The sequence below is a fragment of the Schistocerca cancellata genome, chromosome 3 (assembly GCF_023864275.1).
Source record: "Schistocerca cancellata isolate TAMUIC-IGC-003103 chromosome 3, iqSchCanc2.1, whole genome shotgun sequence".
NCBI lineage: Eukaryota > Metazoa > Arthropoda > Insecta > Orthoptera > Acrididae > Schistocerca > Schistocerca cancellata.
The window spans coordinates 577254098-577385243 of NC_064628.1; the positions used below are offsets into that span (position 1 = coordinate 577254098).

The following is a 131146-nucleotide window of genomic DNA, read 5'->3' on the forward strand; positions in this document are numbered from 1 at the left end:
TTCGAATGATGATGTTAAAGTTCACAGATGTTTCAAGATTGTTGTTTTGTATTATTTTCTGATTTTTCATGTTTGTATTTTGGAAAAATATGATAAAAGCGATATGTATTTCTTGTATCGGATGTGTCACTATTTAAAGAGCGTACAACTGAAACAACAAAGAAGTTATTTGGGTAGAAAATAGTCCCTGACAAAAACAGGCATCAGATGTTCTCATACATTCGTGCAGTTCCGCGTCCTGATACGGAAAGGCGTTGAGGTCAGAGCAGTACACAACGCTTGCCTACGCGGCCCTAATTATCTCTCTGCTGTTGTCGCAGCAATTTCCATCACACGAAACATGGTTGTAAAATGTGTTGGTCAGTTCAGCTTATCAGTAGCAATTAGCCAGGTGTATAGAGCGTAGTGCTCTGCAAAAGCCATCCAGTGTACCTGCGTGCACGACGGTGGAAGCAGACCTCATTATGGAAGAATACAAGGTATTTTGGTTCTCTGAGGTAATGGTCGAACTGACCTGCCGAGTTCCTCAGTCGATGATAACGTTTCTTATATACTAAACAGACAGTTATACCTTTACTATCATTACTAGTACTTCTGCCACGTTTACTTCTACTATATTCTCTTCGAAAATAAATGTGACTTACTTGCTGGAGCTGGTTTTCAGAGACTTCTCTTTCTCTACTCATGTTACACAAATATCAAAATCTGTCATGCTAGGGGGAACTGATTTGAACAAACGTTCGCCGTCAGTGTTGCATTTTTCAGTGGCTGTTTCTAGCAGGATCAGAACAGAAAACGCCTCGCGCCGTTGTAGCAGTTATTTCTGAAGCATGTCGCTGAACGTGTTAGTTGAACTACAAGTACTTCATGCAAAATTCTTCCCAGTATAAATAGCAATCGAATCCTAAAAACAATTTTTTTTTAAATTGCGTACGGTTACTTACACAAAACTCAACAAGAAGGAGAGATACCAGGATTCTGCCATTGTGAATGTGTCGATTTTCAGGCCGCAGCTGTACACAACATCATTAATGAAAATACGAAGTTTGAAGATATAATAGAAGAACTGGGGAGTGATGGAAAGTTCCAGTTACAAATGAATATCATTTTCAATTTCATCGCAATATTATTTTCAACAATGTCTTCATACGCCAAGATAATTGCTCTGACAGTACCCGAACACTGGTGCCACGTTCCAGGAAGAGAATCTACAAATTTAACAGTGGAAATGTGGAAGAATCTCACAGTTCCAGAGTAAGTAATTAACCCATTTTATTTAGTTAAACGTTTGTACCTACTACACAGCAAAAAGCTGAACTTGAATGATTTAACAGTATACAATGTTTTATAAACTTCTTCGATACATTAATGATTCAGCGGCAGAATTACACATTAAAACATAAGAGGGGCCAGAAAAGTGTTTTTCACTGAGATGAGAAATGGAGGGGTCTCGAATGAGAGGTACATTGAGGACTGTAAAATGTATAATGACAGTATTTCTTTGACGAACTTGTGACAAGACTGTTAAAATTAAAGACATAAATAAAGCGAAATGCTCTATTCAGTTTTGTTTGAAATTAAGTTTTGTTTGAAATTAAGTAGGAAGTGGAAACGCTGGATACTTAATATTTTCAAGCAAAAGAATCGGTTGAAAAGCTAACGATGTTGTTTTAAAATCCTAATTGGGATTGGGAAGGGGAATGCTCAGTGGAGGCTACATTCGATATTAAATACGCTTGCTCAAATCTTACTGATAATTTCATTCTGTAGGGTACAGCGAAAAATATAAATTAAGCATGTGAGCAATTTGAAGATTTATAGTTAGAACCAATGTGTAAACACTGAAGCCGGTAAAGCAATAAATTAAATCGTTCTATTTTTGGCATTATGTTTTCCTTCTATAACTGAACGTACGCTGTTTCAGTAAATATTGTTAAATTATAGCTACTACAAATTGATACTGAAAGGTAAATGTCAGTCTCAATGTTCGTTTTGGTATTTATGCTAAGATGAGTTCGGGAGTCTTTGAAAAGGCCATTTGGGGTATGGACTTCATCGAAAGGGCTAAACGTATTTTAATTTCCTATTATCATCTGACTCTTAAATTGTACAACAGGCTGCTTTCGACATTTAGTGTATTAGTTAGTTAATTAGTTATAAGTTCTATGTACCGTTTGTACGCTTGATTGCAATGTTGAGGAACAAGTCATTTTACATTCATATTATCGATTTATATGTAAATATGGTTACATGCCGAGCATTAAATTGTGTTTCTTTATACATACGTCAATGAGTAATTCCCACCCATCACTTTTTACACATCACACAAACAGAAATTTTTATACGGCATAGAAGGACTTAACAAGAATAAAATTCAGCGATTTGTTCTCAAATTTAACTGTTCTGTATCTCAGAAATTTTTTTCGTTGGTAAGTGACCAAAACTTTTCCTGGCAGCGTTTTGCATCCCTTTTTATGCCAAAGACAATCTTAATGTGGAATAAAGGATGTCATTGCTTCGTCTGACGTTGTAATGATCATATTTTTAGTGCTGTATGGATTATTCACAATAAATGTCTTGAAGGAAAAATTATACTATGAGGCAGGAATCAAAAAGGACTCCCTATTATTCTTGCAGCATGTTTGTGAGTAATGAAAACATTCTATTTTGAAGATGCGTTACCCCAGAACATTGTTCCATACAATATTAGTTAATAAAAATAAGTGGAATACTCTAACTTACTGATTTGTCTGTCCCTAAGTTTGGCAAAAATGCGAACTGCAAATGTGGCTGAACTTCATTGTTTTAAAGGTTCAAAAACTTTTTATCCAGTTTAAATTCTCATCAAAGTGGAAACCTAAAACTTTTATGCTTCCACCCTAGTCATGTTTTCCTCACTATGTTTTAAATTTATCACTGGTGCAGAAACTGCAGATATGCAGAACTAAATATACCGTGTCTTTTTGAAACTGAGAGTAAGACCATTTGTAGAAAACCACTCATTAGTTATCATTTCTTCTTATGCTGTAGGTATGTTTCTATTGATTACTTACAAATGTCATCTCCAAAATTAACTAATCATGTTTGTTGTATATACAATTTTCTTAATTTCAGAAATGAAAATGGGTGAGACAACCATGTGACTAGATTTTACATGGGTTGCACATACTGTTGAACATCTTGTATCTATTTTCTCTACTACATTAATGAAACAATTATTAAACGTACCTGCTACCTGTGACTGATACTTTAAATACTTTCCATTTAAGTCAATAGTTATATTCTTATGTGAGCTTTTGTTACGTCTCTCGTTTCGCTACATTATATACAGGCATTAGCACGTCGAAGGCATTACTGACTTCTGACATAATGTGTCATACCTGACATCCAATGACTCTTCTCAGCAATGTTGAGTAGTTTTCATAGTTTGCAACTGCTGTAAGAGCTTTACTTGCTGCTGCCAATATGTGCATTTTCGTATTTCTTTCACAAGATGCTATAATACTTCTTGTGATCAATGGTTTTTTACATGTCTGTTTAACTGTTCTTTTCATTAATTTACGAAGGCGGCTCTTTCAGATAATGATATGAATTTATCATGGAACAGATTAAACTTTACAGCTACATTTGGTTCGCTTTTAAATTCATCCCAGGTCGCCTCTTGTGAACTATTCTAACAAATGTTTGTCCTGGAGACATTAATTATTCTGACTTCCACTGAGGGGAACATGTACTATAAGAAACAGTCTTATTTATACTAAGTCATACTAACTCATGATCAGAGAACGCATTTGTTAGTGGGTATACACTTATTCTCTTACTTTGGGTTTAATCAAAGAAAACATTATCGATCTGCGTATGTAAAATTTAGTAAATAAAATTGTAGGATCGAAATAAAATTTCCAGATCATTTCTGGTGTCAGAATCTGTAGATTGAAATCACCACCGACTATTAACTGCTTGTTGTTGTCTGACAGATAAAACAGTAAGGAATCTATCTACTTAATAAGTAGTTCAGAATTTCCCAGTTGGGTTCTACGTACAGTTACATTTAAAACTGATTTGTTCTTCAGTATCAAATAAGAAGAACAAGCTTCTTTACCTTGGTTTCTATAAAGCCTACTTGATTCAACGTTTTAAAATTTGTGCTATATCCTTATATACGTAACAACTGCATTTTTTCTCATATTAATAGAGTATAACACAGTACAATGCTTTATACACATCTCTTTTGAGTTCTTTACGTATTCTTGTACAATTTAGGATATATTCAATGTCTACCTCGTACTTTTAGTTTCTTGTGACCGTTTTTCCGAAAAAACTTTGTGATTTAACCAATGTCTGAGTTTATTCTCCGGTTTACTGGAGATCGGTAACGCTGGAAACTAATACAACGGGTGTCATGTGTTCCAAATTAAATAGCAATGCGAGAGCAGCAGGAGGAGCAAAAAACAAAGTAATGAAACTTTGATGAAATCAGGTCATAGAATTGTTACTGTGTATCTGTCTTATTGAGAACATGCATTATAGCTTTCAGTCCGTATGAACACCCAGTTCGCACCCATCACCATCCCGTTTGACTCTGTTCAGTTGCCAACCGGCGAGTGTTGTTTGCGGTGTATTTGGGCTTGATTCAGTTCAGTGGCTATGTAGTCATTCCTATGAAACTAAAAAGTTGGAGCTAGTTTCAGTTTTTACTGGAGATCGGTAACGTTTTTCCTAGTTTAATGACACAGTGTACCACACAGAAACATCATATCACGTAGTACACTACTGGCCATGAAATTGCTACACCACGAAGATGACGTGCTATAGACGCGAAATTTAACCGACTGGAAGAAGATGCCGTGATAAGCAAATGATTAGCTTTTCAGAGCATTCACGCAAGGTTGGCGCCGGTGGCGACACCTACAGCGTGCTGACATGAGAAAAGTTTCCAACCGATTTCTCATACACAAACAGCAGTTGACCGGCGTTGGCTGGTGAAACGTTGTTGTGATGCCCAGTGTAAGGAGGAGAAATGCGTACCATCACGTTTCCGACTTTGATAAAGGTCGGATTGAAGCCTATCGCGATTGCGGTTGTATCCTCCCCACAGCAAAAAATATATATACGTATAGCATTCACAGTCTGCATAGCCCACCAACAGATAAATTCCGTAACCTACCAATAATACAATGTGGCTAATCTCTCAATAAAAAATATGACGAGACTAATCTCTCAATAAAAAATGTGACTCACTTATAACCTTTCAATAATTGACTGTGAATTTAAACTGATAAATTTTCGACGTCAGCAGTGCTGCGTTATGGCCCTGAAATATCATACTGAATAAATTGAAAATTCTTACCTCAGTCAAGTCGTCGGATAACGCGTATATATCTGCTCCTATATGAAACTAAACTTTTCTGGCACAGCCCTGTGCAATGATGGCCGATAGATTTGTCATGTATAAAAAGAAACAACTGATTTTTCTTTACAATGATCAGGATGGCCATCGATTGGAGAAATTAGCAAATTCTTAAAATTGAAATGAATGATTGTCAAAAGTTAATTTTTATAGGAAAGATTATTATTAAGAGATTTTTTAAAAAACATTTACATGGGACTTGATATAACAATACTACATTTGCGCGAGGCTGCTTTTACCTTATACTACAAAGCTCAGGCAACGCCATCGCTCCCACGACCGCCCCAGCCAACTCCATACACCAGATTGCTAGCTACTACTTACTCTTACTGCTACACAGTTCGTACTGCAGCCAACACTGCTCTTTGGTCTGAGATTCTCTTATAGCTTACATATCGCAAGCAGCGCGTGAGCAATCCATCGAAATTACGTCTGCTCGAGTGCGCTAGCAACAAATTCCATAATCATGGACCTCTTACACGGTTTATCGTATCGAGACATTGCTGCTCGCGTTGGTCGAGATCCAATGACTGTTAGCAGAATATGGAATCGGTGGGTTCAGGTGGGTAATACGGAACGCCGTGCTGGATCCCAACGGCCTCGTATCACTAGCAGTCGAGATGACAGGCATCTTGTCCGCATGGCTGTAACGGATCTTGTAGCCACGTCTCGTTCCCCGAGTCAACAGATGGGGACGTTTGCAACACAACAACCATCTGCACGAACAGTTCGACGACGTTTGCAGCAGCATGGACTGTCAGCTCGGAGACCATGGCTGCGGTTACCCTTGACGCTGCATCACAGACATGAGCGCCTGCGATGGTATACTCAACGACGAACCTGGGTGCACGAATGGCAAAACGTCATTTTTTTTTCGAATGAATCCAGGTTCTGTTTACAGCATCATGATGGTCGCATCCGTGTTTGGCGACATCGCGGTGAACGCACATTGGAAGCGTGTATTCGTCATCGCCATAGTGGCGTATCAGCCGGCATGATGGTATGGGGTGCCACTGGTTACACGTGTCGGTCGGGACTTGTTCGCATTGACGACACTTTCAACAGTGGACGTTACACTTCAGATGTGTTACGACCCGTACTCTACCCTTCATTCGATCCCTGTGAAACCCTACATTTCAGCAGGATAATGCACGACCGCATGTTGCAGGTCCTCTACGGGCCTTTCGACTGCTGCCCTGGCCAGCACATTCTCCAGATCTCTCACCAATTGAAAACGTCTCGTCAATGGTGGCCGAGCAACTGGCTCGTCACAATACGCCAGTCACTACTCTTGATGAAATGTGGTATCGTGTTGAAGCTGCATGGGCAGCTGTACCTGTACACGCCATCCAAGCTCTGTTTGACTCGATGCCCAGGCGTATCACGGCCGTTCTTGCGGCCAAAGGTGGTTGTTCTGGGTACTGATTTCTCAGGATCTATGCACCCAAATTGCGTGAAAATGTAATCAAACGTCAGTTCTAGTATAATATATTTGTCCAATGAATATCCGTTTATCACCTGCATTTCTTCTTGGTGTAGCAATTTTAATGGCCAGTAGTGTATGAACCACCCCAACAAGTCTCACTCGCTTCCACAACGGATTCGTTAATCTGTCGTGTCGTTTGGCTTCTAAGCTCACAAGAGAAATTAAGAAACAACATTTTATTACTTCAAAGGAAAAGAAATGAATTTTGAAATTCGTAAACGGGTGAGGGTGGAGGAGCGGATAGAGGTTCAGGGCACTCTCTTGTCCTAGGGGTGGGAAATTGCCCCTAAAGGCGGAAGAATCAGCAATGATCAACGACATAAGGATGCAGAAGGCAATGGAAACCACTGCATTAAAGAAACGTAACGTGTATCCACAGGACATGTGGCCTGTAATTGAAGAAGTGTCATGATGATCTCTCCATTGGCAAAAGATTCCGGAATAGCCCCCCATTCGGATCTCCGGGAGGGGACTGCCAAGGGGGAGGTTACCATGCGAAAAAGATTGAATAATCAACGAAAGGATAACGTTCTACGAGTCGGGGCGTGGAATGTCAGAAGCTTGAACGTGGTAGGGAAACTAGAAAATCTGAAAAGGGAAATGCAGAGGCTCAATCTAGATATAGTAGGGGTCACTGAAGTGAAGTGGAAGGAAGACAAGGATTTATGGTCAGATGAGTATCGGGTAATATCAACAGCAGCACAAAATGGTATAACAGGTGTAGGATTCGTTATGAATAGGAAGGTAGGGCAGAGGGTATGTTACTGTGAACAGTCCAGTGACCGGGTTGTTCTAATCAGAATCGACAGCAGACCAACACCGACAACGATAGTTCAGGTATACATGCCGACGTCGCAAGCTGAAGATGAACAAACAGAGAAAGTGTATGAGGATATTGAAAGAGTAATGCAGTATGTAAAGGGGGACGAAAATCTAATAGTCATGGGCGACTGGAATGCAGCTGTAGGGGAAGGAGTAGAAGAAAAGGTTACAGGAGAATATGGGCTTGGGACAAGGAATGAAAGAGAAGAAAGACTAATTGAGTTCTGTAACAAGTTTCAGCTAGTAATAGCGAATACCCTGTTCAAGAATCACAAGAGGAGGAGGTATACTTGGAAAAGGCTGGGAGATACGGGAAGATTTCAATTAGATTACATCATGGTCAGACAGAGATTCCGAAATCAGATACTGGATTGTAAGGCGTACCCAGGAGCAGATATAGACTCAGATCACAATACAGTAGTGATGAAGAGTAGGCTGAAGTTCAAGACATTAGTCAGGAAGAATCAATACGCAAAGAAGTGGGATACGGAAGTACTAAGGAATGACGAGATACGTTTGAAGTTCTCTAACGCTATAGATACAGCAATAAGGAATAACGCAGTAGGCAGTACAGTTGAAGAGGAATGGACGTCTCTAAAGAGGCCCATCACAGAAGTTGGGAAGGAAAACATAGGTACAAAGAAACCATGGGTAACAGAAGAAATACTTCAGTTGATTGATGAAAAGAGGAAGTACAAACATGTTCCGAGAAAATCAGGAATACAGAAATACAAGTCGCTGGGGAATGAAATAAATAGGAAGTGCAGGGAAGCTAAGACGAAATGGTTGCAGGAAAAATGTGAAACCATCGAAAAAGATATGATTGTCGTAAGGACAGACTCAGCATACAGGAAAGTCAAAACAACCTTTGGTGACATTAAAAAAAAATGGTTCAAATGGCTCTGAGCACTATGCGACTGAACTACTGAGGTCATCAGTGGCCTAGAACTTAGAACTAATTGAACCTAACTAACCTGAGGACATCACACACATCCATGCCCGAGGCAGGATTCGAACCTGCGACCGTAGCGGTCGCTCGGCTCCAGACTGTAGCGCCTAGAACCGAAAGGCCACTCCGGCCGGCGAAATTAAAAGCAATGGTGGTAACATTAAGAGTGCAACGGGAATTAGACTGTTAAATGCAGCGGAGAGAGCAGATAGGTGGAAAGAATACATTGAAAGCCTCTATGAGGGTGAAGATTTGTCTGCTGTGATAGAAGAAGAAACAGGAGTCGATTTAGAAGAGATAGGGGATCCAGTATTCGAATCGGAATTTAAAAGAGCTTTGGAGGACTTACGGTCAAATAAGGCAGAATGGATAGATAACATTCCATCAGAATTTCTAAAATCATTGATGGTAGTGGCAACAAAACGACTATTCACGTTGGTGTGTAGAATATATGAGTCTGGCGATATACCATCTGACTTTCGGAAAAGCACCATCCACACAATTCCGAAGACGGCAAGAACTGACAAGTGCCAGAATTATCGCACAATCAGCTTAACAGCTCTTGCATCGAAGCTGCTTACAAGAATAATATACAGAAGAATGGAAAAGAAATTTGAGAATGCGCTAAGTGACGATCAGTTTGGCTTTAGGAAAAGTAAAGGGACGAGAGAGGCAATTCTGTCGTTACGGCTAATAATGGAAGCAAGGCTAAAGAAAAATCAAGACACTTTCATAGGATCTGTCGACCTGGAAAAAACGTTCGACAATATAAAATGGTGCAAGCTGTTCGAGATTCTGAAAAATGTAGGAGTAAGCTATAGGGAGAGACGGGTCATATACAATATGTACAACAACCAAGAGGGAATAATAAGAGTGGACGATCAAGAACGAAGTGCTCGTATTAAGAAGGGTGTAAGACAAGGCTGTAGCCTTTCGCCCCTACTCTTCAATCTTTACATCGAGGAAGCAATGATGGAAATAAAAGAAAGGTTCAGGAGTGGAATTAAAATACAAGGTGAAAGGATATCAATGATACGATTCGCTGATGACATTGCTATCCTGAGTGAAAGCGAAGAAGAATTAAATGATCTGCTGAACGGAATGAACAGCCTAATGAGTACACAGTATGGTTTGAGAGTAAATCGGAGAAAGACGAAGGTAATGAGAAGTAGTAGAAATGAGTACAGCGAGAAACTTAACATCAGGATTGATGGTCACGAAGTCAAAGAAGTTAAGGAATTCTGCTACCTAGGCAGTAAAATAACCAATGACGGACGGAGCAAGGAGGACATCAAAAGCAGACTCGCTATGGCAAAAAAGGCATTTCTGGCCAAGAGAAGTCTACTAATATCAAATACCGGCCTTAATTTGAGGAAGAAATTTCTGAGGATGTACGTCTGGAGTACAGCATTGTATGGTAGTGAAACATGGACTGTGGGAAAACCGGAACAGAAGAGAATCGAAGCATTTGAGATGTGGTGCTATAGACGAATGTTGAAAATTAGGTGGACTGATAAGGTAAGGAATGAGGAGGTTCTACGCAGAATCGGAGAGGAAAGGAATATGTGGAAAACACTGATAAGGAGAAGGGACAGGATGATAGGACATCTGCTAGGACATGATGGAATGAGTTCCATGGTACTAGAGGGAGTTGTGGAGGGCAAAAACTGTAGAGGAAGACAGAGATTGGAATACGTCAAGCAAATAATTGAGGACGTAAGTTGTAAGTGCTACTCTGATATGAAGAGGTTAGCTCAGGAAAGGAATTCGTGGCGGGCCGCATGTAGCCAGTCAGTAGACTGATGACAAAAAAAAAAAAAAAAAAAAAAGAAAAAAAAAACGTGTGAAGGTGAGTGCCGATTCAGTTTCATTTAGTGCAGGTCGTACAACGGTTTAGGGGGGAAATTAGCTTTGGGAAGGCATTGCATAGTAGACGAAAACTAGAACACTTTCTCGACAATAGTGAACTGTATGGTCCACGATCTTAGGTAAACAATTGAGGGTGCAAGCAGAATAATTTAGTCAAGCCAAGCACACCAACATAAGGGGTCTGGTCGAAACATGTACGTAACTGTTTCTCGAATATCATCTTGCAACAGTTCTTGAACAATAGGCCAGGTTGTAATAAATAGCCAACAATCAGACAGAACTCACAAATTTAGGCCAAAAAATGCAACTTCTTTTCTGCCTTGTGCCGACTGTTCACTACTGCTACCCAAAAGACGATATCGCTAAATGGTTCAAATGGCTCTGAGCACTATGGGACTCAACATCTGAGGTCATCAGTCCAATAGAACTTAGAACTACTTAAACCTAACCTAGCCTAAGGACATCACACACAGCCATGCCCGAGGCAGGATTCGAACTTGCGATCGTAGCGGTCGCGCGGTTCCAGACTGAAACGCCTAGAACCGCTCGGCTACACGATATTGTTATCCCGGGCACAATTTTGCTGGAAGGAAAGGGAATGCCTGTAATATTCCTTGCTATGGGGAAACCTTGAAAATGAATGTAGACGACGAATGCACAGAGGAAACTTGTGAGGAGCGAACTGTGGCAATGCGTAGTGCACTCTCTAACCATTTGCGTTATAGTAGAATCAACGGGAAATGTGTCGGTAACAGAACTGAAGGTTCAAAACATTATGACCACTGCTCGCCGCGAGGAGGTAGGGAAAGTTGGTAAACGAAGCAAAGACGAGTTAGGAATCGTTCTACTGGCGATGCGGGACAGAAATGTAGACATCCACCAGTATGAAAGATGTTGAAAAACGACTGATTTTTGCTTGTCGACTGGGAACGAGCATTTAGCAGATGGAGAAGCTGGTGGGCTGTTCGCGTTGTGTCGAGAACATCTACGGAAAGTAGTTGGAGGACGGTGAAATCATCCACGAAAGTGGAAGTTGGAAGCTCGCCACCTGTGTAAAGCAGGATAGACGGTGATCTGTGGCAGATGGAACGACAGAGTATAATTATGGTGCAGGTATAAGTTTTTCGGAGGACACGATTCAGCACACATCGTTGAACATGTGGCTCCAGAGCAGATGAGAACTACGTGGTCCCATGTCTACCTGACGACATCTTCAACTACAGTAGGAGTCGACAACGGATCATTGATACTGCACCGACGGTGAATGTGAACGTGTCGCTGGAACATGAGTCACGTTTCTTGTTACACCACGCCCTTGGTAGTGTCCGGGCACGCTGAGGCGAATGGTTGCACGTAGACCGCGGTGTGCGAGCAGAGCAGTATTGTGTCATGGGGGTATTAACATGTGTTTGAGTGGAATCTGTAGCAGTAATCAATAGCACCATGACAGTTGTGGACTATGCCAACGTTATTGCGGACCACCTGCATCCCTTCGACTTTCCAGCAGGATAACTTTCGATTTCACAAAACCAGAATCGTTCGATATTGTTCTGAAGAGCATGAAGGCGAGCTCACGTTGGTGTCTTGACGATCACACTCGCACAATCTGAACCCAATGGAAAACATCTGTGACCCTGTCGGAAGCGACCACGCACTGACAAACCAACGGCTCCTAATGTACCGGAACAGCATGACATACGAGGGGCGTTTGAAAAGCCCGTGCAGAGTCCGAGAGATGGCACCACCGGCACGTATCGAGGTCATGTTTAGTTGGTAGCATCTTTGGAAAGAACGCACACCAAGTTTCAGCCGTATTAGTCTATTTCTTTGTGTTTGGCATTCGTGTGAATCTAGAAAGTCGAGTGATTGTCAAAAAATGGACGAAAAAGAATTCCGTGTGGTGATTAAACATTACTTGATGAAAGGCAAAACGCCTCGGGAGACTAAAGAGAAGCTTGATAAAGATTACAGTGACTCTGAACCTTCGATTAGAACAGTTTATAAGTGGTTTCAAAATTTTCGGAGTGGCCATATCAGAAGCGATGCTGAACGTTCTGGACGCCCTATGATATGATGATGGATGACGGAAGAGTTAAGGTGCATGAGATTGCTAGTGCTGTGGACATCTCGAATGAACGGGTACATAATATTTTGCATAAACATTTGGACATGAGAAAGCTATCCGCAAGATGGGTTCCGCGATTTCTCACGCTTGACCAAAAACGGAATCGTGTGAAGTATTGCAAGGATGGTTTGCAGCTCTTCAGGAAGAATCCGAAGGACTTTAAGCGTCGTTTCGTCACTGTGGATGGGATGAAACATGGATACATTACTATACTCCTGAGACCAAAGAACAATCTAAACAATGGGTTACCAACTGAGAGTCTGCACCAAAAAAGGCGAAGACCATTCCTTCGGCCGGAAAGGTTATGGCGACTGTCTTTTGGGATTCGCAAGGGATAATCCTCATCGACTATCTGGAAAAGGGTAAAACTATTACAGGTGAATATGATTCATCGTTATTGGACCGTCTTAAAACCGAGCTGCAAGAAATATACCGGCAATTGGACCGCAAGAAAGTCTTTTCTCATCAAGACAATGCACCAGCACACACCTCAGCAGTTGTGGTAGCAAAGTTATTGGAAATAGGATTAAAACTTGTTTTACATCCCCCATGTTCTCCAGACTTGGCTCTCTCGGACTACTATTTGTTCCCCAGTTTGAAGAAATGGCTGGCGGTACAAAGATTTTATTCAAACGAGGAGGTGATCGCAGCAACTAATAGCTATTTTGTAGACTTGAACAATTCCTGTTATTCGGAAGGGGTCAACAAATTAGAACAGGGTTGGAAGAAGTGTATAAGTCTTAAAGGAGACTATGTCGAAAAATAAAAGAGGTTTACCCAAAACATGTAGGTAGTTTTTATTTTTACACGGACTTTTCAAACGCCCCTCGTATGAGTTGAAATATGGCGCCACACACCTCCGGAATCCTACCAATTACAGTAGTTGGCAAATGCACACCAAGCAGAAATGCTTTGCCTTGCAAAGATGGATCAGCTCAGTATTAATCAGCTGTTCATAACTTCTGGCTCCTCAGTGTATAATTGAATGTAAGAGACAATCTTCCACATGGATGAGCCTACACTAAGATCATTGGTTATGCGGACTCAGACTCAAAGAAGATACATTTAACGTTCTAGTTATTCTTATCGTATTGCTTCCTGTTCCTATAAGGCGATCCAGCAGTAACGCTTGTTGAGTACTGCTTTTAGTGAAAACGCATTACAGTTGTATCAAATAAAACTTTTCAGTTTCACTCACAGTTATTTTCCGAAGTTATTCTCACGACGCGTTTCAGGCTGCATGCTACTTTCAAGTGCCTAATTATTACTTATACACTGCCCAGTCACATTAACGTGCCACCTACCAAAAGCCTGAACGGCCACCTTTTGCAGTGCAGACCGCTGCCGGACGTGCAGGAAGAGAATCATTGAGGTACTGGAAGGTACCGAAAGGGACGTGGAGCCATGCCGACTCCAGCGCCATGGCCAGCTGTGCATCCATGCCGTGAACAGCCCGATCGAGGGGGTCCTATAAATTTTCTGTTGGGTTTTAAAATGTTCAAATGTGTGTGAATTCCTGAGGGACCAAACTGCTGAGGTCATAGGTCCCTAGACTTACACACTACTTAAATTAACTTATGCTGAGAACAAAACACACACACGCACACACACACACACACACACACACACACACACACACACACACACACACACACATGCCCGAGGGAGGACTTGAACCTCCGGCGGGAGGGGCCGCGCAATTCGTGACACAGCGCCTTTAACCGCACGGCCACACCGCGAGGCGGCTGGGTTTTAATCCGGGGCGTTTCCTGGCCAGGAGAATACGGTAAACTCATCTTGGTTCTTTTCGAACCATGCACGTACACTGCAAGCTGTCTCCTGCTGATAGATACCATCGCGCCGAGAAAAACAAACTGCACGTTGCGGTGGACATAGCCCCCAAAGAGAGGTGCACACTAGTGATGATCCGTTGTGCCTTCCAGAATGACAAGATCGCTCAGGAAATGCCTCGAAAATGTTCCTCAGATCTGAACGCTCCTTCCTCCAGCCTGGATCCTTCTGACGATTGTTGCAGAGTGTTTGCTTTTTGTCCGATGGAGCATAAAACGCGATTCTTCTGAAGAGCCCAACTCTCCCCACACAGTGGACATCCTGTTGAAGTATTGGCGCGGAAATTCCACTCTTCGAAGCCAATTAACAGCAGTCAGTGTGGGGGTACGAACCATGCGCCTGCTGTAGAGGCCCATACGCGGCAACGTTCTCTATACGGTCGTTGAGGAGACTCTGTTGATAGACCCTTGGCTCATCTGGGCGGTCAGTTGCTCAACAGTTGCACGTCTGTTCACCCATACACATCTCCGCAGCAGTCGTTCAGTCCTGTTATTTACAGCCAGTGCTGCACCACAGTTTCCTCGGCCACAGTCTCCTCTGCGCCGGTTTTTGGAAAGCATCATTTTGCCGTGCAGGGTATACTTTAACTATGAAGCCACTTAAACATTTCCCAGACTTAGGCGTTTGGGATGTGCTCCCATCCCACGCTTGCCCTGAAACGCCTTGCCCTTTTGAACGTCATATAAACTGATCCGTCTCCACATTACGGCAACGTCTGGACTCTTTTTCCGCGTCTCCTCGACACGCTTTATATAACCTCCACTGCTAGTGCTGCCACCAGCCGTCTGCGAGTGGTTATGGCACGTTGACATCGAACAACTGGACCGTGTAAGTCAGTTGGCAATTACAGTTTGTTTTTTTTGACTGCGGTGTTTTTGTTTTCTATTTCTCTCGGGTTACCAGTGAGGTTATGTTCTGAAATTTTGTCACAGTTATTTTCCAAAGTTTATTGGCACGACCCTTTTTAGGCTGTCCACTGCCCAGCATTCGGTATGTTGCATATTCAAAAATTCTCAAGGATATTTTTAATTAGATGTTGTGTGGATATGTCATTATCTGGCACACAGATGATAAGAACATACACAATACTATTGTTCACACTTTGTCATACAGTTGGCGACAGTGGAGTACGTAGAGTGTGCAAAAGATTCATCAAGTGGTAAGTTAATAAATATTTCAATTGCTAAGATATCACCCTATGAATAGAGAAATTTTTGTGTAGGTACAATATGCATCATGGCACATGTTTTACAGTTCCGTTATTCAGTATTTATTGACTCATTCAGTGTTACTTAGTTTGTTAATGGGACAGTCACTAATTAACTGTATTATTTTGGATAAAGGTAATTAACCACTTCTTCTTCCACCAAAAAATTAAAATAAAAACATTACCCTTCAGAAGCAGTTATAATTAACAAGTGGTGTATAAATAACCTGATGGTGGCAGCATTCTCTCGAAACCACGTTGTGCCAATAAACACTGGAAGTTAGTAGTATAGGTTTCAGAAGATAATTTAACCATGATTTATGCAATGTTACTACTGAAGTGTTTGATGTTCGATAGGGAGGGGACGGGGGAGGAGTAGCCAAGTGTGGAAAGGGATCAAAGGACAGATGCAGTGTCATTTGATACTGAATGTTAAATGGCCTTCTCATACCATAGTAGCGTACTTTTCTTTAAAGTCTTTCAGAAGAAAATGCAACTGTCTCACTTTCGCTCTCTCAAGCTCTTACCTGTAACAGTTTCGCGAACAAGTTGCGAGGCTAAGGGAGATAATAGCTCCATTTTGGAAAATTTTCCGTTTCAGTTCTTTCCTTTACTGGTGGTATTGTAAGAGAAAAAGTAATGTGTTAGAGTGTAGCTGCAAATGTCAAACAGAAAATATTCGAGAAGTCTCCAGTAAACCACAACTATGCAGTGATTGAATGTGTAGCTTATATACAGGGTGTTCGGAAATTCCCGTTACAAACTTCTAGGACTTGTAGATGGAAATGAGTCAATGATATTCTGAATTGAAAACCATGTCCTGAAACATACCGTTTGCGTGCTACAACCATTTGAAAACATGTTGCTGGAACAACCAGTTTTACATGTAGTTGATGAGGCGTGACTCAGTACTTAACCTGTTTTACAATTCCCTTATTAATAGGCAAAGAAATTGCTCGTATGCTCTTGACGGTTTCTCTTCAACGTGATGCAGTACGGCTTCTTCCAGTTTGGATATGCGGCATTTCCTCGGAGAACCAAAGTCACGCCTTCTGACGGCGAAGTTACGCCTTTCTCGAAGCAGCTGCGTGATTGTGGCGAAAAGATTATGCGATTGAGTCAGACATTGCGGAGAACGATCTTGATAAAGGCGACGAGCAGCTCTTCCATTACCATGAGCTTCGCCATTCAGGATCATGTGGGAGTATTCTGCAAACCATGACTCAACCATGTTGCTTTGACACTGACAAACGCATGAATGAGGCTCGAACCAAATGTTCAAATGTGTGTGAAATGTTATGGGACTTAACTGCTAAGGTCATCAGTCCCTAAGCTTACACACTACTTAACCTAAATTATCCTAAGGACAAACACACACACCCATGCCCGAGGGAGGACTCGAACCTCCGCCGGGACCAAACGCACAGCCCATGACTGCAGCGCCCCTAGACCGCTCGGTTAATCCCGCGCGGCTAGGCTCGAACCAAGTCAGAGAGATAGGATAGACGTCAGATAATACCGACAGATCCGACGTAACCAGCCCCGACTATGGCTACCCTGTTGTACACCTATCTAGCAAACATTTTTTCGGACTGCTGTAGCACGGAAATTGAACGTTTCCGGAGATGGGTTCCTGATCAGAATATTATGTACTCGCTCGCCTCTATAAATCCCAGATGTTTGTAATGGGAATTTCCGAACATCCTATGAAATGAATTTACTCTCTGAGAACAGTTTCACATATATCCTGGCAGACCTCGATATTATTTCAGTGTGGTGAAAGGATTGAGGGGGAGGGGGGAGTTCAGTATTTAATGTCCCGACAACAACGAGATCATTAGAGACAAAGCTCAAGCTCCGATTATCGAAGAACGGGGGAAGAAATTGGCCACTCCCTTTCAAAGGAACCATCCCAGCATTGGCCTGAAGCGATTTAGGGAATCACGAAAACCCAAAATCAGGAATGGCAGAACACCGATTTGAAGCATCGGCCTCCCGAATGCGAGTCCAGATTGGTCATTTGAAGCGTCGTCCTCCCGAACGTGAGTGCATCTTGGTCACTTGCTTTGCGTGTTCAGAAACGTAAAACTGGGTACTTCATAAAGTGCAAAGACGTATTACCCTATGGTTAAAATATCAATGAGTCTCAAGTGGAATCAATCAACACACACAAACACCTAGGTATAAAAATTCGTGGGACTTTGAAATGGAATGATCACAAAGGTTCAGTCACAGGTAACGCTGGTCACAGACTTCAGTTAATTTGTGGGATACTGGGAAAATGCAGTCAATCTACAAAGGAGATGTCCTACAAATCATTCGTCTGACCTATCGGTATCTATACCAAATAGGGAAAACGGGACATAATGAACATATACAGAGAGCAACAGAACGATTAGAGGTTTGTTTGAGTCATGCGATAGTATTGGGGATTGCTTAAAAACCTGAACTGGCAGGCGCATGAAGACGGATGTCAAGTATCCTGCAGAAAACTTCTTACAAAGTTTCAAGAACTGGTATCAAGTGAAGAATACCTTATCGCTTCCGTACGGACCGCGAAGACAGGTTTAGTCTAATTAAAGAGCACGCACAGAGGTATTTAGGCAATCATTCTTCTCGTGCTCCATACCTCTATGGAATGGGAAGAAATTCTGACCTGTCGTACGTTAGAAGTGCCCACAGCCGTACTACCCTCAGTGCTCTGCAGAATATTTATGTGTTTGTAGAGCATAAATATAGATCCTATAACATGGATATACTTCATTAAATTACAAGGGGGTAACCAAAAAGTTTCTGTTTTAGGGCGTCGTTGTGGATTATAACCAACTATGGCAACGTGAACTACGGCGACCTTATTACCAATGCATGCAAACTGTCTAAAGCCACCGTTGTGGAATGGTGGGCCAAGTTCCGCGGTAGTCGTGATTCGACACGAGACGCCGGTCGATCAGGGAGGCCAGCTTCAACTGGAAGACTTCCATGGGAGACATTCGAGCATCCCCCTCCCCTCTCTATAATCATGATTTCTCCCCATGCGAATATCACGCCCTAGGTCCCTTGAAAGAGGCCGCCAGTTCTTGTCGGACCAGGATGTGCAGCTGGCAGTTACTAACTTCTTCAAGCAGCAGGACACGGTCTTCTACCAAAGGGGTATCTTCAACCTGGTGCGTCTATGGGATGATTGCCTCAATGCCCAGGACTATTTTGCCTGATTGACACGCCGATTCTGGAATGTACGGCTCTCAAACGGCATCATTTTGATCACCCCTGATAGTAAAGCGAATGTATAAAATCGGAAAGCACTGCCATCAGTGTACTAAATGAACGAGACACATTTGCGAGTGACTTGAGTATTGTTAAAATCCAGTATGTAATATTATACTCTTCTGTAAATGAGAAAACAACTATCAGAAGCATCTCTTCGTGAAACGCTTCCGTAATGTTCGAATTCTCGCTGGATACTTACAACAAAGTTCATTAGAATGTAAAGGACTGTAAGATATTATTAACATTCCTATGGTTCAAATGGCTCTGAGCACTATGAGACTTAACATCTATGGTCATCAGTCCCCTAGAACTTAGAACTACTTAAACCTAACTAACCTAAGGACAGCACACAACACCCAGTCATCACGAGGCAGAGAAAATCCCTGACCCCGCCGGGAATCGAACCCGGGAACCCGGGCGTGGGAAGCGAGAACGCTACCGCACGACCATGAGCTGCTAACATTCCTAGTTGTGTAAACTGTTATCTAGAAGAAGAAAATATAGTATTAATAGGAAACATCCCAGAAATAATGTAATTATTGCAAGTTTTTATTTACACAATACATTATGCTCGGAATAAATGTTCTATACAGGGTTCAGCTAAAAGGTATGGCCGACTTTTAAGGAAATATTCCTCAAATACAGAGGAATATAATGTATTATGTGGACATGGGTCCGGAAACGCTTTATTTCCATATTAGAGCTAATTTTCTACTTTTCTTCATAATCACATTAATCAAATGGTTTAAATGGCTCTGAGCACTATGGGACTCAACTGCTGAGGTCATTAGTCCCCTAGAACTTAGAACTAGTTAAACCTAACTAACCTAAGGACATCACAAACATTCATGCCCGAGGCAGGATTCGAACCTGCGACCGTAGCGGTCTTGCGGTTCCAGACTGCAGCGCCTTTAACCGCACGGCCACTTCGGCCGGCTCACATTAATCATGAGAAACACACAGAAGCAGAAGGTACAGCATTATATGAAATGCTTCCTTACGCCCATATGAAATATTCAAAATACTTTCTTGGTTACGTTTGGTTAGAACGTACACTAAGTTGTAATTCTTAGGTCCACCGCCAGTCTTTTATGTTTCAATGGAACGAAGGCAATGACAATATGCGACTGATTTTATTGCTTGTGCTGACATGTGACTGACGTCTTTGTTCTAATACCATCATGCAGCCTGCATAATTCATGGAATAAAGCAATTACAACAAACGTCACATCGTGAACTTGACAGTTACTTCACTGAAGAGCCAAAGAAACTGGTACACCCGCCTAATATCGCGTAGGGCCCGTGCGAGCATGCAGAAGTGCCGCGACAAGATGTGGCATGAACTCGACTAATGTCTGAAGTAGTGATGGATGGAACTGACACCATGAATCCTGCAGGGCTGTCCATAAATCAGTAAGAGTAAGAGGGGGTGGAGATCTCATGTGAAAAGCACGTTGCAAGGCATCCCAGATATGCTCAATAACGTTCATGTCTGGGGAGTTTGGAGACCAGCGGAAGTGTTTAAACCCAGAAGAGTGTTCCTAGAGCCACTCTGTAGCAATTCAGGACTTGTGGGGTGTCGCATTGTCCTGCTGGAATTGCCCAAGTCGGTTGGGATCCGCAATCGACATGAATGGATGCAGGTGGTCAGACAGGATGCTTACGTACGTGTCACCTGTTAGAGTCGTATGTAGACGTATCAGGGGTCCCATACCACTCAAATTGCACGCCCCACACCATTACGGAGTCTCCACCAGCTTGAACAGTACCCTGCTGGCATGCAGGGTCGATGGATCATGAGATTATCTCCATACACGTACACGTCCATCCGCTCGATTCAATTTGAAACGAGATTCGTACGACCAGGCAACATGTTTCCAGTCATCGACAGTGTAATGTCGGTGCTGACGTATACAGGCGAAGCGTAAAGCTATGTGTCGTGCAGTCATCAAGGGTACACGAGTGGTCCTTCGGCTCCGAAAGCCCAAAGCGATAATGTTTCGTTGAATGGTTCGCACGCTGACACTTGCTGATGGCCCAGCATTGAAATCTGCAGCAATTTGCGGAAGGGTTACAGTCCTGTCACGCTGAACAATTCTCTTCAGTCGTCGTTGGTCCCGTTCCAGCAGTATCTTTTTCCGGGCGCAGCGATGTCGGAGATTTGATGTTTTACTGGATTCCAGATATTCAGGGTACACTTATGAAATGGTCGTACGGGAAAATCCCCAGTTGATCACTACCTCGGAGATGATGTGTCCCATCGCTCGTGCGCCTACTATAACACCACGTTCAAACCGAATTCTTGATAACCTGCCATTGTAACAGCTGTAACCGATCTAACAACTGTGCCAGACACGTGTTGTCTTACATAGGCGTTGCCGACCGCAGCGGCGTATTCTGCCTGTTTATATATCTCTGTATTTGAATACGGATGCCTGTACCAGTTTTTTTGGCGCTTCACTGTATAACGGACCGCTTAGACGGTCCGCCATTGGAAGTGAATTTTCGGTCTGTCGGGACGATGCAGCTGCCGTCCCACGGCCGGCCGATGTGGCCGAGCGGTTCTAGGCGCTTCAGTTTGGAACCGTGCGATCGCTACGGTCGCAGGTTCGAATCCTGCCTCGGGCATGGATGTGTGTGATGTTCTTAGGTTAGTTAGGTTTAAGTAGTTCTAAGTTATAGGGGACTGATGACCTCAGATGTTAAGTCCCACAGTGCTCAGAGCCATTGGAACCATTTTGCCGTCCCACACGGGCGTTACGTGTTCGAACGGTGGGCGAGAGAGACAGGAATCTGTTGAATTCGAGCGTCACTATAGGTACACAGGCGTAAAAACTCTATATTATCACATACAGCTGGAGCAGACACAGGTGCGTGTCCTTGTCCAGTGGGTGCTCCCAGGCCTCTATCCACACGGTCTCCGTACCTGGTACAGTAGAAGCCCTTTGGCTGAAACAGTATGCTGATGAAGCACGTGGCGGGGGCCAGATGATGTGTGCGCAGCGACTGTAAAGCAGGATAGCCGCTGTTAGCACGTCCAGTGGCCGCGACGTGAAGGCTCGCAACGTTGCCTACATTCCGGGGGCAGGCTGGCGGCGTCGAAGCACGGACTCCAAGTAGCCTAACCGGCTGTTGATGAAGCAGGCTGTCTGACGCAGAACCGTTGAGCTGTGTCGCCTGACTCATCGCTGCTGGTTGTCTCACGAGCATGTGTGTTTATAATGTCCCTGTGCGTACTTGTTTTTTGCCACTGAGCGACGGTTAGCACGCACGAGCTGCTGACGAGATCCTGCGATACCGCAGTGGCTGTGTTGTGAAGAAGTACGATCAACGTTCCTTCGGACATGTATGCACCTTCGAAGGAACAGGCACTGCACTATGAAAGACTTGAAGTGTATTCACAGTTGCGAACGCGAACCATCTCCAGCTGTATAATGCAATGACGACAGTGAAAATTTGTGCCGGACCGAGACACGAACCGAGATTTCCTGCTTTGCGCGAGTGGTTACCTTAACCGCATTTTTTTCGCTGTAGAACTATCTTATTACAGGTTGGGTAGTAAAACAGTTTCATATCTGTACACAAAGTAACTCCTCAATGTTACCACAACTTTTCAGCGTTCTCTTAAAAAGACAATTGCTAGTTTAAAACGCATCTGCTGAATTAACTATAAAAGATGTATCTTATATATGAATACAAAAATCTTGTCCTTTTAGACTCCTTCGGCTATCCAGCCAGACCCAAACTTCCATATGTCGTCGTGTATGTGTTACAAAAAAAATAGTTCAAATGGCTCTGAGCACTATGGGACTCAACTGCTGTGGTCATAAGTCCCCTAGGACTTAGAACTACTTAAACCTAACTAACCTAAGGACATCACACACATCCATGCCCGAGGCAGGATTCGAACCTGCGACCGTAGCGGTCGTGCGGTTCCAGACTGTAGCGCCTTTAACCGCTCGGCCACTCCGGCTGGCTATGTGTTACACCTGTACTCTACATCCCATTAATGTTACTCCCATACCGACAAACATTTTATTTGCAAGTCCGTAAGTATGAGGCAATATTCTTTCAGAAATATAAAATATAAAATGTTCTGAAGGTACTTATTAATTCCTATCCATAATCTTTTACACATTACATTAATAGAAAGTCTTCTAGGAATAGAAGGGGCTATTAAGGAGAAACTTTCTCAGATTGTTTTCAAATTTTATTACGCCGTCTGTCAGGTATTTTATGTCACTGAATAAGTGATCAAAATTTTTTGTTGCAGCATTATGTACCTCTTTTTAGCCCAAAGACAGCTTCAATGTGAAGTAATTAATGCCATTTTTCGTTCTGGTATTGTAATTATGTATACCATTGTTTCTTTTCAACTGTAGAGGATTATTTACAACAACCTTTATGAGAGAATAAATATACCGGGAAGCAGTAGTCAGAATGCCCAGCACCTTAAACAGATGTCTACAAGTTGATTCCGGATAAGCACGGCATATTATTCTTCTTGCACGATTTTCTGCAATGAAGACTTTATTTTTATATATACACCCCTGGAAATGGAAAAAAGAACACATTGACACCGGTGTGTCACACCCACCACACTTGCTCCGGACACTGCGAGAGGGCTGTACAAGCAATGATCACACGCACGGCACAGCGGACACACCAGGAACCGCGGTGTTGGCCGTCGAATGGCGCTAGCTGCGCAGCATTTGTGGACCGCCGCCGTCAGTGTCAGCCAGTTTGCCGTGGCATACGGAGCTCCATCGCAGTCTTTAACATTGGTAGCATGCCGCGACAGCGTGGACGTAAACCGTATGTGCAGTTGACGGCCTCTGAGCGAGGGCGTATAGTGGGCATGCGGGAGGCCGGGTGGACGTACCGCCGAATTGCTCAACACGTGGGGCGTGAGGTCTCCACAGTACATCGATGTTGTCGCCAGTGGTCGGCGGAAGGTGCACGTGCCCGTCGACCTGGGACCGGACCGCAGCGACGCACGGATGCACGCCAAGACCGTAGGATCCTACGCAGTGCCGTAGGGGACCGCACCGCCACTTCCCAGCAAATTAGGGACACTGTTGCTCCTGGGGTATCGGCGAGGACCATTCGCAACCGTCTCCATGAAGCTGGGCTACGGTCCCGCACACCGTTAGGCCGTCTTCCGCTCACGCCTCAACATCGTGCAGCCCGCCTCCAGTGGTGTCGCGACAGGCGTGAATGGAGGGACGAATGGAGACGTGTCGTCTTCAGCGATGAGAGTCGCTTCTGCCTTGGTGCCAATGAGGGTCGTATGCGTGTTTGGCGCCGTGCAGGTGAGCGCCACAATCATGACTGCATACGACCGAGGCACACAGGGCCATCACCCGGCATCATGGTGTGGGGAGCGATCTCCTACACTGGCCGTACACCACTGGTGATCGTCGAGGGGACACTGAATACTGCACAGTACATCCAAACCGTCATCGAACCCATCGTTCTACCATTCCTAGAACGGCAAGGGAACTTGCTGTTCCAATAGGACAATGCACGTCCGCATGTATCCCGTGCCACCCAACGTGCTCTAGAAGGTGTAAGTCAACTACCCTGGCCAGCAAGATCTCCGGATCTGTCCCCCATTGAGTATGTTTGGGACTGGATGAAGCGTCGTCTCACGCGGTCTGCACGTCCAGCACGAACGCTGGTCCAACTGAGGCGCCAGGTGGAAATGGCATGGCAAGCCGTTCCACAGGACTACATCCAGCATCTCTACGATCGTCTCCATGGGAGAATAGCAGCCTGCATTGCTGCGAAAGGTGGATATACACTGTACTAGTGCCGACATTGTGCATGCTCTGTTGCCTGTGTCTATGTGCCTGTGGTTCTGTCAGTGTGATCATGTGATGTATCTGACCCCAGGAATGTGTCAATAAAGTTTCCCCTTCCTGGGACAATGAATTCACGGTGTTCTTATTTCAATTTCCAGGAGTGTATATATATATATGAGTTATCCCAGAACATTATTCCATACGATATTATCGAGTGACAATATGCAAAATACATCAACTTACTGATCTGTCTCTCCCCAACAGTTACAATGATCCTAAGCGCAAATATGTCTGAAATTTATTTATTTATTTATTTTTTGGAGTTCCGAAATGTGTGTGTTTTTTTTTTCAATTTAATTTCTCATCATTATGGACCACTGAGAATTTGGAAGTATCCACCCTATTTATCATATTCACAACATGTGTTACACATGTCATTGGTGTAGTACCCATACTAAATGTGCAGAACTCAATATGTTATATATTTTAAAACTGAGGGTCAGACCGTTCGCAGAAATCCAGTCAACGATACGTTTAGGAACTTTGTTTACCATTTCTTCTGTATCTGTGTGTTTGCTTGTATTGATAACAATACTAGTGTGGTCTGCAAAAAGAACTAATCCTGCTTGTTCTATATTAGACAGAGGATTGTTTACATATCTGAGGAATAGTAATGAACCTAAGACCGAACCTTGGAGAACTCCACACGTGATTTCGTCCCTGGACTATATTGCTTGAATTATTAAGTACAACTTTCTACATTCTTTTTGTTAGATACGACATTATCCATTGGTTGGGTATACCATCAATCCTACAAAACATCAATTTATCTAGCAGAATAGTGTGATTCGCAGTCAAATGCTGTAGATATGTTGCATGAAACACCAATCGACGCTGCCGCGAGGGATTAGCCGAGCGGTCTAGGGCGCTGCAGTCATGGACTGTGCCGCTGATCCCGGCGGAGGTTCGAGTCCTCCCTTGGGCATGGATGTGTGTATTTGTCATTAGGATAATTTAGGTTAAGTAGTGTGTAAGCTGAGGGACTGATGACCTTAGCAGTTAAGTCCCATAATATTTCACACACATTTGAACACACACCAATCGACGCTATTTTATTTTCGATAGAGTAACCATTCTGAAACACAAGCTGTGATTTGCTAAGGATGTTATTGTTGCTAAAGTGAGATACTATAATAGAATACATCACTTTGTCAAAAATTTTGGAGAATGATGTCAGTAATGAAACAGATCGGTGGTTATAGCCATCTCACTTATCACCCTTCTTAAAGTGGAGTTTAACAACAGCATATTTCAGTCTCTCTGGCAGAATGCCTTGAGTTAGTGATGCATTACATATTTCGGATAAGACTAGGATTATTGCATTGCAACAGATGTGTAGTACTCTTGGAAACACCATCAAAACCAGGTGAGACATTGTACAATTTTCTCTATTTCAGGAGGACAAGCTGGTTAATACAATCATATGATTCAACTTCATGAATGTTACATTTTCAACTTACTGCTGTGATTTTGCTCTGGAAGTGTTTGTCTACTACATTTAAGAAATGATTATTAAATGTACTTGATACCTGTGACTCATTTATAGCCTTTCCATTTAGTTCAATAGTGATGTTGTCTTGTTCTGTGTGTGGTTTTCCTGTCTCCTGTGTTACTACATTCCAATACAGCCTTAAGTCTGTTTTCGGAATAACTGATTTCTGACATTATGTCATGTTCCTTGATCTTTGTAATAACCTTTCTTAGTAATTTTAAGTAGTTTTTGTAGAGTGCAACTACTGCAGGATCCCTACTTGTTCATGCCAGAAGATATCTTTCCCTTTTCCTTTCACAAGAAACTTTTATCCCTCTAGTGATTAATGGTTTTTCACATGGCTGTTTGGTGTTCTCTCTGATTAGCTTGAAACGTCCCCTTAGAAAAATTTATGAATTACTGTACTGATAAACCTCTTATGTTATTTGATTTTCGAACAGCTGAGCAAAACTGAACGTACTCAGACATTTCTCTCTTTACTTATTCTGATCATCACTAAACTGACACACAATATTTTTAGCGCAACGCAATCTGGCCTTCAATAATCCCTACAAAAGAATGGCCCCGACTAACAATAACCTATACCTTTCATGAATCACTTACTTCACAAAAATCTTCGATACTCGAACTACTGCAATACAGCGAGCGCCAATACTGCCAGCTAAATAAAGGATTCTAACTACTGAAGGCACTAACTACTAATAGGCATAGTCAGCAAATGAAAGATTTTGATAGAGAACAAACAATGTATTTACCTTAGTGTTCAAAAGTCATTATATATATATATATATATATATATATATATATATATATATATATATATATATCAGTTCATGACATCTAGTCCTACAAATTTACTGTCTCTGATGGACACACGTCCAGATCATCCGCTCTCAAGACTCCGCCATCTCTCTCCCCACATCCACCACTGCTGGCGGCTCACCCCCAACTGCCCAACGCTACGCACTGTTAACAGCCAACTGCCCAACACTACAATAGCAAATTCCAACAATGCAAACCAGCCACAGACTGCATACAGCACAGCCAGTGATTTTCATACAGAGCGCTACGTGGCGTTATCAATATAAAAACCTAAACAGCTTACTTACAAGCTTATTTAGAAAGTAATTTTCAAATTATGATATGAATTTATTTGTTCTGGAGTCATTAATTATTCTAATTGTTTCCCACTGAGGAGTATCCAAACTGTAAGACAGTGTGTTATTTACCGTAACTAACTGTGCATCATGATCAGAGAGAGCATTTGTTACTGGGTAACAGTTACTTTCTTGAGTCAGCAAAGAAAACATCAGTGATGGTTCTACTGTCTTTATCCACCTGTGTTGGAAAGTTAATTACCGAGATCTAATTGTAGTATTCAAATAAGGTTTCCAGATCATTTTTCTTATCAGAATCCGCTAGAAAATCTGCAGAGAAATCACCACGGACTATTAACTGCTTGCTGGTGTCAGATTCTGCACATCCAGATTCCTGAAAAATATTTCAAAATTTCCCAAGGGGATCTGTATACAGCTACAATTAAACAGGAACATTTTTTCAGCGTTAATTTACAAGCACACACTTCTGTGTGTTGACCACTACACAATCTGCTTGTTTTACTGTTTCTGGATTTGTGTTCTGTCTTTATATATGTAACAACTCCTTTCTCACGTTAGTTCTTCGTAAGCTGGAAATAATGTAATCTTTTATATGTAACTTATCTAACCTGTGCTTATGTGGTGTTCAGACAGACAAGAAGCATCTCTTCTACCTTATTACTCAGTCCTCTAATATTCCGATGAAATAAGATAACCTTACCTTTCGGTGCATTCTTAAACATTATAGGGGGCTCTTATGTTGCCGGCCGAAGTGGCCGAGCGGTTCTAGGCGCTTCATTCTGGAGCCACGCGACTGCTACGGTCGCAGGTTCGAATCCTGCCTCTGTCATGGATGTGTGTGATGTCCTTGGGTTTGTTAAGTTTAAGTAGTTCTAAGATCTAGGGGACTGATGACCTCCGATGTTAAGTCCCATAGTGCTCAGAATCATTTGAACCATTCATTTTTGCTCTTATGTTATTTTCACTTCTTTCTAAACAAGTTGCCTGAATCCTGGTACTAAGCTAAGAATGATGCATCTCTGACACCAGTAACCACAGCGTTCTTGTTGCCGGGAAGGTCTTGTACGTTCGACGCATATCCAACGTCGGCTTACACAAATCCCATTAGGTGAAACGGCGCCAGCCCCTACGATAACAGCCCTCACCCTCAATTACACAGGGGTGACACGGTCTAACATTATGCAAACGGAGAGCCACTTGGAAGACAGGGAAATCAAAGTGCGCACCAGTAGCATGTTTAGGACTGATCGACACAATGAAAGAGTCGTCTCAGATTGAGGGTGGTCGCCCATAGACCTCACAGAGAGATTCAGACGAGAGAATGGTACTGCACACTAGGGTTGTACCGACATTTCATGTTCTCCCTGAGGGTTTGATGTGCAGAAATCACACATTCATTTTAACATGGCAACCCACGTACACAAACAGAGCTCATGGACGGAACATAGAACGATTGTCTCCTGTGGTCGTCTTTTTAGCGACCTGTATATGGCTGACCCTGCCTGATGTCATCTCACTGGATCAGGTTTTCCTAGGGGGAATCAATAACATCCATACAGCTCTATGTCGATTCCATGACATAATAGCCCTAGCGAGTACACGCCCCATCACTAGATTTTACTCAAGATTTGATCGGGTGGATCACTTGTTCCTTACATCCGTTCTCCAACACATGCGGTACCCATAGCAATTCATACACTTCGTAATGCGTCTCCTCCGAAGGGCGACCCCCAGGGTGCTCGTCAACTGTCGCCTCACACAGTTCCTCCAGATTCCCACAACAGTGCGTCAAGGCTTCCCCCTGTCAACCTTACTCTAGGCCCTGAGATTGGAACTACTACTTAGCGGCCACCGTCGATCCCTAACCGCACTAACGTTACGTGGCGTCATATTTCGCAGTACAACATATGCAGACGACTTGGTTCTCGAGCTCCGTAACGGTGACGATGTAACCAATGCACTACACTGTATTGACACATACGGTGTGGTTCCCGGCAGCGGTCTCAATGTCACCAAGTGGTAGCCATGAACATAGGAGACCCCCCAACGTGTGTCAACCCCATACAAATACCTCGAAGCAGAAATTCACGTTGACATATGGCGCACTGCGGCCCTTAACTACCGCAGCTTTCTATAACGAATTCGGGTCAAGATCGCCAACCTTCGTGTGTTGACGCTCGACTTTCTTCAAAGGACACACTAGGTACGTACTTATTTAGCATCACGCGTTCCACAGATAATGCATGTACTTCCAGTACTGTTACTAATGACTCGACGTATATTAGCGGCATTCGGAGCGTACGTATGTACAGACATGCTCTTCAAAGTCAGTTATGAATCGCTGACCCTTCACCCAGACAGAGGACGTTCACGACAGAGCGGCGGCTCTGTTTATCAGCTCCCATATCAAAATGGTTCAAATGGCTCTGAGTACTATGGGACTTAACATCTGAGGTCATCAGTCCCCTAGAACTTAGAACTACTTAAACCTAACTAACCTAAGGACATCACACACATCCATGCCCGAGGCAGGATTCGAACCTGCGACCGTAGCGGTCGCGCTGTTCCAGAATGTATAGCCTAGAACCGCTAGGTCACACCGGCCGGCAGCTTGCATATCAAGTTGCCCGGAGAGTTTGACTAGTAGCTGCTGGAGTCCCTGGCTCTGTCCTCCCTTACGTCCCTACTGACGGTGGAAGACATACCCCTATTTCGGTCATTTTTGCTTCGGACAGTTGTGTCTGTGTCGCACTACCAACGACGAAACAGGCGACGGCGCGGGCCATATATCACGTTTTACGACGGAGGCATCCACCAAACGTCGTGGAGGCGAAGAACCCTCATGTCAGTTTCAAGATGGTGTGGCGGACAATACATGGGGTTACGCTGGGTATTAAGTCCCATCAACATGGTACATCGCAGTCAACGGTAAAAAGGTCACCCGATGGCAGCTCCACAAGATACACATGGCGAACTCGTCTATATGCGCGGAATGAGGAGTACCAGACGCGGATGAGCACCGTCTCAGATGTAGCGGAGCAGAAGATGTATGGTGCTTGTTGCAACAAATTTTGGTGTACTTTATACGAGTGACCGCCGAACATATTGCATTTCGGCTTCTACTTTTTCCGGATCAACTGGATTTCTTGCCCATCAAAACCCAAGCACACGTGGGTCTGTGGCACTCAGTGAACTATTTGTTTCACGATGGACCTGAAGAAATATTGGACTTTGGAACTACCTACAAGAATGTTATTGTAGGATTGTACGAAACCCAAGGTACAGGTAATATTTTTCTAGTTATTAAAGTAGTGTGCTATGCGACCCTCTACGCAGCTGGATCATCAACAAGTAGAAGAAGGTACCCATTGACTGAGCTGACGAGAACACGACAGATTATCGGTGGAATAACCTACGACATGCACGAAGACATACCTGGACCATCAAGCGTTAGGAGAGCAACGACGCACCCTTCGGCATTGTGCTACGAAGTACAGTTTCCGTTTCTCAAGTACACGTATATTGCCTCGGCATAGGAATGTTTTGTTTCCTAAGCAGGATGCGGTGCCAGTTGCATGTACTGTAGATCCAGTAAAAAGATTAAAGTAAAGAACAAGAAAAAAGTCCCAATAATGATTTCCCCTCACCACTCCCAATCCCCAGACAGTGAGGGACATACCGAGGCCAGGTCTCGGGTTACGACCCCTATCCATTCTGCCCTCCATGCTTGCTTTTTCGAAAAAAGTACTACAACGTTGTGGTTTCTGGAGTCGAGAGATATAGTATAGCATCTCGGCACACGCAAAAAAATATAAGTTGTTAAGGTGAACGCTCGCGAAAAGCGGGAAATCCGGGAGCGAGTGCCCCTGCAGCACAGACTGTCACTATCGCCTTTCCATTATGCAGCTGGAGGTGGATCATATTCACAACTGGGAATAAAGTTCAAGAGGAAATATTGAGTCGGTGCCCCGTTACTGGTGTTGCTACACGTCGAGGTAACGCCGGAACTGTTAACTGATGTGCGATCACCCGCATGCCTCTGACGGACGATAAATGAATGACTGCCTCTCGAAATTTCTTTCTGTCGCAGTACTCCATCGACAGTGGGATATTATATTCATGAATCAATTGCGAAATTCTCAGAATTTCTTTATTTTATGATGTTATGTCCTAAGCGAAAGTTTCCATCGTATTCGAGTAAGTACAGATCTTAATTTTGTGGAAGAATTTCGTTTTCCCTCTTCTTCTTAGTCTTTCAGAGATGCGCCTATATTTGTTCAACTGTTGAAGTGCTTTCTATGCACACTGCTGTAGCATGTACAACAAATGCTGTTCCATCTTTCCTCCTGGTCGGATGGCACATCTTTCCTCATTGGTTGTTTGTAAATATAATACATGTGACTTAATGTCTCCACGTTACTTGAATCAGACATCACAATTTCCTTGTAACCTTCTTTGTCTCCATCGGCTGGGTGGTATGGACTTCGTCTTATATTATTAGCTGACAGACGGTTGATGAGTTAGAAGGTAATCCTCTTAGATAACCATAAATAGCTATTCGCATTTATTACTGAATTTTTCTTAAAAATATCTACCGCTAGAGCTCTGAAATGCGATGACCCAGAAAATTATTACATTTTTCAAGTAGTTCACTCATCTACTTGGCGTTTTACTTGCGGGTCGTTGACATTGTTGTGTAGACATTTTATGCGACAGTGTGCTGCCGTCTCTAGTGAGCATAAAAGAATATACCCGAGAAAAATTTAATAAGAGAGGTGACACTTCAGCTCAGCAACTGTACTGACTATTTTGTATTTTCTGTGACGATGTAATGGAAATTAATATACTGTAATTTTTCACAAGCTACATAGAACACGTTTGTTTCTATGCTGTTTCATATTTCTGGTTTGTTATCAAACTGTTTCTTTCATAGTCTGGTGTATTTTCTGTTATCAGAAATCGAACAATGTTTGACTATTCTACTCGTAAGTTGTTAACCACTCTCTGGCAACTCAAAACGTATTTCCAAAACATAAACGTACTCTCATATCAACAGTGTTTTTGAAATGGGTTGAATTTCGTAGAGAAGATGGAAAGTACAGCAGATGCCTAATGAAGACGCCAGGGCAAGACAACGAAACGATGGCCTGTATCCACGGCTGGGACTACGACACCACATGGTTCTCTGTGACTGCCGCTTCCCAAGGGAACTGGGTGTGCGATAAGGAACTGTACCCAAGCACTGTGTATTCCGTGAGCCACGTCGTTTCCACCGCCGTTGGAGTTTTTATGTTTTACATTGGTGACAGGTGAGTGCCTCAAACCACAGTTAAAATGTATTGCCAAATGCAGTGCTGCATGCGATGTGGCACAGGGGGGTTGGAGTTAGTGTGTTATTTTCTGCACGTCGCCATTTCAACCGCTCTCAAAGATCAGTTATTTAGTATATAATATTTCCGAAAGGTCCTCTGAATTTCTTATATTTTTAGCGTTTACATACTTTGAAATATTCCATGTATGTGCTAACAGCAGCACTCTCCATCGAAGTGGGTTCTGTTCCGACTGTACGTTCGTGTTCGTAATAAAGGTGCTTTCAGTACTTGGCTTTATACGACGGTCGTTGAATAAATAATGCTCCGCAATATTTTCTCAAAATATATGTATTTGTAAGAGAGAATTTGACGACAGTATCAGTCAACATTTCTTTTACATGCGTGATTTCTGTACATAGCCCCAATCACATTTTATGGCTTTGCCCCTGTGCTGTATACAATCAGGTATTCCTTTAAGAGGTATAGCCCTGCACCCGAAGCCATGTTTTTATTCCTTGAATTACGATCTCACCATCTTCACACTGTGTCGAGCCAACGATCGAGTTGTGATGTACTGGTCTCCACGGATAATGCCAGCCCCGCAGCTCACCACGCCGGGGGCGATGATTGTGACAGCACGTTGCTTGTAACGATTGTCTTGCGCAGACGTCCTTCTGATGATTCATTCTAGACCTGTAATATGTCGGCATTATTAGAAACGTTACATACATGTAGATGAAACACCAAATTTAAAGCGCCTGAAAGGGTGTTTTCCAAAAACCCTAATAAGTAATAGTTGTAAGTAAAGAGAAAAATAAAAGATTGGGGCAGTAGTCATTGAGTCACCCTCGTACTTCATTGATGATTCTGCTTTCGAATTTGGACTTGATTGTGGTTATTATGTGACATTATTTGGTGTAGATAGTGGGTACTTTGGAACGTCTACATCACCGTGGTTCCAACATTAGCCAACAATAAGCTGTCGTCTACACGAACAGCAACTGGAATACCAGCTGCATAGAGCTCCCAAAGTCCGTATGTTCCGGTAACCAAAAGATTCCTAAATGGCACTTCAGGGATCCATCAGCGTATTACGGAAACGAAGGTCAGGACCAACGAAATCACTAAACGGATCCGATACATTCGCCAAATGCAACATTTGGGATGAGGAGATGGGTTGATAAACGTGTTGCTTTACTTGGACTGCACAGCCAAGAGGTTGTTCGAGAACATCTAAGAGAAGCCCTTTAGCTGGGACAAATTCCAAGCGGTACTGAAGAAATCCGATTCCAAGAAGTGTGATTTAAGAACTGGGCCCAACATCATGACAAACGACATAGTCTTATATACGGTATGCTTTGGCCCTGTGCCACATGGTCAATCAGACTATGAAAGGCTCCAACAAAACCTCATATTTGATGAAATAAGTTGCAGAAGATACGTATAAAGCTCTTCTGGTAAAGGATGTTGCAATAGCTAAGGAATTCATCACACAGTAGCAGCAAATCGAGGAAATGCAGCAGAAAAGAGTCGGACGAATTATTACTAGTCTCTCGGATTGGTGTATATTCACCTTGGTGTGTAGGGTGGCAACAAATCACCTTACTTTCGGAAAAAAATATCATCCACACAACTCTGAAGACTGCAAGAGCTGACGAGTGCGAGAATTATCGCATCATCAGCTTAACAGCTCCTGCAGCCAAGTTATTTACAAGAATAATATACACAGGAATGGAAGAGAAAACTGAGGCGGTGTTAGATGACGATCACTCTGGCTTTAGGAAAGGTAAAGGTACCAGAGAGGCAATTATGACGTAGCGGTTGATAATGGAAGCAAGACGAGTTCATAGGATTTGTCGACCTGGAGACCTGGAAAAAGCGTACAACAATGTAAAATTCTGTAAGATGTTCGGAATTCTGAGAAAAACTGGGGTATGCTACAGGGAGAGAAGGGTAATATACAATATAGACAAGAGCCAAGAGGAAATAATAAGAGTCGACGACCAAAAATGAAGTGCTCAGATTAAAATGGGTTTAAGACATGGATGTAGTCCTTTGTCTGTACTGTTCAGTCTGTACAACGAGGAAGCAATTATGGAAATAAAAGAAAGGTTCAGGAGTGGGACTAAAATTCAGGATGAAAGGATGTCAGTGATATGATTCACTGATGATGCTGCTATCCTGAGTGAAAGTGAAGAACTGCATGATCTGCTGAATGAAATGAACAGTCCAATGAGTACAGAATGTGAATTGAGAGTAAATCGAAGAAAGACGAAAGTAATCAGAAGTAGCAGAAATTAGAACAGCGAGAAACTTAACATCAGGATTGATGGTCAAGAAGTAGATGTAGTTTAGGAAATCTGTTACCTAAGCAGCAAAATTGAAAGTATCAATGATAAGATTGTTCTAAATTAATTATTCAGCAAACCTGCATCTGACTGCATCTGTGAACTTGTTTCTTGCACTCCTCCATTTTGCCAGAAATGCAACATGTATTTGACTCAGCAATAAAATTTAAGATAATAATGCCATTTGTGCACACACAATGTTGATCTCAATATATATATATTGCTAAAATTTTAAGTCATACACAAAACCTACCGTAGCACGAAACATTCTTACAAAAATTTTACCAAACGCTTACTGTGTCAAACCTTGGACATACAAATCCTAACTCTGAATATTATCTAACAAAACCAATTTGAAATCATTATATATCTTCTCTCATTTACGTGCTAAGGTTTGGTCTAGGGCAGCGAGCGAGACCTACCTTACAGCTGTCACCACACGTCTGCTTCCTCCGGGCACCTACCTGCCACTCCTGTCTTAAAGCTGTCTGCACATGTGTGCTTTCTCTGGGCACCTACCTGCGACCCCTCGGTTTTTTACTGCGCGTTCCCAGCTCTCTTAACCATCAAAGAACCTCCTACTCAAAGATATTATACTCGTTCCACCTTGCGGTTGGCAACTACCAACTATTTTCTGGAGCTACCCTGATCAGACCTTAGCACATACCTTTCAAAATAACCAATGACGGACAGAGCAAGGAGGACATTAAAAACAGACTAGCACTGGCAAAAAAAGGTGTGCCTGGCCAAAAGAAGTCTGCTGGTATCACACATGGGCCTTAATTTGAAGAAAAAATTTCGACTAGGAGAAGGGACAGGATGATAGGACACGTGTTAAAACATCAGGGAATGACTTTCGTGGTACTAGTGGTAATGAACAATCCGATAGGTTGGCCAGGGTAGGGGCGAGTTTAATATTTTTTTTGTGGGATCTAAACCTCTCTCACAGCGGCCTGATTTAGCTTCACTGATCAGGATAGTAAAAACATGCGTATATTAAGGGAATTTTCATTCACAAAGCAGGCTTATCACATTCACACAGTTCAGTACTGTTCTATCCTGATTTAATTGAGCTTAACTTAAATTCCATAAGGCAGTGAAGCAATTTCGAAGTCTCGGTGCGACGAAAATTGTCAGTCGATCTCCTGAAAACATTTGTAATAATTATTAACTTTCGGTGATCACATGGGGAAGACCGGAGATCTGCTGGTAAGACCGTGTTAGCCTATTAATTTGAACAGGATATCTTGAGCATACAAAACGGCAGGTTCGTCCAGTGTAAATCAGACGTTCCCCACTGATCCCGTGCAACACAGCGTAGTAAGCAGACACTGTCAATAATAATCAGTTAAATAATACGCGAACCGGAAACTGTCCTGACAATCACCAAGGCGATGATCAAAATAAAACTTCGACAGTGGACAAGGAGACAGCTTGTAGAATGTTGGGCTAAGGTCCAAAAGCAAAAACATAGCAAGGTACTGATGCTGAAGCCATGTTCTAAGAGAAGCCTCTCAATCCTGGGCTTGAACTGGAGAGAAATGATGCTCATAGTTGGACTATTGATAGACCATGGGAATTTCAAATACAATGGGGATAACAGAAGAAGACCACAAATATAGGACGTGTGGTGTGGGTGAGGAAACCGCATCACACCTGATCTTCGAACGCGAGGCATTGGAGATTAAATATTCGGATCAACCAGATCTGAAAAAACTGTGTCTAGTAAGGCACTGGTAAAGGATCTCCTTGTATTGTTCAAGGGCATTGGTTGGCTTTACTAGAGATACAGGGAACGATACCGCACCATACACTCTGTTTCGGTGCAGGCAGCAGTGGGCTTGACCAATGTTTTTGCTTTCCTGATAAAATCAAATCAAATCAAATCAATCCGTGGTACTAGTGGAAACTGTAGAGGGCAAAAGTTGTAGAGGGAGACAGAGATTGGAATACATTCAGCAAATAATTGAGGATGCATGGCCGTAGGCATAAAACTAGCCAGAAGACTGATGAATCAAAAAAAAAGAAGAAAAAAATTGCAGTTGTGGTGGCCCAGGTCCACCATGACCTTGTTTCTCTTGTATGCCAGATAGTAAAAGAAGAGAGACGGAAGTTTATGGCAGCCAGAACTGACACATCAACTAAGCCAAGAATGACGACGTTATTAGTCAAGAGGTAATGCGCAGTGACGTACCAGATGCTCCCATAGCAGCTTAATTCACGAAAACTGAGGCCACTATCTACGAAGGTGGGACCACAACAGATGTAAATCCTCTGTGGAAGACATTAACAATGAGTTCAGGAAATCTCATTGACGTCATCACCGATGGACAACCTGCCCAGGCACTAGTCGACTCAAGGGCTTTCCTTTCCACAATGTCGAAAGTTTATCATTGCCATCTAATTAAGACTACATTCTGTTATAGAAAACTGTGTGTGCTGAAAAACGCAAACAGGAAACACGTCCTGCCTACAAGAACATGTATTGTAAGAATAACTGTTAAAAAAAGAACCGATCTCGCTAAATGTGTCGTTTTAATGTAGTCATAACGTTATTCTCGGACAGGACGTCTTGCAGGGTTCACAAGCAGTCATAGACCGTGCATCATCAGGGCTATAGCTTGAAGAAGCTGTTCCAACAGGCACACATCACATAACAAAGATTGTCCTGGATGGCTGTTCGCCGGTGAAGACATTACACCCATGACATTTGAGGAGATGAGTCCTAGTTGTCAGTCTAGATGCTAAGTTGAACTGTGAAGCTTTTGTCGATTGCAAAAATCCACTCAGATTCACCCATGAAATCCATATGCCAGTGGAGCTTGTAAGGACTGCAGGTCTTCAAGTCAAGTCAAATCAAATCATTTTATTTCATCTTCAAACATTTTGCGATGCAGCTGATGCCATCATACAGAAATACATTAAATAGAGTACTTAAAAACAAATACATAGAAAATATACGAACATTTTATACAAAGAATGTCGAATTCAGAATGCAACTTAAAATATCTGCAAATCAGAACTACAGGACTTTAACATCCCCACAGATAAGAGAGTCAGTTAATATGGTCTCCTTTATAGCATGTACAATAGACTTCTAGCGTATAAAAAGCTTTATCAATTAGCCACTTATTTGTAACATTTTTAACAATAGATAATTAAACATCATATGCCTGTGAAGGCAATAATTAAAAAACTTACCTTGTATACTGGTAGATGTTAATTCTCTTCTGAAGCCTACTTGCAGGCATATATACAGTTTCTTTGTGTCATGTGTCATGTAGATGAGCTGATTGTGGTAGGATACATTTTGTGTTGATTTTCTTTTACATGTAATAAACAACTGAATATTAACAATGATGGGATGGTCAGTATTGTCAGTATTTTAAAATGGACTCTGCAATAAATCCTACTCTCAGAAATTCGTAAGGTGCACCTAATGGTCGTTTTTTTGCCAAATAAAGATTGTCTTTGCTCTTGGTGAGATACCCCACAGCAACACTCCATATGTTAAGTGTGTACAGAAGAAGACACGATATGAAGTAAGTAAAGTATTACCACTTACACAAGCTCTAAGTTTCCCCAATGATTAAGTGATTCTTGCTATCTTTGTATTATATAAAATTCGTATGTGTATCTGAAGTTAATCTTTAGTCAAGGTGAATACCGAGGAGTTCTACTGATTTGTTATCTGTTTCTATATCGCATAGAGTAAAGAGAAGATTTATTGTTTTCTCAGGTTTGAATCTTAGCTCATTGATTTCAAACCAATCATTAGCTGTTCTTTACTTTGTAATTTTAATATGTCAGAGTCCTTCCCTGTTAGTATTAAAGTAGTATCATCTGCACAAAGAACTGATCTACATTTTACCACATTTGCAATATCATTTATATAAATGTTAAACAACAAAGGTTCCAGTGCAGATCCCTATGGAAGACCTGCATGATACGTCATGCACCTGATCTTAATCTGCTAAAGTCCACCATCTGTTTTATATCATTCAAGTAAGATTCCATGATAGGAAGCAGGCTACCTTGCATCTAAAGTCATGCTGCCACAGATTCTGAAACAGGATTTTGTGATTCACTGGGTCAAAACCCTAACTGAGGTTCACAAGTGTAACAAAAGCAAATAATTTGGCTGAAATGAGTTTAAAATAAATGATACAATACGTTTGTCTGTCTGTACCGTAGACAGACCCAGCCTGAATCCATATTGGAATTATGACAGAAATCCATGACATGCCAAATACATACAAATTTCTAACTGTGTGAATTATTTTGCTATTTTTAACAGTACAAGAACAAGGGATATGGAATAGAAATTATTAGATAACCCTTCTTGTGTAAGGGCAAAACCACCATTATTTTTATGCAGGGTGGAATGAACCTTCTTCAAACATCAAATTAGTCAGTGTGCACTATATTTTTGATAATATAATTGGATAATCCCTAAAAAGCTTCAGTTTTTTAATTGCTATGTATATCTTGATTTCTTGGACCTTAAATGTTGACCACTTATCAGTTTTCGTTACATTTTGTGGATGTTTCAGTAACACATTTGCAACTTGAAAGTTTTGTTCAATTTGACATTTTTGAGAGACATCTAAGCTTGAGCTAGCTACATTTGAGATGTTGACAAGAAATACATTAAATTCATCAGGTGTGATACTGACACCACTTGAAAGATTTCCATGGTTCTTACTTTTACATATTTTAGCCTTCACAATCTACCAGGCAGATTTACACTTATTATGGGCATTACTAATAAATTCATCATTTGCTTGGCATTCAGCACTTCTAATCCCTACCCTATAATGACTTCATGTACTTTACTTTATCTTTATAATAGTTATTTGAAGGATTATAGTAAATCATGACTAAAGATCTAAGTTTGTGTAATTCAAGTTTGAACTGTTCACATAAAGATGTCTGTCAAGGCTTTACAGTTGAAGATTAGTGTCTTATAGCTACCTTGGGACAATGTTGTTCAAGTGTACCAGAAATCATAATAATAAATCTGCTAATGGCATCATCAATATTAACATAGAGAGCATTGCATGTTCTTTTATCACTTGTAGTTTGGTCCTGTAATCAGCAGCACTTGTGTCATTAATTATACTGAGTTGTTCAATCTGCTTACAAACAGGTTTAATATTATTAGCAACAAGTTTTAGTAAAATGTTTTTATGGTCAGATAAGGAGAACTTTAGACCAGTGACTGTCACGAGCAGCCACAAATCGTACCTAAAGGTATATTCATAGGAAAAACTGAATGAGCTTAGCACCAATGATGAAAAATCGTTCTCAGATACTACAGACAATGGAAGGGAGAGAGCTACTTTCGAGCTGACGATAAGATCTGGCATGACTGAGGAGCAACGTAGTGAGTGATAACTTTTCTGCACCAATTTCTGGATACCTCCTAATCTGGAATGGAAAAAAGACAGACCAAATGGCCCATGGCAAAGCACTGTATCAGCACTGTGGATCATCCACTAATTAGCTAGCAGTCATACATGGTGTCTATGTCTAAGCAATGGGTAATTAGGAAACCTAGTAGAAAAGATGCTGCAAAATGACATTACTGTGCCTCCAGAGAGTCTATGGTCCTCTCCTGTGGTCCTTGTGAAAAAGAAGACTGCCACATGGCGTTCCTGTGTCAACTACCGACATATGAACAAAATCGCGAAAAGAGATGCCTATGCATTGCTGTGCACTAATGACTCGCTGGAATGCTTGAAACGAATAAAGTATATCTCAACTATGGCTGAGACTGATCTCGAGGCTGACTGGGAGAAGACTGTCTTCATGACTCCTGACAGCCTGTATATTTTCGAAGTTATGCTGTTTGGAATACAAAATACTTCAGCCACCTAGTTAATGGCGATCGAGCCCAGAGTCCAGAGAAAATAAGAGCAGGTTCCCCGATTCCTTAGCACATTCCTGATAAGTTTTGTCGGAATGTGTACATACTACCAGCATCTCATTAAGAACTTCTGTATAAAGACACATCCCTTGCAAAAGGTACTGCTGCGGAATGCCAAATTTTTTGGAAACAAGATGCAAGATAGATCTTTCCTCATTGACTGGGAGGGGCTACCATCTTCTCCAGTCCTAGCACTGTATGACAAGAATTCTGAGACAGAACACACCGATGCTAGTGGTTACGATATTGGTGCGGTTCTGGTACAAATTCAGGGAGGCGCTGAAAAGATGATAGCTTATGCTTTCAGAGGACTGCCTTGCAGTAATTTGTGTCTTCAAATTTTCCAGCCGTATATATTTGACAAAACATTCAGTACTATGATGGACCAGCTCTACGCTGGCCGACTAGGCTGAAAGATCCATCAGTCCACTGCCAATTTGGGAAACGAGGCTCCAGGAGTACGAAGTCACTGTGGGTATACAACAAGGGACATTCAACTAATCCTTTAGTGGAACATAAAAGCGCGTCGAAATCTCAGTCACCGCTGCATTAAATGACATTTCCGGTGAACAGAGGGACGATCCAGAAAATCTGACAACTATAGGAGACTTGAAGAAGGAAGAACCAAGGTAAGAAGAATTCTAGTTATTAAATAGAACATTGTGCAAGAGGAACTGTGTACACTGGGGCAGAAAAGGTTGCCCATCATCTCAGCTCATCTACAGTCAGCTATTCAAGTTTGTTCAGAAACTCCAACGTTAGTTACCTGGTATTCGTGAAGACGCTGGACTTAAATCGCCAGCCAGGTGGATACTGATCTATTAGACACTATGTGAGCCATTGTGATGAATGCCAGCGATGGAAGCACATGTCACAGTTACCTCCAGGGCATCTCGTACTTACACCTACTGCACTGAAATTCCGCTGAATCGATTTCTCGTGGGAATTCCCAAAGTCGACAAACAGGAATCCTTGGATAACAATCTGCAATGAATACCTCACTTGCTACACTGTCACCATAGCTGTGACAACTGCCAAAGATCTGGAAATTGAATGGTTGATTGTATAATATATCATTTTGAAGCAAAAAGCGTGCCATGTGATGATTTCTGATCGTTGCTAGGTTTTCCAGTCGAGACTAGCATCAGAGGAAATTCCATTTTGCGACGTCACCCACAGGACAATTGTGTACTACCCACATGTGAACGGCCTCGGAGAATGCTTAAATACACTGATGTCGAACAGAGAGACTGATATACAAATTCGGATACAATACTGCCCATCTCGAAATTCTCGTGCACCACAGTACAAATAGACACTACAGGTTTCGAACAGTTGTTTCTGCTCCATGATCACGAGTTCGGAACACTAATGGGTACACTGTTCTTTTTTCAATTACAAGATACTCAGGATGACTACATGAATCACTCATCAATGGGTCTGAAGAAGAAGTACAGACGACCTGCAGACGGACGCTGGTTGCCCAGGAGAATGGCCGAGAGCGTAGAACACTATTCATTACCCAATGAGATATACCACAGTAGATTTGGCACGAATTTGTACACAAGTCTTCGACTGGTGGGACTATCTTTGACGCTCACCATAGTGAAAAGAATGTGATAGCACGACCAGAACCTGTGGACCCTCCAGCGCTCTCAAAAGAGAATCACTCACAAGACCCAGGTCCAGGGTGCTGTCATAGGTTCGAATGAGATATTCTGAAACAACAAGATGCTCTTTCCTCATCAGATGTAATAAATAACGTACATCTAGAAACATTTGGCTGAATCCGTTGTGATGTAGTAGTTAACATCACTCGCTGACAAGCTGTGGAGTTCCAGTTAGAAGTCAACCACAAGCCCTTATTAGTTATTTAGTGCTCGAAATTCTGGTGTTTGTAACTTCTTTGTGAGAGCGTGCTGAAAAATAATGCCTCTAAAATATTGTGCGAAAACTCTTAAAGCTTTCTTAATTAAAGCAAATGTTTTAGCAGTATACATCTTTATTCTTCATATCTACATATTTATTTCTCAACCCAGTCATCCCAGCGACGCAAAAATTTCTCCAAACAGGAGACGGTATGTTGATACTGCCTGTTAAGCGCTATCGGGCTGGTCTAGCACTTGGATGGGTGACCATCCGGTCTGCCGAGTGCTGTTGGGAAGCGGAGTGCACCCAGCCCTTGTGAGGCAAACTGAGGAGCTACTTGACTGAGAAGTAGCGGCGCCGGTCTCGGAAACTGACATACGGTCGGAAGAGTCGTGTGCTGACCACATGCCCCTCCATATTCGCATCCAGTGACCCCTATCGGCTGAGGACGACACGGCTGTCAGTCGGTACCGTTGGACCTTCCTGGCCTGTTTGGGAGGAGTTTTAGATTTTGTTGAATGTTCAACTCACCTCTACTTGCACTGCTTCATCGCTATCAAAGTGAAATTCTCGAAGGTTTTCTTTAAGTTTTGGAAACGAATCAAAATCGGATGGGGCTAAGTCTTCAACCCGTCTCCTATGAGTGTCGTGGGTTGCAGCACGCAGGTGTGTAGTTCTATTCTGACTGTGCGTAATAAACATACCACAATGCTAAATGCTGTTCATCATTGACGACCCTGCTTTCGGATCTGGATTTTATTGTGGTTAGGACGTGACAGTTTTAGCAAATTTGTTTACTAAACAAATTTAGAATTCGTTAGTGGAAGATGAAACAATAAAACCATTGCAGAAAACAATTTATCAGTGAACTTATGTCTAATAAGAAGTCTAACATCTCTTTATCAAGTAAAATGGGGTCAGGTGCATAGTTTTGTTACTTACGTTGCTCATTTGACGACATACAATCACAGCTGTTACCAAGGAAAATAAACAAAGGGGCAAAATGATTCATCTGACACCCTGTACGCTCGGGTGGCCTACATTTAATTTAGATTTACTGGTCAATTAGAAGACGACACTCAAGATCTTGTTTTCATACTTATTACTTCACAGTACTTGATTCTGGCTTTTATATGGCCATATAAACACGTGAGTCTAAACAGGAGGAGAACATTTGTTGCTCATGCCGATGCAGTGTCTTCCAAGAAAAGTGAAAATTTCCGTCACGCAGAAAAAGACCGTGGTTTTCAGGTCGAAAATTTTTTTCTTTTATTTTTAATTTGGTATTCTTTTAGATGAGTCCAGTGTGTATAACTTTTCTTTTCAGCGAGTACATTCGATTCCTTCAGTGTGATATCCGAGGGACTATTAAGACCCATAAACAATGGTCAGAATTTCACATTAGATTGAAAACGTTTTAGATTACATGTTTGTTCAGATGAGGGAGTAGAGGGAAGTCGAATGGTGCCAGATCTAGCGAGTAGGATAGATGCTACATGTAATTCATATATCGCTGATTTCACATTACCGTCTGCTTGCTTGGCTAAGTGATTACGTACGTGCTTGCCTCTCATGCAGCGTGCCCGGGTTTTATTCCCGGCCGGGTTGGAGATTTTCTTCGCTCCTGGACCGGGTGTTGTGTTGTTCTCATAATCATTTCATCCTCATCACCGGCACGTAAGTCACCCAATGTGGCGTCAACTGAAATAAGACTTGCACACGGCGGACGAACTTCCCCGGATGGGGCCTCCCAGCCGAAAATACCACACGCTCATTTCCATTTTTTTTCCGTTACCAGTTCATGTTTGTATGGTACTGGATTTCCTATCTCTTCTAGTCCACCTTTACGTTACGAGTTTTCATGTTGTGCTAGTCAGTTATTTTTATCCCTTACAGAAAATTATTAGAAATGTTAATGTATCAGAAAAACACTGGACATATTTTCATTGATTAGTTTGTTCAAGAAATGTTCAAATGTGTGTGAAATCTTATGGGACTTAACTGCTAAGGTCATCAGTCCCTAAGCTTACACACTACATAACCGAAATTATCCTAAGGACAAGCACACACAATCATGCCCGAGGGAGGGCTCGAACCTCCACCGGAACCAGCCGCACAGTCTATGACAGCAGCACCCGAGACCGCTCGGCTGATCCCGCGCGGCTGTTAGTTTGTTGCTAGAATCATTACTATCTTCGGCAGTTATCACCTGAACAATAGTGAACAGGAGAAAGTACAGTTTATCATATCATAATGAAATTCCCACAAGGCTACATTCTTTATCCAAGTTTTAATATCTGGTATATTGGTAGACAAATTGGAAGCCGATGATGACTATGAGACATTTCTAAATATATTCGTTTCTCTCAAGATTTTCGAGAAAGGGGACCAGTTTAAATTTCTCTCAACATTAAGGCTTGCCTTAAGGAGATCAAATGGTTTGTTACTACATCTTCAACTGTCTTTATACATTTAATCACTTCATCTATTCCCTCACGTTTTCACTGTGTTTTTCTGTCAACTCGTGGGGAAAAACTGCGAACTTTTACAGTTCTCGTTGACTTTCCCTCATGTAACACATACGAATAACTTCAGCAGTTTGCTATTAGAAATAGCTTAGTTTCTCATTCAACATTCTATTCCTAAGAATGCCTACACTTTTATACAGCATGAGATGCCGCTGCTGTTGTTTCCGAATGTGCAGTATTCTTCGGATACGGTAGTGAAGCACTATCAGTTCACAAGGCAGGTCACCGGACGATTATACGCTTCATATTGTAAATGTTGGATACATTTGACAACAGTTTCGTTTGATAACTTAAGTAAAATTTATGCAAGCTGAGACTTGAAATTTCTGTTATTTATGCGGCAAAGCCAATTTATCTTAATATCTATTTATTCTGTCTTGCAAGAATTTGGCACTGAGGAAGATTGTTGGGAATACTTGATTGAGAAAGAGCTGTCCGTATTAAAGATATCTAGCTAGAAAGTATTACATAACGAATTAAAATGTGTGTACCGCATCCTACCGAAAGAATCGTGGTGTTGTCGACGTGGATAACTGTTTAATTCTGCCATCAATCTGCATTCCTTTGACGCAAGACATTTTCCAGTTAATATGGAATAGCCGCGCGCGATTAGCCGAGCGGTCTTAGGCGCTGCAGTCATGGACTGGGCGGCTGGTCCCCGCGGAGGTTCGAGTCCTCCCTCGGGCATGGGTGAGTGTGTTTGTCCTTAGAATAATTTAGGTTAAGTAGTGTGTAAGGTTAGGGACTGATGACCTTAGCCTTTAAGTCCCATAAGATTTCACACATTTTTAATATGGAATATGGCACTGACAGGGGATGAAACTGTAGTAACCGGCGACTTGAGTTCGAATGTTAGTCTTTTAGAGACATAATTCTTTTATTACTTCGTGATATTTCAGTCTATCCGGTGAACACACATTCATAGGCTGTCTGCTATTAAACGACAAGTTTTATTGAAGAGAACTTTTCAGAAACGCCAGACACTGCATGTAAGAGGAAGCCATCATCAATCTTCCGTAACGGCTAACCCTGTACCTAGCTAGAACCTTCTCCGACGACAGGTCCCAACACTGAGACTACAGCTCACTACACAATACGGTAATGATTTATTTACGAGCCAGTTCTGTGAACCTTGAGCTTCTTTAAAGCTATCGCTAAACGTTAGAAGATCACAAAAAACTGTATTATGTCAGAGAATGACATTATTATTTCACACATAACCTGAAAGCGATTAGAAATTATTGGCAGAGAAATAGTGACATGGTATTTTCGTGTCACGATGTTGTTGTAAATAAGTATTTTCATGTTGTATGTCATTATCAATGGAGTGATAAGAAATTTGTGATCATTTTAGTGTTCGGTGTTTCCATCAAATGTGTTTGCCTGTCACAGATTTGGGCGAAAGAAGCAGTTTCTGCTAGGCCTGAGTGCCACGGCGCTGTCCCAGACACTGCTCCCCGCTTCAGTGTCCGTCTTCCCTCTCTACATTGCTCTGTCAGCAGCCTCTGAAGGCACACACTTGCCCATGTTAGAAGCAACCATGGCGACAGGTGAGTTAAGCTGGAGTAATAAAAAAGCAGACATATGTAAAGCAACGATACCATTTATTATCAACACTACTATCTAACAATCACTAAAATATTATCTAAAAATGTTTTCAAAGACAATTTTTGAACAACCACAATAATTCTGTGGCACGGTTCTAAAAGGGCCAATTTCAATATGTCAAAACTGGTTTTATTGGGTTCCCCATAAAGTTTCAGGTGCTCTTCATAATGTTAAAACGGCCATATACATGAGAGGAGGTTTTAAGATGTAAGCCCCAAAGTGTTTTATCAAGTTTCCAATCAGCATAAAAGGGCCAATCTTGACATTGGCCCTCCCTCTTATTTTACATTTGTTGTAAGAAGGGCCAATGTCGACATTGGCCTTTTTTGCTGACAGATGGTTTCAACAATTGAAACAGTGCTGTGACATTGGACTTAAATCTGGCGGGAATACACAATAATAAGAGTTGTTCCTTTAACAATTCCCCTAACCATTCGGCGCATCGTTAGTGAGGAGTCTAGAGAGTCTTGGTGCGCACAAACATCATGTTTCACAGAGGCAATAAGGAAGAGCTTGAGGAACAAACTGATCCTGAAATATCACCGCTGAAGTCGTCACTTTGCCTTGGAGGTAAGGTTACTAAAATAAACTGGTATCAGGGGCATTTATCCCTAATTTTTCCAACACAAAACCATAAATGAACTGGTATCTCTACTTAATACCAACCTAAAATATTATCAACCACCTATTAAATTTATTTCATATTTATTTTCTTTAAAGTCATCACAGTACCAGTACAGAAGGAAATGCATGTTCATCATTAATGCCAGACGCAAAATGGCTGTGAGCACTATGCGACTTAACTTCTGAGGTCATCAGTCGCCTAGAACTTAGAACTAATGAAACCTAACTAACCTAAGGACATCACACACATCCATGCCCGAGGCAGGATTCGAATCTGCGACGTAGCGGTCGCTCGGCTCCAGACTGTAGCGCCTAGAACCGCACGGCCACTCCGGCCGGCTACTGCCAGACGCAGTTTCAAGTTCTGATGAAGATGTGTTTGAAGATTATGGTGAATATATTGCAAGTGGTGGAGAAACTAGTGCATCCACAGATGACCTGTAACTGAACAAACGTCATGATGATCTCTCCATTGGCAAAAATTCCGGATTAGTCCTCAATTCGGATCTCTGGGAAATGACTGCAAACAGTGAGGCGATCATACGAAAAAGATTGAACAGCCAACGAAAAGATAACGTTCTACGAGTCGGAGCACAGAATATCAGACAGTCGAAGGATAGTTACAGCGAATACTCAGTCAAGAATCATAAGAGAACGAGGTACACTGGGAAAAGGTCGGACGCATATAAGAAGATTGTAGTGTAATTACATCATGATCAGGCCGAGATTCCGAAATCAGATACTGGATTCTAAGACTTGCCCAGGAGCAGATATACTATAGACTCAGATCACAATGTAGTGATGTTTAAGAGTAGGCTGAGGTTTAAGAGACTAATCAGGACGAGTCATTGCACAAAGAAATGGGATACGGAAGTACTAAGGAGCGAAGAGACACGCTTGAAGTTCTCTGAGGCTACAGATACTGCGATAAGGAGTAGCTCAGTAGACAGTTCAATTGAAAAGGAGTGGACGTCTCTAACAAGGGCAATAACAGAGTCTGGAAAGCGAAACGTAGGTACAAGGAAGGTAACTGCGAAGAAAGCATGGTAACAGAAGAAACACTTTAGTCGATCGACGAAAGAATGAAGTACAAAAATGTTCAGGGAAGTTCAGCAACACAGACGTACAAGTTAGGAAGAAAATAAACCGAATCTAGAGGTAAGCTTGGGCAAAATAGCTACATGAAAATGTGAAGAAAACTAAAAGAAATGATTGTCGAAAAGACTGTCTCAGCATATAGAAACATTGAAACAACTTTCTGTGAAATAAAAAGTAAGGGCGATAACGTTAAGAGTGCACGGGGAATTCCAATGTCAAATGCAGAGGAGAGAGAAGATAGGCGGAAAGAGTACACTAAAAGTCTCTATGAGGGGGAGGACCTGTCAGATTACGTGACAGAAGAAGAAACAGGAATCGACACCGAAGAGATAGAGGATCCAGTACTAGAATAAGAATTTAAAAGAGTTTTGGACGATTCAAGATCAGAAAAGGCAGACGGATTGGATAACATTCCGTCGGAATTTCTAAAATAATTTGGGGACATGGCAGTAAAGCAACTAATTACGTTGGCGTGTAGAATGTATGAGACTTGCGATACACCCTCAGACCTTTCCGAAAACGTTGTCCACACAGTTCCAAAGATAGCAAGAACCGACAAGTGCGAGAAACATCGCAAAAAAAAAAAAATGGTTCAAACGGCTCTAAGCACTATGGGACATAACATCTGAGGTCATCAGTCCCCTAGAACTTAGAACTACTTAAACCTAACTAACCTAAGGACATCACACACATCCATGCCCGAGGCAGGGTTCGAACGTGCGACCGTAGCAGCTGCGCGCTTCCGGACTGAAGCGCCTAGAATCATCGCACAATTCGCTCACAGCTCATGCACTAGTATGGCTGAGATTGGGAGAATGGGAAATAAAATCTGTTAGACGACGATCAGTTTGGCTTGAGGAAAGGTAAAGACACCGGAGAGGCATTTCTGACGTCGCGGTTGATAATGGGAGCTAGAATGAAGAAAAATCCATACAATTTTATAGGTCTTGTCAACCCGCAGAAAGCGTTCGACAATGTAATATGCTTCAATACGTTTGAAATTCTGAGAAAATAGAGGTAGCCCATAGGGGAGGACGGGTAATACTCAATGGGTACAAGAATCAAAAGGGAACAATAAGACTGGAAGACCAAGAACGAAGTTCTCGAATTACAAAGGGTGTAAGACAGAGACATGGTCTTTCGCCCCTACATCGAAGGAGCAATGACGGAAATGAAAGAATGGTTCAAGTTAGGGATTAAAATTCAGGGTGAAAGGACATTAATGCTGAGGTTTCGTTGGTGAAGTTACTATCCGGTGAAAGCGAAGAAGACTTACAGGATGTGTTGAACGGAATGAATAGGCTAATGGGTACAGAATATGCATCGAGAATTAATCGAAGAAAGACGAAAGTAATGAGAAGTACCAAAAAAGGATACGGCGAGAAACCTAACATTAGAATTGGGGTCACGGAATTAAGAAATTCTGCTACCTAGGCAGCAAAATGGACGGCCGAGGGGGTTGGCGCAGTGGGCAGTGGTTAGCACACTGTATTCGCAGTCGGGAGGACGACGGTTCAAACCCTCGTCCGGCCATCCTGATTTAGGTTTTCCGTGATTTCCCTGAATCACTTCAGGCAAATGCCAGGATGGTTCCTTCGAAAGAATACGACTGACTTTCTTCCCCATCCTTCCCTAATCCGATGGGACCGATGATCTCACTGTTTGATCCCCCCCAATCAACCAACCAACCATGATGGACGGAGAAGAAAGACACAAAAATCAGTCTAGAATTAAAAAAAAAAAAAACAGGCATTCCTGGCTAAGAGAAGTTTGCTAGCCTCAAAGATAGGCCTCAATATGAAGAAGGAATCTCAGAGAACGTACGTTTGAAAGACAGCAGTGTCTGATGGTGAAACATGGATTGTCGGAAAACTGCAACGGAAAGAATCGAAGCATTTGAGATGCGGTGCTACAGAAGAAAATTAGGTGGCTCGCTAAGATGAGGAATTAGTAGGTTCTCCGCAGAATTACTACATTGTGATCTGAGTCTATATCTGCTCCTAGGCAAGTCTTACAATCCAGTATCTGATTCCGAAACCTCGGCCTGACCATGATATAATTTAACTGCAAACTTATCATATGCTCCCGACCTTTTCCGAGTGTACCTCCTTCTCTAATGATTCTTGAACTGAGTATTCGCTATAACTATCCTTCAACTATCTTACAGTCTATGCTCCGACTCGTAGAACGTTATCCTTTCGTTGGCTGTTCAGGCTTTTTCGTATGGTCGCCTCACTGTTTGCAGTCATTTCCCAGAGATCCGAATTGAGGACTAATCCGGAATCTTTTGCCAATGGAGAGATCATCATGACGCTTGTTCAATTACAGGTCACTTCACCTGTGGATGCACTTTATATGTTTTTAATGTAGTGGCTTCCATTACCCTCTCATCCTCATTTCTGGATGAATCCTGTGGACCATATTTCTTCCTCCCTCTTCCACTGAACTTTGTTGTTTCATTGCCTGGCTGCTGTTAAATTAGATCAATTTCTTCAATCCTAGAAGATCTTTTAACTGTGTTTCGTACAGCTATATTCCCTGAAAAGAGGAAGGGACAAATTGCTAGGACATCTGTTAAGACATCAGGTAATAATTTCCACGGTACTAGAGGGAGCTACAGAGGGAAAAAACGGTAAGGGAGGCAGAGTTTGGAATACAGCGAGGAAACTTATTTTTGCATAGTATTCCCGTCATTAATCATTAGACAGTAATGTAATATTCAGACATTTAAGATCAAAGATACTAAAACAGTTTTACAAGCTCAGGTTAGGATAGATTATCATAATATCTGTCTATAATGTCTATCTATCTATAAGAGTTAGATACAATATACAATGAGGCTCGGTGGTTCAGTGACCATGAAAGAGCATGCTATTGAAGGTGAATTCTTTTGCACTGAAGCTCCACTGACGAAGGTGAAATGGATAGTGAAGGCATTACGAAGATGGAGAACTTTCTGCAGTGCTGATGGCTTACGGAAAAACTAGTAGAAGCTTCGTTAATTGGCAGAACTCTTCATATTATTCAGTGGTAATACGATAAATTATTTAGGTGCTTGACTGTAGACGGATGTTGAGCTGGTGATTATTTATGAGACTTTGGTAACATGTACTTCTTTACGAGATTGTGGTCTGTAATGTAGAATCTAGGCAACTGTAAAACACAAACTTCATTGTAAATAATTAAAAAAAGAAAAGTGGTAAAAATAAGTGTCACACTACAAATACAAAGGTCCTTCTGTCCGAGGATTTTATCTTTCACTTATCACTTCTTTCACCTCTGGCAATGTTTGCTTATGTGTAAAACGCAGAGTTGCACCGTGGTTCGGAATTCACGGTAAACAGTAGGTCCCCCTACGATTGGTTGCGTAAGTTACGAGTTTAGACGTCGGAGTAAGGTAACGGCATACCACGTCCAAAAGGACTATGCCTAGTAAAGCACTGTGGCGTTTAAAACAATCTTCGGATTGATGACTATTTTACAATCACGAAAACTTTTCAAAATTGTGTGGTGTAATTATATAATTTAGTGTCATTAAGACAAAAGTCAGTGTATCGTTGAATCACTGAGGGAGGGAAAAGAAACGTTCAGGAACGAGATTAAAATTCAGGTTGAAAGTACATCTATGATATGATTCGCTGAAGTCATCACTGTCCTCGATGAAAGCGAAGAAAAACTGCAGGACGAGTCAGTACAGAATGTAAACGGAGACTTAACCGAAGAAAGAAGAAAATAATGAATAGCTGAAAAGAGATTAGTGATGAACTTAACATCAAAATAGATGACACAATGTAGAAAAAGCTAAGAATTTCTGCTACATTAGAGCATAATAACGCACATCGGACAAAACGAGGACATAAAAGCAGACTATCACGGGCAAAAAGAAGAGCACCTCCATATTTTGAAGAACAAATTTCCGGGGATGTATGGTTGGAGCACACAATTTTCTTCTTCTTGTTCTTCTTCTGCAGTTCCAGGGTTGGTCCTAGGGCCTGTTCCGGTGTCACTAACTCATCCTTCGTCTTCCCACACTTCTCTTGCCGCACGGCTTGTATTCCTTTGCTAGTTTAGGAAGTCCTTCTGATGGCCTACCATGTACATGTTCTCTCCATTTTTCTTTGTGTCGGATTCTCTTTCGGGTTTTTGGTTTCTTCCCTAACTTTACCCTTATTCCGTCGCTTTTAATTCTGTCTTTCTTAGTCCAGCCTTTCATAGATTTTACAAATCTAATTTATAATAATTTGAGTTGTAAAACTTTGTTTTTCACCGTCTAGGTATCCGAACGGTATAATAAAGTGAGGGCTGACGTGACTTCGTAAAATTTCAGTTGCGCTTCTTTCCTTGTTTTATCATTAAGTGTTCACCTTATTTTGCCACTTATATTTTTTATTTACATCCACGTCTTAGTCACATGATATGTCACATCGTAAATAACATAAATGGCATACCTTTTCTATTGGTTTATAATCGAAGATTTTTTTGTTCGTGCTGAGTGAACACCTACCTAAAAAGACCATGTTTTAGTTTTACTCATAGATTCAGTCAAACTATAGCTTGCGACCATTTCATTTAGTTTACATAGTGTCATTTGCATTTTATCTTTGCTGTCTTATATGATAACATGATCAACCGCGAACAAAATGGTACTATTGTGTTTCTTCCTCGCAATATTTGTGCGTGGTGGTGTCCTACGATCATGTCATCTATATACAGGGTGTTACAAAAAGGTACGACCAAACTTTCAGGAAACATTCCTCACACGAATAAAGAAAAGATGTTATGTGGACATGTGTCCGGAAACGCTTAATTTCCATGTTAGAGCTCATTTTAGTTTCGTCAGTATGTACTGTACTTCCTCGATTCACCGCCAGTTGGTCCAGTTGAAGGAATCTAATGTTGACTTCGGTGCTTGTGTTGACATGCGACTCATTGCTCTACAGTACTAGCATCAAGCACATCAGTACGTAGCATCAACAGGTTAGTGTTCATCAAAAAATGGTTCAAATGGCTCAGAGCAATATGGGACTCAACTGCTGAGGTCATAAGTCCCCTAGAACTTAGAACTAGTTAAACCTAACTAACCTAAGGACATCACACACATCCATGCCCGAGGCAGGATTCGAACCTGCGACCGTAGTGTTCATCACGAACGTGGTTTTGCAGTCAGTGCAATGTTTACAAATGCGGAGTTGGCAGATGCCGATTTGATGTATGGATTAGCACGGGGCAATAGCCGTGGCGCGATACGTTTGTATCGAGACAGATTTCCAGAACGAAGGTGTCGCGACAGGAAGACGTTCGAAGCAATTGATCGCCGTCTTAGGGAGCACGGAACATTCCAGCCTATGACTCGCGACTGGGGAAGACCTAGAACGACGATGACACCTGCAATAGACGAGGCAATTCTTCGTGCAGTTGACGATAACCCTAATGTCAGTGTCAGAGAAGTTGCTGCTGTACAAGGTAACGTTGACCACGTCACTGTATGGAGAGTGCTACGGAAGAACCAGTTGTTTCCGTACCATGTACAGCGTGTGCAGGCACTATCAGCAGCTGATTGGCCTCCACGGGTACACTTCTGCGAATAGTTCATCCAACAATGTGTCAATCCTCATTTCAGTGCAAATGTTCTCTTTTCGGATGAGGCTTCATTCCAACGTGATCAAATTGTAAATTTTCACAATCAACATGTGTGGGCTGACGAGAATCCGCACGCAATTGTGCAATCACGTCATCAACACAGATTTTCTGTGAACGTTTGGACAGGCATTGTTGGTGATGTCTTGATTGGGCCCCATGTTCTTCCACCTACGCTCAATGGAGCACGTTATCATGATTTCATACAGGATACTCTACCTGTGCTGCTAGAACATGTGCCTTTACAAGTACGACACAACATGTGGTTAATGCACGATGGAGCTCCTGCACATTTCAGTCGAAGTGTTCGTACGCTTCTCAACAACAGATTCGGTGACCGGTGGATTGGTAGAGGCGGACCAGTTCCATGGTCTCCACGCTCTCCTGACCTCAACCCTCTTGACTTTCATTTATGGGGGCATTTGAAAGCTCTTGTCTACGCAACCCAGGTACCAAATGTAGAGACTCTTCGTGCTCGTATTGCGGACGGCTGTGATGCAATACGCCATTCTCCAGGGCTGCAACAGCGCATCAGGGACTCCATGCGACGGAGGGTGGCTGCATGTATCCTCGCTAACGGAGGACATTTTGAACATTTCCTGTAACAAAGTGTTTGAAGTCACGCCGGTACGTTCTGTTGCTGTGTGTTTCCATTCCACGATTAATGTGATTTGAAGAGAAGTAATAAAATGAGCTCTAACATGGAAAGTAAGCTTCCGGACACATGTCCACATAACATATTTTCTTTCTTTGTGTGTGAGGAATGTTTCCTGAATGTTTGGCCGTACCTTTTTGTAACACTCTGAAGATACTGATAATGTTCATGATTAGGTACATCCTTTTATTGTATTGAACCAGGGACCTAGAAACGACGGAGAGGCTTCGTCCCGCGGTACCCCTCAGTTGTTCACAACACCACAACAGGTCACAGCAGTCCACCCACCCCACCGCCGCCCCACACGGAACCCAGGGCTATTGTGCGGTTCTGCCCCCAGTGGACCCACCTGAGAATGTCTCATACCAGACGAGCGTAATCCCAAATTTTTGTGTGGTAGAGTAGTTGTGGTGTACGCGTACGTGTGGAAACGGTGTTTGCGCAGCAATCGCCGACATAGAGGTACACCCTTGCTCTTCTTTTTGATTTATTAGTATTTCAGGCGTTAAATCTTTAGCCGAGCCAGTTATAGTTCTGGTGTTCATGTACAGGCTTTTTGCTACTGGGATCACATGTTTTGGAATTCTTTTTCCCATTCTTACCGATACCTTATATCTGTGAATTCTGTGAAATGAGTTTTCATGTTCCTTAAGTGCTATGGGAGTTTCCAAATGAAATTTTCGTTTATTGTATTATCTCTTTCACTTCGAAAACAGCCGTTGTGCGTGATATCCCTTTTCGGAAACCTGCTTGTCCCTCCATTAAAAGTATATCCGAGAGATTCCGAAGCCTTCCTCTTATTATTTAGATCAGTAAGCACTAATCAGAATACTTGCAGGGATTGGGCAAAAACATAGAAGTACCGCGAGAAATGCATGGTTAAACATAAATCCAGACGCTAGTCATGCCTGCAGATGGCGCTGTCTTATCTGACCACGAGAGGCATCTGTGCAATGTCCTCAACACGTTGTAAGCGTCAGTCTTAGCCAGAGCATGTATGAAATGCATGTTTGACCATCAGCTGCTTTTATTTTAAACCAAAATATCGACCGGTTTCAGTCACAGACTATCTTCACGGATTAGGGTTAAAACAGTTCAAGCCACAATAACACAGCCGGCCGGTTTGGCCGACCGGTTCTAGGCGCTACAGTCTGGAACCGCGTGACCGCTACGATCGCAGGTTCGAATCCTGCCTCGGGCATGGATGTGTGTGATGTCCTTAGGTTAGTTAGGTTTAAGTAGTTCTAGGTTGTAGGGGACTGATGACCTCAGATGTTAAGTCCCATAGTGCTCAGAGCCATTTGAATCCACAATATCACATTTGTGATTACTTAAATAATGGTCACGTCTCATGTGTAGGGCATGTCATGAATTCCAGTATACTAGTAACAAGTATAAACAGAGCAGCACTGAAGAGAAATCGGAAGTCCTGTGTCGTATACTGGAATCCATGACATGCCCTACACATGAGACGCCATTATTTGAGTAATGACAGCCGGCCGGGGTGGCCGAGCGGTTCTAGGCGCTACAGTCCGGAACCGCGTGACCGCTACGGTCGCAGGTTCGAATCCTGCCTCGGGCATGGATGTGTGTGATGTCCTTAGGTTAGTTAGGTTTAAGTAGTTCTAGGTTGTAGGGGACTGATGACCTCAGATGTTAAGTCCCATAGTGCTCAGAGCCATTTGAACCATTTGAGTAATGACAGATGTTTTGTTGTGGCTTAAACTGTTTTCCCAATAATCCGTGAAAAAGGTCTATGACTGAAACCGGTCGATATTTGGGTTTAAAATAAAAGCAGCTGATGGTCAAACATGCATTTTATACATTACTTGACGGCTGTTGATAGTCACCTTCGAAAAATGTTTAGTCAGAGCAGTTTTCTGTTAGTTGTGAGTGCCTTATGTCGGAGCTACGTAAAATCGAACGTGGGCAAATTGTATGGTGGGTGCTTCTCTAACGTAGGTAGAGTTTGACGTCATGCACTATATCATAACGCGGATTAAAGAGTGTTCTGAGTGATCATGACGGAGGGTCATCGAAAAGTATTTTGACGAAAAAGAGGACGAATGCTACATAAGTCACAGCAGAAATGTCTGTTCAACTCGCGAACCCTGCCAGCACCGAAACAACATGAAGGGAGTCCATCAGACGGGAATTGCAGGGCGAAATGGAATTCAAAAACCTCTCATTAGTGATCAAGATTCCTATAAATGGACAACGTTGTACCGAAGCCCTAGAAACCGGCCTATGGAGTAGTGAAAGAACGTCATTTGGTCGGATGATTCTTGCTTCTGTTTCCAACTTCCAGACCAGTTTACGTCCCGAGGATGAAAAATGGCGGTGTGTGTGGGGTGGGTGGGGTGTGGGGTGGGGGGAGGGACGTTAGGTGATGGTTTGGGCAGCCACGTCGCAGTATTCCAAGGGCCTCCTAGTTACTGTGCAAGGCCCTTTTATGCCAAGGGTTACGCGACCGACTTGAATCATCAGGTCCATCCCATGCTACAATACTTGTTCACCAATAGTGATGCTGTGTTTAAAGACGACAAGGCCTTTGTGGTCTACTTTGAACAGACGGGGCGCGATAGCTACCTACATTCGTTACCTGTTATTTGCACAGTTTTGAGTGAAGAATGGTATAAAAGTCCCTTGAAAACCGAACAAGAGCTGTATTTATCCATTTCTAGAGGCAGTTTTGAATTGCAACTGTTTTCCTACACCGAATTAGTCATGGTAATGTGTTGTGCTTTCTGTGCTTCCATGTTTTTGTCCACCCCTTATATACCCTTTTATTTAGCAGTAATGCCTCTTTTCCGGTCTGTGCATGTTGAAGTGACCTTTGGTATTTTCTATTCCTCCAATATGTCATATTTTTCCCAGCTTAGTTTAAAGAGGGATAGCATTCTCAGTTCTAAGATAATTCCTCCGTGTTTAATAAGGTCAGTATTTATTCCATTATTAATTATTTCCGGTTTTTTATGTTTTTAGAACTGTTTTTAACTTCATCATCCCTATACACTCTATTATGAGCAGCTGTTCTTTAGTATCTGCTTCTGTGGTTTCAGAACTGTGCCGTAGCCCTAAATAATGCGTAACCCAATCAAATTTTTCTATTACATTCATATACACAGCTCTCTCTTTTTTGCTTAGGTGTTTCATTGATTTGTATACTATTTCTTGTCTTTCACGTATATCATGCTCAGTTATTCTTCCAAAGGTATCCCACTCATGTAATGAATACTTACAGAAGAAATATGATCGGAAAAGAAACGAAGCAAAAGCGATGGTGAAGATAGCACATAGGGCATTAATGGTCACGATTGTAATCACAGTATTGTGTGGAAGTCACTCATGGATTATGGGAAAATTAGAAAAGAAGAGAGTCGAAGTGTGTGAGTTGTGGTGTTACTTAAAGATATCGAACAAGGTAAGAAAAGTAGATGTTCTCCGCAGAATCGGCGAGAAAAGTAAAGGAAGGATCACTGGAAAGAAAGAAAGGACAGAATTGAAGGACTTGTGCTAAGACTTCAGGGAATAACATTCATTAAACAAGAGAGAGGTGTAGACGTTAAAAGGTATAGTGGAAGCCAGAGATTGGAATGTATCCAACAAACAACTAAGAACTTTTGGTGCAAGGGTGCAAGTACTACCCTAAAATGAAGAAGTTGACGTGGAAGAGGACGTTGTGGCTGTCACTTCAAACCACTCAGAAAACTGATAACCCAAAGAAAGGAATGGAAAAGGTTGTCCAATCATGTACCTAGATCAGCATTATGCTCACACACATCTGTTTAAAACCAGTCTAAAAAAATTTTTCTCTCATATCGCATTTATAGACCTATATCTCTAACGTCGATCAGTTGTAGAATTTTGGAACACGTATTGTGTTCGAGTATAATGACTTTTCTGGAGACTAGAAATCTACTCTGTAGGAGTCAGCATGGGTTTCGAAAAAGACGGTCATGTGAAACCCAGCTCGCGCTATTCGTCCACGAGACTCAGAGGGCCATAGACACGGGTTCACAGGTAGATGCCGTGTTTCTTGACTTCCGCAAGGCGTTCGATACAGTTCCCCACAGTCGTTTATTGAACAAAGTAAGAGCACATGGACTATCAGACCAATTGTGTGATTGGATTGAGGAGTTCCTAGATAACAGGACGCAGCATGTTATTCTCAATGGAGAGAAGTCTTCCGAAGTAAGAGTAATTTCAGGTGTGCCGCAGGGGAGTGTCATAGGACCGTTGCTATTCACAATATACACTCCTGGAAATGGAAAAAAGAACACATTGACACCGGTGTGTCAGACCACCATACTTGCTCCGGACACTGCGAGAGAGCTGTACAAGCAATGATCACACGCACGGCACAGCGGACACACCAGGAATCGCGGTGTTGGCCGTCGAATGGCGCTAGCTGCGCAGCATTTGTGCGCCGCCGCCGTCAGTGTCAGCCAGTTTGCCGTGGCATACGGAGCTCCATCGCAGTCTTTAACACTGGTAGCATTCCGCGACAGCGTGGACGTGAACCGTATGTGCAGTTGACGGACTTTGAGCGAGGGCGTATAGTGGGCATGCGGGAGGCCGGGTGGACGTACCGCCGAATTGCTCAACACGTGGGGCGTGAGGTCTCCACAGTACATCGATGTTGTCGCCAGTGGTCGGCGGAAGGTGCACGTGCCCGTCGACCTGGGACCGGACCGCAGCGACGCACGGATGCACGCCAAGATCGTAGGATCCTACGCAGTGCCGTAGGGGACCGCACCGCCACTTCCCAGCAAATTAGGGACACTGTTGCTCCTGGGGTATCGGCGAGGACCATTCGCAACCGTCTCCATGAAGCTGGGCTACGGTCCCGCACACCGTTAGGCCGTCTTCCGCTCACGCCCCAACATCGTGCAGCCCGCCTCCAGTGGTGTCGCGACAGGCGTGAATGGAGGGACGAATGGAGACGTGTCGTCTTCAGCGATGAGAGTCGCTTCTGCCTTGGTGCCAATGATGGTCGTATGCGTGTTTGGCGCCGTGCAGGTGAGCGCCACAATCAGGACTGCATACGACCGAGGCACACAGGGCCAACACCCGGCATCATGGGGTGGGGAGCGATCTCCTACACTGGCCGTAGACCACTGGTGATCGTCGAGGGGACACTGAATAGTGCACGGTACATCCAAACCGTCATCGAACCCATCGTTCTACCATTCCTAGACCGGCAAGGGAACTTGCTGTTCCAACAGGACAATGCACGTCCGCATGTATCCCGTGCCACCCAACGTGCTCTAGAAGGTGTAAGTCAACTACCCTGGCCAGCAAGATCTCCGGATCTGTCCCCCATTGAGCATGTTTGGGACTGGATGAAGCGTCGTCTCACGCGGTCTGCACGTCCAGCATGAACGCTGGTCCAACTGAGGCGCCAGGTGGAAATGGCATGGCAAGCCGTTCCACAGGACTACATCCAGCATCTCTACGATCGTCTCCATGGGAGAATAGCAGCCTGCATTGCTGCGAAAGGTGGATATACACTGTACTAGTGCCGACATTGTGCATGCTCTGTTGCCTGTGTCTATGTGCCTGTGGTTCTGTCAGTGTGATCATGTGATGTATCTGACCCCAGGAATGTGTCAATAAAGTTTCCCCTTCCTGGGACAATGAATTCACGGTGTTCTTATTTCAATTTCCAGGAGTGTACATAAATGACCTGGTGGATGACATCGGAAGTTCACTGAGGCTTTTTGCAGATGATGCTGTGGTGTATCGAGAGGTTGTAACAATGGAAAATTGTACTGAAATGCAGGAGGATCTGCAGCGAATTGACGCATGGTGCAGGGAATGGCAACTGAATCTCAATGTAGACAAGTGTAATGTGCTGCGAATACACAGAAAGATAGATCCTTTATCATTTAGCTACAAAATAGCAGGACAGCAACTGGAAGCAGTTAATACCATAAATTATCTGGGAGTACGCATTAGGAGTGATTTAAAATGGAATGATCATATAATGTTGATTGTCGGTAAAGCAGATGCCAGACTGAGATTCATTGGAAGAATCCTAAGGAAATGCAATCCGAAAACAAAGGAAGTAGGTTACAGTACGCTTGTTCGCCCACTGCTTAAATACTGCTCAGCAGTGTGGGATCCGTACCAGATAGGGTTGATACAAGACATAGAGAAGATCCAACGGAGAGCAGCGCGCTTCGTTACAGGATCATTTAGTAATCGCGAAAGCGTTACGGAGATGATAGATAAACTCCAGTGGAAGACTCTGCAGGAGAGACGCTCAGTAGCTCGGTACGGGCTTTTGTCAAAGTTTCGAGAACATACCTTCACCGAAGAGTCAAGCAGTATATTGCTCCCTCCTACGTATATCTCGCGAAGAGACCATGAGGATAAAATCAGAGAGATTAGAGCCCACACAGAGGCATACCGACAATCCTTCTTTCCACGAACAATACGAGACTGGAATAGAAGGGAGAACCGATAGAGGTACTGAAGGTACCCTCCGCCACATACCGTCAGGTGGCTTGCGGAGTATGGATGTAGATGTAGATGTAGATGTAGATGTAGATTATTCATTGCGCTTACTTATCTTAATTCCTGTCTTTTATCAAGCCTATAAACAATTTTGAGGTAACAGAAAATGTAGTAGTCTGTAATAATTCAGTGTTCTTTTGGGTTGTGTGTTTGCAAGTTATTCTACACTGAGGTGACAAAAGTCATGGGATGCCTCCTAATATCGTGTCGAACCTCCTTTTGCCCGGCGTAGTGCAGCATTTCGACGTGCGATGGAGACAACAAGTCGTTGGAAGTCCGCCCCAGAATTATTAAGTCATGCTGCCTCTATAGCCGTCCAGAACTGCGAAAGTGTTGCCAGTGCTGGACGTTGTGTACGAACTGCCCTCTAGATTATATCCCATAAATGTTCGATGTGATTCATGCTGGGCGATCAGGGTGGCCAAATCACTTGCTCGAATTGTCCAGAACGTTCTTCAAACCAACAGGGAACAATTGCGGCTCGGTGACATGACATCGTTGTTTGGGAATGAAGTCCATAATGGCTGCAAATGGTCTCCAAGTAACCGAAAGTATCCGTTTGCAGATTCAGTTGGACCAGAGAACCCAGTACAGTCCACGTAAACACAGCCCACACCATTATGGAGGCATCTGCAGCTTGCACAAAGGCTTGTTGACAACCTGGATCCATGGCTTCCTGGGGTCTGGGCCACAGTCGACCCCGCCATTAGCTCTTACTAACAGAAATTGGGACTCATCTGACCAAGCGACTGTTTTCCAGTCGTCTAGCGTCCAACTAATATGATCACGAGCCCAGAAGAGGCACAGCCAGCGATGTCGTACTGCTAGCAAAAGGCACTAGTGTCGGCCGTCTGCTGCCATATCCCACCAGCGTCACTTTTCACCGTAGTGTCCTAATGTATACGTTCGTCGTTCGTCCCACATTGATTTTTGCGGTTATTTCACTCAGAGTAGCTTGTCTGTTAGCACCGACAACTCTACGCAAACGCCGCTGCTCTCGGTCGTTACGTGAAGGCCGTCACCCACTGCGTTGTCCATGATGAGAGGTAATGCCTGAAATTTGGTATTCTCGGCATACTTTTGTCACTGTTAATCTTGGAACATTGAAACTCCTAACGATTTCTGTTCCATGTTCAAAGTCTGTCAATTCCCATCGTGCAGCTATAATCACATTGGAAACCTTTTCACATGAATCACCTCAGTATAAATGATAGCTCAACCAGTGCACTGTCCTTTTATACTTTATGTACGCGATACTACCGCCATCTGTATATTTTGCAAATAGCTAGCCCATGACCTCTGGCACCTCGGTATACAGGGCAGTCGAAAGAAAGTGAAATGAAAATGAGACTCATGGAAAAAAGTAAACAGAGCGTTTATTATTTCAAAAGTAACCACTATAACAGTTAAAACGATTATCCTACTGTTAAATATGACGGTTAATGCCTTCCTCAATACAATTTTTACGATTACCTACGACACCATGATTGTACCCAGACGGGCATGTTTTCGAACGAAGCAAATCAACGAATGTCTTACTTCGGAACTCAAAAAATATGTAAATCACATGGGGAGAGACTGTGATTGTATGGAGGATGTGTGAGGGCTTCCCAGCGAAACTTTTTAAGTGTATTGGAACAAGCATGGCGACCTTTGGACGATTTCTTTGGGGCTAGTTGGCGCCCACTTGGATACAATCATGTTCAACAGGCAACCACAAGTATTTCTCCATGAAGACTTTGACCGTCCAGTCTCAGAGTGGGATAAACGAATTAACAGTTACGGCGATTACTTTTGAAATACTATACAGTTTCTTTTGCATGGCTCTCTTCATTTGATTACCCCTTTACAACAAGGCAATATTACTTTCAAGTTTTTATTTTTTACGTCATGTCTCACCTGCGTTTCATGTAAGAATACGAGATAATCAGTGAAAATTTTCGAGATAATCAGTGGATAGTTTAATCATGTGGGCTACCAAATGAATTACATTCTAAACTTTGTACTTTAATTTTATTTACAGGAGTCGAGTTGGCCAGTATCAAACGCCGTTCTTCCGTCAATTTTGTGTCCTTCATGTCTTACTGCCTTGGTATAATTGCCATATCATTATTGGCTTGGTTACTCAAGAACTGGGTGCACTTCACTCTGGTTGCGTCTGTCCCTTGTTTTATTCCACTACTGCTTCAAAGGCAAGTATATCAGATATACAGGGTGGGACAAATAAAAGTGGTCCGGACGAGTGGAAACGATTTGTGGCAGCATTAACGGAGGAGGAAAAGACCTACAGTTACTTAGGATGGAGCAAATGCCCATACAGCCGGCCGAACGCTAGAACATTTTTACACAATCTTCAGGCGTGACAGAGTTGTTAGCCGAGGTCAGTCTGGTTGCGGCCCTAGCTGGAAACCTGGGCCACCTGATCTGTCAGTGTGCGATTACTTTGTGAGGGAAGCCCTCAAGTCTAAGGTATATCCCACCAACCCTCATAATCTTCAAGAACAGCAGCAAAACATTTCGGCTGAGACTACAGCAATTCCATCCGGCCAGCTTCAATCTGCCTCGAGGAACTTGTTGACCAGGGCACAGAAGTGAAAAGAACTGAATGGTGATCACTTTCAGCACCTGCTATAGTCAGGTTAGTATTTCTATTCCTCTGCTGTGTTTCTTTGTAACCTGGAACCCTGTTCTCCGGGCCACTTTTATTTGCTCCACCCTTTAGAAACTGCAGAGTGTACTTAAAATGATTAACTAGAAATACCCCTTGTTCAGCTGTAAAGTAGAAATGAAAATTACTTTTCTGACATTAAACACTTTCCACATAGTTTCAATGTTATTCGATAATAGAGAAATGCCCACAAAGACCGAAGAAAATTTTGTCTTTCATAACAGTCTAATTTACTAATGCGTACTTATAAACTTCCGATACTTCACTGTATTTTGGTAGGCATCAAACCAATAAGAGTCCACATTACTTGAAGAGAAAAACGTTAGTGTCTGTATTTAGTAATATATAATCCTCGCCATTCCCGTTTAAAGAGAAAAACATTAATGTCTGGCTTGACTTTAGACATAGCAATTTGTGATTAATATTCAGAATGAGAAGTTGTCAGTGATAAGATTCACTAATGACATAGCTGTTCCCAGTGAAAACAGAACAAAGAGGAAAGGAATAACGAGTAGCAGAAATGAGATTGGCAATAAACGTAACTGACTGCCATATGACAGACGAAGCAACGAGGTTATAATGAGATGACTAACAGGTCGCAAGTGGGATATCCTGGTCAAAAGATGTCTGTTATTTTCAAACCGCGGTAGTTCTGTGGGGTTATACAAATATTTACCAATACTTAAGAGGGCAACTAGTTAGGATGTGGAGTAGAAGTCTGGGTTCGGTTGTTAACGAGCGTATTTGGTTAACCATTAGACGTTCATATGTTCAAGACAAACGTCGCAAACAGAGATTTAACACTTTACAAATGCAAAGAGTTTAAAACTAATTTGGAACTCGGTATTGAGGTCTTCAATAATGTCTGTCAAATTTTAAGATAGACGACGCTTGGGTCGGACGTAGTATTAACTGGCAGCTCTAAGATTATTGACTAAACGCCACAAAACAAGATATAAAAAGGTCGAAAACAATCATAACACCACTGTGCGAATGACGTCTAGTATCAGTCACTCCATAGAACCATCAAAGAAATTCATAAGCAACAGATTGAAAACACTGTCAGGGCCAGTAATGGCGTCCAAGCCTTTTGAATACCGTCCAAGTGCAGACTCACATCACCCCACACCCGTCCGCTGCCTCGATACTACTTTAACGCTATCGGATACTTTAGACCTAGTATCTTGTGCACTTTGAACAACTGAAATGTATGGAGCCTCAAAATAAAACTCTGTTCAGTCCACAACTGTTTGCGATTCCACAACAGACAGAACTGTTTTTGAATCAGGGTCTCGCAGTTCGAGGACTGCATTACGAATGCGTGTATCTGATGCACTCTGTATCACTCCATCACATAACATGGCACCCCTATAGCTAATAACCAAGAACACAAACTTGGAATGCCTTGCAAGCCCGTAAGTTCAGCTATCCATTGTTCTAAAGTTTGTCCAGACTGTTGCTTGAGACGGAAAATTTTAAACCTTACTGCTGCGACATGCATTTGAATATTGAAATGTTTGCCGAGCACTTTAACACGGTCGTCATTTGTGACTGATTCTGGACCAATGTCTGGACATCGCTTTACATACAGGCGATAAATGTCCGGTCCCATCACTGACAAGAAATAAGCACTGTGCTCCATACGTGTTATGTTGTAAGCAGCAAAATGAGCATCCAGTTGTGACCAGTATTACGACCATTCTTGTTCCTGACTATGGTATGGGCTAAATTTAGATGCAGCACCCCGCGGTGGTTCTGCTTGGCGACTGAATATTGGTTGTACAATGAGCAGCAGGCATTCAACCTGCTGCGCCTGAAACTGAACAATTTCGGTTGGAGACATTACTTGTGGTGAAACACTAGATACAAAAAAGTCAAAAACAGAAATGTGGCAACACCAGGAAGTGAAAGGATGTGCACACTCACACATAGTAACCATGCAGCAGGCGAGCAATCGCTAATTCTCATCAATTTGTTTTACCTGAAAGACCGTTATCAGCAAACAGACGATTCTTTACTTTATACGAAAAGGAAACGAGTGGAAATTACAACAGGTAAAGTATTAATTGTTATTATTATTTCTTTCCTTTCTCAGACGTTATGTGTGGTTAAAAATGGAAAGTGACGCGGAGCTTGATAAAGCGTTACTTCCTTTTAACTGTACGGTATATGTTACATTGCATTTAGGAAATTTCGGGTAATTGAACATGTATAAATAATTACAGATTTCTGTAGTTGTATACAGGATGTTACAAAAAGGTACGGCCAAACTTTCAGGAAACATTCCTCACACACAAATAAAGAAAAGATGTTATGTGGACGTGGGTCCGGAAACGCTTAATTTCCATGTTAGAGCTCATTTCAGTTTCGTCAGTGTGTACTGTACGTCCTCGATTCACCGCCAGTTGGCCCAGTTGACGGAAGGTAATGTTGACTTCGGTGCTTGTGTTGACATGCGACTCATTGCTCTACAGTACTAGCATCAAGCACATCAGTACGTTCATCACGAACGTGGTTTTGCAGTCAGTGCAATGTTTACAAATGCGGAATTGGCAGATGCCCATTAGATGTATGTTTGTACCAAGACAGATTTCCAGATCGAAGTGTCCCGACAGGAAGACGTTTGAAGCAATTGATCGGCGTCTTAGGGAGCACGAAACATTCCAGCCTATGAGTCGCGACGAGGGCACCTGCAATGGACGAGGCAATTCTTCGTGCATTTGATAGTGTACAGTTCTGCGAATGGTTCATCCAACAATGTGTCAATCCTCATTTTAGTGCAAATGTTCTCTTTACGGATGAGGCTTCATTCCAACGTGATCAAATTGTAAATTTTCACAGTCAACATGTGTGGTCTGACGAGAATCCGCACGCAATTGTGCAATCACGTCACCAACACAGATTTTCTGTGAACGTTTGGGCAGGCATTGTTGGTGATGTCTCGACTGGGCCCCATGTTCTTCCACCTACGCTCAATGGGAGCACGTTATCATGATTTCATATGGGATACTCTACCTGTGCTGCTAGAACATATGCCTTTACAAGTACGACACAAAATGTGGTTCATGCACAATGGAGCTCCTGCACATTTCAGTCCAAGTGTTCGTACGCTTCTCAACAACAGATATGGTGACCGATGGATTGGTAGAGGCGGACCAATTCCATGGCCTCCACGCTCTCCTGACCTCAACCCTCTTGACTTTCATGTATGGGGGTATTTGAAAGCTCTTGTCTACGCAACCCAGGTACCAAATGTAGAAACTCTTCGTGCTCGTATTGTGGACGGCTGTGATACAATACGCCATTCTCCAGGGCTGCATCAGCGCATCACGGATTTCATGCGACGGAGAGTGGATGAATGTATCCTCGCTAACGGACATTTTGAACATTTCCTGTAACAAAGTGTTTGAAGTCAGGCCGGTACGTTCTGTTGCTGTGTGTTTCCATTCTATGATTAATGTGATTTGAAGAGAAGTAATAAAATGAGCTCTAACATGGAAAGTAAGCGTTTCCGGACACATGTCCACATAACATATTTTCTTTCTTTGTGTGTGAGGAATGTTTCCTGAAAGTTTGGCCGTACCTTTATGTAACACCTTGTATATACGTTTGGATGTAGCTGTATTGCGTTGATGTACTGGTGGATATTGTGTGGTATGACTCCTGTAGTTGATAGTATACTTGGTATAATGTCAACTTTATCCTGATGCCACATGTCCTCGACTTCCTCAGCCAATTGGATGTATTTTTCAATTTTTTCCCCTGTTTTCTTCTGTATATTTGTTGTATTGGGTATGGATATTTCGATTAGTTGTGTTAATTTCTTCTTTTTATTGGTGAGTATGATGTCAGGTTTGTTATGTGGTGTTGTTTTATCTGTTATAATGGTTCTGTTCCAGTATAATTTGTATTCATCATTCTGCAGTACATTTTGTGGTGCATACTTGTATGTGGGAACGTGTTGTTTTATTAGTTTATGTTGTATGGCAAGTTGTTGATGTATTATTTTTGCTACATTGTCATGTCTTCTGGGGTATTCTATATTTGCTAGTATTGTACATCCGCTTGTGATGTGATCTACTGTTTGTATTTGTTGTTTGCAAAGTCTGCATTTATCTGTTGTGGTATTGGGATCTTTAATAATATGCTTGCTGTAATATCTGGTGTTTATTGTTGGATCCTGTATTGCAATCATGAATCCTTCCGTCTCACTGAATATATTGCCTTTTCTTACCCATGTGTTGGATGCGTCTTGATCGATGCATGGCTGTGTTAGATGATACGGGTGCTTGCCATGTAGTGTTTTCTTTTTCCAATTTACTTTCTTCGTATCTGTTGATGTTATGTGATCTAAAGGGTTGTAGAAGCAGTTATGAAATTGCAGTGGTGTAGCCGATGTATTTATATGAGTGATTGCTTTGTGTATTTTGCTAGTTTCTGCTAGTTCTATAAAGAATTTTCTTAAATTGTCTACCTGTCCATAATGTAGGTTTTTTATGTCGATAAATCCCCTTCCTCCTTCCTTTCTGCTTAATGTGAATCTTTCTGTTGTTGAATGTATGGGATGTATTCTATATTGGTGGCATTGTGATCGTGTAAGTGTATTGAGTGCTACTAGGTCTGTGTTACTCTATTTCACTACTCCAAATGAGTAGGTCAATATTGGTATAGCTTTTGTCTTGTTTCTTGCTGTCAATTCTGTTTTCAGTATTTTTGTTAGTCTTTGTCTATATTTTTCTTTTAGTTCTTCTTTATTAATATTTGTATCATCTATTCCTATTTCTTGTCTGTATTATTATTATTATTATATGAAGATTTACATAACTTTGTATAATCCATTTCCACAGGAACGTTCTGATTATTTACAAGTGTGTCTCAGTGTTGATAATGACAGTTTTGCAAGAATCTTCAGTTGAAGTACACAGACAATGTTCATAGTTAAATTTCAGCATATGACATAATATTGACTGGTGCCCTATATAAGTATCTAAGGCGACTCGATCGTCTTTATATTTCACTACTCCAAATGAGTAGGTCAATATTCGTATAGCATAAGTATTTATAGCTTTTGTCTTGTTTCTTGCTGTCAATTCTGTTTTCAGTATTTTTGTTAGTCTTTGTCTATATTTTTCTTTTAGTTCTTCTTTATTAATATTTGTATTATCTATTCCTATTTTTTGTCTGTATTATTATTATTATTATTATTATTATTATTATATGAAGATTTACATAACTTTGTATAATCCATTTCCACAGGAACGTTCTGATTATTTACAAGTGTCTCTCAATGTTGATAATGACAGTTTTACAAGAATCTTCAGTTGAAGTACACAGAAAATGTTCATAGTTTAATTTCAGCATATGACATAATATTGACTGGTGCCCTATATAAGTATCTAAGGCGACGCGATCGTCTTAACCATTAATCACGAACTGGGACACGCCTTCCTCTGCTCGGCTGTATTTCCGACAGCGTGTGGCGGCGCTGCTGAGCTGGGAGTGAGGATGTGGCTTCGTCAGCACCTCCCATTCGTCGTCGGAGTATGCAGCGGGACATCTCTGTCTTACTGTCTTCTCTAGTACTGATGCGAGTTGCCGACTTTGCTATGGCATCGCAATCTTAAGACCATACCACACACTTGAGATTTACATAGGTGCTTCGTTTTTTTCCCGAGTCTCTCTAACGTTCTTACAGGCAGTATCTACCTTTCATGTACTCATGCATGCTTGCAGTCTTACATATGGCCTCTACCAATTCCTGTCATCAGTTTTCCATTTACCGTTCATCTCAGTGTTTCGATGTCTATATTCTGAATAAATTTTTATAATTTCGCATCTATACATGTACATCTATATTTATATATGTACTCCGCAAGCCAACATATGGTGCATGGTGGACGACGACACCTTCCCGTACACAATAGCATCATAAGCAAATAATAGCTGATTGATGCTCACCCTGTCATCGTACCGTATTGTCAATTAAATTCAATGTCTAGTGTCTTATCCAAGGATTCGGACTGGAGCTTGCCTTTTTGACAATTTTATCTTCCGCTGCATACAGTATTTCATCTTTTAAAGTTACCCATTCTGCGTCTGTTGCATTCCTTTCTCCTGTTAAGTCAGTCGTTGCCTAATGTTACCTTTTATTCAACACGTCTGGTTCTTGCAAGTTATCTTCATCTCGTCCCCGTAATTTACTACCTTTTTTGCAGACTGTTGTTTTGTAGGGCCCAGCGAATAAATTATGGTAAGGGTCACATCTGACACCGAAAATATTTTATAATTTAAAATTATTTTTGGAAATCTCTGTCGTAAAATTCTATACACAGAGCTAACAGTAGTCATGGGACAGCGATATGTACATAGACAGATGGCGGTAGTATAGCGCACACAACGTATAAGAGGACAGTGCATTGGCGGAGCTGCCATTTGAATAGTCAGGTGAGTCATACGAATGGAGGCGGATTGGTAGTTGGAGCTAGACGCATGGGACATCCCATTTTAGATATCGTTACGGAATTCAATGTTCGAGATCCACAGTGTCAAAAAAGTACAGTGAATGCCAAATTTCAGGCATTACCTCTCACCACGGACAACGCAGCGGCCGATGGCCTTCATCTAAGGACTATGAGCAGCAGCGTTTGCGTGGAATTGCCAGTGCTAACAGACAAGCTACACTGCGCGAAATACCCGCAAAAATCAGTGTAGGATGTACGACGAACATATCCGTTAGGACAGTATGGCGAAATGTTTCGATAATGGGCTATGGCAGCAGACGAACGACGCAAGTGCCTTCGCTAACAGCACGACATCGCCTGCAGCGCCTCTCCTGAGCTCGTCATCATATTGTTGGGATTCAAGATGACTGTAATACCATGGCCTGATCAGATTGGTCCCGATTTCAGCTGATAGGAGTTGTAGGTAGTGTTCGAGCGCGGTGCAGATAACAAGAAGCCATGGACCCCTCAACGAGGAGCTATGCAAGGTTGTGGTGGCTCCATAATGGTGTCGACTGTGTTTACCCGACTTGAAATGGGTCCTCTGATCCAAGGCAACCGATCATTGACTGGACATAGTTACGTTCGGCAACTTGGAGACCATTTGCTGCCTCTCATCTACTTCATGTTCCCAAACAACCGTTTCATGTCCAGGGACCACAACCGTTATCAGTTCGTTTGCTGAATGTTCTGAATTGTTCGAGACAATGATTTGGCCACCCAGATCGCCCGACATGTAGCCAATCGAACGTGTAGGAGAAATAAGATTCTGCAGCGGCAATACTCGCAGTTTTGGACATCTATAGATGCAGCATGGCCCAGTATTTCTGCAGGGGACTTCCAACAACTTATGGAGCCCATAATACGTCGAGATGCGGCACTAATCCAGACAGAAAGAGGTCCGCTACTATATTAGAAGGAATCCCAAGACTTTTGTCAGATCAGTGTAAAATCAGAAGCACCCCAGTGCTCACTACAGCAGTGGTGCGATTTCTTGCCAGGCAAAAGTGGTCGGTTCGACTCTGTGCTGTTGAGTCGTAATGTGAATTCGGAGAGAGTAGGATGAAGCTGTCTCCAGTGTCTATTAAATTAAGGTCATCTATTAACGCCTTTAGTTCGTGACACTTGGTAGGCCCCGGCTGTTGGTCTGCGTCGTCTGTGACAGAATTAGTCATCTCCCAGAACAGCGACGCCGTCGTGACCTCGTAGTAGTGGGCACAAATCAGAAGTGAAAAACTAATTACACGAGATCTGGAGAGTTTCTAAAATCTAACATTTGCTTGACTAAAATTGCAGTCCCGCAATTGGATTCTGGGTCGAGGTTTAAAAGAGTCGTAAAATCTGGTAGGATCTCGATTTTAGCTGTGCTCACTTCTTGTGAGAAAGCTACATCTGTTTTAACAATCTATCAAGGGCTCTAGTTCAAAGCAACATTCAACTTTATTGATGTTATGAGCTGTAACAACAAAAGCATTCTGATGCATTTTAAGATACATATGAAAAACAAGATTACTTATGAAGATGAAAATTCAGCGCCTGGCCCTGCACCCGCTCCTCTCTCCAATTCCTCCGTCCAGTCCACGGCAGTGAACATTTATATCGAAGACCTTGCAGCAGCCAGTGGTGTTTTGGTTTCCTCGGGGCCCTTGCTGGGCGGGTGCCGGCGCGTGCGCTAGTGCAGCGCCGGTGGGCAGTCCCCGCATTTACACTTTGCCGGTCCTACAAACTTCTCACGTAGTGTTTTCAGCAAAGCATGTTGCTCCCTCTGTCCACGCCTATGCGCTCCGTTCGTTGGTTTCATGAACGACGATGGCTGAGAGACATGCTGGTCGTTCTGGTCACTAGTTTGCTACGTGTGTAAGGCATCCAAAGTGGCCTTACTTTTGCCTTTCTTTCTTGCTTTCGAAACTTTCGTATTCATCTGAGTGTCACCTGAACGAACGTGGGACGTAATGCGAGCCTCCATTGCTTCCTGATTGGTGAATGAACATGGTTTTTCAGCTGTGTCAGGTTGCCATGCAGCGTAAATCTCCGCCTCTTCTTGCTGAACATGCGGTGGTTCTGAAACTGGTGCTGTAAAACCTTGGACTGTCTCACTCAACAGGGATTCTGGTGTAGGTCTGTCGCCAATCGAACTTTCCATTGGCAGTTGCACAGGGCGCCGCCTTTCATTCGTGTAGTCATTCGGAGGGTGGTCCATCGATCTATAAACCCGTCACGTCTGCGGCTGACCGCCATATGATATCTATGCCCTACGCCGGCCCGATGGGCAAGTACGACGCGATGTGCTTACGTAAATCAGATCGAATAGATCCAACAACACTATCTATGCGATAGGAGTACACACTGCACCATATTCCGTTTGTTACACTGATAACATGTCCGTACGAACGTAAAGCATTTTGCTGTTCCGTGCTTTGGCTATTCTGACGGTTCGAATGCCATAACAGGCGTGCTGTACACTTTAAATGGCTCTAACCACTATGGGACTTAACATCTGAGGTCATCAGTCCCCTAGATTTATAACTACTTAAACCTAACTAACCTAAGGGCATTACACACATCCATGCCTGAGGCAGGATTCGAACCTGTGACCGTAGCAGCAGCGCGGTTCCAGACTGAAGCGCGTATAACCGCTCAGCTACAGTGGCCGGCATGTTGTACAGTAACATCGCTAATACTTCTGTCAACATGCCAGAATTTTTGGATTCCGTCATTTTCCGACCGTAGCCTTTCACAGATAACTTGCTTTTCTAACTTGAGAAAACACGAATACAGGTAGAAGTCCAACTGCATTCCTTATAATTCGTCTCGTGGAAGCACGAAACATCTCATATCCAAGCGTGGATTTCGAATCCTATTGGCCTTCGTGCGTTACTGTCAAAATTGCATTGCACCGTAGAATTCGTAGACGTTGTAATCTCCCCTCACCCTACTTCCTTCTTCATCTATTGTCCACATTAAACAATGCCCAGTCCAAGTAATTAATAAGCAATGTCTTTTATGAAGATTTGAGAGGAGGAAAGATTAAAATAAACTTCCAAATTTAGTTAGCTTGTCATGCTGAGGTGGCTCCAGTTCTACTTGTCTAGGGGTTGTAACGGGACATCCTCCTCTAACATTACTTTTCCTCAACAGTGGTTGTCGATTCAAGTATTATTTTTCGAATTTTGGACAGGTCAATATTATCTCAGCTGCTTTTCTGAAAACTTTCGTGTTATTTTATTCACAGTATGTTATACTTCAAGTTAAAATTTATGAAAAGGAATTACTTTATTTTCGATGTTACAATCGATAAGTGATAGCTCTGAATGTACAGTTAAAATTATTTTTTTAGAAACATTTGAAATTACGAATTATTTGGCACACTTAATATTTCTATTATTAATTACGCATTCTAGTACTATTTACTATGTTTGTTTCTGGATTCATTTATGAAATAATAGTCGAAATTAACAGAAATTAGTTTGTCAAGAAAAACTGTAAAATCTTTGGAATATGGCTATTACCGCAGAGTGAAATGGCTGCAGGCATGCCTCTGATGTGATCGGACGTCTTTTTGTATTCTGGGCGAACAATGTAATTTCGGCTTTGTTAGTATGAAAGTTCAAAATACTGTATGATATGCTGGAATGTGATAAAATATATTAACGTAACAGCAAAAATTCTGCAACAACAATCTTCAATTTTATTTAGATCATTTCAGCCATGAGGACCTAAACTATGAGAATTTCAAGTTCAAGAAGCAGACCCCTAGACAAGAAAAACTGGAACCAAATCTAAACGAAAAGCTGTGTAAACTAGACAGTTTATTGTAATCTTCATTCCTCACAAATTTTTCATAAACGACTTTGCTTATTGTGGACAATAGCTGGAATTAGGAAGGGGAGGGGGAGGATATTGCAGGGTCTGATTCTTGAAGCTTAAAATCTAACCTCGGGTCCTCACGGCTGGTTCGAACTAAATAATTTGGAAGAGTGTTGTTACAGAATTTTTTGGGTAAATATATTTTCCACTGATTTTGCCACATTTTAGTATATCATACAGTATTTTGATTTTTCACATTAACAAAGCCGAAATTCCATTGTCCTCACCTACTATACAAAAATACTTCTGATCACATCAGAGGCAAGCTTTGCGGAAATAACAATATTCCAAAGGGTATAAATTTTCCGTGACAAATGAATTCTTACTAGTTTTCGTCACATTTTTAAGTTTGATTATTATTTCATAAATGAATCCAGAAATAAACATAGTAAACAGTACAGGATTGCGTAAATAATAATGGAAATTTTGTGTGTGCAAATAATTCGTAATTTCTAATGTTTCTAAAAATGTTTCTAAAAAAACTATACATTCAGAACTAGTACTTATCGAATATAACATCGAAAGTAAAATACTTTGTGAAGTAATTCCTTTTCATAAATTTTAACTTGATATATAGCATACTGTGTATAAAATTATATGAAAATTTTCAGAAATGCTGCTGAGATAATACTGACCTGTCCAAAATTCGAAAAATAATAACTGGCATCGACAACTACTGTTGACGAAAAGTAATGCTAGAGGAGGCTGTCCCTTTACAAAGAGTTTGCAGCCATTCCACTCTCCGAATTTCGAAAAAGTCACCAAAATCTCAGCAACACAGATGAGGGTAGCGAATTCGCTTCCATGAAGTCACTGGATGGAAGGTGCCGATGCAAACACAACCACGCAAGCGGAGCTCGCTGCAAGGACATGTTGACTGTCGGTCAGCCATCAAAATATCGGCCACGCCCAACTTCATGATCTGACGGAAACCAGTGCGTTCACGTCGGTACAGCCGTTGACATTCTTATTACGAAAATTGCGTAGTCGTAAATGTGATATTTTTTTTATTTTGCGATTTAATACAATATTTATAGTTGTTTCTCGCATCGCAGCTTCCATCTTTTTCGATCTTACGCCTGCAAATTCCTCTCTGACTTAGCTCCCCTGATTCCTTCTTCCCACGTTGTTTTCTGGCGTCCTCTTCTTCTATTAGTTGGAACCCATTCCATCATCTTCTTAAGCCATCTGTTCTCACCCAAACGGCGTACATGTCCACACCATTTCAGTCGTTTTGCTGCGTCTATTTTAGTCACAGTGGTGTCCAGGTTCAGTCTCTCTCCTGTCTCTACATTCTTAATTTTATCCCGTGGCGTCAACCAATTCAACACCATGGAAATCCCATCTCCACTGACAATTTCCTCTTAATTATTTCAGACGTTTCCAATAATTCTCCTCCATGGGTTGCTACATATTCTACGAAAGTTTTAAGTATCCTAATCCTTATTTCTGACCTAATACGTGTGCCACATTAAACTCTGTTCTGTTCTTTGGTTGTTTCTCTAACTTGGCGAATGTGGTTCTAAGTTTCGCTTTTACTGGATACAAGTTTGTTAGTTATGACTCCCAAATTTTTATGAGTCAACGGACCTTACTACTACAAAATCTGGCGTCAGGTGTTCACTCACTACTCCACTAACCAACTACTCCGTTTCCTCCAAATTAATGGTTAAAACTTATTTCTGATATTCTCTGTGCAGGTTTAATCCTCATCCTCTACTAAAATGGCTTAGCCATTAGCACAATACAAAGTGAATAACTTTTCATCATTTACAGACTCATGCATACTACAACAGGAACTTTTCCATAACCTTAAGGCTGAATTCAGGTATGTTTTAAAATACGTTGGTGCTGTCGCACTTCCTCATAATCTTTTGGTCAGTGTAATCTCTCCAGATATTTTTTACCTACTTTAAATCTACAAGTTGCGGCATTGTATAAAGCTCTAACAGCATGAACATAAAAATGACTCACTCCATTCTCTAACACTGCAGTTCACAATTAGGCGAGGGGGAACGCTATCACAGACTTTCTTAAGATCAATGAAAACCATTTGCTTCTTTAAATGCTTGTCCAGTCTTTTTTCCACAACTTGTCTTAGATAAAACATTATTCACTGTGCATGATTTTCCGGCCCGATTCCCAGTCTGCTCTTTCTCATCCAAAATCCGTGATTCGATTTTTTTCTTTATAATTCTCCCATATAATCTAGAGACTGAAGTTGTGGCACACACTGCTGTATTGTTTGAGCACTTTTTCCTGTCACTCTTCTCATGTATGGCAGATATATGTGATGTATTCAATCCTCTAGTAAGTGCTTCTCTCTTAGGAATACAGTGAAAACATTAGCTATCAATATCAGAAGTTTTGGAAAATTTCGATGGGCATCCATTTAGACTTGAAACTCGTCCATTCTTCATAGCGATAAGTATTATTTTGACTTCTAGGGGCATAATTATTTTGTCCTCTTCATACAGTTCATCCGAGATAAACAATTCATCTTCATTTTTGCCAAAAAAATTTGGATGGTTTTCAGTAAAGATATTTCCATAACAGTTTCTCCATTCTTCCAACAGGAGAACTCTTTCTATTCTGTTACATCGCATAGATTTCAGAGTTCTCCATGCTTCACTGCTTCATCCATCTCCAATATGCTGATCAGTCTACTTACTTGTATTACTCTAGGCATCATTCTTGGCATTCTTGACAGCTTTCTTCAGCTCTGTTCCGTATTTTAGAGTAGGCGTTATTTTCTTTGTTCTTTCACTTGACATATAAGCTGCATGTCCCCTTCCTTTCTGTACAAATTTCTCAATGTTCTTATTCCACAATTCACTTGTCTTTAGAAATCGTGAGCTGCCCTGCAGTACTTTTAAAGCTTCCTCAGCTGCTTCCCCAACACATCTAACAATATCTTCAAAAGTGTTGTTCCCAGAAGAGTAGGTTGCGTTATTCAATTCAAATTCCGTCTTCGCCCGTACAGCAATAATGTTCATCAATTCTACAAATTTTTAGGGTGTACTTCGTGTGCCTCTTCAGCACCGCATTTCGCCCGAATTTTTAAAAGATTTTACTAATTTGAAAAATATTGTAGTTTTCAGAAGGTAATGGTCAGTATCATACTCTGCACTTGCATTCACTGTCACGTCCGAATTAATTGATTTCGATCTTTATGCTTGAACTAATTTAAATCGTTAATGAATGTTGCTGGCGTGTTCTATAAGTCGTTCACCGCTATCATTCACATATTTTTCTCCATATGGTTCAACGGCTGCATCCATTAGTCTGGACCCAACATGAACACTAAAACCGTCTATAAGAATTATATCTCTTTCCTGTTGTTGATACTGTCCAATACTTGGCTTACTTTCTCATCAAGGTCATCATTGGTATTAAATCTGCCATTTGACGGAGCTTACCACTTCACACTCTCTTAGTTTAAGCTCTCCATTTATAAACATTCATTGCATCACAATTCTTAATCTTTTTAGTTAAGTTTATCTTGGTACTTATCAAGACGTGATACTTTACTTACATAATATTTCGCGCAGTTAATGGTAACCGTCGTATTCAATACCACCTGGATATTAATTCAAATTTCAGAGTTGACTTCCAAGTTTGCCTTGTGAAGAATACGCGATTCCGCGTTAATTCATTCTCGTGCAGTAACGCTAGAGTGAGGGCAGCTGTTTCGATTCTTGGGTAAGAAAGTATTATCATCAGTATTTAGTTGACAACTTGAGGAGACGTCGTGGCGTACAGTTCCTGACTACAAGACTGTGAGCTAATACTCTGGACTAAGTAAGCCCCAAGACAAACTGTGGTATCTCGTTGAGTGAGAATGTTGATGGTGGCCCATACGTCGGATAAGCACGTTAAAAACGACGCTCTGTTTTTTTTGTGTGTGAGACATAGGCTACCTGTCGACAATAATTTTCCTCTTGTACCTTCCTTACATGTCTAATAAGCTTGAGACAGCAGAAACTCACCAGCACTTTTCCCAGTGTTCGATACAGTCGTCACACGACACAGAAATTCACTTCACTTGCTACCTTAAGACTACGAAGAAAAATTCTATACTATATTCTGCGAACATTCATGAAACTGTATCCCGGCGGTATTAATTTCTGGGGTGTGAGACGTGTATAATGATGTTTTCTAGTTTACTTGTTCATTTCTTTCTTTATTTATCATAGTTAGGCCAACGGTCTTGCCGCAGTGGTCACAGCGGCTCCCGAAGTTAAGGGCTGTGAGGCTGGGCTCGCACTTGGATGGCTGACCATCTGGTCTGCCGACCGCTGTTGGCAAGCGTGGTGCACTCAGACCTTGTGAGGCAAACTGAGGAGCTAATTGATTGAGAAGTAGCGGCTCCGGTCTCGTAAACTGACCCACGGCCGGGAGAGCCGGCCGGGGTGGCCGAGCGGTTCTAGGCGCTACAGTCTGGAAGCGCGCGACTGCTACGGTTGCAGGTTCGAATCCTGCCTCGGGCATGGATGTGTGTGATGTCCTTAGGTTAGTTAGGTTTAAGTAGTTCTAAGTTCTAGGGGACTGATGACCTCAGAAGTTAAGTCCCAAGTGCTCAGAGCCATTTGAACCAGTTGAAAGGCCGGGAGAACCGTCTGCTGAACACATGACCCTCCAAATCCGCATCCAGTGAAACCTGTGGCCTGAGGATGACACGGCGGCTGGTCGGCACCGTTGGGCCTTTATGGCCTATTCGAGCGGAGTTTAGTTTAGTTTTATTTGCCGTTATTACTTTATATTTGTTTTTAAACGTTTATGTTATCCCACTTCTCGAATCAATACCGTAAGTCAGGGGCCGCAAAATGAGTGAAATAAGACATTGGCTGCATTAATTTTATTTTTAAAGTTTTATCATGGCTGACCTTTATCGGTGCCACCATGCGCATTTACAGCTTCAAAATGTCAAAAATAAGTAGCATGCAGCTGTCGTCGACTTGTAGTCACCGTGAAGCTTCTGAAATTTGCAAGAGCTGTAGGGCACCGTGAATATATTGCACTGTTTGTTGTATGCCTATAAACCTTGCACATGAATGAGAAGGGAGAGAGGAGGGTAGTGTTACTACTGTAACGGTCGGAGCTAATTCGGTCATCAGCGGCTCGGACGTGTTTGCTATCCACTGGCTTGTCTCTTGGGACGACGTATCTAGTAGGCTTAACTATTAAAATTTGACATTTTAGTGCCAAGTAAGAGTACAGGTCATGCAAAAATAGATCCCGCTCAGTCGAACGCCAGCGTAGGACGTGTTGCCAAGGAGTCAGGTGCACAGCTCGGCTAGTAAAAATATTCAGGCAGAACGCAATCGAAGTTGAAGATGCCGCCAGTGCAAAACAAGTTAAAGGACAAAATTCCTCATAGTCAAACACGCCAAGTGGTTACAAATGTCTACCATTTTATGAAGAACGAAGTTGTGCTAGGCGGTCCATTGAAACTAAAATCCACATTGATACGATTGGCCAGAGCAACAGGTGTATCGTTTACTTCCCTTCAGCAAATCAAGAGAGAACTGGAAAGATTTCACGCAACTGAATCTTTGACAGTTTCAATGTAGGGAATTTTAATTATCAAGTCGTTCTCTATGTGGTGAATAATTTGTACATTTCAAGTAAAAGAAGACTCTCTTAAAAGGGAATTTACAAAAAGCTACACAGTGTGATAAATTTTGAAGAAAGTATGAACATACTTCCTGAAATCCTTCGTTCTCTAGAACTTAGACCGAATAAGATGGCGAATAACCGAAAAATTCTTCAGCAAAAAAGTAGCATCATGGCAAAACGAACTGCTTACTTAAAAAGAATCTGAGAGTATAGGCTTGAATGTAATAGTATTGTCTATATGGACGAGACATATGTTGACACTTGTTACACTGGACCGTATGGATGGAATGGCAAATCACTACAGGACCTGTTGAAACCTGTTACGAAACGAAAGCATAATTATCATCATCCATGCTGGCTGGGAGGATGGTTTTGTATCGAATGCCTGCGTAAGGTTTAAAGCTGGCCAAAGAGCAAGAGATTAGTACAGCGACATAGACAATTATGAAAAGTGGCTAAGGGATTGATTAATACTTATTGTACTGACTCTTACTCACCTCGTTATGCATATAGGCCCTTACCACAGTAAGTAAAACAACAGTACTCCAACATTGAACTCTGCGAGGAAAGAAATGACATTCTGGTTAACATAAAAGGGAATTCCGAATCACAAGGACAAGCTGAAACCCCAATTGCAGTCACTGATCAAAATGGACAGGCCAGGCCGCATCATTATAAAGTAGACAGTACTTTAACCGAATATGGTTACGCAGTGCTGCAACTTCCTCCGTCTCACCCAGAATTCAGTCCTGTAGTGGTGATATGGGCAAGAGTGAAGAACAGCGTTTCTAAATGTGACAGTCAGATTGGACACAATACCAAAACCTATAGCTGGAAAAATTGATTCTATAACAGAAGAAAAATGGAAGAAACGCTATGAGAACGCAAAGAAAATGAAAGATCATTCTGTTCCAAGTGAAGGGTTAGTGGACCAAACTTTGGATACGATCATAAACGTAGGAAAAGGTAATAGTGATAGTCATAGTGATGGAAGCAATACTGATTCCGCTAGTGAAAATGAAAGTGAATCAAGTGACACTGCCAAAGGATGTAGGTAGAAATGTGTTTCGTGTGTAGAAATAGTGATAGTGAAGGATCCACAGTATTTTGTCAAACGATGGACTGCATTATTTGTAATGTAAAAAGTTTTTCATGGTGTTGAGCCACGGTCATTCCATCCTTTTTAAAAGAATAAACCGCCATTTGACTGTGTATTATTATATTAACTTCTGTACTATTCAGATTTGGGCTTATATGTCATTATCAAGGATAACACATTGTTAGCCTTGTTTACCTGCTTTGGACTGCCTTAACAGATATGACTTAACAAAAGTCACACAGAAATAATCTGCCGCACCCCCCCCCCCCCCCCTCACACCAATTGCCTTTCCCCTCCTGCGCATAAGAATGCCATCATGTTTTTGCATGAAGTGTGCAGTGAAACACATAGAACTGAACTAAATAGTATACTTACTAACACAGGATTTGAAATATTCTGAACTTATCCCAATGGTTTCATTCAAAGGTAGATTAAGACACTTACCATCTGCAAATATGTGCTCAGACTTCAATGAAGCGTAGCAAATAGAAATTTTTAAAATATTTGGTAGTTAATTGGTGTTTATTTTGAAGGTATCTTCCTGAGTCACCACGATGGCTGATAAATAAAGGGCACACAGAAGAGGCTTTCAAGGTCCTGGAACGTATAGCGCGCACAAACGGGAAAACTTTGTCTCCTGACATCAAGAAAAAGATTAATTTTCTGTCTCAACAAAGAACTGTAAACATGGGGATTGGAACCATCATAACCAACAAGAACCTCCTGAAAAATACGATTTTACTTGTGCTCAGCAGGTGAGTGGAGCAAAATTTTAAGTTCATTAGTTTGTAATGCATTGCAATTAGATTAGACTGATGATAAAACATTCTTTCTTATTATCCTTTCGAAAATTAAATAATTTCTGTTAATAACACAACTAAGAGGGTATTTCAATAAATAATGCCCCACAATTTCTTTCTCAGAGCGTTTTTATTCACAAGAGACGGAATTTGGTAACAATATTGGCCAGTATTTCTTTTTTTTTTACATGGTCTACATCATGTTCTACGGGCTTGCACCACGGATGTATTCTTTGTTGGTTAAAGCTCTAGTCTTGTGCTCGTAGCCATATTTTCACGCCATGAATAGCACTCTATTTTCTTCAAAGTGTGTCCCACACAGATCACCTTAAGTGGTTCAAAATGATGGACGTCCGATGCGCTATATCTGAGCAATAGGGTGAATGAGGCAACGACATCCGAATTACACGATGTGTTGTCGGTTCTGTGACTTGTATGTGGCTGTCCATTATCGAGTTCGAGCAAGATTTATTGCCGGCCGGTGTGGCCGCACGGTTCTAGGCGATTCAGTCTGGAACCACGCGACCGCTACGGCCGCAGGTTCGAATCCTGCCTCGGGCATGGATGTGTGTGATGTCCTTAGGTTAGTTAGGTTTAAGTAGTTCTAAGTTCTAGGGGACTGATGACCTCAGATGTTAAGTCCCATAGTGCTCAGAGCCATTTGAACCATTTTTGAACCAAGATTTATTTTGGATCCTTGCAGACACAACACGGTTGTTCTTGAGTTCGTTCACTGCCTTGGCGTATGCCTATGAATTATCGAGTGTCCCTTTTGTCAACAGATCCACGAGACCGACGACTTTTCTTTTCCAAAAGACTGTTGCTGAGGGAGCTACCTTGAATTTCTTCTTTTTTGGTTATCCAAGATGTTGCAAATTTTGCAACTTCTTTCTTGTTTCCAGCTCAATGTGATGTTTCATCGACTGTAACGATTTGTCACAGAAAGGTCTCTGCATAGGCCTCAAACTAGCGCACCTGTTCAGATGAAACAGCTTTCCTCTTAATCTTGTGATCTGTTATGAGCATTCGTGGAATCCACGCTGAGCACACTGTAGAACATCCTAGGGTCTTACAATGCTCTTCGAATGCTGTAGAACCAACTGTCGAGTTGTTATGCTCCTACCTGCATGATTAAAAAGATTAACGGCATCCGATCGATTCACCACGTTGGAAACAGTAGCCGTGACAGGTCGTCCCAAACATGGCTGATCATGGAGCTCAGTTTTAGCACTTCTTGACGCTTTAACACTTTTACCCGTCGAACAACCGCATGCCTATCAACTGGATCACTACCACACACTGCCCACGAAAGTTATGGATGTTCACCACCGTTTTTATTTCCGCAACGATGAACTGAATTGCAGCACGTTGTTTAGAACGAGTGTCTTGGGCAGATGTCATTCTCACAGTTCAATGTGGCCCTGCCATCTGTTGGAGTTATTTTAAATTTTACACGCATGCAAAAAAAGAAAAAAAAATATCAGATTTGAAACAACATAAAAAAAGGAAAAAATAGGAGTAGTATTTATTGAATAACCCTCAGCTTCATGTGTTAGTATTCTGCCCAAATGTAGGTTATCACGGAGTAACTCTACACGTTCTCCTGTCTTGAGCCATCCTCGTCAGGTTCGCGTAATTTCCGCTTCCCTTAATGTCATTTTGTGTGTCCTCCCGCAAGCTAGTCGTTCCAAGCGTCTGTTAGTATGTACTTCTGTCTTAACGAATTTTCCATCTATTATTTTTGCTTCCTCTGCTTCACCTTATCCTTTCCAAAAAACTTTCTTTGCTCACTATTTCTAACCAGATTATTATCTACAATCTCCCCCACGTACAAATCTCAACTGCTTCTATCCTTTTTCCATCCCAGAATTCATGTTTTTGCCCGATAAAGTGACATTCCAGACAAAACACTTGGCAAACCTTTTCTGCAGACTTTTATCCGTTTGGTACATTATAATCTCCTTTTTAAATCTAATGTCTCATTTGCTATAAAAATGCGAGCTTTCACGTTCTGATAACATCTCAGTTCTTTAGTGAAAATATTTCCAAGATATTTAAAAGCTCTTACTGGGCTAGTAATAACTTGTCCTGTCATAATATTTGTCAGTATCGTTCCTGTGCCGATTATCATATTCTTTGGTTTTCCGGTAGTGTTTCTCATCCTTTATGATATATAAATTTCAATCACATCTTTTAGCATTTTATTTAAATTCAGTTCATTTTCAGTCACTAATACCACGTCATAATCTAGTTTTACCCTTTATACTCTCTTCCAACCAATATATACTCCTATTTTTGGAACTTAGCCTTTTGTAATATCTCTTACAAATAGCAAAGGGGAGAGGTAACAATAACTGTCTAATGGCCCTTCCAATACTGCTTACTTCCGACAGTTTTTTTCGAGCCCTTACTCTTACTTTCTGTTGTAAATATTCGTCCTGTAACAATCGCCTCTCCTTCCAGTATACTCCATTATTCATCAAAATCAGCTTGTTCCATTTAACTCCGTTGAAAACTTTCTCCAAAACAATAAAAACAACACCTTCCCCCTATGGACTTAAAAGGCCTATAAAATCTCATATTGCTTTCCCTCTTCTAAATCTGAACTGTTTCCCCCAAGTTCATGTAGGTATCCAACTTGCCATTTAGCCCTCTCAGCTTGGAGTATTTAAATAACGACCTATAATGCACCAATCTCTTGCTGTCACAAAAAACTGCCTTTTCCATCAGGTAGAAACAATTTTTCGACAGCCGATCTTTGTTTTAGTTATGGTGCTGAGACAGACTGATTAAGTTCTGCAATATGGAAGCAGAAGAATCTCCGATTTCTTGAATTACTACAAGTAATTGAAAACGAAAATACAAATTTTCTTGGTAGAAGTAGGATGTAATCTACCACAGACTTACATTTTGTGTCCAGAAACAGTAAAGTGTTGAACGTTGGGGAAAATATGATGATTATGTCCGTCCAGCAACAATAACACGCTACTCACAGTAGGGGCTCTGCTTTTATAACATAACTTCATGCTAAGTCACAACGTTGAAATTAGTTCATACTTACCGACTTAGCCATAAGTCAGTAAACTGTCGAGATGATATCGTAATACTGGCCCTGTACTTTTAATTCGACATCTAATTTCAACTCTACTCTGAAATCAGGTTCAATCTCCCACCATCTGTTCCCAAGATCCAGACTGCTGTTCGATACGGAAAATCCCAAACAATAATAAGGTGAGCTATTCCCAAATCAGCGAAATGTACTTTCTGTGGGTGTCTTTCAACTCACGGAAAGTTCTCCTATGCCACTTCCCACTCTGAAATCGGGTCTTTCATTTTAATACGTTTCACAGCCATCATAAACTTCAAACAGTAATCGATGTTTCCTGAAACTTAACTTCAATAGTCTTTATTTTATTATCATGTGAATTATTGCTTGCCAATTTCAAAGCTGGTAAGAAAACTAATCAGTCCAACAATTCATTCAGAATGTTACTGTCAACAAAATCGATATATACTGGTGATAACTGGAGAGTGTCTTCTATTCGCGAACGTCAAGTGCATGCTCATTCTCTCCCTCACTGATATTTATGTCGTCATCATGATTCGCCATCACTTTTATCTAAATCAGACTTAGTGATATTGGTATATTTATATCCGTTGTAGTAGAAGTAGTTTTTTTTTTTTTTTTTTTTTTTTTTTTTTTTTTTTTTTTTTGGTACTGGGTTACCCCTGAGAATTTTAACCTATTTTTGTATTTTTGAAGATCGTATAATCTGCAGCCCGTTCTAGAAAGTTTAGTTTTAAACAATAGATTGTGCTATCTCCTCGTTCCCGATCACCATTTGTAAATGCTTAAATTTTGTTGCCTACTTTCTTGCCGCAGTGATAACGTCGGTTCCGTCAGATCACCGAAGTTAAGAGCTGTCGGACTGGGCTAGCTCTTGAATGAGTGACCATCCGTTCTGCCGAGTGCTGTTGGCAAGCGGAGTGCACTCAGCCCTTTCGAGGCAAACTGAGGAACTACTTGATTGAGAAGTAGCGGCTCCGGCCTCGTAAACTGACATACGACCGGGAGAGCGGTGTGCTGACCACATGCCCCTTCATATCCGCATCCAGTGACGCCTGTGGGCTGAGGATGACACGGTGGCCGGTCCGGTCGGTACCATTGGGCCTTCCAAGGCCTTTGCGGATAGAGTTTATTTGTATTTTAGTTTTTTAAATGCTTAAATTTTTCCCTTTGGACATGGACCTGTGAATCACCAATCATCCACACTCTTGCTATCGGATCAAATCTAATAGTGTATACAATACACTGCATTACCTATTTATCTACTTAAATATTATCTTTGTCAGTTTATCCCGTGTCTCTCTCACAATTTTATTTCATCACTCTCTCATTTCCGTCATCATATACCTCATACTATTCATCATCTTCTTCTGCTGCTTTCATCAATGCATTGTTTTCTTTAGCTTCAGCTTCTTTGTCGTAGTCTGTCTTTTCTCCTTCAAAATAGTTGTCCTTATTTAATAAATCTCCGTACTGGTTGAGAAAAGGTCTAAATACCGCTTCCAGTACAGACTCTCAAGATTCAGCCTACATTTTTTTGCAGTAACGCCAGTTCCGTGTCGAGATTTCGTTTATATTTCAGCTCCTAAGTTCTGACATGAACCTTCTGTCCAGTGTAACTGAGAGATATGTTGACACAACGCTCGTTCAATATCTGAACTGATAACAACCAAACGTCGCAGTTTATACCACAATAGAGAGCTGCTCAAATTTATCATTTGATGTCCAGAGAAATATAGTTATCTAAACTAATATGACACTGCCCATTATTTAATTCACCATCATTGCTTTTAACTTGATAACTATATGCACTCTCACTCCATGTCTGTTTGCACATTTCGAGCATACAATGTCATATGATTGGTATATACAGCCACAAACTGCATTCATCTTGTTGGCAAAGAATATTTACGTTAGCACTGCCTTTAATTAACTGTCTCAATAATTTGCTATATCTTTGACACCGATAAATGATATGTGCACATACTTGTGATCTGTAGAGAAGATGCCCTCATAGTATGCTTGTCGCAATCAATATTGTTGAAAATAAAAATCTCTTCTCACTTGAAAATGTGAAATCATACAGTTCTTCAGACACTTTACATAGAAACGTATTCTTACATTACTGAGGGGATTTGGATTATATATAGACCATTTTCGTGAAGGAGAAGGTTAATAATCACATGCGTCTTTCCACAGTTAAAACAACCAAAAATTCTATCTGAGAATAGATTTCCATATTCCTTGCGATTATGTGTTTAAAACCTGCTTTCATCGGTAATATGTCTGATGGAAAGTAGAAGTACACAGTTCTTGAATCACATCTTCAAACAAACTAAGGATTCTTCCATACTGCAGTAACTAATGCACAAAAGTATTGTCTAGGTTCTGGCACATTATTCTTGATATGAAATTAGAGCTATGGACAAGAAGAAGAAGGTGCAAGGTGGATCCATCCTTAATCGTGTGACTAACAGTTTATCCATAGGACTTCTTAAACATACTGCAGCCAGCAACAACGTTGACGGAACGAACGCAGCCCATTAATTGCAGGATTTAAGGAACTTGGCATCACTTATGCAGTACAACCAGACAGTTTGTCAGACAGGCATTAAGGACAACAGATTTTGGCCGAAGGACATGGCGTAGATTAAAGGCAAAATACGGTAAGCTCAGGAAAAGCTAAGTGCTTTAGCAGTAACTTGTATGATGAAAGCTAAAATGAAAGTGGTAACGGGTTGAAAAAGGCGGAGAGCAAGAAAAGAAAGAAGGAGTAGGAGAAGAAGAAGTAACGCATAGCAGCTGTGACATCTCGTGAAATTATTTTAGTTTCCTCAAATGCAAAATCACTCTGCAGAGAACATATATTATCCATCCCAAAAAGAGGTGGAGTGTTACTTCTTACTCCAATATTTGCTGCACAATTAGCACTTTGAGGATCATCTGGTGGTGTGATGGGGATTGCTGAGGTACTCCATTATGTAAAGCCCTTTTGCAAACAGATGAATAAAAAGCAAAGACGCAATCATGTAGTGTAAGCAGTAGCTATTTGTGAATGAAGTGGTTTATTTCCTCGACCAACTATGAATAATAGTTCGTAACTGACAAAAATGTTCTGTGTAGACAGTCTTCCAACCAGAGGATTTATTATATTGTCTTAGAGTATTATGATGAAAAACTGGAAACACCACCTTTTCGGGATGTGTTTATTAGAGATACTTTAACCACAATGCCTAAAAGATACAAGAGGGTGATGCCAACTTCCATACAGAAAGTGAAGCTGGTTCACATTGGGTATCTTACATGAAGAAGCGTGATGATGTATTTATATCGGATAGCTTCGACCATTTACCACCTCAAACAGAAATAATGTCATATTCCAAAAACTAAGCAATGAAGTACAACTACAGTCGCTTTCAGTCACCTAAAAGTCGGAGCTATGGACGCTATTATTTAACGGTTCTGAACTCTAGATAAATCAGCTAATCTTAAAACTTATTGACAGACTCTCAGAGGAAGTCATCGAGCATGGTCTAACGTTTAGCCTGTCTGGTAAAAACTCGATTATGACTCTTGTTTTTACCCCTAAGCTAAATTATCCTCATCGCACATACGAAATTTCTTTGTTAAATTTATTTACCTACAATTCTATACTGAATATTATATCGAGGAACAATAACTTCTACCTTTATTATCAGATAGGTGCTCAGGAAATTCTGGACAGAGTGTAAAAACGTGGAAGTTACGAACTCGATGACACTATTTTGACCATGTTGAGGCACATAGAGCACAAAACAGTCGAGAATGACTACGTACATATCTCAGAGACAACGAAAAGAATCCGTGTCAAACTGAACATCACACATTCTAAACTTCTAAAATGATCAGCAGTACATTCATTGACTTTAATATACATGACAATATATGCAGAATTTTAGGTCTTGGGAGACATGAACTGTAAAAGGAACCTTAAAGACAGACAGACTCCCACTTCATATTCAGAACGTTAATTTTCTATGCAGTTACTGAATGTCTTCTTGAGCTTCATTCCACAGTGCTGCTTCTAAAAACATGTTATCTAAGCACTGACCTGCAGTAGCACCTGGATATAAAATTGTGGAATCACTATATCCATTTATGTGCCAGTTACGATATGATACGCCTCAGTATTAAGTATATCAATTAGATATCAAGACGGAAAACTTGGGGATTTCGATGGTGAACAAATAACTGATAGACTACAGGTAAGGAAACGTGATGGGAATCGTATACGCTCGCCGTGAGCTTGTACTGATTCGCAACAGACAAGACAGTAAATGTAATATCTCAGATAGTGCAGACACCAAGACGGAAATTGAGCTCGAAAAAATGTACCAGGAAATTCCAGAAACGAATGTGCGAGAAAGAGCAGATATCATTGTGGAACATCTTAAGAAATGATCTAAGCCTCACTCGAGCATTCCCTCATTGTGATTTAATAGAATGTGTTCCATAAGGAATCAGAAGATATACATGGCAAATTAAACTGAATACAACTGTCCAACCAGCGTTTCGGACAAACAGAAGTCTGATTTCCTGTGAATGCAGCATATACAGTGAAGTAGACATAACAGAGTTGAAGTTATATCTGAATCTATCTAAAAATGTTCAATAGATGAATTTTTAGATATGAAGAAGTAACTGCAAAAACTTAATTATTTTGAGTAAAGAAAACTTACATTAAAGTGACCCTTTCCACATCATTATGAAATGTCATATTCATGATCTAGGGAACAAGGAATAATGTATGTATGAATTAGTCATTCGATTGTAGCAGAAAGAATACTGAGTAAGCGTTTTAAACTTAGTTCAAATGGTTCAAATGGCTCTGAGCACTATGGGACTTAACATCTATGGTCATCAGTCCCCTAGAACTTAGAACTACTTAAACCTAACTAACCTAAGGACAGCACACAACACCCAGCCATCACGAGGCAGAGAAAATCCCTGACCCCGCCGGAAATCCAACCCGGGAACCCGGGCGTGGGAAGCGAGAACGCTACCGCACGACCACGAGATGCGGGCTTTTAAACTTAGTCACTGTATTACACAGAGAGTACTAAGGAGAAGTTCCACTCATGGGTTTTACAGTGTTTCTGAAGGGCCCCATACATTTTGGTCACATCAACACGAAGGAAGACTGAAATCGTCCGTCAGAGAAAACTGAAATGCAGATACCTACACAGTTCCCAAAAAACACCACAGAATACTGCCTGTTTATTCAAGATTCAGTTATAGAAATTATATCAGCAACTAACTGGGTGACAAGGCGTATTCATATATTGGAGATTAATTCAGTGCATATGAATTCCTAAACAAGAAGTGACGTCATGATCATGTGGCTGGAAGTGTGACCATCTTGGATATTTGGACTATACGATAATGTTGAGAGTCACAACTGTTAGGCACTCTGTAACTCTCGTTACACATCTTGCTCAAAGTAAGGGGATGAAAATTTCTCTCATACTTAGGAAGGGCGTTGGATTGTGTGAGATTACCCACTGCTAGGTTTTCTTTTTTCCACACAAAATTTCACAGTCCTCTTTCATTACTGAGAATTACAGTGATAACGTACTTGTCGAATTTAGACACCTCATTATGACAAACGTCTGGTTCCTGAAGAGGGCAGCAGCCTTTTCACAGTTCCAGAGACAGTCTGGACGACTGACTGATATCGCCTGCTAACAAAGCAAATCGACGCTGCTTTGCTAGTACTACGAACAGCTGAAAACAAGGAGATATTAAAGACATAATTTTTGCCGAGGGCATGATGATGGCATCCTCTTGGGTGAAATATTCCGGAGGTATATTAGTTCCCAGTTCGAATATCCGGATGGGGACTACTCAAGAGGATGAAATAGAAAATCAAATAGGGGTAATGCAGGAGTATGTTTAGTATCGAATAAGAAGATACGGACAAGCTTATATGAAGGATATTGTAACCTCTACGACAGAATAATATAAATATGTATAATATTCACATTTAGCGTAACTACCCAACAGTGAAAATATGTATAGCATTGACATTTAGTGTAACTTCCCAACAGATAAAATAATTATACAATTATATCAGTCACATTCAGCGTAACCTCCCAATAAATGAATTCCGTAACCTACCAATAATACAATGTGACTAACCTCTCAATAAAATTGCCGCTCACTTATAACCTTTCAATAATGACTGTGAATTTAAACTTTTATATTTTGGACGTCAGCAGCGCTGCGTCATGGCCTTGAAAGATCATACTGAATAAATTGAAAATTCTTACCCCAATGAAGTCGCCGGATAACGCACATATATATCTGCTCTTATAATAAATTTTTCTGGCACAGCCCAGTGCAATGCTGGCCGATAGATTTGTCATGTATAAAAGGAAAGAACTTTACAATAATCGGGATGACCATGGATTGGAGAAATTAGTAAATTCTTTAAATTGAGATGAATGATTGTCAAAAGTTAATTTTTATAAAAAAGATTATTATTAAGAGATTTTTTAAACATTTACATGGGACTTGATATAACAATACTACATATGCGCGAGGCTGCTTTTACCTTATATTATATCGCTCAGACTCCGCCATAGCTCCCCACGACCGGCCCAGCCAACTTCATACACACGACTGCTCGCTACTAGCACTGCAACTGCTACACAGTTCCTACTGCATTCAACACTGCTCTCTGCTCTGAGATTCTCTTATAGCTTACATATCGCAGGCAGCGTGTGAGCAATCCATCGAAATTACATCTGCTCGAGTGCGCTAGCAACAAATTCCTTAATCATGGACCTCTTACAATACAGTGAACGCATTATCGTTGCCAGTACAGACTCGAAGCCCGCACCAATGACAGTAATATCAGTTTATATGCCAAATAGCTCCACAGATTATGAAGAATGTTTGATGATATAAAAGAGACTTTTCATGTAGTTAAGGGAGATGAAAATTTGTGATGGGGGACTGGAATTCGAAGTAGGAAACGAAAGATAAGGAAAAATAGTAGGTGAATATCGAATAGGGGAAAGGAATGAAAGAGGAAGGCGGCTGGTAGAGTTTTGCAGAGAGCATGATTTAATCATCGCTAACACTTGGTTTAAGAATACTGAAAGAAGGTTCTCTACATAGAAAACACCTGGAGGCACCGGAAGGTTTCAGACTGATTAGATAATGATAAGACAGAAATTTCGGAACTAGATTTTAAATTGTTAGACATTTCCAGTGGCAGATGTGGACTGTGAACACAATTTATTAGTTAGGAACCTTAGATTCATGCTGAAGGACGGCAAATGAGCCCAAAATTCCACTATGATAATTTAAAAAATTAGGTTGACAAGAAATGCAAAATGTCTAAGCAGGAATGCCTGTAGGACATATTTAAGGATTTAGAAGCATATTTCACTAAGGGGGATATAGATACTACCTACAGGAAAATTAAAGAGGCCTTAGGAGGAAAGAGAAGCAGCTGAACAATACGAAGGGGTCGTATGGAAAACCCGTCCTAAGCGAATAAGAGTAAGCTGAAAAGAGGAAGGAGTGTGTAGAAGGTCTACAGAAGGGAATGGAAATCGAAAGCAATATTATAAAATAGGACATACATGAAGATGATATAGGAGATACGGTTCTGCGAGATTAGGCCTCGGGAATTCCGCCAGAATTACTGATAGCGTGGGTTAGCCCTGACATAACTCTTACATTGGTGTGCAGGATGTATAGGACAGGCGAAATACCCTCACACTTCAAGATGAATTAATAATTCTAATTCCAAAGAAAGCAGTTGCTGAAAAGGGGAGAAAATCATCGAACTATCAGTTTAGTAAGTCATGGTTTCATAATACTAACACGAAATTTTTATGTAAAAGTGAAAAAACTTGCAGAGTCATACCTCGGGGAAGATCAGTTTGGATTCCGGAGAAAGGCAGGAACACGTGAGGCAATGCTCACCCTACGACTTATCTTATAAGACAGATTAAGGAAAGGCAAACCTACGTTTGTAGCATTTGTAGACTAAGAGAAAACTTTTGACAATATTGACTGGAAAACAGACGGCAATTGTAATAGTCGACAGGCATGAAAGGGAAGCGCCGATTGAGAAGAGAATGAGACAAGGATCGCAGCCTATCACTGACATTTTTCATTGTTTACGTTGAGTAAGAAATAACGGAAATAAAACCAAGATTTGGAGTAGGTTCAGGGAGATTTAACGAAAACTTTGAGGTTTGCTGATGACTTTGTAATTCTGTCAGAGATAGTAAATGATTTGGAAGAGCAGTTGAACGGAATGGGCAGTGCCTTGAAAGAAGAGTATAAAATGAAAATCAACGAAAGAGCAAACGAAGGATAATGGAATGTAATCGAATTAAATCAAGTGATGCTGAAGGAATTAGATTGAAAAACGAGGCACTGAAAACAGTAGATGACTTTTCAAATATGACAACAAAATGACTAACGACGGAAGGATATAAAATGTGGACTGGTAATGGCAAGAAAAGCGTTTATGAAGAGGAGAAATTTGTTAACGCTGAATATAGAATAAGTGTTAGGTAGTCTTTTCTGAAGGTATTTGTATGCAGTGTAGCTGTATATGGACGATAAACCGTTTAGACAAGAAGAGAATAGAAGCTTTTGAAAAGTGGTGCTACAAAAGAATGCTGAAGATTAAATGGGTGGATTACGTAACTAATGAGGAAGTACTGAACAGAACTGGGGAGGCAACGAATTTGAGGCACAAAATGATTAAAAGAAGGATCTGGTTGACAGGGTTACGGACATGTTACCACAAATTGACATGACAATATTGAGGACGAGGGCTGCCACTCACTTCTTGCACTTCGATTGAAATTTTTTTGTCTTATAAGAACCAATGACTGCTGACTTAAATGTGAAGTTGTTGGATCAGAGGTGACTTGAGTGTTTCTCATTTGATGCTAATGAGCGGAATGAAAGAAATGTAATGTTTCTTAACGCCAGTGACATTGTTACTGAACAGTAAAAGAAATGTAGAATTTTTATAGCGAAATCTATATAATGACGGCATTGACAGGAAAGCAAATTTTTGTAGGACAACGAGACAAAAGTAATGTTTTATAATAAAATTTATAAATAGACTAGTTTTTTTTTGCTCTGTAACATTTTATATAAAGAAACACTTTATTGTTGATACCGGATTGTAATGAGAACTATCTCTTGTTACTGCCTTCTTAGCAACTAGCATGAAAGCTCAAACAAATGAGAAATTACATTGCCGTGCACAAAGTTTATCCGGAGTAAGTGGTTGTTGCTCAAGGATTTTGAAACATTCATCAAACTGATTTGGCTAGCCTGATTTCAGATTCCAAAGAAAACTCGTGCTGTAAATATCTGTTAACAGTTATTAACGTAGTGCAAGCTACCAGTATTTTCCAAAAAATCGAGTGCGAAACTGCGCTTTTTCAAGCGATCATATCTCAGGTCCTGTACCATTTGTGTAGGCCTGCCTACTGGACAAATGAGCATACTGTGGCTTTCCTACAGTACAGGGTCAAAATTTAAACATTTCATACTTCCTACACCCCAGACGTATTGAGCAAATTAGTTGATTCTTTTACATCAAGTGTGGTCTTCGATGATTTATAAATACACCGGTTGCTCATTGGCGATTCGTCAGAAAACACCGAAAAACGAATATTTTTCGGTACCAAAATACCGGTTGTAGGGATGGCCACTTCTACAATTTCTTTACATGGTAAGTTATCGAAATTTTTACCATAATTTCTTAAGATGAAGCTCTAACCGAGCCTTGAAACATTTTTTGATACGACTGTCCGTTGGCCAGGTCTAGAGGTTCAAAGTTAGCGTGTGCATGTACGTAAGATATACACATAATATCCACTCTGAGGCGTAAATGTGGTTTTAACTGTCGTAATGAACTCATGGCAAGAGTTGTGGGATTATTGAAAGTGTTCTGGGGCCACACAATTACGTTTTCAATAGCCAGTTTTTCACCACTAAAACCTTACGACGCTCTGTCTCTCTATAATGGACACTTCACGCCTATACAGGCTGGCTTGACCCGCAAATAATTCGGTGGTGCCACCTGTCGGCATAAGCAGCTTACAAAAAGTGATTTTATGATCTGAAATTCTTTGTACTTGCAAATCAAGCATGGAATATATTGGTATATATTAGGTGTAGCATAAAAATGTTGTGCGTTTTCATGTAAAGTAGTGCATAATGAACCTGTCGGGATGAGAGACAGTTTTGTGTTAACCTTATATTAAGCATTCTTCTTTGTTATTTATAAATGTCAAACTATGTAAATGTGTTGAAGTTTATTAGTAAACCGCTAAAACTTTAATGACCTATAGAATTCCTTATATGTATGTACATGCCCCGATGTAACAGGGGAAATGAGGGAACCAGCCAAAAAATGCTTCTGTTGGCGCAGAAAAAAGGGAATATGCTCCTCTTTAAACGACTCTGACAGAAAGGTGGGGAACCAGCCGCCTTGATCCTAATTTCGCCATCCTCTCCAAAAAGTTTGGCATGAAAATATATTCGCACTTTTGTGTGTTCAAAGAGAGCAGCACAAACACAGTGACATTGGCACAGAGAGGAGACAGTGTGAGTGGTAGAGATACAGAGAGAGGAGACAGTGATAGTAGCAGAAAGAAAGTGGTAGTGAAGGAGGAAGAGAGATGAATGAAGACAAGAGCTGTGGGAACCAAAGAGAGAACTGAGGTGAGATAGTGGCAGTAAAAAACAAAGAGAAAAGGATGCGGACAGCAGCAATAGGAGTAAAAGAGAGAGAAGACAGTGGAAATGAAAGAGAGAGAGATGTCTGGAAACTCCCCCTCGCCCTCACCCTCCCCACCCACCCTCCCAAGACCAGCGAACTGTACTGAAGAGCCATCGTGTAGGGCCCCCCGAGCACGCAAAAGTCCCGCAACACGACGTGGCATGGACTCGTCTAATACTCGTATCAGGAGTAGTGCTGGAGGCAATTGACACCATGAAACCTGCAGGGCTGTCCATAAATCCGTAAGAGTACGAGGGGGTGCAGATCTCTTCTGAACAGCATATCCCAGGTATGCTCAATAATGTTCATTTCTGGGGAGTTTGGTGCACAGGAAAGTGTTTAAATTCAGAAGAGTGCTGCTGGAGCCACTTTTCAGCAATTCTGGACGTGAGGGGTGTCGCATTGTCCTGCTGGAATTGCCCAAGTCCATAGGAATGCACAGTGGACATGAAGACATGAACGGGGGTAGGTGATCAGACAGGATCCTTACATACGTATCAACTGCCAGAATCGTATGTAGACGAATCAGGAGTCCCATATCACTGCAACTACACATGGGCCACACCATTACTCGATGGACTCGGATAATTTGGGGTCTTTCGAGCCAACCTGACATACATTCTTATCGAAAAATAACTTCTCGATGCAAAAGGTTGGATAGATATATGTGTGCGCTATATGTTTCCATACACATTTTTAAAGTAGTACCTTCGAAGTTAACGAAGTACACTACAGAAAAATTTCATCTCCGTAAACAATTTCCAGACGTTTCCATGTACAGTAGATGTCACAATGTATATACAATTGAATTTTCAAACAGTGTAAATGCCTGTTAATCATTACAGCTTTTGTAGTTAAATAATACCTGTAAAATAATTAAATATTTACCTCAAAAAATCGACTGAAATATTGTACAATACCTACTATTCAATAGACGTAGAAGAATACATAATAAAATGTTTTGTATTACTGACGACGAACTTTTGAAATATGACTAAAATGTTTTGTATTTATATCATTATGTGTGATAATCAATTACTATTTTGTGAACCACTGAATGTAAAGGTGGTAGAAAAAGGGACAGTAATTTGAAATTTAAAATAAAATTTTGCGATAGGAGTAAACTGACAAAATGTGTCAGGCATTTAATAAATTAACCGCCTTCCACATTGGGGGCCATGTAACATCATAGATTAAGGGTCGACTTGCGACAGCAGTCGCACAACTTCCGTACGGGACGATAGACGCCGCCGCGAGCGCTAAGAGTGCATTGCGATCGCAGGCACGCATGTTGCGTACGGGCCGCGAGGTGCCGCCACGAGCGCAACCGCATATAAGTGCCGACGGAGTTCGGCCAGCTCTCATTTTGTTGGCATCTCATTTTTGCCTATTCTCTTATTTACTTAATTGCTTAGCTCTTATTCGTTTATGGCTCGTGTTATTGTGCTCTCTTTCAGTCATTCTGATTGTTTTGATTTACTCCCTATTGAGAAGTGCTCATTTTGGCATTTCACATTTGCATATTTCTCATTTTGCTAATAATGTGCTCCTTAGCTTCTTACAGTTGAATTGATTAACATAGTCTCATGTACTGTTTGTTCATTTCAGCATGTTCATATTTTGATGTTCTTTAAATACTGAAATAATTATCGGCAGCATTTCTTCCCTTAAACTTGTACGAAGTAATCTCGATGTAGGATTTGTTCTGTGACACAGGTGTAAGGTTTTGAATATAAATTATATATGAAACTGTGATTTCAAGGGAATTTATTTTTTCAGTTTGTACATCAGACGACAATTTTGTGATATGAGGGAGAAATTTGAGGGCGAACCCATAGAAATAGTCTTAAATGATCCCCTCTTAAAATAAAAATTTGTGTGACACTGAAAGACGTGACATTATAGGCACCGAAAATTTATATATATAAAAAACATACGTCACACAGCTAACCACACATATTTGAAACCAACTGAAAAATGTTCCTGTCGGCGCATAAGAAAACCGAAAATGCTCCTCTTTAAAAGACTCTGAAAGAAAAGAGGGATTACAGCATCCTCAATCCTCATAGCTTGCCAAAACCATTGACAAGCAAACGTATTCGCACTCTTATAGGACAGATCATTTAAATCCCTTCACCCAGTCTCACTTTAAAGTGAAGTGTTGATACTCAACGTGTCCCTCACATTGCCACTATCTATATATTTCTCTCCCAGTGATTGCTTTTCCTCCATACGGCACTTTCTCGCGGCTGTCTCTCCACTTGTCACTGTTCTCATCATTTTCTCTCTCTTCCTTACTGTCCCCTACTCCGCCACATTCACTGTCTCTCTCTGTCACACTGCTGTTGTCTTTGTCCGATTCTTTCTCTCTCTCATTTCCACTGAGTTACTTTCTCGCTTAGTCTGCTGTGCCTGTCGTCATTCACTGCTGTTGCATCAACACACACATAACTGAAGATGATTTGGTAGGGTTTCTAACACCTAATGCGGGAAACTTTAACACACCGGTACAGAAATAGGGAAATGTGAGCCGATTAATTCGTGTGAAGCGCCATAGAAACTGGTATAGGCATGTGTATTCAACTACAGAGATAAGTAAACAGGCGGAATAAGGCGCTGCAGTCAGCAGCGCCTTTATAAGACAAGTGTATGTCGCAGTTGTTAGATCGGTTACTGCTGCTGCAATGGCAGGTTATCAAGATTTAAGTGAATCTGAACGTGATGTTATAGTCGGCGCACGAGCGAGGGGACACTGCGTCTCTGGGGTAGCGATGAAGTGGAGATTTTCCCGTACGGCTATTTCAGGAGTGTACCATGAATATCAGGAATCTGGCAAAACATCAAATCTCTAACACTGCTGCCATCGTAAAAAGATCCAGCGAGAACGGGACCGACGACGACTGAAGAGAATCGTTGAACGTGACAGAAGAGCAACACTTCTGCAAATTGTTGTCGATTTCAATGCTCGGCCTTCAACAAGTGTTAGCGTGTGAACCATTCAACGAAACATTATCGCTATGGTCTTTCGGAACGGAAGGCCCACTCGTGTACCCTTGATGACTGCGCGACACAGTTTTACGCGTCGCCTGGGCCCATCAACACCGACGTTGCACTGCTGATGACTAGAAGCATGGTACATGATAGGACGAGTCTCGTTTCAAATTCTATTGAGCGGATGCATGTTTACTGGTGTGGAGAGAACCTCATGAATCCATGGACCCTGGATATCAGCAGGGGACTATTCAAGCTGGTGGAGGCTCTGTAATGGTGTGGCGCATGTGCAGCTGGAGTGATATGGGACCACTGATTCATCTAGATACGATTCTGGCAGTTGATACGTATGTAAGGATCCTTTCTGATCACCTACCCCCATTCATGTCTTCATGTCCACTGTGCATTCCGACGGACTTGGGCAATTCCAGCAGGACAATGCGACACCCCTCATGTCTAGAATTGCTACAAAGTGGCTCTAGGATCACTCTTCTGATTTTAAACACTTTCCTGTGCACCAAACTCCCCAGACATGAACATTATTTCAGCCATTCTGATTGTTTTGATTTACTCCCAATTGAGAAGTGCTCATTTTGGCATTTTACTTTCGCATATTTCTCATTTTGCTAATAATATGCTCCTTAGCATTTTACAGTTGTATTGATTAACATAGTCTCATGTACTGTTTGTTCATTTCAGCCTGTTCATTTTTTGATGTTCTTTAAATACTGTAATAATTATCGGAAGCATTTCTTCCCCTAACCTTGTGTAAAGTATTCTCGATGTAGCATTTGTTCTGTGACACAGGTGTAATGTTTGGAATATAAATTATATACGAAACTGTGATTTAAAAGGAATTTATTTTTCAGTTTGTACTACATCAGACGACAATTTTGTGTTATGAGGGAGAAATTTGAGGGCCGAAGGCATGGAAATAGTCTTAAGTGATCCCCTCTTAAAATAAAAATTTGTGTGACACTGAAAGACGTGGCACTGTAGGCACAGAAAATTTACATATATAAAAAATATACGTCACACTGGAGGCACCGGAGGGATTTCCCTTATGCCTATTTCTAAAGTAAGTTCACAATTTATTCATCAAAATAGGAGTTATATGTATATCTCTCTTTTTCTGGTAAAAACTGGTATTCTGCTAATCTGTCTGTTTTCTTTTTCGTGTAAACGACTGTATGAGCAATTGTAATTATAAATTGATTCTTCAAAATCGACGGTTCAGATGGTTAAACGAGGTACTTGGTGAGCAACATACTTCATTTTGTCCTAGTGGTTTATCTACCTGTAGAACACCCAGAGTAGTGAATAGTTTCCAATCGATACTTAGTGAACAATTTCCCTTTCATACGGTACGAAGCATAGCGTGTAGTGCTGTAGATAAGTGAAGCCACGGCCAAGTATAATCAAAACCGGCCGCCGCGTAAGCGTGACGGACATGCGTCCATGAATATTTTTCCGTATTTCGTGTGACGACTAGCCTAAGATTTGAAATTGACGTGTGTAATCATGGATTTAAAGGAAGTAGGTGAAGTACAATTGGAGACTAGTGAGACTGAGGAATTAGAAGTTGTTGAAAATCTTTCCAGTGTACAAAAGCAATTACGAATCATGACGAGTACCATCTCCGCTATATTTTTTCAAGTAGGTGAGATGAATAAAAAACAGGAAGCCGTGTCGGTACGAGTAGATGACATACATAAAAGTCAGGAAGCCGTGTCGATACGAGTAGATGACATACATAAAAGTCAGGAATCAGTGTCGGCACAAGTGGGCGAAATGTCTCGTAAGATAGGGCAAATTTCTCAAAATCAAACACAAATGGCTCAAGAAATAATAAATCTCAGACGCGAACATGAGGACGCGGTCAGAGACTTAAATTCGGATGTAAAACAGTTAAAAGGAAATCAAGGTACTCTCGAGGTCATAGTAAATCAACTGCCTACGACACTCGACGAATTGTCATTAAAGCATACGGAAATATCTGTAGAAATAGATTCTCGGGTAAAGGAAGCCGTAAATTCCATTTCAAAAGAACATGAAAGACAATCGATAGATCCAACTGCTCAGATTTCTGAAGTAAAAATGCAAATTACTCGGGAATTATCTCAATGGCGAAGGGGAGTAAACGATCAATTAAACAAATTTAGTAATGAGCTTACCGATATTAAAGAGGTAGTCAAGAGTGATGTTTCCACGCCGACACGTGGAGAGAACGTAGTAGATGCTAGTACACAAAAGCGGAGGCAAGCCACCGAAGTAAATTCTGAGGTAACTCGGGATCAGGAATCATATTCATTACCGGGGGCTACGACACCTTATGTAAATGTCATTATGGAGGAAAACGTTATCAAACACAGGAGGGGTCAGTCACTCTCACCTGACATGAGTGGGGTGCATCCAGTAGTATTTAATTCGTTCTTTTCGTCGCATGTTACCCACAAAATGGACGGAATTACAAAAGATGCGTTATGTAAGTGGATTCATGTTAAATGATGCGGCCTTGTGGGCCACTGAAGTCATTGAAAAATGTTCCACATATGACGAGTTTGAAGAAAGGTTTCTCGCGAAATATTGGTCTTTAGGGGTACAGCAACGACTTCGTGAGGCTGTATTGAACCGCGAGCAGTTTAATTATAGCAAAGGAACGCACCGAAAGTATTTCGAGAAGTATCTAAATAAAACGAAATACTGGGACGAGCCAATTTCGCATAAAGATTCGTTGAGCATTCTTAAGAGTAAGATGCCTGTTGATACACGCGAAAAATTAATTCCCGCCCCAAACACAAACATTGATGAGTTTATGCCCATCCTAGATGAAATTGATATGATGCAGGGGGATGTGCGGGCAAGATCTCTAAATCAGTCAGTCGTGGAGGAATGGAAATTTCAGCGTCGCGAGCCGGCTGGCAGAGAACCCAGCTCGGCGTACCAAAGCCAAGACGAGAACAACGCATGTGGCTACGGTAGAACAGGCTGGTGGGAACGAGGTACTGCGGATAGGAGGCAGGAACGTAGGTTCCCTCCAGGATACTACAATAATAACGAAACGACACAAAACAGAAATCAAGGGAGAAAGAATACCAAGACACAAAACCCGATAAATCAAAACTGGCGACATCATCCGCCACCAATAGTAATCGATGAAGTAAATGATACCGAAATGTGGCCGATTTCTCAGCCAGCGGAAAACAAATTACCGCCGCATTAAGTCCCGAAGTGCAGGCGGGTGGGCGAGATAAGGACGATTCTGATTTAAGAATAAAAATGTTAAGGTACAATGTTGGCACTGACATGAGAAAAAGCATGCGGTTATAAAACCTGCCGTTAAAATATTAATCGAAGGTATTTCAGTGAACGCAGTATTTGATACTGGGTCTGATATTAATGTGATTTCTATGGACTTATTTAGACAGATCACTAAAGTAAAACAGGTGCCAATATTGCCAGTTAGTAATTGTAAGGGTTTGGGAGCGATTGGAGGGAGAAGTAGAAGCGTGAAAATACAAGCCCAATTAGAGATAGAATTTGGAAATGTAGCGATTGAATGCACGTTCCTCATAATTGATGCGCTGATAGTGTACTGGATTTTGGGGTTTTATTTTTTGCAAGAAAAGGATGCGAAGATCGACTTTTGTGAGTTGAAGGTCAAACAGAAAATCGTCTCTCTAAAATTACTGAGGATAACCGACACACATGGAAGGTTTTGCCTGGGTATACAAATGAAGCTCATTTCAAAAAATAAAACTACAGGCTTAGGGAATCAGGTTCAAGAAATAAAATCTGACCGACATGAACAAATGTTAAAAATAGTCTCTGAATCTTCTCAGCTGTCCTCAGAGTAGCGTTCTGAATTGTTTAAGGTTCTTGTGAAATATTAATGAGTATTCGAAGAAAAACCTGGTGCGATTAGGGGATATGAATATAGGATTAATGTCATGCCACATAAAACCTTCTGTCATAGTTTGTACCAAGTACCATGCACAAAAAGGAACGCAGTTAGTAATGAAATTCAAAAGATGCTTGCATGTAACATCATAGAACCATCCGACAGTTCCTATTCGAGCCCCTTACTTGCTGTAGACAAACCAAATGGACAAGTACAGCTAGTTCTCGACGCAAGAGAAATCAATAAAATTATAATACCGGTGAGAACAAGACCCAAGAGTATAGACGAATTGATACAGAGATATCATGACGTAAAATATTTTTCTAGCCTCGACCTCCAAGCTTCCTACTGGCAAATACCTATTGCGGCACAATCTAGGAAATATACAGCCTTCATTCACGCAGGAAGAAGTTATCAATTCAAAGTTTTACCATTCGGTTTAAATATGAAAAGCTCAGGTGTCTTTATTGCGGCACTTGCTGAAGCGTTGGGTCCTGAACTTATGAGTAAGATATCACTGTTTGTAGACGACATTTTAATCGCCACAAATAGTTGGGAGGAACATATGGAAATATTTGAGAATGTATTAAATAAGTTTTTGCACGCTGGTATTACAGCTAATCTGTGTAAATCGAAGTTTGCACTAGAGAAAATTAAAAATCCAATGTGGGATTAGGATCATGTCTGCTCCAAGTTCAAAATATTGATGGACAACCCACCTTTTGCACAATTGCATTTACGAGTAGGACTTTAACCTCATGTGAACAATCTTACTACACTACAGAATTGAAACTACTTGTCATTCTGTGGTCGTTCCAAAAATTCCATTATTATTTAGCTGGTGCACATACCAAAGTCTATTGTGATCATAAGACGCTAAGCTTTTTGCATGCACGACTTGCCAGGTGGTCTCTTGCTTTGCAAGAATACAGTTACGAGATAGTGTATATCAGTGGTAAGGACAACATTATTGCTGACGCCCTATCTCGGATGTCCCAAGGACTAAACGAATATTCCCCATCCTCAGATCTAACATTGGAATTTAACGTGTTTCTAATGAAAGATGAGGCAAATAGACAGTATTTTATTGACTTAGGTAAAAATATAGCTGCATTGCAAGATGCCGACCCTCGGTGGAACTCGGTTAAACAGGAGCTATTGACAGGTCGTAATCCAAAAATCAGCAACCATTATAGATTTGAAAAACATGTGCTATTTTATAGGAAGAATCCTACATCTGAAAAATGGTGTGAATGTATTCCGGTTGATTGTCTAGACCAATTAATATGGTATACCCATAACACCTGGGGGCACTTTGGGGTTATTAAGTGTGCTAATAAAATTGGGACATGTTATTATTTCCCCAATCTTAGAAAGAAAGTCCAGAACTTGATTCGCACTTGTGTAATTTGTCAAAAGGCGAAAGTCATAAATATATGTAGAAAAGGTGAACTACATCCAATATTACCACACTCTCCATTTGCAGATTTTAGCGGTCGATTTTTGTGGGCCATTCCCAGTAGCCAGGGGTGGTGCAAAATTCTTAGTGGCATTTTTTGATGTTTTTACGAAGTACTTCAGAATTTGTTCTGAAGTCGGCCAAAAGCTCTTCCATACTTCGAAAATTAATTGCTGATTTTATACCACACATGGAAAAACCACAAGCGATATTGTCAGACAATGCGACCACATTTATCTCATCCACGTGGAAAAGATGTTTGGCCGCTCTACAAATTAGGCAGATACTTGTGTCCAAATATCATCTGGAAGCAAACCCTGTCGAAAGGGTGCTTCGTGAGTTTAATAAATTTGTAAGGACATATTGCCATAAAAATCATACTGCTTGGGTCAGTTATGTAAAACCCTTTCAGGAAATTGTAAATAATCTTACGCATTCGGCGACAAACCACACTCTAGAAGAGCTCATGTTTAAAAAGCCCGAACAAAATGAGTGGACAGAAATTTGGCCGAAATTTGCAAATCAAAGCATCTCCTTTGACGAAAAGATCAGGCAGGCGACCATTTTTCTACATCACCAAGCACAATTGAGGAAGAAATATTTTGATAACAGGATAACTGGGAAAAGAACAATCTTAGTCGGTGATAAAGTCCTGATTAGAAGTCATGTGAAATCGTCAGTATTGTCAAAAAAGAATAAAAAGTGGCAGCTATTATATACTGGACCTTTTTTTAATAGAGAATATACCCCATCCCGGCGTGTATTTATTTGTGTATCCCAGTACCCTTAAACAAAAGGGACTATATCCTCATCAGGACATTAAAAAGTGTATAGATTAAAAAAAAACACAATGGCTGTACAGATAACCATCTTGGACTCAACATCGTATGTTGTTACTAATAAATTTGCTCTTTCACAGTTTTATTCAAAATTTTCAGCTAAACACGTTAACTGCCTAAAGATGTTTCCTACACTCTTAAAAAAATTAAGTACAACACCTAAAAATTGATTATATTATGCGATATGCAAAAGTACAGGAAGTCATAACGAAATAATGTAGTATCGAGGTAGCAAATTTTCTACATAAAATTTAAGTGTGTCAAGTTGAATTTTGTAAAGATGCTTCCAGTAAAATATTGATAAAACAAATATTTCTAATGCAAAGGAATGAGGATAATGTAGTGTAAGGAACAATATAAAATGTTATTTTTCTTTAAAATAACTACTAAATAAATATAAGACCAGCTGTAAAATTGTCTCTAATAAACAGGACAGTTAGGTCACAAATAGTGGAAACATAGCATGAGACAAAATCTTACGAGAGTTATGGTTCTCTATATGCATATCAATACAAGAAAAGACTCGGAAGAGTCAAGTACTTTCAATTTGTAATTCACGAAAGATAAGTTACTTACACTCATTCAGGAATACTCTTCTCTCCTTTTTTTCTTTTAATAGATATGAATATGTACTATTTTGTATATATATCGTTTGAGACTAGATATGAGATGCAAAAAGACAAACAAAAACAGTCGTGTCAATATAAACCTCACTACAAGAACGATATTGACTATAGCTAATAGCTTTGTGAAGATAAGCAAAACGACATGATAACAGTCGCACAAAATTCGTAGCGCCTATAATTGGTAGTACTTACATTCTGAGTAGTGATAAGTCCAAAAAGGGCAAAGAAACAAGGAAATATGTATAATGGACATAAAGTGCAAAAATTGTTTTTATGTTTCTATGTCTAAACAAAAGAAAATACCTTTGTCATAGGAGAGGTAAACGATGTACCCTATCGACAATGAGTGATGCACCATTGCTTGACCTGAGGACCTTAACAAAAAGGGCAATATTCAAAATTTCTATGTGCTATTGGACCACTTCTTTAACCACACTCGAACTATATCAATATCCAGTATATGTTAGAGATTTGATGTTTTACCAGATTCCTGATGTTCATGGTACACTCGTGAAATAGTCGTACGGGAAAATCTCCACTTCATCGCTACCCCAGAGACGCAGTGTCCCCTCGCTCGTGCGCCGACTATAACATCACGTTCAGATTCACTTAAATTTTGAAAACCTGCCATTGCAGCAGCAGTAACCGATCTAACAACTGCGACATACACTTGTCTTATACAGGCGCTGCTGACTGCAGCGCCTTATTCCGCCTGTTTGCTTATCTCTGTATTTGAATACACATGCCTATACCAGTTTCTTTGGCGCTTCACGCGAAATAATCTGCCCACATTTCTCAATCTCTGTACTGGTGTGTTAAAGTTTCCCGCATTAGGTGTTAAAAACCCTAGCAAATCATCTCCAGTCACGTGTGTGTTCATGCGATAGCAGTGATTGACGACAGGCACAGCAGACTAAACGGGAAAGGAAGTCAGTGGCAATGAGAGAGAGAAAGAATTGGACAAAGACAACGGCAGTGGGACAGAGAGAGACAGTGAATGTGGCAGAGCAGGGGACAGTTGTAAGGAAGAGTGAGAGAAAAGGATGAAAACAGTGACAAGTGGAGAGACAGACGCGAGAAAGTGCCGAATGGAGGAAAAGCAATCACTGGGAGAGAAATATATAGATAGTGGCAATGTGAGGGAGATGTTGAGTATGAACACTTCACTTTAAAGTGAGACTGGGTGAAGGGATTTAAATGATCTGTCCTATAAGAGTGCGAATACGTATGCTTGTCAATGGTTTTGGCAAGCTATGAGGATTGAGGATGCTGTAACCCCTCTTTTCTTTCAGAGTCTTTTAAAGAGGAGCATTTTCGGTTTTCTTATGCGCCGACAGGAACATATTTCAGTTGGTTTCAAATATGTGTGGTTCGCTGTGTGACGTATATTTTTCTTTCAGTGTCACAAATTTTTATTTTAAAAGGGGATCACTTAAGATTATTTCCATGGTTTCGCCCCTCAAATTTCTCCCTCATATCACAAAATTGTCGTCAGATGTAGTAAAAACTGAAAAAATAAATTCCTTTGAAAGCACAGTTTCGTATATAATTTATATTCAGAACCTTACACCAGTGTCACAGAACAAATCCTACACCGAGAATACTTTACACAAGTTTAAGGGAAGAAATGCTTCCGATAATTATTACAGTATTTAAAGACCATCAAAATATGAACAGGCTGAAATGAACAAACAGTTCATGAGACTATGTTAATCAATTCGACTGTAAAAAACTAAGGAGTATATTATTAGCAAAATGAGAAATATGCAAAAGTGAAATGACAAAATGAGCACTTCTCAATTGGGATTAAATCAAAACAATCAGAATGGCTGAATGAGAGCACAATAACACGAGCCATAAACGAATAAGAGCTAAGCAACTAAGTAAATAAGACAATAGGCAAAAATGAGATGCCAACAAAATGAGAGCTGGCCGAACTCCGTCGGCACTTATATGCGGTTGCGCTCGTGGTGGCACCTCGCGGCCCGTACGCAACACGCGCGCTTGCGATCGCAATGCACTCTTAGCGCTCGCGGCGGCGTCTAGCGGCCCGTACGCAAGTTGTCCGATTGCTGTCGCAGGTCGACCCTTAATCTATGATGTTACAGCTGCTCAAATAGTCTAAAACTGGTACTGAAATTACACCTCCGTTTAGAAAAATATACAGAAGAACTAATAATATTCCAAATCTGTCATAAACGTAGTTAGGTAAGGAATTTTACAACACTCATTCAAGGGGCTAAAAGAAAAAACAAGTTAGATTAATCATTATTGATAACTTTCCACCAAGAAAACTTCAATTGTGGAGTGATCCAACAGAACTCTTAAAAGTAAGATGTTAAACGTTTGATGCTCAGGGTTCTTTCAAATGGATTGATATGGTGCAATATCTAATCAGTCATTATAATTACACAAAACGTAGAACAATTACTATGAGACATTTTGATGTGTAAAGATTACATGCTTTTGTCTACTGTGCATAATAAGACCAAAATTATAGATACACAAGAAGCTCAAGCGGCAGTTGTCGAATTTGTTAGTAGTAAACATACGTCGATTTTCAAGAACGATTTCACCCCGACTACTCCGCTGAAACATTAAAAATTGATGTAGTTCAGGATATAAACTCAAGATCTTATCTGATGGACGATTTCATGCCACGACCTGTAGTAGGAGGTGCTACAGTATGTAGTAACAACTACGTAACACATATCTAGCTAAGAAAAGTGTAGAAAATTGTACAAATGGCTGTGTGTTGATGAAACATACAATTCTTGGCCTATTTTGTAAGAGATAACATGAGGAAGAGAGAGAGAGAGAGTGATGACATGATCACAGTTTTCGATGTACACATTTTTATAAGTGAAATGTGAAATAACAGGTGTTTGCATGTGTGTGTACGTCTGTGTGTGTGTGAGTGAGTGGTTGTGTGTGTGTGTATGTGTGCGTGTGCGTGTGCGTGCACTGAACGACGTCAATTCACACAATTTAGGTGAAGACGGTAACATAATGAGAATGAATTTCTCATTCTGCAGCTGTATGTGCTCTGAGCATGAAACTTCCTGGCAGATTAAAACTGTATCCCAGACAGAGACTCAGACTCAGGAACTTTGCCTTTCGCGGACAAGTGCCCGACCAAATGAGTTACCCAAACACGAATCACGAGCCGTCCTCACAGCTTTACGTCTACCGATACATCTCCTACCATTCAAACTTGGCAGTAGTTGTGCAAAACTTGAGGGAAGTTTGGAGGATAGGAGATGAGGTACTGTCGGATGTACAGCTGTGAGGACGGGTTGTTAGTCATGCTTGGGTAGATCCGTTGGTAGAACCCCTTGGCCATGAAAGGCGAAGGTCCTGACTTAGACTCTTGGTCTGGCACACAGTTTAGTCTGACTGGTGCTTTCATGTCAGCACACACTATGCTTCATTCCCCAGGCTGTGGCTAATCCATATCTCCGCAATATTCTTTCTTCCGAAGTGCTGCTCCCGCAATTTTAGCAGGAGAACTTCTGTTACATTTGGAAGGTTGTAGATGAGGAACTGACGGAAGTAAAGCTGTGAGGAGGAGTCGTGAGTCACGCATGAGTAGTGATACGTGATTCGTTAGTCGTACCACACTTACACAGTATATCTTAAATACCACGAAATAGGAATCGGGATGGAATCATGATTTTATAATTAAGACACTTTACTGGCATTACGCTTTTTTTAATAAAAGTAATAATTTGAGGATTAATAATTGTGGACGAGCCACTAGATAAAACCTTACAAATACAATTACAAACCCAACGTACTCAGTACTCTAACAAACAATTCCAGATTAAAAAAAGGGGGTTACTGACAAACTTGAGAACTTCCAACTGTCATATAGGACTTCCCTAAAAATAGATATAAAGAAACAATTACAGGTAAAGGGTGACTTAATAACACTTGAGCACTAGTGCCAATCTAAGATGCCATTACATAACATGATAGAATAACCTAATTAGAAAAAAACTACAACAGAGACACTGATCTTAAAAAAGTAAATGTTTACGTACTCAGACGTGCTAATAAGAAAATTACTAGAAAAAGCTGCACCAGGAACTCAGCGGATGCTATGTAGTTTTAGGCTTGGTCAGTTGTCAGTTCGTAGTGTTTAAGAGAACAAGGTCATATACAAACAGGTTACATACAAATATTTATCTACCAGCTTAACCTGCCTTGACGGGAGGAAGATAAATACTAAACTTTGGAAGGGGATGTGTGACCATCTCCGGTAGTGGCCGGGTTCTTAAACACTGCCACGCCAAGGCGCTGGCACAATTAAAAGTTTCTGCCCCAAGCACAAAGACATACCAATAACTCTGAAACATAGAAACACTGGGCATAACCTTTGACTCACACATGAACAACTGTATTAATAGAGTGCAGGCTTTAAACACAGCAACATAAAGTCATTTGATTGCAAGAGACACACAAAAAAACGAGAAAATGTTCAAATAACGGCACCATTTAACTAGGGTAAGAAAGTCTCCCATAATAAAAATAAAATTTAAAATCTCTGAGTGCGTCGGAGAACAGACAATTACGACGGCTTACTCCGTATCAGGTACACAATACGAGGGAGCGGGTTCCACAGCTCCACAGCTTCACTGCTTCCCTTCAAATTTTGTTCCCAGCAAAGACACAGAACTTGTACCTCCAAGCTGGTCATGTCGGCAAAACGCCCAACCAATTTCACACCACAACGTGTAACGGTCATCACACTCGTTCGGCACCCGTTGACACTCGTCTCCCCCGCGAATTACTCGAGATCTCGAGGGTTCCCGTCGAAGGCTAACAACCAACTCGCTTCGCCTGCGCAGCCGCTTGATAAGACACGCGAAAAGCAAAGATAGCTTACCTCAACCACAATCCATCTCAATGATACATGAACAAACTAAGACTGGCACCAGCTCGCCACGGCTCAACTAGCTCAGATGGTAGAGCGTTTCCTGTGCATAGCAAACGTCCCGTGTTAGGGTCTCGGTTTGGTACAATTTTATACTGTAGTACTGACAATATCTTTTTTTGAACATGGCGCCATTTTACACAATGCAAGGAAGATGAAACATTTTTCGATATGGATATATTGTATACTTTTGAACATGGCGCCATTTTTACGCAGTCAAGTACTTCGAGAGCTACGTTATGTTGGGTGTATCATGCCCATTGCCTACTACACACTGACTGGTTGGAGAGGGAACGGTTGAGGACAGAAAGGGGAGGACAGGAAGGAGGGTCGGGTGGCATGATGACATCACTGAAACGGGACGAGGCATCTCCCATGATGATGATGAAATGATGATGATGACGATAATGATGATGTCGTAGATAAGGAATGTGTGGATTGTGTTCACATTACAACATTGGGTTACATGACAATAAGTGTGTCCAAGTCCCTATAAATATATCACTATCGAAGTCGCTTATGCCAGTGGATTTCTTCACTTGCGGTCCGTATCATCGCTACAATGATTTCCCATTTATCTCCGCTCCGCTTATAAATTTTCCTTGTCGTGTCACAGCTCGCAACTCTACCGGGAGACGTTCAGTCTCCTATTGGCAATAGTGTAAATGATTTAGATCATCGGTATATTGATGGTGTAGCTCTTCCTGGAACTGGCTCCGTAAGTTTAAAAGAGACAAAACGAATAGATGATAGCAAAAATACACAGCGAAATCGACAAACGGACTGCACAAGGCGGACAAGCTATTTTTAGATGATAATCTTTTACTTAATGCTTTATTAATACTGTTAATAATAATACATTTTTCTCCCTTTGGGTCAGTATTCTTCAAAATGGTTTTATATAAGATGACCTGAATTCGTCTCTTTTTCCAATCTCTTCATCGAAGTCATTCCCAACGTCTTAATTATGTGTTTCCCCTCTACGACCCACTGTATCGTTATGGAAGTTATTCGCTGAGGCCTTTACCACACATTTTACCATGCTTTCTTCTATCTAGTATTTTCCAGATATTTCTAACCCTGATGATTTTTAAGAGTGCCACCTGATTTATCTGTTCATTTCATTTTCAGCATCATTTTGTAGCATCACGTACTAAACGGTTCGATTCTCTTCTTCTCTTTGTTTCCCACAGGCCATGATTATCTTTTATATTAGCTATGCGACAGACGTATATTCTCAGAAATTTCTTTCTCATATTCTGTGCTTTATACGCTTGATATTATCGACTCCTTCTGGTGAGAAGCGAAATCTTTGTCTTGCTATTCTGCTTCGTATGTGCCCCTTCGTTCAGCCATAATACGTCATATTGCTTTGAAAATTCTTTATTTGGATTACAGCCAGTAGCAAATCTTGTTAGATACAGTCTTCCTCTGAGATTTAATCCCACTTCAAATCCTTACGTTTACTTGTTACATTGCTTGTTCAGTATACGTGTTGAACAGAATAGCACAAAGGCTGCTTCCCTTCATTCCGCCGTTTCATATCCAACCGCTTCTCTCTTAGTAGTCCATACTTCTTGTTTCGTCTTGTTTCTTGTACACATTGTATATTACTATCTTCCCCTACACCGTATATCTATTTTACTTAAGATTTCTAAGTTCTTGCACAACTTTCTCTAGGTCGGCAAATCATTCAAAGGTACCTCACTTTTTCTAATCTTTGCTTCATTTAGCAAGCGTACCATCTGAAATCCCTTTCGTGAGCCTTTACCTTTCCTTAAGCTAAATTCGTCGTCAGCTGTCATATATCTTAAGTTTTCATATTTATTCCTAGTGTGTTCTGGCCATCAACCTTAATTCAAGAGCTGTCAATCTGTTCGTACGACAGTTATTGCGTTACCTGCTCAAGCCATCTTCGTGATTTTGAGACTCATTTCCTCCGAAATTTCCGATAGCATGTCACCGTTATTATATATTCTGCACCTTAACCTGAATAATCGTTTGACAGCTACTTTTTCCTATCAGTTTGGTTATAATAAAGATAATTACCTGCCCCACTCTACCTCATTTGATCCGAGGTCTTTCAGAACATTTTGAAATACTGGCTCTCACTCCAGATCCGTACATCCTTCGAATCAGTATCTTCTTATTTTTATATCACGTTAGGAGGTAACTACTCCTCCTGATACAAACCGTTACTGCCCTTTTCCACATGTCTGCCATCTCTTCTGGATTTAATAGTTGAATTCTTTCTTCACTCTAAATGTTGATAGGCTTTTCTTTTAAATGATCCTAAATTTTATTTTCACTTTTATTTTGCGATTTCTTCGTGTTGTAGTTACAGCCATCTCGCTTTGTGTGCATAGTAAATAAAAAAAAGCACAGAGGTGCATTGGAATAAAAGGAGGCACATAATAATTAAATCGTAATTTCGAGACGTGACCACGGCGAAGACAGTGTCCAATTTTAAATTCTCCTTTGATTTTAACTTTAAGAAAAACTGTTGTAGGATATTTGCTTCCACTTCTTTTCCTCTTTTAAAATATATTATTTATCAGATATTCTTGGTCTCTTCTTTAAAAATCTATAAATAGCGCGTCATCTGCTCTTCATAGATCGTATTAGTTAATAAAAAGGTATAGCGCTGTGTTTGACTAGCTGATGGATTATTGTTCTGAGTGTCATTCTGAATTAGCAAACATCGCTGACATGGCGTGACAGAATTTATGGACGTAATTCGTGTAAATAGGTGAATACCATTGCGGTCATATGACATACAGGACGTATGACCCGTTCAAAGACAACATTTTACCTGGAGGACTTTGTGCCAAGTACAGATATTGCTACCTAAGACAAGTATGTGACCATATGATTATGACAACAACCAGAGTCTAAACTGTATAATAAGTGTTTAAAACTCCAGTTGTTAGGGATGTGTACTTCGGGAAGTTCATTTGAAATTGTCTAATAGTGTATTATCGTGCAGGTTCTTTACAGAGGTACAATTGCTACACAAGGAATTTATCTGGTCACATAGCAATAAACATGAATAATTAAAGTGCTACATTTGCCCAGAACAATTTCAGTGGGTGTCCATATTTTCTTGTTACAGGTCGACTGCTGCCTTTGTTACCTTCACCCTACTTTTTAGCAACAACTGTTTCGGGGAGAATCCTTTCGTAGCATTCATCGGGCATGGATCGCTGCAACTAGCTGCTTCATACACTGCTCATGTTGTTGGAAATAGATTTGGAAGGCGGATAACACACTGCCTCGTGCTATTGGCTGCTGGTTTGTTGTGCATCATCCTCATATGCTTAACCGCAGGTATCTCTTTATGTAATCCCTTCTTGCATGTTTCCTATCAGAAACTGATTTATAAATACCTTTAAAGGAGTTTAAGCGTGTAATATTATTAGACTGTCCTTTAGAAGTATTTATTAGCACTCTTTAAAGTGTACATATTTAGAATTGTGTTATCTCAACAGAATTGCACTTTTTCAGCACACTCAACCCAGTGGATCATAACTACACTTTCTCTTGTGCTACTCTTCTGCTGTGACTGCTCATATTTACTCACAAATATACAGAGCTTGGAATTGCATCCAACGAGTTTACGACAGATAGGCATCGCAATTGAATACGTCTTTGTTCAATGCAGTATGAGTGTTCCACCTTACGTTGCTCACTTGGTATGTGCTTCACTTACTTAAAACAATTCCATTAGTACATATATAGAAACTGTGGCGTAAACTAGGTCTGTCTTAGATATTAGACTACTACTTATTGTAATCACAAACTCATGAATCGAAATACGAAAGTTGAAACTTTAATAGTGGCAACTATTTATTCACAGCTCGTACAAAATAGATACGTGTTTCAAAGTTTTACTGACCTTCAAAATAGTCACCAGCATAGTGTATAACCCGTTGCCAGCGATGTGGAAGTCGTAGGATACTCTTATCGGTGCCAGTTGCGTTGACAGTTCGAGCGGCGCGGTCTATTTCCCGACGAATTTGTAGCAATTCTGAAACGAGTGCCGTGAAGTGTTCAGTTTAGAAATCGAGTTGACCTTACGAGGGCTTAAGTCAAAGGAGTGCAGTAGGTGGTATAGCACTTAGCAGGCCCATCAGTCAAACAAATCAGTAAAAGGGTGCACTGTACGTGCTTGAGCAGTGTCCTGCAAAATGATGGTCAGGTACTGCAGAAAGTGTCATCACTTATGTCTATATGTTGTTCATTTTTGGAACACACTCCCCTGACTTACGCCCTCGTGAGTTCAACTCAGTTTTTAAACTGAGGGAAACACTTCACGGCATTCGCTTCAGAACTGCTACAAATTCGTCGGGCAATAGACCGCGCCGCTCGAATTGTCAACGCAACTGGCACTGCGAAGAGTATCCTACAACTTTCACATCGATAGGAAAGGGTTATACACAATGCTGGTAACTACTTTGAAGGTCAGTAAAACTTTGAAAGACATATCTATTTTATACGAGATGTAAATAAATTGTTGCCGCTATTAAAGTTCCAACACTCCTATTATTCCTCCTCCTACTCCAACCGTGCAACACCTCAGTGACGGTAGCCAAGACTCACTATGGAATGAACTGCAGTAAATTCTTTATGCAGGAGACATCCGTGATCGACCATACCTTTCACAAAAATCCACACACGTCAATTACAGTCAGCGTGTATGTTGGCGTTTGACGAGTTATCCTGGAATCCTGTGTTTATAAGACTTTCATTTGTGCATCCTTTGTTCAAATGTTCAAATGTGTGTGAAATCTTATAGGACTTAACTGCAAAGGTCATCAGTCCATAAGCTTACACACTACTTAACCTAAATTATCCTAAGGACAAACACACACACCCATGCCCGAGGGAGGACTCGAACCTCTGCCCGGACCAGCCGCACAGTCCATGACTGCATCGCCATAGACCGCTCGGCTAATCCCACGCTGCGCATCCTTTGTGCCCCGGTCAAATTTATTGACTGTACTCTATCCACAAATCCAAAATAACCATTTTAGACCGATTGATCAGGGTCATCTTGAAAAAAAAAAAAGATTCGTTATTGTGTATTTTATAGTCATGAGCTAAGTAAAAATGGGAACATGAAACAGCCAGATTTTAAACATTTTTCAATATCTGTCCTTTTCCTTCATTATTACTAAAGTCTCTGAGCTATTTTTAACTGCATTGAAAATAATTTGCTAATCTCTTATTTGGATCCATTGTTATTCGTGATGTTCACAGTAACACTTATACTCTCTGAAGTTTTCTTTCTTATTGTCTACCCTTTTTCTTATTTCTCTGGTGCAGTTTCCATCTTGAATTAAAAAGTTTCTCATGTAAGTGAACAACATCACTTCTTTAATTTCAATCTCTACAGCATTTTACATGTTGCGCTGTATTTCTATGTTTTTTTTCATTAGTTTTGTCTTTGAAAAATTTATAAGCAGGCAAACTCTTCAGTCTGTGTTTTGCATTGCCTCCACCATTTTCTGTTTACCTTCTTCACTTTCCGCTGAGACCACTTGAAGATGATGCAACTTTCGCATTCTTGCTAACTTCATTTATATTCCTACATTATTCGAGGCTTCATTGAGGATCTTGTCACCGTAACTACCAAACAGGGCTAGAAAAGTGGAAAGCAGCATCTGACGCTTCTCTAATAACTATTTTACCCAATTATTCAACCTGTACTGTAATCACACCTCTTTGGTGTAAACGTAGCAACTTTATTAGTCTCCTTCCATTCTATTCAATTGCTTTTTATACTTTAAATATGATCTTTAATCTTACTACATCATCAACATTTTCACAGTAACGCTGTTAACTTTAATTAAACTTTTCATCTGCATACTGACGCACACAGTGCCGTCTCATGCCCTTTTGTATCCTATTTTCAAAATATTACTCTGACAGGTTATTCTTTCTTCTCTAATTTTCGTATTATTATTGAATTAGATGTTTTGGGGGTGACAGGTGTATCACTAATAGTTCTGTAATATTTGTACAGTTTTTCACTATGCTTCTTTGGTTTGAGGACCTTACTATCTTGAGAAAACCTTCTGGGAAGTATCGTTCACCATATATTTGGTTTGTAGACACAGTCTTCTAAACTCTTTGGCGTTTCACACAGCATGTTAACACTACACGTGGTTTTCTTTTCCTGAGACCTTCCACGGATTTCTCAACATTTCCTTTGTAATATTTGGACCATTCCACTTCTGTCACATTCCTCTTATTTTTCTGCTTCTACCTATTCCATTAATACCATTAATTCTCCATGATTCTGAGAATCACATGATGCTTCTACGTTATGATTTCACATGTTATTAATAATTTTATTTCTAGTTACATTCATTTGATTATTTAGAATGTCTGTCACAGCTGTTATCTTTGGCTTCATCTTCGTTAAGTGTCTGTCTTAGATTTACTAACGTTACACTGTGCTTCCGTGAAATCGACGCAAACTATGTTTGTTGTTCTTATCACGTTATTGTTCAGTTGATGGTGAGATTTTCTTCTAATATGTGTAGTAACATTATTTCATTTCCAACTAACATTCATTTTTCTTTCATTTTGTGTGGGATTTATTACTTTCTAGACTTCTGAAATTAATTTTTGTATTTTCATTTTTTAGAAAGTCACCTTATATATTTTAGTACTGTTTCTTGCAAATCTGGGCTGTGTTCTAGAATCCTAGATTTATTGGTAGCACGCTCACTGCACAATGAAGAATAGTTCTTTCTCGGACTGGAGACCAGTAGAAAATGATTCTCATATGGTGGATGCTCTCATGAAAATGTTGGCTGAATCCCTTGGAAATTGGTTCCTATTTCCTGTTCGTTCCTTAAGACACCTTCTGGAAGAACTAAACATTTTGTGTATAACATGTACATTTTGGTTAGAGAGATACTGATATTAAAAATGTACCTTTTTTGAAGATAATTCCCATTCCTGGTACAGAATGACGATCAGTGACGATCGTATGTAGGTAGCCCATAAAAGTGAACAACTTTACGTATTGTTATGGAACTGGTAAAACTGTAACAATCGCTAACATGTGATAATCACACAAAATCATTTATTAATTTATTCGACATGCATGGAGTTCCTGATTCACTATAACCACAGTCCCACAATACGTGCATGTGATTGTGATATATATTTATACCACTGTTGTCACAGAATAAAGTACCATCAAAATATAGATTGTATTTAGAAGACAATATATGAAACTGATATTTTTTTCTGTCTATAGGGTAAGACTGCTGGAATGCATATCGCTTTCGCCATACTTGCGGCCGTGACCCTGATTATGTCTGTTTTGATGTCATTTGTGCCAGAGTCTTTTAATGAGAAGCTTCCAGAGACAAAAAAAGATATTTCACTCTTTGGAACGAAGCAGAAGTACTGGAGTCTTCCAAGCCGGAAGTCAAATGTATCAGAGAGAACGCCAATGTAGGATATATTGACAACCAGAACTGGAGCTCTGGAAATGATCTCACAAAACTTTACAGAAAAATCTTTAAGGAAATACCTTGACTAAACTAAACTTGTAGTCTGTTTTCTTTAGTGTATTAACAACGACAGCAGTTTAAACTAGAAATGATAATACAATTGCGATTCAAGTGGTATGATGGGAAAGTGGTGAGGTGTTCCTGTTACATGCACATGTGAGATGCGAACACATTGAAAACAGGCGTGTTGATTGTATCTGCAGATAGTTAGTAAAATGTGGAAATTACATTACATTTTCTAAAGTACCTCCATATTGTCTCCGGGACATTATTAGTATATAGTTACATTTTCATACATATGCAGCGGTTAAAATCTTAGTTTGGAGACCTTAACATCCAAGAAATTACACCTACGGTTCATAATGGTTTAGCAAAAAGGAATAAAGTTACTGAAGCAAAACCAAGCCATCCATAAACAATGGGGCAGACAAATACATTAATGAGAAAACTGAGGTGTTATTGGAACTAATAATAAAATCGTTAGTAGTAATAATAGCGGAAGGTTCGGTAAAGTGGTAGTCTATCAGAAATAGAACTTTCATCTTACAGTGATATTGACAGAAGTTTGTGGTTTATATGTTTTGTATCTGCATATTATAAATTATCATAAAGAATATTTACAAGTAAAATATATAATTGTGTATACTCATACATTTTTATGAAACCTCTCAGAATGGCCACTTTTCTCGACGTAAAGTGTTAAGCGGCCGGTGTGGACACACGTACTCCGAAAGTGTACAGCAAGTCTATTTTTATTGAAGTAACGCCACCTGCTTGCCGTCTTCGTTTAAGACAAACGCTTTGCAACCCTTGAATTGATCGGTAAACGGTTTCATGCATATTATAAATGTGATGAGCAGGAAGGAACTGATTTTGTTGCACTATTATAAAGATATCACAAAACGGGTCTACATTGTCTTTGTTAAAAGGTTGTCCTCCAGCACAGGGGTTCCCAAACTTTTCATCTAACGGAACACTCTGAGAATTCTGATACTCTGATGGAGCATGTAAGAGGTCCGAGCAGATGTAATTTCGATGTATTGCTCATGCGCTGCCTGCGATATGCAAGGTATAAGAGAATCGCTGACCAGAGAGCAGTGTTGACTGAGTAGGAACTGTGTAGCTGTAACAGTAAGTTGTTGCTAGTGTGGTCTGGAGTCTGCTCTGGTATGGTATGGTGTATCATGTTGGCTGGCCGGTTGCGGTGCAGCGATGCGGGAGCCTGAGTATTATTGTATAAGGTAAAAAGCAGCCTCGCGCATATCTTGAAATGTTATCTGAACTCGAATGTAAATGTTTTAAAAACGTGCTAATAATAATCTTTGTCATATAAAGTAATTTTTGATAAGCATTCATTTCAATTTAAAGAATTTACTAATTTCTCCAATCCATGATCATTTCGATTGTTGCAAAAGAAAAATCAGTTGCTTCCTTTCATAAATGACAAATCTATCGGCCAGCATTGCACAGAGCTGTGCCGGAAAAAATTATTGTAAGAGCAGATATATTCGGCAATTTTATTGAGGTAAGAATTTTTCCTTTTTTTATTCAGAATGATCTTCCAGGGCCGTGATGAAGCACTGCTGTCGCCCAAAATTTACCAGGTTACTGAATTTATTTTTTTATTACGAGGTTTAGGAATTTTTCTGTTTCGAGCTTACATTAAATGAGAAAAGAATTTTGTGGGTACGTTAAATGGGAAACAAATTTTGTGTAGAGGTTAAATGTGAACGAATTTCTGTAGGGGGGTTATAAATGGGAACCAATTTTGTTCTGAGGTTACACCAAAATTAGAATCATATCATTATTATTATTTATTCAGTTTTGTGGGGAGGTTACACTAAAATTAGAATCATTATCCATATTATTTTTATTTAATATTTTTTGTGGGGAGGTTACAACCACCTTGCTTATTTTGCAGTTTTTGTTTTAAACATCAGTCTTTGGGCTGGTTTGATGTGGCCCGTACGAATTCCTCTCCTGTGCCAACCTCTTCATCCCAGATTAGAGCTTGCAACTTGCGTCCTCAGTTAGTTGCTGGATGTATTCGAATCTCTGACTTCCTCTAGAGTTTTTGCCTTCTACAGTTACCTCCAGTCCCACAGTACCACACAGTACCATGGAAGTCATTCCCTCTTATCTTAACAGACGTCCTATCACCCTGCGCCTTCTCCTTGTCAGTATTTCCTACATATTCCTTTCCTCTCCAATTCTGCGCAGAACCTCCCCATTGCTTAGCTTATGAGTCCAACTAATCTTCATCATTCGTCAGTAACACGACATGTCGAAAGCTTCGATTCTGTGCCCCAAACGTACATTTCCAGAAATTTCTTCTTCATATAAGGCCTATGTTTGATATTAGCAGACTTTTCTTCGCTAGGAATGCCTTTTTTGCCAGTGCAAGTCTCCTTTTGATGTTCTCCATGCTCCATATGTCACTGGTTATTTTGCTGCCTAGGTAGCAGAATGCCTCAACTTCATCTACTTCGTGACTGTCGATCCTGGTATTAAGTTTCCCGCTGTTCTCATTTCTGCTACTTCTTTCTTCAATTTACTCTCAATCCATTTTCTGTACTCATAAGACTGTTCATTCCGTTCAGCAGATCAAGTAATTCTTTTTCACTTTCACTCAGAACAGCAATGTCATCAGCTAATCGCATTATTGATGTCCTTCCACCTTCAATTTTAATTCCACTCCTGGGCCTGTGTTTTATTTCGATCATTACTTCCTTGGTGTACTGAATGAACAGTAGGTGCGAAAGACTACATCCCTCTCTTACACCCTTTTTAATCCGAGCACTTCGTTCTTGGTTATCCACTCTCTTTATTCCCACTTGGGTCAAGTACATATTGTATATTACCCGTCTCTCCCTATATCTTACCCCTATTTTCCTCATAATTTGAGCATCTTGCTCAATTTTACATTCTCGAACGCTTTTTCTAGGTCGACAAATCCAATGATCATGTCTTGATTTCTATTTAGTCTTGCTTCCATCATCACCCACAACGTCAGAATTACCTCTCTGGTGCATTTACCTTTCCTAAAGCCAAACTGATCGTCATCTAACGCATCCTCAAATTTCTTTTCCGTTCTTCTGTAGATTATTCTTGTAAGCAACTTGGATGCACTAGCTGTTAAGCGGGTTGTGCAATAATTCTCGCACTTTTCGGATCTTGCAGTCTTCGGAATTGTGTGGCTGATGTTTTCCGAAACTTAGACGGTATATCGCCAAACTCACCCATTCTACACAACAGCGTTTATAGTCTTTTTGTTGCCCTTTTCCCCAATGATTTTAGAAATTCTGATAAAATTTCACTATCCCTTCTGCCTTATTTGATATTAAGCCCTCTAAAGCACTCTTAAATGCTGATTCTAATACTTTATACCCTATGTCTCCTATACGGACCCCTGTTTCTTCTTCTATCACATCAGACAAATCGTGCCCCTCCCAAAGGCCTTCAATATACTCTTTCCACCTATCCTCTCTCTCCTCTGCATTTAACAGTGGAATTCCCGTTGCACTCTTAATCTTCCCACCCTTGCTTTTAATATCAGCGAATGTTGTTTTGACTTTCCTGTACGCAGCGTCAGTCCTTCCGACAAACATTCTTTTCCTATTTCTTCACATGTTGCTTGTAGCTTCCCTGCACGTCATGAGTATTTCATTCCTCAGCGACATGTATTTCAGTATTCCTGAATATCCTGAATATCTTTGTACTTTCTTCTTTCACTGATCAACTGAAATATTTCTTGTTTTAACCAAAGTTTCGTGCAGTTCGTTTCCCTTTTCAGCTTCTGTGATTGCCCTTTTTAGACATGTACATTCCTCATCAACTGTGCTGCCTACTGGGCTATTCTTCATTGTTGTATCTACAGCCTTAGACAACTTCATGCATATCTTGTCATTCCTTAGTACTTCCGTATGCCCCTTCTTTGCGTATTGATTCTTCCTGACTAATCTCTTAAACTTCAACCCAATATTGATCACTACTACATTGTTATACGATTCTATATTTGCAACTGTGTACGTTGAAGATTAATAAAATTGGATTACTTCAATTGTAAGTCATAACTAGTAACACAGAAATCATAACAAGATTTTGAAATGATAATTAGTATCGTCAAGACATCGAGGAAAAAATGCCACGTTATTAAAGTTTTCACGGAGCATTCATTCATTTCATGCAAAACACCAGTGTTTGGGGGAAGACAGTTTGGGAAACCCTGCTCTAGTTATTGGGTGGGCTTCCTAAGAGTAATTAGTGTTTAGTCTTTGCATACCATCTCTGACTGTTTGTTAAAATGACACGATATTTTATTCCAGTCTATCAACAGGAACGCCAATCTCGATAGATCGTTCGCTGTAGATCCAGAAAACCGCTTTTCCGTTTGAAAAACGTAATAAACGATATCTTCTTCTTGTTCTTTATAGAACACACTCCAGAAGTTTCGCTGAATAATTTTACCACTTACTGCATCTTTGGTTTTTCTTAGAACTCTCCTTTTCAGAGCATTACGTGCAACATGAAATCGCTTTGCTGGTGTGTAAGACGGCGTCTTATCATTCTCTACCTCCTAAATAGAATTTTTTTATTGCAGTAGGATCTCAAGTATATTCCTCTGATTTCCGGACATATTTTCCTGACATCGTGATGCCGTAATATCTGGATGACTACAAGCGTTGCAGCAGACCATTTTTAATCTGATTTTTTGTATTAGGCCAAACATAACATTTCAGGGATGGTTTTAAATAACATAATTCATTCAAAATTGTCTTAAAGGGGCAGAATTAAGGATGACGGCTTTATAAGGAAAAGGATTTAGAAATTAATCTGTGTATTACGTGTGAAATATGGAAGAAACTAGCTCCCAATGGCGTAATCAGATTAAAAATGAACAGTCGGGGAAAGTGGCCCCCGTTGTGTTAACGATTCACAAATGAAAGTATCCATCCGAAAGAAACAGCAAGGAACTACATCTGTAAACCGAAAAATGTTGTTTAAGAGGACATTGTATGTCCTATGCCGCCAATGTTAAATTATCCACTTTTGTGACCCTTCATGTTGGAAACTTTTTAAGACACAAACTTACAATTTTATGTAATTATTGAATGCACCTTTAATAGATAGACTGAACTGGAATTATTACTAAGATTGTATTGTCAATTTTTTGACAGAATTTTGTAAATAAATGGACATAAAATCAAATCAACTGAGGATATGTTACTTATTCCAGTTTCATATGTATTGAATCTCACATTTGGCATGCTGTGAAAAATTCATATCTCTACCATCAGTACTTTTTTAGAAAATGGGTCATTTATTGCAAGAAATGTAGTTAAGAGATATTGAGGTTTGAAACGTTTTTTATTACAAATTCTTATACATACTTACATTTTTTTTAACTTTTATGCACTAGAATTGCCGTGGCCCATATTCTGTGTCTTCTTCAGTGTCAAAACAGCCCTGTGATTGCCTCCTCCTTTTCTTACTTGCTTCTTTTGTCATTTGCTGAGCATTTCATCCATCTCTGTGGTAGTGAGGCGGAGTACCCTCTTGTTTATATAAAATCTTTCATTTCCAAACACCTCTTTGATGGCTGGTAAAGTCGATGTTCATAGCATATGAAAATACACCTCAGCAGTTACGGTTCCTTCAAAGAAGACTAGGCCAATCAAGTCTCTCAGTGACAGACCACAGCACACATTAACACCCAGAAGATTAACATATTTGTCCACGTGAAGTTGAGGATTGTTAGGAGCGCAGTACACGCATTTGTGGCGGTTCACAGTACCATTCAGTTTGAACTGCACCTCGTCAGACCAGATAACCATCCCTACAAACCGTTTATCCTCGCTAACCATGCCTTGAAACAGCTCGCAGTACTGCACTCTTTGATCTGTGTCGTCCTAGGTAGTAGTGGGACAAAGTATGTGCTACCCTACTCTATGTATCCATGTTTTTATTTTGCATGCACTATTTATTTAAACAGTTAGAGGTAGTACTACCATCAAGTGCAGTTGTCATGAGATCTGGAGTCCAACTGCCCTAGTACACAGTACTGCCACCAGAGGTCACTGTTGTCCATTCTGTGATGTAATCCAAGATGGTGGGGGAAATCATGGGAAACACTGTGGTCGCCATGGAGTCCTGAGTCCAACTGACCTAGTACACAGTACCACCAGCAGGGGGCGCTGTCGTCCATTCCATGATGTAATCCAAGATGGCTGTCTGCAGGGGATAATGACTCACTGTGTGCTGGGCTGCTGGAGGGAGAATGGAGTGTACTTTATGTATTTTTGAACAATTTATTTAGGGATGGATTTCAGACAGTATATTTACCACACTGATACAAAACACATGCTCAGACATGCTTGGGGTCATGCCACACAGCCTAAAGACCTGTAAACTACACCTAAATTACCGAAATAACGTTCTGCAGACACACAAACAACTCATAAATTACGGAAGTAATGTCAGTACACAACACACAGACATGCAAACTCCTCCTCTATAATACGGTACACTGATGTGCAGACATGAAATCACCTCATAAACCGTCCAAATAACGCATAGTACAGCCTACAGACCTGCTCACAAAATAATGCAACAGACACGGAAACAACATACACATGCACCACCCACTGCACACCTCTCCACTGAAGAACACAGGAGACTACCACACATGCTCAGAGAAGTTGGGATGCACTGACATCCCCCGTGAAGTGACGTGGCTGTCAGCTGCCAAGCCACACACAGCGGCCCGTTTAGGTCATTCAAGCATGAGGCAGCAGCATCCCTTTCATACTTGACACCTGAAAAATTCCTCTCAAAATACGTGATCACGTAGGCACCATTGCTGACACAGCCGGATGGGAGTGAAGACCCATTTGCAGAGTGCAGAAGATCCAAGGGCGCGAGTGAGTCGATGCCACTGCGAGCTGCCACCAGACACAAGCCAGCGTGAGCCATCGCTCTCACGCAGCTGCTGCCTACAGCGAGCAGGTGAAAGTTGGCTCTACTTTCAGGTTTATAGTTAGAGTTCTTTGGGTGTTATATAATGATGTCACATGACTCCAAGGCGCACTCATGCCAATCCCATACACGAGACGCCTCTGGACAGCATGTGTGTTTACCATTGCTGATGCAATATCTATGTCACAGAAAAGCACAGGGTGCATTGTTCCTAATGATCCTAACGGAACATGCGAGCTGTGTCTAGCCATGCACACATACCCAGTGTGGCTGACACATCATGTGAAATGTTCGTCCTGCTACCAATATATGTCTCAGAAACGTTAAATGTTCTCACCACTAAAAGCCTGTGCACACTCGCAAAAACACCATTAATCATAAAAGCATTCTTTTTGTTTGGAAAGAGAGCACTCTCTAAGCGCAGACGGAGGGAAATCAGAACAATCATGCGAACAGAATTCGAAGCATTGTCTTTCAGAAGAGAAAAAAATGGCCGGAATTTTTGGTATCCTACAGCTACAGGTCTGGAAATGTCCTAAAGCCACAGTGACGTGTGAGTGACGGCACCCCCACCAGAGATGGATGGTCTACTTCAACTTGTCTTTGAATACTTGCTTTCTCAAAACTTTCTATATATACCTTGCCTACATCTTGTTCTAATCAGTTTGTAGATGCTCCTACATCACACCACAAAGGATGTCTTGTGAATGAATAGAGCATTATGACTGTATTTTGTACAAATCACCTTATTGCACTGACAATTAAACTCTGCAAAGTGACCTACAGATCGTTAAATACAGAAAGACTCTTACTCAATTACACTGCTCTCCCACTGAGGACAGGAGCATGAATGTTAGAGCGCAAAACAGTTCTCCAACCCATACCGTGTCTATGTAGTAAACACACAATTTGTATCCTGAGCAATACAAAATCAGGATTTTTAAATCATTCGTACATTTACTGCAAAGGAGACAGTACTGTAAACACTCCTCGTGGCATAGATATTTCCCTGCAAGGTCGGCAGTCATCCACACCCAACAGGTGACCAGAGCACCCTCAGCGAACTGAAGTCACTCTCAGAACTGTTCTACAAATTTGGGCTCATTCCCCCTCAGCACAAACGAGTTACTGTTTCTGGTGTGGACCTGCTTGCTTGCTTGCTTTTCCACACCCATGTCCAGACTCTGGGATTACCAGAACACATGCATTTTCGCAAGGTTTGCCATAATATTATACTATTTTCGCGGGACTTCTCGATATCAAGAACAGAGCAGTACCCTACCGATCGCTTGTGCAACGTAATTCCGAGGATATATACTGGAATGTATTTCTCTACAAACCCAAAACTCTAGCTAGGTGGGGTGTGCTGTAAAACACTGACTAACTAGAAACTTGTCACGTCTGTGAAGACATTTACGCGGAAACTCGAAAAAAATAGAGAAAACTGGTATTTCCATTCTCCAGTACCGATGTCAGTGATATAGCAGACTCCAAAACATCCCTATAATTTACAAGGTCAACTAAGGTGTTTTACATGTCTAGAGAACTGGCAAATGTGTCTTCCACATGCTAGATGCACACACCACAATCGTTCCTCTCTCAACTAAATGAAGGTGTGAAATATGCAGAAACAGTCAACTGAACAACTGACATGGGACGGACTTGGGCAATTCCAGCAGGACAATTCGACACCCTTCATGTCCAGAATTGCTACAAAGTGGCTCCAGGAACACTCTTCTGAATTTAAACACTTTCCTGTCCACCAAACTCCCCAGACATGAACATTATTTCAGCCATTCTGATTGTTTTGATTTTTATTAAATGCAAAATTACTCCATCATCTTGATATGAGTATTGAATTTTGTTTGTATGCAGACGCATCCAATGTGGGATTAGGATCATGTCTGTTCCAAGTATAAAATATTGATGGACAACCCACCTCTTGCACAATTGCTTTCGCGAGTAGGACTTTAACCTCATGTGAATGATCTTACTATACTACAGAACTGGAACCACTTGCCATTCTGTGGTCGTTCCGAAAATTCCATTTTTATTTAGCTGGTGAACATACCATAGTGTATTGCTATCATAAGGCGCTAAGCTTTTTGCATAGTTGCAAACTCCTACATGCACGACTTGCCAGGTTATCTCTTGCTTTAAGAATACAGTTACGAGATAGGGTATATCAGTGGTAAGGACAACATTGCTGCGGCCGCCATATCTCGGATGCCCCAAGGACTAAACGAATATTCCCCATCCTCAGAGCTAACATTGGAATTTAACGTGGTTCTAATGAAAGATGAGGCAAATTGACAGTATTTTGTTGACTTAGGTAAAAATATAGCAGCATTGCAAGATGCCGACCCTCGGTGGAACTCGGTTAAACAGGAGCTATTGACAGGTCGTAATCCAAAAATCGGCAACCATTATAGACTTGAAAAACAGGTGCTATTATATAGGAAGAATCCTGCATCTGGAAAATGGTGTGTATGTATTCCGGTTGATTGTCTAGACCAATTAATATGGTATACCCATAACACCTGGGGGCACTGTGGGGTTATTAAGTGTGCTAATAAAATTGGGACATGTTGTTATTTCCCCAATCTTAGAAAGAAAAGTCCAGAACTTGATTCGCACTTGTGCAATTTGTCAAAAGGCGAAAGCCATAAGTATATGTAGAAAAGGTGAACCACACCCAATTTTACCAGACTCTCCATTGCAGATTTTAGCAGTCGATGTTTGAGGGCCATTCCCAGTAGCGTGGTGCAAAATTCTTAGTGGCTTTTTTTGATGTTTTTACCAAGTACCTCAGAATTTATGTTCTTAAGTCGGCCAAAAGCTCTTCCATACTTCGAAAATTAATTGCTAATTTTATACCGCATGTGGGAAAACCGTAAGCGATATTGTCAGACAATGCGACCACATTTACCTCAACCACGTGGAAAAGATGTTTGGCCACTCTACAAATTAGGGAAATACTTGTGTCCAAATATCTTCCGGAAGCGAACCCCGTAGAAAGAGTATTCCTTGAGTTCAGTAGATTTGTAAGGACGTATTGCCATAACAACCATACTGCTTGGGTCAGTTATGTAAAACCCTTTCAGGAAATTGTAAATAATCTTACGCATTCGGCGACAAACCACACTCCAGAAGAGCTCATGTTTAAAATGACCAAACAAAATGAGTGGACAGAAATTTGGCCGAAATTTGCAAATCAAAGCATCTCCTTTGACGAAAAGATCAGGCAGGCGACCATTTTTCTACATCACCAAGCACAATTGAGGAAGGAATATTTTGATAATAGACTAAACGGGAAAAGAACATTCTTAGTCGTGTTAAAGTCCTAATTAGAAGTCATGTGAAATCGTCAGTATTGTCAAAAAAGAATAAAAAGTGGTAGCTATTATATACTGGACCTTTTTTAATAGAGAATATACCCCATCCTGGCGTGTATATATTAGTGTATCCTGGTACCCTTAAACAAAAGGGACTATATCCTCATCAAGACATTAAAAAGTATATAGATTTAAAAAAAACAGAATGACTGTACAGATAACCATCTTGGACTGAACATCGTATGTTGCTACTAAATAATTTGCTCTTTCACTGTTTTATTCAAAATTTTCAGCTAAACACGTTAACTGTTTAAAGATGTTTCCTACATTCGTAAAAAAAAGAAAAGAAAACGGAGTTGTGTGAATATAAATTTGACTACAAAACGATGCTGACTATAGCTAATAGTTATGTGAAGATAAGCAAAACAACACGATAACAGTCGCACGAAATTTGTAGCGCCTATAATTAGTAGTACTTGCATTCTGAGTAGTGATAAGTCCACAAAGGGCAAAGAAACAAGGAAATATGTATAATGGTAAACAATGTACCCTATCAACAATGAGTGATACACCATTGCTTGACCTGAGGACCTTAACAAAAAGGGCAATATTCAAAATTTCTAGGACCTTAACAAAAAGGGCAATATTCAAAATTTCTAGGTGCTATTGGACTACTTCTTTAACCACACTCAAACTATGTCAATAGCCAGTAAATTGTAAAGGATAAGGAGATACAAAAGTTACCTTATATATTTGAAATGTATGTCTGTTGAACATCATTACTCAAAGGACTCGAATAATTTGGGGTCTTTCGAGCCAACCTTACATATATTATTTTTGAAAAATAACTTCTCGATGCAAAAGGTTTGATAGATATGTGTGCGCTATGTATTTCCATACACATTTTTAAAGTAGTGTAAGTATACTGTATAGGTTTTTTTATTGGTAACGCTACATAGCGCTCTGTATGAAAATCACTGGCTGTGCTGTGTGCAGTCTGTGGATAGTTTGCATTGTTGTTTGCTATTGTAATGTTGGGCAGCTGGATGTGAACAGCGCGTAGCGTTGCGCAGTTGGAGGTGAGCCGCCAGCAGTGGTGGATGTGGGGAGAGAGATGGAGGAGTTTTGAAATTTGTAAGACTGGATGTCATGAAGTGCTATATACATTATGACTTTTGAACACTATTGAGGTAAATACATTGTTTGTTCTCTATTAAAATCTTTCATTTGCTAACTATGCCTATCAGTAGTTAGTGCCTTCAGTAGTCTGAATCTTTTATTTAGCTGGCAGTAGTGGCGCTCGCTGTATTGCAGTAGTTCGAGTAACGAAGATTTTTGGTGAGGTAAGTGATTTGTGGAAGGTATAGGTTAATGTTAGTCAGGGCCATTCTTTTGTAGGGATTTTTGAAAGTCAGATTGCGTTGCGCTAAAAATATTGTGTGTCAGTTTAAGCACAGTCTTGAATAATTGTTCTAAGGAGACGTTTCAGTAGTACCTTCGAAGTTAACGAAGTACACTACAGAAAAATTTCATCTACATAAACGATTTCCAGACGTTTCCATGTACAGTAGATGTCACAATGTATATACAATGAGTTTTCAAACAGTGTAAATGCCAGTTAATCATTACAGCTTTTGTAGTTAAATAAGACCTGTAAAATAATGAAATATTTACACCAAAGCATCAACTGAAATATTGTACAGTACATTCTGTTCAATAGAGGTAGAAGAACATATAAAAATGTTTTGCATTACTGTCGTCATACTTTTGAAATATGATTAAAATGTGCTGTATTTATGTCATTATATGTGATAAGATGAATACACTAAGCAGATTCAGAAGGATGTAGGTTGCAGTAGGTACTGGGAGATGAAGAAGCTTGCACAGGATAGATTAGCATGGAGAGCTGCATCAAACCAGTCTCAGGACTGAAGACCACAACAACAACAACATGTGATAATCAGTTATTATTTTGTGAACCACTGAACGTAAAGGTGGTAGAAAAAGTGATAGTAATTTAAAATGAAAAGTAAAATTTTGCGATCGGAGTAAACTGACAAAATGTGTCAGGCATTTAATAAATTAACCGCCTTCCACATTGGGGGCCATGTAACATCTTAGATTAAGGGTCGACCTGCGACAACAATCGCACAACTTGCGTACGGGCCGCTAGACGACGCCGCGAGCGCTAAGAGTGCATTGCGATCGCAGGCGCGCGTGTTGCGTACGGGCCGCGAGGTGCCGCCACGAGCGCAACCGTATGTAAGTGCCGACGGAGTTCGGCCAGCTCTCATTTTGTTGGCATCTCAGTTTTGCCTATTCTCTTATTTACTTAGTTGCTTAGCTCTTATTCGTTTATGGCTCGTGTTATTGTGCTCTCTTTCAGTCATTCTGATTGTTTTGATTTACTCCCAATTGAGAAGTGCTCATTTTGGCATTTCACGTTTGCATATATCTCATTTTGCTAATAATATGCTCCTTAGTTTTTTACAGTTGAATTGATTAACATAGTCTCATGTACTGTTTGTTCAT

General features: G+C 40.9%; 1 protein-coding gene across 1 annotated transcript; it reads left to right on the forward strand.

The window, feature by feature from the left end:
* Positions 1-388: 388 nt before the first annotated feature.
* Positions 389-119577, forward strand: LOC126176818 (carcinine transporter-like). Its single transcript, XM_049924000.1, has 9 exons — positions 389-479; positions 1007-1254; positions 32545-32769; positions 46839-46996; positions 63614-63782; positions 81877-82098; positions 113885-114099; positions 114277-114464; positions 118046-119577. Exons 1-9 carry the CDS (start codon positions 465-467, stop codon positions 118247-118249), a joined length of 1644 nt encoding a protein of 547 aa, XP_049779957.1. The 5' UTR covers positions 389-464; the 3' UTR covers positions 118250-119577.
* The last annotated feature ends 11569 nt before the right edge of the window (positions 119578-131146 follow it).

Bases quoted from the DNA above. Each gene is read 5' to 3' on its own strand.
- LOC126176818 (XM_049924000.1), top strand. The intron at 46,997-63,613 runs GTGAGTTAAGCT...TTTTATTTACAG, and splicing joins AGAAGCAACCATGGCGACAG to GAGTCGAGTTGGCCAGTATC. The intron at 63,783-81,876 runs GCAAGTATATCA...TTTATTTTGAAG, and splicing joins ATTCCACTACTGCTTCAAAG to GTATCTTCCTGAGTCACCAC.